The sequence below is a fragment of the Rhincodon typus genome, chromosome 13 (assembly GCF_021869965.1).
Source record: "Rhincodon typus isolate 14 chromosome 13, sRhiTyp1.1, whole genome shotgun sequence".
Taxonomy (NCBI): Eukaryota; Metazoa; Chordata; class Chondrichthyes; order Orectolobiformes; family Rhincodontidae; genus Rhincodon; species Rhincodon typus.
The window spans coordinates 54887234-55031412 of record NC_063344.1 but is presented as its reverse complement, the minus strand read 5'-3'; the positions used below and the strand labels follow the sequence as shown (position 1 = coordinate 55031412).

At 39.8% G+C, this 144179-nt stretch overlaps 4 protein-coding genes and 4 non-coding genes across 14 annotated transcripts in view; all 8 read right to left on the bottom strand.

The window, feature by feature from the left end:
- efhd1 (EF-hand domain family, member D1) overlaps window positions 1-14052 on the bottom strand; it is a 110077-nt gene extending 96025 nt beyond the window's left edge. The window contains exon 1 of the mRNA XM_048604353.1: window positions 13721-14052. Within this exon, the coding sequence (XP_048460310.1) occupies window positions 13721-14016 (296 nt within the window). The 5' untranslated portion in view covers window positions 14017-14052. The remainder of the gene's footprint in view (window positions 1-13720) is intronic.
- Window positions 14053-28894: 14842 nt separating this feature from the next.
- Window positions 28895-103978, bottom strand: LOC109911081 (ephexin-1-like). Of its 3 annotated transcripts, none has more exons than XM_048604837.1 (17): window positions 103922-103978; window positions 102526-102568; window positions 90689-90973; window positions 85360-85513; window positions 76246-76590; window positions 73867-73961; window positions 67181-67461; window positions 63964-64124; window positions 62911-63063; window positions 54962-55091; window positions 52583-52657; window positions 48672-48761; window positions 47309-47472; window positions 45776-45934; window positions 43040-43119; window positions 37206-37310; window positions 28895-31088 (listed from the first exon to the last, which is right to left on the bottom strand). In XM_048604837.1, the coding sequence occupies exons 3-17, from the start codon at window positions 90912-90914 to the stop codon at window positions 30889-30891; spliced, it is 2418 nt and encodes an 805-aa protein (XP_048460794.1). In that variant the 5' UTR covers window positions 90915-90973; window positions 102526-102568; window positions 103922-103978; the 3' UTR covers window positions 28895-30888. The 3 variants fall into 3 exon arrangements, with proteins under 3 accessions (XP_048460794.1, XP_048460793.1, XP_048460795.1); XM_048604836.1 differs by having other exon boundaries at window positions 103838-103938; XM_048604838.1 differs by lacking the exons at window positions 102526-102568; window positions 103922-103978 and adding an exon at window positions 90443-90500 and having other exon boundaries at window positions 90689-90721.
- An 11807-nt stretch (window positions 103979-115785) lies between these two features.
- LOC109911079 lies at window positions 115786-121970 on the bottom strand. Of its 5 annotated transcripts, XM_048604421.1 has the most exons (10): window positions 121873-121970; window positions 120598-120626; window positions 120088-120158; window positions 119624-119743; window positions 119090-119146; window positions 118829-118884; window positions 118386-118500; window positions 117647-117900; window positions 117236-117392; window positions 115786-117148 (listed from the first exon to the last, which is right to left on the bottom strand). In XM_048604421.1, exons 8-10 carry the CDS (start codon window positions 117893-117895, stop codon window positions 116106-116108), a joined length of 1449 nt encoding a protein of 482 aa, XP_048460378.1. In that variant the 5' UTR covers window positions 117896-117900; window positions 118386-118500; window positions 118829-118884; window positions 119090-119146; window positions 119624-119743; window positions 120088-120158; window positions 120598-120626; window positions 121873-121970; the 3' UTR covers window positions 115786-116105. The 5 variants fall into 5 exon arrangements, with proteins under 5 accessions (XP_048460378.1, XP_048460377.1, XP_048460380.1 ...); XM_048604420.1 differs by having other exon boundaries at window positions 117647-118500; window positions 119624-119746; XM_048604423.1 differs by lacking the exon at window positions 117647-117900.
- LOC125484774 lies at window positions 118957-119029 on the bottom strand. The gene has a single exon (XR_007263593.1). It is a non-coding gene; the product is annotated as a small nucleolar RNA SNORD49 (small nucleolar RNA).
- LOC125484779 lies at window positions 119218-119287 on the bottom strand. The gene has a single exon (XR_007263598.1). It is a non-coding gene; the product is annotated as a small nucleolar RNA SNORD65 (small nucleolar RNA).
- Window positions 119822-119893, bottom strand: LOC125484778. The gene has a single exon (XR_007263597.1). It is a non-coding gene; the product is annotated as a small nucleolar RNA SNORD65 (small nucleolar RNA).
- On the bottom strand, window positions 120702-120770 carry LOC125484775. Its single transcript, XR_007263594.1, has one exon. It is a non-coding gene; the product is annotated as a small nucleolar RNA SNORD49 (small nucleolar RNA).
- A 2918-nt stretch (window positions 121971-124888) lies between the features above and the next one.
- LOC109911078 (ubl carboxyl-terminal hydrolase 18-like) lies at window positions 124889-138113 on the bottom strand. The gene is made up of 6 exons (XM_020510334.2): window positions 138018-138113; window positions 137253-137411; window positions 133970-134101; window positions 133188-133249; window positions 128401-128452; window positions 124889-126671 (listed from the first exon to the last, which is right to left on the bottom strand). The coding sequence occupies exons 1-5, from the start codon at window positions 138111-138113 to the stop codon at window positions 128410-128412; spliced, it is 492 nt and encodes a 163-aa protein (XP_020365923.2). The 3' UTR covers window positions 124889-126671; window positions 128401-128409.
- Window positions 138114-144179: the final 6066 nt, after the last annotated feature.

The following is a 144179-nucleotide window of genomic DNA, read 5'->3' as shown; positions in this document are numbered from 1 at the left end:
AAGTACACAGATAGAGTGCAGGACAAGAAAGAATTGAACGTGATTGGGGACAAGACAATAAAACAGTTAAGAAGACAAACAGGAGCAATTAAATTATCAAGAAACAAAACAAAAATAAAATGAGTTAAAGGGCATATCAGTTAAAAGGGAAGGCTGTAATGGGGATAGCACCATTAAGGGAGAGAGAGTAATACTGCAGCTAACAAGATATATGGCAAAAATATTAAATTATTTTGCTTCAACATTTATCAGAACGATAGAACAAGTAGACATGAAACTGAATGATGCAATGAGTAATGAGGTAAGTGCATTTAAATTATAAAAAAGGGATGTATTGAATGTACTAAAACAAACTCAAACAGGATTAAGTCTTGGAATGAATGAATTGCATCAACATATTTTAAAAGGAATCTTTGGAAGAGATCAAAGGCATTACTACTATTTAATCATTCATTAGAAAGAGGTTGTGCAGCAACAAGAGATTGATATATTTGGGAAGGAAGATAGAACATGCTCACAGAATTATAGACCAATCAGCTTAACACAACTGATAGGAAAAATACAGGAGAAAACAGAAGATCACATAGAAGTGCAAACTACAATACTAAATAGTCAGAATTAACTTCAAGAAGGAAAATCCTGCTTAAGTAGGAGGTAATAAAGTAGACACTGGATATGAAGGTGATGTGATCCACCTGGAAATTTGTGGTACCTCAATTAGGTAGCACCCTTGAAATCACACCCACTGTTTACAGGGTCAATATGGAGTGCAAAAAAAAATTCAAGACAACCTTAATACACTTGCAGTGTGAGAAAACTAGTGTCATAGAGATGTACAGCAGGGAAGCACACCTTTTGGTCCAACTTGTCCACGCTGACCAGATATCCTAAATTAATCTAGTCCTGGCATTTGGTCCATATCCCTCTAAACCCTTCCTATTCATATACCCATCCAGATGCCTTTTAAATGTTGTAATTGTACCTGCCTCCATCACTTCCTCTGGTTGCTTATACACGCAACACCCCCTTAGGCCCCGTTTAGATCTTTCCCCTCTCACTTTAAACCTATGCCCTCTAGTTTTGGATTCCCCACCCCGGGGAAAAGACTTTGGCTATTCACCTTATCCACACCCCTCATGATTTTATAAACCTCTACAAGGTCACCCCTCAGCCTCTGACACTCCAGGGAAAATAGCCCCAGCCTATTCAGCCTCTTGCTATAGCTCAAACCCTCCAACACTGGCAACATCCTTGTAAATCTTTTCGAACCCTTTCAAGTTTCACAACATCCTTCCTATAGCAGGGAGGCCAATCTCCCTCTAGTTGTTGCACATTCAAAATGTAAAGTGGTAGATTTTGAACTACTTTGAAATTGCAAATCTAAGTGGGGCTAGAGGAATAAATAGATTGATACAGTTACTTGAATCATACACACACACAAACACCAGCAGACTTTGTTTTGCCGGGAATTAGAATTTAAAAGTAGGGATGTCATGCTACACCGAAATCAACATTGGATGAAGTAGTGTGTGAAGCTCTAATCACCATAACTGTATTATAACAAGTGCAGAAAGGCATTGCAATGGATGCAAATAACACTCAAGGATGATACCAGAAATGCAGGGCATATATTAGGTTGTGTCCCTTTTCTCTTGGAAATAAGGCTGGAGTGACCAGAGGTTTTCAAAATAAAAGCTTTTGATTAGGAATAAAAGGAGAACAAATTTCTCTTGTTGGAAGACCGTAACTACAGGCCATCAATAGAAGGTAATAATCACAAAATCCCTGCAGGGAATTCAGGAGAAAATCTTGTCACCCAAAGAGTACAGAGAATGGTGAAACTTGCTATCACAGGGAGTGATTGAAGTGAATAAAATAGATACGTTTAAAAGGGAAACTAGACAAGAAAACAGGGGATAAGCAACTAGCTGGGTCTGATAGATTTAGAGGGGAATGATGAGCGCAGGACTGACTGGAGCATGAACACGGATATACCAATTGTGCTAAGTGTTATACACACACTTTTGGAACTGGGTTTCTGCAAATTGTATAAAAGGTGCAGCATTCAGTTGAGGAAATAAATAGCTGTCTGTAGACATGGGATTTTAGGATCTTTACATATTAGCAAAGTTACTAATTACAGGTGGTCAGTGTTTTAACTCAGAATCTATTTCAAGAATTGTTGGGCTAGATTCCAGGTATTATTGACCAAACTGGAAAGAGAAATACAGCCTACTTTCCCTATGGCAAATCTGACTTTGGCCTGGTGGAAATCATCGAATATTTCTAGGTGGTCTTGATAACAGAAGGGTAAATGCCTCAAATTTAAGTAAACAGTGCTTAGCATCATTCTTACCAAATTTGTTTTCTTAAAATTTCTAATGAAATGGAAGATCTCACTCATACATTTTTTTGGAAACAATATTTCTTGTTCTATCAAAACCCATATCAGTAACATGTACCCTGGGCATACAATGAAAAAAAAACTGAAGCCAACATTAAGGGGATACTATAGCTTGGATAACTAACTATAATTAATGTTAAAACCCCTTTAGGAGGCACAACCCCACTCACTGGTATGATGGAGATCCAAAATTCTCCATGGAATGCATTTAGTCTGTTGTTTCACCCAGCAGCATATTGCATCCAGCATTATAGCATGCAGAATTTGATGATTTTTGTAAGTATGAAGGTGGTAAAAAGATGAACACATTATACCTCTCGCCTTAAAAATTAGGCAACACTGACACCAACATCTGCAGGATAATGGAGTATGCAAATAATGCTGTTGTAACAGATGATGTTACTTGGAGATATCAGCACAGGAATGAGAGAAAAGCAGATCAGAGAGAGACATAATGAAGTGGGATTTAAGCATGAAGCTAGACAGTAACTCAAAAATATACAAATCCAAGTCTATGAAACTGAATAGACTGAAAGAGCCTTACTACAGGAGAGGGCCAAACTAGGGATGCCAAAGCCCAAGGACAAAACAGAAACAGCTCAAATACAGTGTAACATGTAGACACCTAATACTAAAGATGCACGGTGGCATATGTGAAGCCATAGTCAAAAGTGGGGGTACTTCAAATGTAAAGAGCAATGATGAGATACTGATTTGCTTAGTAACTAAATAAAAATATTTTGGTGATGTGGTATCCCTGCTGGACATCCAGATGAGTGATTTAAAAACACAAAATTAAATTGTGTTTGCAGCTCAAGCAACTTAGGATCTGAATTAAGGAGCTGGAGTCCAAGATGCAGAAATGAAATGAAAGATCTCACTTATACCATTTTTGGAAGCAGTATTTCTTGTTCCATCAAGCCTATACAAGCCTAGCTTGCTCCCTAGGCTTACAATAAAAAATTGTGCTACATCAGGGAGGGTTAAGTTACCTCCATACTTTGCTCCTGGAGATGGTCTCACCCCTTAGATTAGGTAATTGAAACGTGGCTGAAAGGCCTTGGACACTGGCCTTTCCCACTGTGCCTTTGAGGCCACTGCCCTAAGCTTTAGTGCATCCCTCAGCCTTTGGGCCTGGGCATTGGAATGTGCCAGTCTGCAACACTCAAATCAAGGACAACTCTTAACACTGGAAGACTAAGAAGCACCTTTCATCAAGTTGGTCGACTTCCAGCCATAGTGTCAATGTGTCCCCCCCCGGAACAGCCTGCAGAGCACAGACTTGCATTACACAAAAAAAAATTAACTTCATCCCTCTCCAGACCTATTTTGCAACGGCACATTCTAGAGTACGTATACAACTGTCCATTCACCACTGTAACCGTCCCAAGGATGGTGAACAATGGCACAGAGAGTTGAAGCATGTATGAATGATCTGATACAAAGTTCTCTTCTCACTACCAGCCAAGCTATGTCTTGGTGTCTGTTTGAAATTTTTGCTGATGGCATTCTTTCAAAGTCATTTGGCAGTCTGCAGAGACACCCTCAATACGTGGTGACAATTGGTTTTCCTGTACCAAATGCTACATACAGAGAAACACAGCCACAAAGATGTACATCAGGATGTAGAGTCAGATGTACAGCACAGAAACAGACCCTTCGGTCCAACTTGTCCATGCCAACCAGATATCCTAAATTAATGTAGTCCCATTTGCCAGCATTTGGCCCATATTTCTCTAAACCCTTCCTGTTCATATACCCATCCAGAAGCCTTTTAAATGTTGTAATTGTACCAGGCTCTTCTGGCAGTTCATTCCATACATGGACCATTATCTGTGTGAAAACATTGCCTCTCAACTCCCTTTTATATCTTTCCCTTCTCATCTTAAACCTGTACTCTCTAGTTTTAGGCTCCCCTACCCTGGAAAAGAAACCTTGATATTGACCCTATCCGTGCCTCTCATGATTTTATAAACTTCTATAAGGTCACCTCTCAGTCTCTGATGCTCAAGGGAAAATAGCCCCAGCCTGTTCAGCCTCTCCCTATAACTCAAAGCCTCCAACCCTGGCAACATCCTTATAAATCTTTTCTGAACTCTTTCAAGTTTCATAACATCTTTCCTATAGTAGGGAGACCAGAAGAATGTAGCCTTCCAAAAGTGGCCTAACCAATGTCCTGTGAGCAGCAACACAACCTCCCAACTCCTATACTCAATGCACTGACCAATAAAGGCAAGCATATCAAATGCCTTCTTCACTACCCCGTTTACCAGCAACTCCACTTTCAAGGAACTATGAAGTTGCATTCCAAGGTCTTTTCATTTGGCAACACTCCCCAGGACCTAGTGTATAAGTCCTACCCTGATTTACCTGACCAAAATGCAGCACCTCACATTTATCCAAATTAAACTCCATCTGCCATTCCTTGGCCCATCTGATCAAGGTCCTGTGGTACTCTGAGGTAACCTTCTTCATTGTCCAGTACACCTCCAATTTTGGTGTCAACTGCAAACTTACAAAACACACCGCCTACGTTCACATCCAAATCATTCATATAAATGTCGAAAAGCAGTGGACCCAACACCGATCCTTATGGCACACCGCTGGTCACAGGCCTCCAGTCTGAAAAGCAACTCTCCACCACCACCCTCTGTCTCCTCCTTTGAGCCAGTTATGCGTGCAAATAGCTAGTTATCCCTCTATTCCATGTGATTTAACCTTGTTAACTAGTCTATCATGTGGAACCTTGTCGAACGCCTTACTGAAGTCCATCTACCGCTCTGCCCTCTCCAATCTTCTTTGTCACTTCTTCAAAAAAACTCAAGTTAGTGAGAAACAATTTCCCATGCACAAAACCATGTTCACTATCCCTAACCAGTCCTTGCCTTTCCAAATACATGTAAATCCTGTCCCTCAGAAATCCCCTCAACAACTTGCCCACCATTAATGTCAGGCTCACTGGTCCCTGGCTTTTCCTTACATAATGGCATGACATTAGTAAACCTCTAGTCTTCTGGCATCTCACTCGTGGTTATTGATCATACAAATATCTCAGCAAAGGGCCCAGCAATCACTTCCCTAGCTTCCCACGAAGTTCTAGGGTACACATATAGGGAGACATTGGATTTATTCTTTGTCTCTCTGTCCACAGATTTAAAATGTGATATCCCTGCAGACACATCACACCTTTGACTCCAGATAATTTAGAAGATGCCTCAGGTGACCACTGTGGCACAGGCTCAAGGTTGAGATTTGCTCCACATACAGCAACGCTGCAAGGACCTCATACCTGATGACTAGGTTCTTACCACAATTGAGAGGAAGCTTCACACACATGTGTACTTTCTGTGAGGCTTGCTGGTTCTTCTCCTCTTGGAAAACCTCTGTGACACCAACCTCTATCATTTGCAACAGGGCAGTTTCTGCAAGCTTTTCTGTAGTTGGGACAATTCCACTTGCCTTTCTCTCACCTGAACACCTTTGAGGAAGCGAAACCTCTGATTCATCTTGATTGCTTCCCACCAGTGCAATGGAGACTCAGAGGGGCTTTAAAGTTCTCCAACCTTTATAATCCCTTCTAGAGTTCCTCAATGTTTTCTGGGATCAGCAGTTTCACACCAGCTTCCACATGCCCCTGCTGCTCCTCTGGTCTTGTGACATTCAGCCAGTAGGAAGCAAAGGTATCTACACAGAGCTCTGTCTGACAGGGTGGGAGGGGAGGGTCATGAACTAGATACCACAAAGAGTGGCAGCCTAGTAAACAGGAGGGCATGGACACCCAACCCCAGAGATATAAGTAACATGAGCCAAAGCACACATATCATCGTACAAGCTTGAATTACATTTGAATTGTTTGTTCCCATTCCTGTCCACTGACCTTGCTGTACATTACGTAATTACTGAAGAAAGAACTAAACACAAGATGAATCAGTATAGCTACCAGTTTCAAATTAAAATCCGAAAAAAGAAGAAATCCAAAGATACTGGGGTCACAAGACTGGCAGCAAAAGATTTGTTGAATCTCAAGACGGGTTATATGATGCTGCAAGTATTTGTATGTATGTCTGATCAATTTTCAGATCAAAAACAGAATTTTCCCCTACCCTGACCTCGAAGCACAGTACAACAAGCCTCATTACCAAACAATTGTATACTTTATAACAGAAGTCTTCAAAAATTTTTAAAACACAAGTTTCATCCTTTACTATCACAAATATGGCAATGCCATGTTCTCCTCCCAAGAAGGTCATGTCTTGACTTGACTAAACAAGGCAGTTTATCTCAATTCAGCAAAAATAACATTTCAAAGTCAGGTCACAGAATCATTAAAGGAGCATAAGGTGTCTATTTGGCCCATCATACTTGCTCCAATTGTTTTATTACGTCATGTCAATCACCTGCCTTTTCCCCATATCCCTGCCCACCATTTCTATCTCAATAATCATCCAATGCCCTCTTGAAAGCCTCAATTGAACCTGTCTCTGCCCTATTTCCAGGCAGTCCATTCCATACCCTAATTATGTGCTGTGTGAAAAAGTTTCTCACATCACCCTTGCTCTATTTGCATATCTCCTTAAATCCATGCTCTCTCATTATTTTTTAAACTAGCAGGAATAGCTGCTCCCTATCTGCTTTAGATCTAGAGAAAGCTAATATATTCTAAGGATTAATATTTATATATGATTAACAGAACATCCAATTTTTTGGAATACACAGTGTATTTTCAACATTTTTTCCTTTCACATGTGGCTTACAAGTGGCAGTGTGTTTGCTGTGGACTATCACAGGACAGCTGAATATCAAGTTACAGGTAAAAATGACACAGGCCTTAACTGTGTACAATTCAAATTCCCATAACTGATAGACTGCAAAGCAATGATTTCTTTTCTGGAATAAATGTTTTGATTGAACTGTTTTTGCACAGCACAAGGAAAATAAAAGCAGGAGAATCAATTAATTCAGAAATAAAGTGCTGGTTTTCAAAGTTGTACTGTCCCCATTGATTTGGCATGCTGCAATTTTTTTCTGATTTTATTGATAAGAGCTTGGTGAAATTAGTAAAACTGCAATAAGATAGAAAAAAATACACCAATAATCGAAACCTGGTGTAAAAAAATTGTTGGAACAATGATTGTAAGAAGTTTTACATGGGATAATGCTTCAGAATGCAGCCCAAATCTCTTAGTAATTCATCAGTTTAGTCATCTACATACAAGAAAAATAAAATCTATAGCTAACATCAATAACGCATATGTTTTCAATCAAAATCAGGAACTGATCACCCTTTAAGTCATCGTATCCATACGTGAAATTACATAAATCCGGGAAGCTTTGCAGAAGATCACAGCGAATAGGGTGAATGAGAGAAGCATGTGTAACTGGTTTCAAAACGGAGGCTCTTTGTGTGATATTTATAGGTCACCCAATGCATTTCAAGCACAAGGACATTGCGATGCAGGGACAAAGGCTTTGCACTCAAATAGAAACAATTCACCTTCAAACTGATTTTCTTGTGCAGATGGAATGTTTACAGAGGGTGCTGGGAATACAATACAAGAGTGTATTTCATGTGCTAAATACAAGTTGAGAGCTGTGGTTTTCCCTGTAAGGAAAACTCAGAAGTAGCTACGCTCCCTCCAGTAGGAAAGCTACAAAAAAAAACTGAAGAATTTTGGTCACTTGAAAAGAAAATCCCTGCTTGTTAGCATTTGATATTTGTGAACCTATAAATGCCTATTGGTCTAGTATGAAAATGACACCAAGTTATGTTGCTGAAGTACAGATGTTCAATTCACGATTACTATAGGTAACAAGATTACAATTTAGCAGACGTGACGTGTGAAGCCTAGAACAATGAGGCACATTTAGATAAATCACTGACTTCAACCTCCAAGAGAGATACTGATAAGAAATTTTGTGATGCAAAAAGACATCTTGTGGAAGACAACCAAATTAGATAAAATGAAATAAATTTCACAAGTATCAAGATTATCCTGTTGGAATTCCAAACTAAGTTACATTAAAGCCACAGCAACTTTCAAATTTGCAATCACGTCAATGCTATTAATTTTACCAGTTCTTGGAATTACACTTACGCTGAAAACACTTGTGGTTCATGGTACCATTAGATAATAGACATGCAGTCAGGGCAGTTGAGAAGTCAAAGAAGAAGTGTAGAGGTGTAGGGCCAGTGTCATTCTTACACAAGGAAATTAACTTCATGTCTGACAATTATGTCGCCAAATGGCAACATGTAGCTGAGGAGACGGCACAGTTAGATCTTAAACCGTGGAAGAACAGTGAGGAAAATAAGCCACTGCTAGCGATCCTTTCAATATAATTCAAATAGGAAGAGTGAAATTAAGCAGGATAGTTCCACTGAGCTGGACAAGTGGAGGCAAGATATTGGAGGGAGATGGTGTGTTTGACCATGTCAAACACTGTGGAGGTCAAGCAGGGATAATGTCAGCATCACGGAAACTTTTGTGACTTCTGCTTGACCTGTGCAGTCTCAAAGCATGGTCAGAACCAGAAGTGACATTCTAACAAGAGTTGCAAATTTAAAATGTCATGGATTTGGACGGCTAAAATATGAAGAAAGAAAGAGTGGGATTGGACACAGGGCAATAATTTGCAAGGGTAGCAATGAAAGATAAGTTTCCATTGAAAAAGACAGTAATTTTGTTTTAAAATGGAGAGGAGGATACCAAAGGAAAAAAAGGACCTAGTTGCAAAGGTCAGCAGCTTAATACAAAACAAACACATCAAGGGAACAGAAGCATCTCATCAACAAAATAAGTGGAAGTAAGTGAGAATGAGACTTGGATGAGTGGTCTCAATCTTAAGTGGCAAAGAACCATGAGCTCCTCTTGCCTGCTGCAGGGAGTGAAGAGTTTAAGATCCTATTGATAATTTTTGAACAGAAACCAGGAACATATGTTCTCAATGACAAGAAAGGCAGAGATGGGGTTGAGCAAAGATTGCCTGCAGAATGGCAGGCTAAGGGTTAGAGTGGGATTTTAAAAATGAAGCATTGTAGTAGATGGCTTGGGAGAATTAATTCTAGAGATAGAGCAAGTGGAATGTGGGTAGTGAGAGTTGGCTTCAGTGATGTGGCCACAGAAGATATCCAGGCTAAGGGGACTTAGAGAACAGAAATGAAGATCAAAATCCTGATGCTGGGGCATTTCAATGCAGAAGTCATGATATCCTCAAAATGATGAGGAACTTACAAGGCTGGACATAGACACGAGAATTTAATAATAGATTTAGTGGGTGGTAGTGGTGGTGGTAGGGGTGGGGTCGTGGGGCAAAGTGGAGAAAACTGGAAACCTCCACAGATGAGGGAGAACCATCAAGCTATGATTTGATGACAAAAATCCACAGAATCAAACACTGAATATCTGCACCAATAGGAGAGGGTCTAACACTGTATAATCATTTCTCATTGAAGTAATGTGAATGGAGATTTCTGATGTGGTTAAATCAAGAATCACAAGGTGTTAAATCAATTTGATTGTATCACTTTCCAGCACCAAAACCACCGGACGTGAATATATCCAACCCTAACAGCTCAGCTGCATAAAGAATAAGCAGGTTGCTAATGTTTCAGTCATTCACAAAAATCTGCTGTAAATGTAGAAATTTACTGTTAGTTACCTACTTGCTAGACATTTGTTACTTGGATATTTAGTTGGATTCAAAATAGGAAGTGTTTCTCCAGAACTGGAACATTAGTTATTTCATTAAAAACAGACAATATTATTGGAGGTTTTTAATTTGATCAAACAAATTGATTGGCCTTTTCCTTCTATGTTGCTCCTGCTGCACTGCGCCCCTTCCCAACCTGTCCCCAGCAAGAACCTTTTTTGGAAATATGCATTTCTTTGAGACTTTTTAGGAACAGGTACAACTGAATGGCTCACTAGGCTATTTCAGCGGGCAATTGAGAGTCAAGCACACTTGTCTGCAGTCAGATTCAGTAAGGATGGCAGATTTCCTTTCTCGAAGGACATTAGTGAAACAGATGGATTTTTCCTGACAATCAACAATGAGTTCGTGATCATTAGTAGATTCTTAATTCCAGGTTTCTTTTATTGAATTCAAATTGCACCATCTACTACAGCAGGATTTGAACCTGGTCTCCAAGAACCTGGTCTCTCCCACCCCAAGACGTTAGCTGAATTTCTGGATTGGTAGTCTAGCAATAATACCACAAGATCATCGCCTTCCCATAGGATTTGGCCTACATTCACAAGCATCCTTTCCTTCCACCACCAACGCTCAGTAGCAGCAGTGTGTACTATCTACAAGATGCATTTCAGATATTTACCAAAGATCCTGACAGCAACTTCCAAACTCATGACCACTTCCATCTAGAAGGCCAAGACCAACTGCTACATGGGAACACCACCACCTTTAAGTTCCCCTCCAAGCCACTGACCATCCTGACTTGAAAATATATTGCCGTACCTTCACTGTTACTAGGTCAAAATCCTGGAATTCCTTCCCTAATGGCATTGTGGGTCAACCCACAGCAGGCGGACTGCAGCGGTTCAATGAGGTAAATAAGGTACCACCACCTTCTCAAGGGCAACTAGGGATGGGCAATAAATGCTGGCCAGCCAGCAACGCCCACATCCTACAAATGAATAAAAAAAACTCTGAAGAATGCAGTCAGATGAATCAGGCCCATTTAAAAGACAGCAGCATTCTTTTTAAATTCATTGCTGGGATGTAGACATCATTAGCAGGACCAGCACTTATTGACCATTTTTAATGGCTATTGAGCAAGTGATGAATGAGGAGCTACCTACTTGAATACAACGTTGCTGGGCTGTTCCAGGCAGGATATAACAGTCAACTACATTGCTATGGGTCTGAGTTTTATACATAATCTGTGTATATAATGCACACCCATACCAGACCAAAAATTTATTTCAGATTACCTTCACTGAAAAAGCTATTAATGATAGTTTTGTGATAATCTACTAAATACATGGTCACTAATGCTAGCTTCTATGAAAAATCTTTATTTAACTAATGCATGTAAATACTACCATTTTGTTGAGTTTTGAACTCAACTCAGGATTACTAGTAATATCATTACTATACTATAGTATCTATTACTTTAGCAATATATTGGACAATCAAGTCAGCACAACTCTTTGTAAAGCAATTGAGTGACTTCCAATCTTTTCCAAAATCTCTGCAATCCCCGCGCCCCCCCGCCTTCCCTTTTGAACAATACTTGTGAATTTGTACCACCTCCTATAAGAGATAGTGGATTCCCATTCCTTATTTCTCCTGGTGTAAAACAATGATCCAAATTTTAAATTTCTTTTGACCAAGTCCAAATTGTTCGGAGATTTTGGAGGGATATCTGCCATGACATTTAGCACATTTTTCTCACAATATTCATCCTATTAGCTCCTACACCACCCAGTCATATCTGATTCCAACCCCATACTACCATCCACCATGCCTAGAACATAGTCACTCAGCAAATATCCCAGAACTCACCAGCATACTTTATGGAAAAACATAACATAACAGACTGGCACCCCACTGTTTGGTGATCCTGCTCAATGGCATAATGCAAATGCAGCACACCTTCTTCCTCCAAGTCCAACAGTGGAGGACACAACACCAGACCATGCCAGCCTAATGTGAGTTTGTCACCTGAGTAAATGCAGACTCAGTCATCTAAAGTGAAGCACAGTAATGTAGGAAAAAGGTCCATTACTTTCTCTGCTTTGCCAACTCAAATGCCACCATCTTCTCTCAGACACCTCAGATTCTCTTCTACAGCACCCATCTCCTACAGAGACTCACACTCTACCAATTTTATTATTGCCTGCACAAATTCCCTCATTCACTGTCAGCCACCCCAAACCCAACACACCCTCAGCACTGCATAAACACCCACTTTCATCTTGTTTCATTTCTGTCTCTCTTTTGGGGTAGAATAGTCCCAATAGGGCAGAAAAACTCAAGACTAGTATTCTCCTGCCTGACATTCAGCTCCTCATTCCCTGTGCGAGGAGCATGATGGTTCTGACTGCCCCTTATAAGATTCCACCCAGAGTGCCTCATGTTACCTCTGGTCACTGATCAAGCAGCTTAAATCTCAGCCTGAGGTTATCAACCTTGCCATCCATTGGGAGTAGGAAACCTACTTGGTTTCAAATGCAATCAAATCTCCTCTTAACCTTTTCTGCATAAGCAGAGACACTCATACTCCAGCATGAAATGGATATGTTTATCAGACAGAGGCCAAATGCATAATAGCATAAATAAGATTTGGAGAAGGCAGGCTTTTATGACCCTGCTTTAAGCGCCTGTTCCAACCTTGAATATATTGTTCACTTTATCAAGTGTGGGCTGGCAAGTTGAAATGGTGCCCAGGAATATAGATTCACATGAAGTTTGATCAGCATTAACAAGTCTACAGAGAGACTAGGCTGACGTGTGTCCATTGTAAACGCTGATGTGCAGGGAGACTAGTTTTTTTTTAATCGTTACTGTTATGATCTACTTTAGATTTCTTGCACTGAATCAGCAAAAGTAGCACCACGGAGGGAATGTTAAAAATGGGAATGTCACAGGGAGAGAGAAGGCTTCGCCTCGTAGTTTTCAAAGGAAACTCACATTTCAGCTCTCCATCACTCACCGTTTGGGAAATTCAATGCAGCAAGGGGCATGCACTACAAAACGGGCTGAAACACCTTGCTAATCATCAGGAACGAGGCTAATAATAAATAAAAATAGAGCAGAAAGCTGATCAAAAGTGCTTTCTCGGCCAGAAATCCCGGGTATGCAACGGATAAAATTCCGGACACTTCACGTACCATCCGGAGCCAGATCGTTGCCTGATCCCTGCCCAGAAAAAGGGCAGGTGCTTTCCTCTTACAATCCGCTCAGCCCAAAACGCACTGTCGAGTGACACGTACAGACTGTACGGGAGGGAAATCAGAATAGTGTGACCTCTCCGCACTTCTGGAGGGTTTGAGCATAGTTACACAGACAACTGGAGGCTGCATTGCCCCGTGCAGTCTCCCTGTGAAAGCAGAATACTCTGAACGCTGAGCCGAGCCGCAATCCCCTTTGAAGAAGCACCATTAAAAAAAAATCCGCAATGTTCAATTCACCAAAATTCCCAACAGCAGAAATATCATTTATAAAACAACCGCTCAGAAGAATTTGAACAGGTTATGAATCAGGAAGTTTCAGATCTCACTGTATAGAGAGGAAAGGACTGAGACCAGAACTGGATGTAGAAATCAGATAAAAATTCACAGGATCACCCATACTCACAGCTTGAACATCTTCTCCATCTCTTTGATCTGTTTCCTGGTGAATTCCTTGAATTCAGTGTAAGGGTTAAACACTTTAATCTGTTTCGGCTCCTTTGTTCCTTCATTGATGTCCAGCCTCCTGGACAGTATAACGGAGAGCTCGGTGCTTGCATTCCTTCTGACCGGTTTGTCTTCTGTGCCTCCGCCAATATCTAAATAATTGTTGTTTTCGACTATTTCGCCGTTTGCATCCTCTGCCGATATCTGCAGCATCAGCCGGCGCTGGAGTTTCTTCGCTAGCTCCTCAGTTGCCATGTCTCCACGTGAGAGTTTAAAAAGTGACCGAGCGGCGAACTGCAAAACTTACAGATACTTTAGAGCTCGCCGCCGCTTCTTTTATACCTCCTGGGGCTAGGGCGGGTGGAACCACTCTGATTGACAGTTTCACAAACCAGTAAAAAGATTCATGTAGAACAGTCTCAGTCTCCCAGTCCCCAGTCAGTTTGACCTTTTGGGAGGGAGGGGAGTCGTAAATGTGATGTTACATTCAGGAAGGGTTGAGGGTTTTCCGCTGAAGCTCGTTGTTTTGTGATCGTTTAGCAGGTCCTACGGACCCAACAAGGCAGTTTATCTTCTCCGGGGTCGTTAGGGATTGGCAATAAATGCTGTTTTGGCGGGCAATGCCTACACCCCGTGAATAATTTTTGTTTTACAAAACCTTGGTGACTCCCCTCAAGTGAGAACGTGGGTATTTTAACTACAGCGTGAAACCTACGTTTTTTTTCTACCTTTTTCATTGTTAATCATTTTTTGTTTCAAACTAGAGAACAATTTCGTTATAATGAAACGTTTATATTATGTCTTATGTCTTGGAAAGACCTCAAAGCACTTAGCATACTTTTCAAGTGTTACGATTGTGGCAATATGTCAGGCGAATAAACACATTTTCAAACAACAAGATCCCAAGAACAAAAGTAATTTGTAATTATGGAAGGCTTTAAATGAATTAAATGGAGCCAATGTGCTTCAAGGGAGTGTTATTCCAGCAAAAGCATATATAGTAATATCAGGACAAGTGACATAAAGCTTGGTAGCTTTAAGGAGGAGAGAGACAGAAGAGGTGAAAAGTGGAGAGGTGGACACTGTGTGCTCCTTCTCCAGGGCTAATTAGGAAAAATATGTGAAAGTCCCAACCAGCTACTTTGTCCTTATTCTTCCATGGAACATGGGGGTCACTGGAAGGCCAGCATTCATTGTCCGTCACTAACTATCTTTGAACTGAATGTCTTGTTACAGCATTTCAGAGGCAGTTCAGAGCTGACCACATTTCTGTGGGTTTGGAGTTACATGTAAAACCAGACCAGGCATTGAAGCATGTTTCATTTCGTAAAGGACTTTAGTGAATCAGTGGGCTTTTACAACAATCAATGACTTGCACAATGGCAAGACAACGCCAAGCACCCTACAGCCAATTATTTACCTTTGATGGGTAGTCACTATAGCAAAACAGGAAACACAGCAGTCAATTGGAGCACAGCAAGCACCACAATAGCAATGTGCCAGTGACTGGATAATTGTGTTCTATGATGTTAATCGAAGGATGAATATTGAGCCATCCACCTGACAGCGCTGATGGACCTCCCTTTCAAATCTCATCTGAAAGACAGCAGGTCACTGAAAATTACAGGAGACTGTAAGTCCAGATTCTTGCATTCCTGACCCAGATGATACTAGAATTCACAACTTTCTAACTCAACAGTAGACGTGCTACTATTTGAGCTACAGCTAATAAATAACTTGCTTCTGTCTTCGCCACAGAGGATACCAAAAGCATCCCAGTGGTACTTGTAAATCAGGAGATTGGAGGAATATGATGAAATTATAATCATGAAGAAAGCAGCACTGAACAAGTAGATGGACCTATGGATTGATAAGTCTCCTCATCCAAGAGTCTAGACAGACGTGGCTAATGAGGTAATTAGATGCATTGGTGTCAATTTTCCAAAGTTAACTAGACATTGAAAAGGTTCCATTATGCTGGAAGAAAGGAAATATAATCCCTCTATTTAATAAGGGATGGAAAGAGAAAATAGGAAACTATATTCCAAATAGCTTGATATCTTTGGACGTGTAACATGTATTATGGATAAAGGGATGTCTGTAGATGTGTTGTACTTGGGTTTCAAGAAGGCATTTGACCATTTTCCAAATAAAAGACTATTGCACAACTTAGGAGCTCATGGTGTAAGGGATAATGTAGTAATATGGAATGAAGATTGCCTCTCTGGCAGAAAATCAATGTTGTGCTTAAATAGGACTTCTTTCAGTAGCAGGATGTGATGAGTAGAGTCCCACAGGTGTTCATACTTGGCCCTCAGCTTTTTACTATTTGTATTAATGACTTCAATGAGGGGACTGAAGGCATGATGGCTAAATTTGCAGAAATCACAGAGATAGGAAGGAAAGAATGTTTCGAAAATGATATGACAAGAACGTAAACCAATTTAGCTAGGTTAATTGAGTGGCCAAATGGAGTGCAATGCGAGGTTGTTTGTTTTGGCGGGAAGAGTAAACAAAAATCAAAGTATTAATTAAATGGAAAAGTACTGCACAATTTCAAGGTGTAGAGTGCTGTATGTGTTCTGGTGCTTCAGTCTCAAGATGTTAATACAACACACCATCAGATTTATTAATAGTGTGCTCGCCTTTATTATGATAGCAATTGAACTTAAAAATCAGGGTATTATGCTTCAGTTATTGTGCACATTGCCCATGTCTTGATTGATGAATGCATTTTGATCTGCTTACTTAAGCGAGGATGTAAATGCAATAGAAGAAATTCAGGGAGAGATTTACTTGGTTGATACCTGTGATTTGTATTATGGGGAAAGATTGGATAGACCTGGCTTGTTTTCACTATAGTTCAGAAGATCGAGGGGTGCTTTGATTGAAGTTTATAAGATTCTGAGTAGTCTTGACAAGATGGAGGTGGAAAGAATGTTTACTGTTTTAACTGAGTGTAGAATTAGGAGACTCTTTTAAAATTAGAGTTCGCTCTTTTAAGCCCGAAATAAGGGGTAGGTTTTGCTCTCAGAGGGTTGTGTGACTTTGGAACTCATGATTGTTCTTTGGAGTAATACTGCACTCAAAACATTAACTTTGTTTCACTCTCCATGGATGCTGCCAGATCAGCTATGGTCTTATTGAATGGCAGAGTAGTCTTAAAGGGCCAAATAGCCTATTTCTACTCTTAATTTGTAAGTTCGTACACTCACAATGTTAGATTATATTGATCTCAGCTAATAAGTGCTATGTGGAAATTTGAAGACTATTTCAAGAAGATAGTTTCTCACAATTCTTAGAAAGATGAATCTAATGATATTTATCATTGATATGCTTCTACATACTTTTATTAAACTATCATAAAGTGTTTAAAACTGGGAGATTATGCTACTTGTCTGAGAACAGTGACTCAGAATGTTCAATGTGAATCTAAATTGCTGGAACATAAAGTGAGTTTCAGTTTGATGTTTCATTTGTTGGACTGCATCCGTGATAATACAACACTCTCTAAATACAAGCTATATTATGTATTCAGTTTCTTAATTTTTGCTATGGGTTGTGGATGTTGCTAGCATGGTCAGCATTTGTTGCCCAATCCTAATTATCCTTGAACTGCCAGACCATTTCAGAGAGCAATTAAGAGTCAGCCACATTGTCATCATCTGTCACTACATGTAGGCCAGACCAGATAAGGGTGGCAGATTTCCTTACCGAAATGCTTTAATGAACTAAATAGGCATTTATGACAACCAAAGATCATTTCATGGTCATCATCACTGAGACTACCTTTGTAATCTAGATTTAGGATTCAATTTGAATTTAAATTCCACCAGCTGCCATGGTAGGATTTGGACCTGTGTCCCCACAGCATTAGTGTTTACTTCACTACAGAGGATTCTAAAAACATCCCAGTAGTAGCTGTAAGTCAGGAAGTCGGAGGAAGAGAGGAATTTGATGAAATTATAATCACTCAGGAAGCTGCTGTGAGCAAATTGATAGGGTTGCAGCGTGGTAAGTCCAACTCCTGATGGACTACAGCCTAGGGTCTCATAAGAAGGTTAATGAGGTAGCAGATGCATTGGTATCAATTTTCCAAAATACCTTAGATTTTGGAAAGGTTCCATTAGGCTGGAAAATTGCAAATATAATCCCTCCATTCAAGAAGGGAGGGAAGCAGAAAATAGGAAACTATAGCCCAGTTAGCTTGATGTCTTTCATGGTGAAGATGTTAGAATTGATTACTAAGAAGGTTATAACAGGGCACACGGGAAAACCCAAACTAATCGGGAAGAATCAGCATGGTTTAGTCAAAAGAAAATTCACTTTAACCAATTCAGTGGAATTCTTTGAAGGAAAAAATGCATGCTGCAAGTAAAGGGATTACTGGGTGAAGGATATTACCAATGTATCACCATCTTCCCCATTTGGAAATTACTGTGCAAAAATTGACTGTTGCGTATCGTATATCACAGTAGTGATGACACTCCACATGGGACTTAATCCCACAATTCTCTGCGTCAGGGGAAAGAGTCAGGAGTACTACAAATTGAGGCATCATCCATTTCTCAAAGACTTGACCACATACAACCACATACAAGATTTACCATGCATGCTGTAACTTGATTGTCTCTTTATCTATTTTATCCATTTAGTATCTCATTGTATGTGGCATGTTTCAGAGAAAGATTATAACATTTTATATAAATACCAGTATTCTTTTCCATAATTCTATTCGCCATGATCTAGCAGAGACCAGTGCATACATGTCACATGGGATGAGGATAAGGGCTACAATGTTACAGTTTTATTTCAGCAACATATGTTGCTTCTGAGCACAGTTCTCTGCAGTCAGGATGAGATTGTAAAATTATCCTTTCAATCGCTTTGGCACATATTTTAGATATTGAAAGTTTTGGATTAGTATTCCATTTTTTAAATTCATTCACAGGATGAGGGCATTGCTGGCTAGGTCAACGTTTATTGCACATCCCTAGTTGCCCAAAGGGCAGTCAAGAGTAAGCTGTGGGTCTGAAATTTGTAGCTAAGGATGACAGTTTCCCTCCCTAAAGGACATTAAGGAACGAGATGGGTTTTTCCAACAATCGGCAATGGATTCATGGTCATCATTAGACTGTTAATTCCAGATTTTTTTTATTGAATTCAAATTACATCTGCCATGGCCCTTGGTCTAGGTGCGAAACGTCAGCTTTCCTGCTCCTCTGATGCTGCTTGGCCTGCTGTGTTCATCCAGCTCTACACCTTGTTTTCCCAGAATGTTACTTGGGTCTCTGGATTAACAGTCCAATGATAATACCACTAGGCCATCAGCTCCCCATATTTTATGATGAATGATAGGTTGGAGCGAGGGGTCCTGGAAATAATCAAGCCTAGAGTTAACACAGGAATGGATAAGGGATGAAAACTTCAATGGCTGCGTATTTTCAATACCAAATGTCAGTTTCTGAACATATATTCCTTTTTAAAAGCTTGTAAAAATATTACTTTCATTCAAAAGCTTAACAAGTGGGTATCAGAGAGGACAAAGGATTTAATTTGGGATTTATAGCACTTGGCAGCCAAGAGGGGTTTTAACTGAGGTGCTGAGGAACAACAAATCAATATAAGTATTAGGAGGACGAGTGGAACAAATGAGCAGAATTTGGTGCAGTGTAAAGGACAGGTATCAGCAATTTGAAATGAAACTTACAGAGAGTGGAGGATTGGAGACCAACTGGCAGATAATTGGAATGATTGAAACTGGAGCAGAAACTAACATGGGCCTCTCGATTTGAAAGCATGAGGCATTAAAATCTCTGCTTGGGCTTGAAATGAATGTAAGGGTTTCTTCCAGTCTAGTCCTGCTGGAGCCACTTTCTGGTCTGGGACATTGAATCAATTGCAATATGGATTTTGTGCTGGAGAAAATGACACATTATCAAATATTGAAAACCATATTAGCTATCTTCCCTTTAATACACAGACTATTTGAAAACATAAAAAAGATTGCTCATACACAAGAAGTTGGATAGTGACATCTTGATAGTGAAGCATCTTAGATCTTACCCAATTTATTGAAGTCAAAGCTAACTACAGGTGAACATCCTTAAGAAATTTAAGAAACTTAAGTTTTCTTGTATCATGTTATCTAAGACACTATAGCACTGTAAGCCATTGATTGTAAAAGACAAAGGGTTCAAAAGGCTTATTCCTGTAATTTTACTTTTTGCTGATTATACTGACTCCACTCCAAGCTAAAAATAACAATGAGATCAAATTGTTATAAACCACCAGTCTTCTATACTCATAAAATCCCTTTTCATTAACTGTTGCCTTTTAATGTTATATTCTGTTTATTTTTGCCTGTGAATATTATTATATTCTTGGAAGACTGGAGTATTAGATTTTTATTCTGACCTTAAACAAACTACAAATATTAGTTGAGTGGAAGGGTGAAATCATGCAATTAAATAACACAGGACAACCTAACACAAATAACATTTCAAGTACTTTTCTTTTATGTAAAATGAATGGTGCCGCGACTTAAAAAAAATTGAAAATAATATCACCTGGATCAGCTGTCACTGAAGTGTTCACAATTCAATCTCTTCTGAATTCCTCAATGATATTATGTGTTTTTATTCACTCCCACATGCGCATTTTTCTGCACCTTTTAGAATATCTATACTGATCCATGTTCATTACTGGTAATCTGTTAATAGGTTTTTAGTGATTATATCACAATTTCAGTCCTTCAATACAGATATCATCACACATTAGGATGATAGAATTGGCTCGTGATGAGGGCTGTCTATAATTCCTGCCACTGTGAATAATTTGAAGCAGAACAAAAATATCTGCAAAATATTTCAGAGGTCATGTGACATTTTGAATTCAAAGGATTATTGAACCCTAGAAATCTATAATTTTACCGTATATCTGACACATCATATTAGTTAGCCATAGTTAGCTGATGATTCGTCAAAGAAATTGTGCGGACTATAATCTGGTAATGCAAGATGTCACAGCCAGAGTAGCTCTCAGATCTACTTGCGACTTGGCAATATTGCCATTAGAAGTGCTTTTAGGTCCAAAGTAAATCTGGATAATGGAACCTGATACCTCTGTATGATTTCTCTGACATAAGCTGTGCTATATTTTGATACTTTTTCTTCCAAATTTTGTATCTCAGAATTTCTATTGAACTGTTCTCCACCTTCCCCTGAAAATCTTGATTTCCTGCCGAGACATTATTCCTGGACTACTTTGACAGTAAGTGTCAATAATTAACATTGTCAGCATTGGCTCAGCGATAGCATTTGTGCCTCTGAGTCTGTAGGTGTTGAATTTTACCATTATTATGGAGACTTGAGCACATAAATTATGATATTAATGATATAAAACTGGACCCCCATCTTCCCACTCAAGTGGATGTATGGAATCCATGTCACTCCTCAGAGGAGAGTAGCGGACCTCTGCAGGATTCTTGCTAATATTTATCCCTCAGTTAAATCGTTTAATTGCTATTTGTGACAAATTGCACCCTCATTTCATACATTTTCTTTTATTTGTTCATGAGATGTAGGTGTCACTGCCTGGTCCAGTATTTATTGACCATCCTTAGTTGCCCCATATAAGGTGCAGGTGACCTGCCTTCTTGAACCATTGCATTCTCTGAGGTGTAGCTGCACCCACTGTGCTGTTAAGGAGGGAGTTCTAGGACTTTGACTTAGCAATAGCGAAGGATCGGCCATATATTTCCAAGTCAGTATGGTGTGTGACCTGGAGGGGAATTCACAGATGGTGATGCTCCCCTGCATGTAGACCCCGTTTTCCTTGGGGATGCAGGTTTCATGGTCACTGGGATCATGATCACTGACCAGAACAACTTGGTTAGAGGTGTGGCTACTTCTGGAGCACAAGTCTTCAGTACTATTGCCAGAATGTTTTCAGGGCCCATAGCCTTTGCAGGATCTGGAATCTTCAGCTGTTTTTGATGTCACACAGAGTAAATTGAACTGGCTGAAGACTGGCATCTGTGATGCTGCGGACCTCCAGAGGAGGATTATAAAATGTTGAAAATTACAACAGTAACTCAGCTTCAAAATCACTTCATTGGTTGCGATGTACATTGGAATCCTGGGATCAGAAAAGGTATTTAAATGCAAGTATTTATTAATTTGTGCATTTGGGGCACATTGTCTAACTGCATCCAACCTTCAGTAGGTCCATTATTAATGTATCAACCAATATACAGGGAGCCTTCGTCTGTAACCTCTTGATACTGAAGAAGACAGGCTAACTTTTGATGACTTTTGACTTCTTTTTAACTGTGATGAATTCAGTCTGACATTGCAGTGTCTGTGAAAGGTGTTATATATTCCACCGTCAAACTTGATACAAAGACTTCTCACATCAGAGAAAGGTTTTTCACCAAACTTAATCGTATTTATCTGGTAAATTTCCTTAAATGTTGCATTCAGTCGAAGTAAGTTGACACAAGTTTGTATTTTGCATAAAGAATGAAATTTTCACATTCAGTGTCACACCTGGACAAAGCGTGCTTAGGGTTGAAGCAGGAGGAAATACTGCAGGTTGCAAAACGGCAAATTTATACATGAGATAACAAGGTGTAGAGCTGGATGAATACAGCAGGCCAAGCAGCAAGAGAAGAGCAGGAAAGCTGACGCTTCAGGTCTGGACCCTTCTTCAGGGTCCAGACCCGAAACGTCAGCTTTCCTGCTCCTCTGATGCTGCTTGGTCTGCTGTGTTCATCCAGCTCTACACCTTGTTATCTCAGATTCTCCAGCATTGGCAGTTCCTACTACCTCTGAAACAAACTTATACATGATTTACAGACAAAGGTCAGCTTTTGCTCTGACCATTCACAATATGGAAATTTCAACTCTAAAATATTTTGTAATGGTGTTCTGTTGCCCTCTATTGGTGACTGCAAGAATGGATTCATTATAATTTCCCAACCAGCAAGAACATATTTAAAGCATTGAGATAACTCTTTAGGATAATACTTTAGAAGGGCCACATTAATTTAGTCTTTTGGTCAATTGCCTCCATTCCAGATTGTTTCTTACATTTTCCCCTTGTTACATGAACACAGATTCTTACTAGATCCAGTTCCACCAGCATGAGGTACCTACTGTTTCCCTCCCACTTCACCTCTAAACAGGCATTGTACAGATGTGACACTGAGCATGATAAGGCTATTCAACCACAGAATGAATCACAGCCATGTACTACTAATACAAATATATTAAATTATATATAACAATAAAATAACCATGCAATTAATGAGGTGTGACCATTTGAGGACAACACTCTGACTGAAATCCAACCTTTTCAATTGCAAAGTAGAATATCCCATACTTAATGGATGATAAGTGTTTCTTATCGACTTAATGGTCAGCACTTTTTACCCGATAGAAACAGCTTCGCATGAGATGGTGCAAATAGTGGTGTCCTGTATTGTCCACACCTGATGTGTATATGGTTGCATCTTTCAATAAGGATCACAGATCAAGGAAGGACATGATGCTACTCCTTTTATTCCCTATCTCAGGGTGCTGGGGCTGAATGTAATGTCTTTTCTACCCAGATGAGACCAACCCAGTGTGGAATGTGAACTGAATGCACAACAACTTGTATTTATATAGCTTCTTTAATAAAGTAAAATGTCTCAAAATCATTCACAAGAGCAAAATCAGACATCATTAAACTGAGCATATAAAGAAGTATCAGCATAGCTGACCAAAGCAGGGGTAAAAAGAGGTAGGATTTGAGAAGAGAGAGAGATGGAGAGGCAGGGAAGTTTGAGGAAGAATTTTATGGTCCTCTGCCAACAAGTTTTCAGGCAAAGGAGAGGTAACCATAAAATATCCCAGGTAGCTTTCCACTACCCATCAGCCCATTCCTGACCAGTGCACAATTTTATGTAGAGGAGGTGAGGGATAGAGCAGCCCTCCTACACTCCGTCACCCCAGTTATACAGCCATAGAGTCATACAGCACAGAAACAGGCCCTTTAGCCCAACTCTTCCATGCTGATCAGGTTTCCTAAACTGAACCAATCCCATTTGCCTCTGTTTAGCCCATATCCTTCTAAACCTTTCCTATCCATGTCCCAGTCCAAATGTCTTTTGCATGTTGTAATTGTACCATCTGTACCATTTCCTTTGGCATATCATTCCATATACGCACCAACCTGTGTGTGAAAAAGTTGCCCCTTAGGTCCCTTTTAAATTTTTCCCCTTTCACCTTGAAAACTATGCCGTATGGTTTTGGGCTCCCCTATCGTAGGGAAAAGACCATGTCAATTCACCTCATCTGTGCCCCTCATGATTTAATAAATCTCTATAAGATCATCCCTCCTACGCTCCAGGAAAAAAAAACAGATTCCAGCCTATCCAGCCTCTCTTCACAACTCAAACTTGAGGACCTCAAAGTTGAGGGCCTTAAGCAGCACTTTATGGGCCACATGGGCTGCCTTCTCTCAGCCCTCAATTTCAAAGCTGTCGCAATGAGTTCTGGGGTAGGGAAGAGGTCCAGCAGGTCACACTGATCAGAAAGGAGATAGCAGCTCCCTGTAGATCCCGCTTTCCATGTAGGTCTGTGATCCACACATGCTTCCTCCAAAACCCTGCCTCCAAACCCTGGCCTCCCATTGCTGGACTTGAAACCGGTAGAGATCAGTGACCATAGACATGCTGGGTGAAAAGTGGGAGGCCAGGAGAGCATTTGATTAATTAATTTTGGAAAAACGAAAACATGGATGGCAACCCCAGGACTGTATCAGATGAACTGAAGCAGGGGTGCAGGTCAGTGATACAGTGCTGGCCTTTGGTGATGGAGTGGATAGTGGTTGGAAGCTCAGCTTGAGGTTAAATACAATCGTAAAGCTTTGAATTATCTGTTTTGACCTCGGACAGTGGCCAGGAAAGAGGAGTTGAGAGTCAGGTGAGTAAGAGGTGACTGGGGACGAAGGAATATCTTCAGTCTTTCTGATAATTATATGGGGGTAATTTAGCCTAATCTCTGGATGTTAGACAAGCCAACATCAAAGTTAGTGAAGAAGTTGTCAGAAAATCAGTTCATTACTAACCATTCAGATAGTCTTTAATCCTGCTACAACTACTACTATAACATAACGTTGTGACTCAATAGAATACATCGCTAGTCTCTTCATATGACCACAATGTAAGCCTATAAATAAAATAAACGTTACATTTAGAAAAAAGTTAACTCTATCAAAAATCTATTTTATTTAATCTGCACCTATTTTATTTAAGATTCTGACATTTATTTGTCCACACAGCCCTTTTGATTTCCTCAGGGTCATAGCTTTTTATTCTTAATTCCCACATCCTGCACCCTTCATCCAAGGGTCTTGGGTCACAAGATGTGTTAGGACCCAATTAATGGACAACCTCACTGCTCCTAATCTCCTGCACTCTTCCAGAGTTGAGGTGTCTCAAAGCAAGCTTGGCTCATGTCCATGCAAGCCTTTCCTCTTCCTGGTATAGTCACAGCTACTAGTGCTTTCAATGGTTCCCCAGCAATTGGAATCAGGGAGAAAACTCTCCACAGGTTGGAGTCATGCCGAGCAAATAGAGAGATGTTTGTGGTTATTGGAGGTCAATCTCAGATCCAGGATAGCTTCTTCAGCTGCTTCATCAATGACCTTCCCTCCTTCATAAAGTCAGAAGTGAGGTTTGCTGATGATTGTACAATGTTCAGCACCATTCATGTCTCCTCAGATACTGAAGTATTGCATATTGAAATGCAGCAAGGTCTAGATTAAACCCAGGATTGCAGGAACAAGTGAAAGTAACATTTGCGCCACACCAGTGCCAGGCAATGAGTATCTCGAATAGGGAATCTAACCATCACCCTTTGACATTCAATGGTATTGCCGCTGCTGAATCCTCCTCCACTATCAATATCTTTGAGGTTACCATTGACCAGAAACTGAACTGGACTAGCCAAATAAACAATCTGACCAGGTCAGAGGCTACGAATCTTGCTGCAATTAACTCACCTCCCAGTGCCCAAAAGCCTGACTGCCAGCTACAAGGCATGAGTCAGGAGTGTGGAGCTAGAGGAGCACAGCAGGCCAGGCAGCATCAGAGGAGCAGGAGAGTTGACGTTCGGGTCGGGACCCTTCTTCAGAGATGGGGGAGGGGGTTGGGAGCTCCGTAATTAAATAGAGAGAGGAGGGGTGGGGCTGGGGAAGGTAGGTGGAATGGTGATAGGTGAGAGCAGGTAGGCAGTGGTGAGGGGGGAGGTGTAGGAGCAGGTGTAGCACCTCCTGAGGTTGCAGGGAAAGGTGCCGGTGGTGGTGGGGCTAGTGAGGAGCGTGGAGCGGACGAGGGAATCGCGGAGAGAGCGGTCCCTATGAAAGGCAGATGGGTGGGGAGGGAAATATCTCTTTGGTAGTGGAGTCAGATTGCAGGTGGCGGAAGTGGTGGAGAATGACACGTTGAATACGGAGGTTAGTGGGGTGATATGTGAGGACAACGGGGATTCTATCTTTGTTTTTGTTGGGGGGAGGGTGTGTGAGGCAGAGGTGTGGGAAACGCCTCCTCCCTCACCTCCATCCCAGGCCCCAAAAAAAACCTTTCACATCAGACAGAAGTTCACCTGCACATCTGCCAATATGGCCCATTGCATCCGCTGGTCCCGATGTGGCCTCCTCTACATCGGTGAGACCAAGCGGAGGCTCGGAGACCACTTTGTAGAGCACCTGCGCTCTGTTCGCGACAATTGACAACACCTTCCAGTCGCGAGAACCATTTCAACTCCCCCTCCCACTCCCTGGGCGACATGTCCATCCTGGGCCTCCTCCAGTGTCACAATGACGCCACCCGGAAACTGGAGGAGCAGCGCCTCATATTCCACCTTGGGAGCCTACAACCCAATGGTCTCAATGTGGACTTTACCAGTTTCAAAACCTCCCAACTCTGGCCTCATCCCATGTCCAACCCTCCATCTCATCCCCGCCCCCTTGACCTGACACAACCTGTCCATCTTCTCTCCCACCTAACCACTTCTCCCACCTCACTGACCAATCCCCACCACTGCCTACCTGCACTCACCTAGCACCATCCCACCTACCTTCCCCAGCCCCACCCCTCCTCTCTCTAATTTCGGAGCTCCTTTCCCCCTCCCACATTTCTGAAGAAGGTTCTCGACCCGAAATGTCAACTTTCCTGCTCCTCTGATGCTGCCTGGCCTGCTGTGTACCTCCAGCTCCACACTGTGTTATCTCTGACTCCAGCATCAGCAGTTCTTACTATCTCTGAATGAGTCAGGAGTGTGATGGAATACTTCCCACTTGTCTGAATGAGTGCAGCTTCAATGATACTCAAGAAGCTTGATACCCATTCAGGAAAAAGTAGCCCACAGACATTTGCTCCCTCCATCACTAACAATCGGTAGCAGCAATTTGTAACGTTTACAACATATACTACAAAAATTCACCATGGATCCTTAAACAGCACCTGCTAATCCCATAGCCAATACCATCTAGAAGGACAAGGGCAGTAGATACATGAGAATATTTTACCTGCAAATTTGCCTCCAAACTACTTACCATCCTAATTAGGAAACATAGCACAGTACCTTCAGTGTCTCCAAACTACTTATCATGCTAACTAGGAAACCGATCATAGTTCCTTCAGTGTTGCTGGGTCCAAATCCCGTAACTCCCTCCCTAATAGCATTGTGGTGTATGTACATTAAATGCACTACAGCGGCTAAGGGACACTTGGGTTGGGCAATAACATCTGGACTAGACATTGACACCCGCATTCCATAAATAAGAAAAGAAAAACAAGAAGAACAGTTTGATTCTGACCCAGTTTGATTCTCCTATTTCTTCCTAAGAGCATTCAAATTCCATCCATACCTTCCAACTTTGATACTTAAATCCCCCTCCTCTAGTGTTCTTAGGATTCCTGATTGATCCCACAGCCCACTTTCACACTGCTGTAGATCACAGAGCTTTCATTATTTATATCTCAAACACTACTGAGAATTCTCAACTATCAGCCCCCTAAAGACCTCTTATATGGTACAAGGACTCTCCAATCCTGGACACATCATCCACCCCTCAAGCCCTTTACATCATCTGAGTGTGCTCAACAGTAGATCCATTGAAGTACTTCCAAGCTCAAACCTCTTTAACTTAACAGAGATTCATGGTTGATAATCACATAGGTATCACATACTCCAGATAAATTCCAGGACTGACCACTTCCCATGCTTTACACATCCACCACCCAATTATTTGCATATCCCCGTCTCCAATGTACTCATAGAACATGAAGGTGCTCTCACACATTCTTGCAGTGCTCCAAATTCCCTTGTCCATTCTGGGTGTTCACAGTCCTTTGACTTTTCCCTTCCAAGTATTTAATCCACCAGGTTTTCTGTCAATTTTTAATTTTAAGTAATTTATTCAGCTTTATATTGGTGACTGGTAATTATACTAAATGATGAGAATATAATTGCCTTGTTCCAGATTTTAAAAAATTAAAATATTAAATAATCATTTTAAAATATATACTTTTCCATGCAAGTAGATTTGTAAACTATGTTCACTGATGACTAATCTCCCATCCAGATCTGCTGCTATTTTCGTGCTGAGATTGAGGGTGACTGGCTAATGTTTCCAGAATTACTTCCTGCTCAGTAACTGCTAGAAATTCATTCAGCCACTGAAGAAGCTAAGAATCTGACAGTTTTCCTAATGTGTTTTAGTTATCTCAACCAACGATCGAAACGTTACTTATAAATTAATCCCTATGATTTGGGTGGTCCTGACAAATATTCACATCCTCAAATGTTTTGTATGCCATCCTAGCTTTTTGAAAATTAATGAGGATGTGTAATGATTTCTGGCTGAACTGTGCCATTAAAATAGTACCTATTGGCAGTGTGATTTCATTCAAATTAAGCACATAATCCTACATCTCATGAGCATGTTATCAATGAGGCATAATAAGATCTTACCGAAATCAGGAGATCAAATAAACACATATAATTACAAATTTGATCAATGCAAAACCATAAAAAACTACACCAGTCTCAATTATAATATGATTTTAATTGTTCTCTTTATAAGATTACAGAAATTCCCCGTTGTGTAATATGAAGGAACACATGGTGGATGAAACTCTTTACAAATTGCTGAAACTGTTTTACAATGCAAAACATTAACTTCTGTTCTTTTATTCAGCATTCTTTGATATGTCTCATGAATATTTAAGACCCACTTGATGACTAATCCATAATCACAATATTTATATATGCAAATTTTTTTCTTAACTCAGAACCTTCTGGTCTGCTGCACATTTAAACTTCCTCAAAGCTCAGCCTGTGATGGCACAATATGAAGTCCATGTTTGTAAGACAGAACATTGACGGGTGGATAATCCTTTAGGTGCTAAAGCTATTATTTAAGCCCAGCGGAAAATCTGCCCTATATATTTATAACACTACCATGCAGCTGATAACTTTGACACAACTAAGAGCTAAAGTACATCTCCAACCTAAGTTCGTGCGAGTAAAATTCTGATGACACAGTTAATGCTGAAGAAAGTTTAAATCCTGAAATCAACTTACTGACAAATGTATGCAACAACTCCTTTTCTTAATGCATTGCTTCACTGACGCTATGGGTTAAGTATAAGCAATATTAATCCCATCAAATAATTATCTTGAAAAGGAAAAGCACATCAACTGTCAGAAAGTTTAAAGATCAGAATAAGGAATTTGAATGTATGTACGTTAGAAGTAATGGGTGAACAGGACTTGGGTTAAGATAGGGCAGCAGACTTTTGGGTATATTTTGTAACATTTAATTTTGAGAATTTTATTTTACAAAGTTGAGTCTAGTAATGAGGACTTGGATTAGGGTTTCAGCAAGAGGCTGGTTGAGGCAAGGTAGAGACAGGTTAAATTACAGGGGTGGAATTAAATAGTTTTGATGATGGAGGAGATATCAGCAAGTTCACGATTGCAAACAATCTGACAGTGTTCAAGGAGGGGGAATGGAATTGCTAGTGAGGGAACAGAAACTGTTGCATGGGTTGAAGAAAATACTTTTCCTTTGCCTTTTACTGGGTCATTTCATTTTAATAGCTTGATAGAAAAACTTCCAAATTTCATCAATTGAGATGGGTCATTTTAACAAAGTAAGCTATAACTTCAAATTAAAGGTTAATGAAAATAGATCTTTTATCATCAAGTTCCCTTCATCATTCATCTTTAAAAGAAAACCAGTTTTCTTGCAAGCTGGATTTACTCTGAAATTTTAGACATTTTGCTTCAGATTTAATTCTTGATGTGGTAGGTGTCTTTGATGTGTCTTGGTCATCAAGAAATGGTTTGCTGTGAATGGCAAAGTGCCTTGATTTGTTATTTACGAGATAACATACCTCTAAAATCCCTGGGTCGAGATTAGGAATTTTAAGTATTGCTGTCTGAATTCTACATATTTCAATGTTTTTATATGAACTTCGTTCTCAAGACTCTTTTGGTCAAGCATATAATAAAAATAATTGATCGATTGTGTGGGCATTTATAGGAAAGTTGTTGCACTGGTGCAGAGATCTATTTCATCTTCACAGGTGCCCTACACCATTTATATGGAGATTTACAGCATTTAAACACAACACGGAGTGTAATTCTTCCTGGATTCTTCAAGATTGGGATTCTATTTGGAGCTTTTCATACTTCATATTAGAATTCATCCTCTGAACTCTTTCCATTCAAACATTACCCAAGTACAGCAAAACTTAACCAATTCAAGTATATTATCAACATAGCTGCCAATATACTTTGTTGGGAATTAACTGTTGTCAGTTAAAAAAAGGTCAGAATGATCTCCCTCCAGTGTATTTAATGGCTGCATTCTGCAGTTAAAAAACATTCAATTCAGTCATGCATTTACTGTGCAAATGAAGTAACTTTTAAAAATGTAGTGTTCTGTGAATTAAAAAAAAACGATTGATACTTCACAACTTTCTGGTAAAATTTCACAGTTAACACTGCCATGCAGAATGATGGGAGTTTCAAAATCTGTCAAAAATCCAAGCATGTCAAAATTCTATCACCGCTGATGGATTACATTTCTGTTGGTAAATTTTCTTCCTTCTTTGTTCTTACTTCCATGGCTTTCCTCTGCCTTAAAGATTCGGTAACATTCTTTTCTGTTTTGGGCTCGGAGTTGTGGATTTTTGATTTCTTCAACTACTGGGCTGGGAAACCAACCTTTCTCTCCATCGTGCAAACGATCTCCTAATATCCAACCTGAAAGATAACACTTGTCAAACATGACTTTCTCATTTAATACTGTCTACTATATCACACGCTAGTCAAAAATATTTTAATTTTTTAAAAAGCTATGTTTTAATAAATGCTGAAATTTTGTTCAAATGAGAAATGTTATTCCTGGACAGTAGACTCTTTTTACTTTTGATATCTGTTCAATGACTTAGAGACCACAAAGTACAAGCAGATAAAGAATTAACTTCTGTTTTCTTTCACAATGTTTGAGTGAAATTTAACCTACACAAATCTAAAAAAAAATCTTCTGTTAAAGTAGTGAAGGAAAAATATTCAGGCAAATGCATTTATATATTGGCACCCAACATTTCAGGGCACCATTAACTGTACCATTCAGTTTCCTAACAGGACAGTCATTGAACCTATTAGTTAATACATGAAAATAATTCAAATTTACACAAACTAAGAAAGATCTTGCATCCAATGCATTGTTATATATGAACTATTTGAACATGAGTTAGCATGGAGTAGATATCCAATCCCCTCAATAACTGATTCACAGAGAGATTGCACCTTATTGAGTGTTTATCCTTTCAAGATGATCCTTGCTCCTTTTATAACTGCCACTCTTACCCTAATTCAGACTGGCTTTCTTCTTGCCGCTCCCCTCAGCTTAACCTGGAATTTGTCCGCTTCCAAATTAGCTCAACCTGGCATTCTTGTTGCATGCCATGTTTCAAACTGGCACCCTTTCCTCCCTTACTTCACACTGCCGCTACCCTTTCTACCCTACTACAGACATTGTTCACCCTCAATTCATAGTGTTATACTACCCAACCCCAAACCAGTTCAAGCTGGCATCTTCCTTTGTGCTGCAGCACTCTCATACTTCCTGCACCATAAAGCATTGCAGCTAATGCCATTCCTCTTCCTTCTCCAAGCATCACTCTTGTTCTTGTGCATTGTTCTCTCCTCTTCATTGTCATTGATTCCTCTCTAACAATAATCCCATTCCATTAGTGGGAAATGCTGCATGTGCAACAACTCTCACTTAGAATTGCAGGAACAAGAATCTCTTTAATTACTGGCAGAAGCAAGAGTAAGCAAAGTGGAAGTTTCTCTCCAATGAATTTATTGAACACCGACTTGTAGACTGAGCTTTCAAAACACTGACTTTGTATATGAAATAATTGACATGCTTTTTAAAAATCTTTTATTACAAAGGGCTGGAAGGATTTGAGTCTAAGAATGTTGCTAGGCTGTTGTGTTATGTCTCAAAGCTAGCAAGTCTCAGTTTCGACCTTGCTGAATCCTCTTGCTGCATGACGTGTGGAGGGAAGCACGCTACAGATCATATTTGTGTTGCTGTGCCTCTGATTGTAATTTATGTAGAACACAAAAGCTGTAAACAAATGTCTATTGAATCTTTCAGTATATGTTACCCAATCTTGTTCTTTTGTTACGGGAGCTTACATAAATTTCACTTTATCAGGTACGAATAGACTGCTGAAGGTAAAGAACCCCTCACTGTATCTGTAGCAGATTGTGAGGGCAGAATAGGTCTGGGTTATCACTGATGGTTATTTATGAAGAAATGACTCCCAGATCTTTGATACCGCATCAGAACATAATGCAATAGCAGGCAATCTCAGTTAGCATAACTGGCTCAATATGACCCGATTTCAAGTTGGGACTTCACAAATTACATTGCTAAATTTTCTCATAATTTAAATGTCATTTGGTTGTTTCCTATTTTCAGAACTTGCTAACCTAATTTATTTAGTTGCCATGACACTTTTCCCTGTTGAGAAAGGTGAGGAAATTAACTATCTCAGATTCTTTGGGCACTGAGACATCTTGGGATAAACCAACGTCAGAGTGGAAACCCAAAGCAGGCATTCAGATCCTCATTTACTAATGCATGAGGACACTGCTGTTTATCCTTATCCAAAATGGTAGGTGCTGCACTTCTGTTTAGAATCTGGCATACTCCACATGCCAACATTTTGGGGCCTTGGGTTGCCACATAATGGCTGGAGGAAAGGGGCTTCATTGTAACCTTGTTGTTTGTGATAGGGTTATATAGGAAGAAATTTTGATGATATGGGTTTTGTTCTTTTGGATTTGTGACAGGCTTTAAGAGGTGTATTATGCCCCTTTTTTCTGAAGTAAGGTCAAGACAGAGGTACAAAGTAGTCTGCTCAAAGCCAATAAGTAAACAGCTTATGAAGACTTGAGGTTCTTTTAGTTTAAAGTTGGAATAATAGAAGCAGCCTGACTGGGTGGAGTCAACCTCACACAGAACCAGGATTTTTAGTTTTAGCTTTCTGCATTTGCTGGGGTCTTGAAGCTAAATGTCGAAGCCCTTATTCCTCTTTCTATTATAGCTAAAAGCTGGCATTCTCTTCCTGCTGCTATTTTTTGTGAGACAATCTATTTTACTGAATTTGCCTAACAGCTAGTTAGTAGTGGTTAATATATCTATTATTTTGTTAAGCATTTCAACAGAGTTACAGTTAAGCCAATTCTTTTCTTTTTATTTTGTCTATATTTTAACTGTAAAATAAAAATAAAGTGTGTTTTGCTTAACATCGAATAGCATTCGGAATACACGTCTGACACCTTTAAAATAAGAAAAAGCTTAGATCTAGACTAAGTTCTAAATTTATTTTGAGGGCGTTGGGTCTGGTCCGTAACAGATCATAGATGACTCTGTAGATTTCCTCTTTTCTGGTTTTTTACAGTAAGGTGAGGAAGATGAAGGAATGTCACTAAGTAATACCACAAGGAGAAGATCTATTCCTTTCCACACTTACCTCTATAACATAGCCTGACTCTTCTCAACTGTGGATAAAAAGCTCATCCATCTACCTACTACCTCCAGACTGGATTATTTTAACGTACTCTTGGTCTTGATGATAAGATGTACGAGCAGAAGGAGGCCATTCAGCCTCTGCTCTGCTGTTCAATGAGATCATGGCTGATCTGATATGTCTCACTCCATTTTGATGCCTTTTCCTCATAGCCCTTGATTCCCTTCCTGATTAAAAAAAAACTGTCTATCTTAGCTTTAAATACATTAACAACCCAGTTTCTGCAGCCCTCTGCAGTGAGGAATTCCAGATTCATTACCTTTTGAGAGGAAAAAATTCCTCCTCATTTCTATCTTAAGTGTACAACCCCTTATTCTGAGGTCATGCCCTCTGAACCTGGACTCTCCTACATGGGAAGTAACCCTTCTGCATTTACCTTGTCAAGTTCACTAAGAATCTTGTTATGTTTCAATAAGGTCACCTCTCATTCTTCTAAATTCCAATCAGTTGAAGCCCAATCTACTCAATGTCACTACATAAGACAGACCCTCCACACATGGTATCAGCCTCATGAACCTTCTCTGGAGTGCATCCATTGCCAGTACATCTTTACTTAGATAAGGGACCCAAATCAGTTCACAGTATCCCAGCTGTGGTCTGGCCAGTGTCTTGTATGCTTTTAGCAAAATCTTCCAACTTTTGTACTACATTCTCCCTGAAATAAAGGCCAATATTCTATTTTCCTTCCTGATTACCCACTGAACTTAGATGTAGCTTTTTGTGATTAATGCTGGAGGACTCCCAGATCCCTCTGTTCTATATCTTTCTTCAGTCTTTCTCCATTTAGATAATGTTCAGCTTTTCTATTCTTCCTTCTATAGTGCAAAACCTCACATTTTCTCACATTATATTCCATCTGTTAAGTTTCTGCCTACTCCCTGTCTGTATCCCTCTACAGAATTGGCTCCACTTGCCTTCCATCCAATCTTTGAGTCACTCTCAATTAACTTGAAGTCACTTCAAAATCCACTGCTCATGCCCTAACTTACACAAAATCTTGTTCTCCCATCACACTAGTGTTTGCTGACATAGATTGGCTCCCAGTCAAGCAACACCTGGATTTAAAAGTTCTCTTTTCTTCCCTACAAATTACCTCAATCATCCTTCACTATCTGTGTAATCTCCTACAACCTGACAAGCTTCTGAGTTATCCGCACCCATCCAATCCTGGCTTCTTGAATATCCCCAAATCTAAACACTCCACTATTGATGGCTGTAGTTCAGCTGCCTCAGTCCTAAGCTTTTGAATTCCTTCTCAAAACTTTTCCAGCTGTGTATCCTATTCTCCTTAGGTTTAAAACCTAACTGATCAATCTATTGATCATCTGTCCTAATATCTAATGTTGCTCAATTTTATATTTTGCTTTTTAATGCCCTCAGGGATACAACACGGGGCATATTATTACATTAAAGGTCCTATTTAAATAAAAATGTTGCCTGTCCACAAAGGCACACGTTCTTGTGTTTACCACTAGAGTGAGGTATGTAGGAATTCTGCTTTACCAAGGAGACAGTTAAAGGTATACTCTATCAGAGCACCTATTCCCAGGGTGTACATTGTACTGCCTGTGAAAGTAAAATTGAGTATGACCTTAAACTTCCCTTGCCTTTGACCCCAGCTCTCCATCTCTCTTCCCCAATCCACGGCCCCTTCCTCAGCTATCAGAAATTTTGCCCAATCTGCAGGTTAGACAAGTGAAAAAAAGGCAGGTGACTGAAAACTGATTACCAGCACAAACACTGTCTTTACTTTCATGGTAAACAAACAGTCACAGGTAGAGAAAGGGCCAAGCTGGAGATTTTCCTAAATGCAGTACTTGCCAAAATTCTTTGTCATACATTGTTAAGCTGGGTGCTCCTTCCCACACTGTGGAGCCTTCACACATACCAAAATGCTTTCATTTGATTGTGGCAACAGTGTTGACCCAATTATTTTAGGAGAATCCACTGTTTGCCCATTGTTTAAGTGGGAGCTTGGCTCCTTAAACTCAATTTGATTCAATTCAGTCCCAGATAATCACATCTGAGCAGCATCCAGAGAGACCTGACAAACACAAGTAGTCAAAGAGTCTGGTGCTCCACATGAGACAAACTTCTCAAGACTTTCCACACAAAAGGAAATGGACAGTGTCCTGATATCAATCAAGTCAGGCCAGTAAAATTGTTACCAACATTCATAGCACCATTCCAAACATCAGATGTCAATGAAAGACAGTGGTCATTGTCAAGATAGTGAAATCATTTGGTGAGCCACACAGCTACCACCCATCTTCCTGCTTCCAAGATAGGTCCTGTGAGGCCTCCTGCTAAACAGACTGAGTGCCATTCTGAAACTGCAATGCCGACCACCTCCAAACCCCCATCGAAAAGACAGGCTTTTTGGTCAACTACAGCTGCTCTGAGTAGGCTCTTCCACTAACCTCACATGTCAACTGAAGTTTCCAGTAAGGCTTGAAGATCAGAATGGCCTGTCTTGACTTCTCCTGTGCCTATGACAATGTGGTACTCTGACTGAAACTGTGCAGACCATCTGTTAGAAAATACCTGCAGCTCATCTATGAGCAACAACTGACAGCTCTGTGGACACCTTGGATATCACATCAAATATTAATAGATCACTAAGGATAAACACCCCATCCACCTGAGAAGTCAGATGGGATCTTAATTTGACATCTTGCCTCAATAAGTAGCATCTCCAACAGAGCAGAACTCCCTCGATACGATATTGGAGTGCCTGCCTTTGTTTTTGCATTGAGCCTGCAACCTTCTGACTCAGAGGCAAAACAGCTACCAACTGAGCCCCTGATGGGAACTGTTTCTCTCAGTTCAGTTTTCATTGTGCAATATCATTACAAGAACATCTTGGGAGGTGCAATAAAAAGGAAGTGCAACCAGTTGTTATTTCCTTGCGGACAATCTGTGCATTTTGTTGATATTTGCCACTGTGGTATATCCACTGAACATCAAATTAAAGTGCTCTAATACCTAATTTAATGCTTTTTCTTTTGATCCCCCAGTGATCTGCAGCATTAGAAACAAAAAGAACCTGTCACTATGGGAACTGCAATAAAACTTTCTGATGAAGGGTCTAGGCCCGAAACGTCAGCTTTCCTGCTCCTATGATGCTGCTTGGCCTGCTGTGTTCATCCAGCTCTACACCTTGTTATCTTAGGTCTGTACGATGATAGTATAGAACAAGGTTGAGATGGGTTGCTTATTTAAATTTGTAAATTTACAAATGTACTTTGCAACAGAAAATAATGTTTACCATCTTGCGAGCAGTCCACAACATTAAGGATGTCAGCAGCTTCTAAAGAGAGCTCATCAGGTTCCTGTGCAGTGTACCTCTGGATACACTGTACTTGGGGACAATCTAGTAGAGACCACAGAACACTAGTGAGATTATAACAAACAATGGTAATGCTTTATCTACAACTGAACATAAAGGTCTGTCATTAGACAACTAAAGTTTTTGCATCATTTCGTAAATCCCAGAAAGACAGTGTACTTTAAAAGACAGTTAGATCATATCATAATGTGTGATGTTCCACTATAAACGTCCTTGTCTCATCTTCAGCAGTCACAGTGCAATCTTGTGTGTAGTCAGTCAGCTATGTGTCGTGTTACAGTCACGGCTGTAACATTAGTAAGACTGTGCAAAGCTGAGATTTTATAACAATGTAGATATTTACTATCCTTCATAAACTGCAAGATATCTGTCTCAACAAGAACACAGTGTTTGTGGTATATGTTAAAGGACTAGCAACATATAGGGAACACTCAGATCATATCATATTGGCAGTGGTGTTTGACCCAAGCAACCACATCAAGGTTTGTCATAAGTCTCTTTTTCATTCAATTTTGGTGCCAAAATTTGATTCCATTATCTTTCAAAGCTGAAGATTTGTCCAGCTTCCTAAGGTTCAGCAGCACTAACAAAAGGATCATTCAATAGATTCATACAGCGCAGAAAAGGCCCTTCAGCCCATTGAGTCTGCACCAACAATAACTTCCACTAAAGGTGCGCTAATCCCAATTTCCTGCATTTATCCCATATCCTTGAATATTATGATATTTGAAGTGCTCATCCAAACATTTTTTAAAGGTTGTAAGGTTTCCGGCCTCCATCACCTTTCCAGGCAGTGCATTCCAGATTTCCACCACCTCCTGAATGAAAAAGTTTTTCTTAAATTCCTTCTGAATCTCCTGCCCCTTACCCTAAAACTATGCCCTCTAATGATTGACCCCTCAAACAAGCAGAACAACTGCTCTCTATTCACCCTGTCCGTACCCCTCATAATCTTATATGTCTCAATAATGGTCTCTCCCACCCCCACGCCCAGCCTTCTGTGTTGTAAAGAAAACAATCTAAGCCTATCTCGTTGCCCCTTTTCGCTCAATTTCTCCATCCCAGACAACATCCTGGTGAACCTCCTCTGTACCCCCTCCAGTGCTATCACATCCTTCCTGTAGTGAGGTGACCATAACTGCACACAGTACTCCAGCTGTGGCCTGACCAACACTCTGTCCAACTCCAACATTACCTCCTTGCTCTTTGTACTCCATGCAACGACTATGAAAGCAAGTATCCAATTTGCCTTTCGAACTATCCTATTCACATGTTGCGCCAACTTCAGAGATATGTGAATAATTACTCCAAGATCCCTCTGTTCCTCTAAGCTACCCAATATCCTGCCATTGATTAAACACACACTCATTTTGTTTCTTCTTCCAAAGTGCATCACCTTGCACTTATCAGGGTTAAATACCATCTGCTACTGGTCTGCCCATCTGACCAACCCATTTATATCTTCCTGTAACCTACAACCATCTTCTTTGCCATTATTGACTCTACCAATCTTGGTGTCATCTGAAAATTTACTTAACACTCCCCCGACATTTTCATCTATATCATTTATGTATATAACAAACAATAAGGTTCCCAGTAAAGATCGTTGTGTACACTGCTGGACACCAACCTCCAGTCACTCAAACAGCCTTTTACCACTATCCTTTTGTGTCCTGTTTTTCAGCCAGTTTCTGATCAATCCTAGCAAGATTCCCTCAATCCCACGTGCTTTAATTTTCTCAATCAGTCTCCCGTATGGGACCTACTCAAAGCTTTGCTAAAATTCATATGAACTGCATCAACTGAACTTCCCTCATCTACACACTTGATCACATTTTTTAAAAAAAGTCTAACAAATTTGTTAGGCATGACCTCCCTCTGACAAAGCCATGCTGACGATCCCTAATTAACCGATGCCTTTTCAAGTGGGTACTAATACGCTCCTTCAGAATTTTCTCCAATAGTTTCCGTACCACTGACAAGAGACTGACTGGTCTGTAATTTCCTGGTTCATCTCTACTACCCTTCTTAAAGAGTGGAACCACATTAGTTGTTCTCTGGCACTTCCCCTGTGGTCAGAGAGGAATTAAAAATTTGTGTCGGAGTTCCTGCAATTTCCTGCCTCACCTCCCACAGCAGCCTGGGATGCAATTCATCTGGGCCAGGGGATTTGGTTGTTTTTAAGCTTGACAGAGCCTCCAATACCTCTCCATTTCCTATGTCAAACCATGCAAGTTCCTCACAGCCCCTTTTCCTGAATTCTGTACCTATGTACTCCTTTTCCAGAGTGAAGGCCAAAGAGAAGTATTCCTTCAAAACTCTTTCCAATATGCTGTGGCTTCATATACATGTTGTTCCCTTGGTTCCAAACAGGCTCTACTCTTTCCTTGATTACCCTCTTCTCTTTAATGTATTTATAAAATATCTTAGGATTCTCAATAATCCTGTTCACAAGTCCTTTTTCACATCCCCCTTTTGCACTTCTAATTGCTTTCTGAAGTCCCCTCCTACACTTCCTGCATTCCTCTAAGGCTGCAACTGAATTGCTCCCTTTGGACTTTCTAAAAGCCCTACTCTACTTCCTCATCCAGTCCTGAATTTTCCTACACATCTAGGGTTCTCTGAACTTATTTCTCCGACATTTCCCTCTAAAGGGTACATGTTGGACCTGTATTCTCCTCAGCTCGTTTTTGAGCCTCCACTGCCCCGCTGTAGACTTCACACAAGGAGCTCATCCCAGACAACTGAAGCCAAATCTTGCTTTATTTCAATAAAATCTGCCTTCCCCAAATCCAAAGCCATATTTTGGAGGCCATCTTTTTCCTTGTCCATAATAAATTTGAATTGTACTGCGTTATGGCGGCTATTGCTAAAATGTTCTCCCATTGCCACATTGAACACTTGTCTGGCTTCTTTCCTCGGAATCAGATCCAGCACTGCATCATTCCTTGTTGGGCCTTCTACGTATCGATACAAAAATCTCTCCTGGATACATTTCGAGAAATCCACCCCCTCTAAACCCTTGACACAATGACTATCCTAATATGTTCAGGTTAGTTGCTGTTTGATTTCTACTGTCTCCTGATGCACTGATAAGTCTCTGAGTATCTCTAAAATTATTTAAAGTTGCTAATGTCAACAGGGAGTTGTGCAATATATGCTGTAGAGACTGTCTTTTTGTTTGATTCATTCGTGGGATATAGGTTTTGCTGGCTGGGCCAGCATTGACTGCCTATCCATAGTTGCCCTTGAGAAGGCGGTAGCTAGCTAGCTGCCTTCTTGAACTGCTGCTGCCTATTTGAGGTCAGTACAATCACAGTGCTGTTAGGGAGGGAGTTCCTGGATTTTGAATCTGCAACACTGAAGGAACAGTGGTATATTTCCAAGTCAGGAGGAAGAAGGCTTAATGGGAAACTGGCAAGTGATGGAGTTACCATGCATTTGTTGCCCTTGCGGTTCTAGTTGGCAGTGGTCATGGGTTTGGAAGGTGCTGTCCAAGGAGCTGAGGGGAATTTATGGAGTGTATCTTTTAGATGGAACATGCTGATGCTACTGTGTCCCCATGGTGGAGAGAGTGTATGTTTGTGGATGTGGTGCCAATCAAGCAGGCTGCTTTGTCCTGGATGGTGTTAAGTTTCCTGAGTGTTGTTGGAGCTGCACTCATCTAGGTAAATGGGGAGTATTCCGTCACACTCCAGACTTGCGCATTGTAGACGATAAACAGATTTTTAATAAAGAGATAAGTTACTTTCTGCAGATTCATAGCTTCTGATTGCTCTTGTAGCCACAGTATTTATATGGTTAGTCCAGTTCAGTTTCTTGTCAGTGGTAACACCAGACTGTTGATAGTGGGGGATTTTGCTTTGGCAATATCATTGAACGTGAAGGGCCAGTGGTTAGATTCTCTCTTGTTGGAAATGTTCATTGCCTGGTACTGTTCTGGGATAAATGTTACTTGTCACTTATCAGACCAAGATTGACATTGTCTGGACTGTTCAGTCTGTGAAGTCATGAAAGGTGCTGAACACGGTGCAAACATCAGCCAACATCTCCATTTCCGGCCTTATGACAGAAGGAATATCATTGATGAAGCATCTGAAGATGGTTGGGTCTATGACACTACTCTGAATAATGCTTGTAGAGATGTCCTGGAGCTGAGATAACTGACCTCCAACAACTTCAGCCATCCTACTTTGGCATGTGTCCAACCAGTAGACTCTTTCTCCTGATTCCCATTAGGCACCTTGATGCCATTCCCAGTCAAATGCCACCATGATGTCAAAGACAGCCAGTTTTGCCTTAATTCTGGAGTTTAGTTCTTTTGTTCATGTTTGAATCAAGGCTGTAATGAGGCCAGGAGAGGAATGCCCATGGCAGAACTCAAGCTGAACTTCTATGAGTCAGCTATTATTAAGCAACAGCAGCATGGTGGCTCAGTGGTTAGCACTGTTGCCTCACAGTGCCAGAGACTCAGGTTCAATCCCAGCCTTGGGAGACTGTGCACATTCCATACATTCTCCCTGTGTCTGTGTGGGTTTCCTCTGGGTTATCTGGTTTCCTCCCACAGTCCAAAGATGTGCACATTAGGTGGATTGGCCATGCTAAATTGCCCATAGTGTGTAGGTTAGGTGGATTAGCCATGGGACGAACAAGTTTACAGGGATATAGTAGGGGGGTAGCGAGCCTGGTTTGGATGCTCTTCAGAGAGTCAGTGTGGACTTGTTGGGCCGAATGGTCTGTTTCCACACTGTAGGGATTCTCTGATAGAGCTGGATAGCACTGTTGAAAATCTTTTCCATCACTTTATGGATGACCTAAAGTAGATGATGAGGCTGGATTGAATTTATCATACTTTTTGTTTACAGGATAGACCTGGAGAATTTTTCACATTGCTGGATAAATGCCAGTGTTGTAGCCATTCTGGAACAGCTTGGCTGTGTGCATGATGTACTCTGAGAAGCAAGTCTTCAATGCTATTGTCAGAAAGTTGTCAGGGCCCATAGCTTTGCAGTATCCAGTGTTGTCTCTCATTTCTTGCTATCATACGGACTGAATTGACTTGGTTGAAGATTGGCATCAGTGATGCTGGAGACCTCCCAAAGAGGCTGAGGTGGATTATCAATTTGATATTTTGTGCTGACATTGTGCAAATGCTTCATTCTTATGTTTTGCACTGATGTGCTAGACTCCACCATCGTTGAGGATGGGGATATTTGTGGATCCTCTTCATGTAGAGGAATTGCTTTGTTAATACGTCAGGTGGATAGCCTACTAACAGTCCTAATGCATCTTCCAGAAGTTTGGGTAGAATTGTGGAAGTTGAGGCGTTGGGTGGTGGTGGTGGCATTGGGGAGAATGTGACATAGGTGGTATTATTGCTGGACTATTAATCCAGAGATCTGGACATTGCTTTGGAGAACCAGGTTTCAATGTCACTGCAGCACATGCTGGAATTTGACTTTTTTTTTTAAAAGACTTGGAACTAAAACTCCAATGATGATCATGAAACCATTGTCAGTTCTTGTAAAAACCTGGGCGAGACAGGCACTTAGTTCTGGGTCAGATATTGTGTTATTCTGGTGTAGGAAAAGCTCCTTCTGCTTTTGGTTGGTTGTCTGGATATCAGGACCTATTGTTCACCTGCTCGTCAAATGTTCGTATAAGAAATGAGAGAAAAACTCACTCCTGATCAAAAACAAAAGCAAGATTAGTTGGATATCTGGGTAGGAATAAATTATGACATAAAGCCTTACCCCAATGCAATGAGCTGGGGGAGACATATTTTGTTCTTCGATTTGGGACAAGTGCATGGACCCAACGTTTCTTATCACTCCTACAAAGAAAGATTTGTGGATTATTAAAATCAGTGAAACAAATCATGAAAAACACAGGAAAACAGAGAGGGGATACAAGCTGTCAGTTTTCCAACTTCATCAGAACCACAAAACATTTTGCATATTAATTTTAAAAAATCCTTCAATAATAGATGGAGAATTGTTCTTTGTTTGGCTTATTACACTTTAAAGTGACATTATCAATATTACATTGTTACAAAGTGAAACAGTGGAGGTAAAGTTTTAGCTCATAACGAAATTTGTTAATTGTCGGCACAGTGACCCTGTCACTTAGTATTTGAATCACATTTTTAAAAATGCAAAGAAGAAACAATACAATTCATTCACAGTCATTTTCACGTTCTTTTAGTTGGTTGTAATTTGAAGGTGTTTTGAAGATACTTTGAGCATTAGGACTCTTTAAGATGTCACCTGGGATCAGAGAGTTACATATTGCAATAGCACTCTACACCTAATACAATAATTCTATTAAGATCATTGTCTTCAACTCTGAATAATGCTTTCTGAACTTGATTACAGAGAGTAGGCGGCCTTAATTTTCCATCCTGCCTTGTGTACTTGGAGAAAATATTTATCTTCAATTTGACAGTCGAGGAGACATTTGTAAAACTGGACACCATTTTAGTTTGCTTGTGGGCAGAATTAGGCCAAGTAGGAATCTACTCAGTTACTTGTAACACATGACACTCTGGCAAGCCCTGACATTGAGCGATTGTGTCTTCAAGAGCAGTGATGACAAAAGACTCATTTCTCAGATATTTGAACAGTTCTCGGGTCCTGTGCAGGATGATACACCTTGAGTGGCATCGGGCCATTACAAATATGAGGCGAAATTAAGATTAATCAACACTGTATTCCATTTATATGGAATGATGCGCGTTGTTTTACATAGGGTTGAGGAATCATTTGTCTGTCCACTCATTCATTCCACGAGGCCTCTTTTCACCAAAGACAACTATTTTTTTCCCAGAGAGGGACCATTCTACTGCTCCAACTGCTCTCCTGCACTGTTGCGCCAGCTGATGGTGATTTCATTACAAACTGTTACATTTACAGCAGATTGTTATTATAGAGGTAAAAATGGACAATCAATTTTTGACTTTCATCATCTTATTGTAATGCCTGAGACCATTCAGAAATTAAAATCATTTCAGAAAGAGAAATGTGCAAACTTAAGATGGCCACATTACTCATCAGTCCACAGGTTGAGCCAGTTCATGAAATCTTAAGTGAGAAGATCATGTCTGAACTGAAATGGGCATACCATCAAAATGACTGAAATCAGTCACTCAGACCTATATCACTAGTTTGATTTATACCTTTCTAAAATTTTCACACATCAGGATGGAAGTCACCTGCAGATTATCCAGCTTGTATAAAGCAATGAAGCCAGACACAGGAATACACAATCCCTCTCTCTTTCTCTCGTTCTCTCTCTCTCTGTTTTGCCCTCAGTCTCTTAGAAGACAACATCCAGTAAAAAGCAAATCAGAGATACATCCACTCATTGAGAACTCCAAGGTAACTACAAATGTGTGTGCATGTGTTTGTCATGGTTAATTGCTTTTCTTGTTGTTAGTACGTACCAAGATTATTACTTCTTTAACTCAAGAAAATCTTGTAATTGGCTCCTTCATTCTGAACTTGCAAACTGTATTTAGTTGTAGTGTGATATTGTTGCATGCTAACAATAATTAAAAATCTTTTAATTCAACCGAGCGTGTCAAAAAGAGGTAAGCTGATTCATCCTTCCTCACCTGATTTTGACAAGATACATGCACATTGCCATCCATGGTACAGTTTAGGATTACAGACACTGACATTTTAGATAAAGAATTATTGGAAAAATTGTATTATGCTTACTATCGCACTGTTCAATATGATGACTTTGGTTCCGACAGAAATATTGGGTCCACTCGGGATTTCAAATCAAACAGATTTCAGAAGGGCTTTGATAGCAGAAGCTTTTAAATATTTTCCATCGTGTATATTATTAGAATACCATTTTCACATGCTTTACTGAATAGCGGTCTCCTGAATTATTTTTGTCCTGGTGTCTTTCATGATCAAGTGAGATGAAAGCCAGCCCTGCTGTTCCCAGAGATATTTATCACATTCACAAATAAGAACTTGGGAGGAAAAATATGCAAAGAGACTAGTTTTGCCAGATGATGTCACATCCCACAAGCTGAGGTGTTAAAGAATCATAGCTGCAGAATATTCAGCCTTCTAGGCAGCAAGAAACAGCCCAGAATATCTTACATGCTGCTTTCGATACCCCATAAGTTTACCAATAATTAGAGGACCTCATAGCAGAGATTTAAAGAAAAGAAAACTTGTATATGCTGACAACTTCAAATAAGATGAAAATATTGGAAAACAGGCTGGAGATTCTTTGTTAGGACAGTTTGGATTGAGATCCCTATCCGAATTATTAACTGACCTGTTTTTTTTCATATGCTAATAGACCTGCACGTGGAACATGCAAGGGAGCTTTCTGGTAGGGAGTTGATGAAACCAATCTTCCAAGTTATTGAGGAGATTTGAATGTTTCCGTGCAAATTGATGAACCCTGATGTACATTTCCAGAAACTTTCTATTTTATTTGCTGCAAGGTTCTATTGAGATACTTACTGTGATTTTGCTTTCAGCATATATTGGACCTCACGATCATTGTTGTTCTCCAAAAGTCGCAACATGAATATATTCGCAAGTGCCTGACCCTGGTCCTCCAGCTCTTGGACCCGGAGGAGACCTCGGAGTGCGTAGTCAAACACTTCATATTTGTCACCACTAGAGAGAAAACAACATCACAGTCAGGAAACACAATGAAAAGCCTGGCAAAGAGTTTCAACAGGGATTTCCTTGCAAGTTGTCTCTGGGTTAAGACAATTCTAGATTTATTAGCATGAACCAATGCTAATCTGTCTCTATGTGACGTGACTTGGAGGCCCAACAATGCTATATCATAGCTATTTCACTGTGAACACAAATATCCTTCCTCTAGGACTACTAGATATACTTTGTGGTGAATTCTGTACTTGCTGGAAAGTAGAAAAGGAACAAGTTATATTTTTAGCTTTGTTTCTGCCCTGATATTGTGCAGGATCAGTCAGGAAGTTCAATTATTGATGGCAATCAGAGTGAGTAAACTGCAAGTAAACCCCTCCAAGCCACTCACCATCCTGACTTGGAAATATATCACCGTTCCTTCACTGTCACTGGGTCAAAATCCTGGAATTCCCTCCCTAAAAGCATTGTGGGTTCAACCCACAGCAGGAGGACTGCAGCGATTCAAGAAGGCAGCTCACCACCACCTTCTCAAGGGCAATTAGGGATGGGCAAGATATGCTAGCCAGCCAGTGATGCCCACATCCCATAAATTAATGGAGAAAAAAAAATTATCATAGGGATAATATTTTTGGTAGGTAATCTTGTGTCTGTGTTCGTAAGACAAAGGTAGTTTGCATTGATGAAGGGAGAGGTTTCCCTTTTCAGTAAACCCTAGTCAGTACTCACAGAGCAAATGTTGAACCACTAGATGCAGAATGAAGCTGCCTTGCAGAAGAAAGTACACTGCAAGACTATCACCCACTGACCAGCATTACTTCCCTTTTATTTCACACCCAGCTATCCTGTGATCTCAGAGTGAGATCGTTAACTAGCAATGAATTTATAATTGTTTGTTGATTGTGTGCAAAGCCAAATCTATTAGGAACTGGATTGAGAATATCCAAAACTCATCTCATATAACACTGTTACAGCCATCAGACAGAGGAGACTTGAACTGAACCCATGAGGTGAATGGCCAGTGTCAGAGTCATTGAATATCCTGCTTCCTAGTAAAAGCATTTCTATTTACTGAATCTATCCAAAAAAGAACCTTGCAAACAAACCATTTTATACTCTCATATATATCTTTCTATCAATATACTTCAGATACTTATTCTTTCAGAAACTAGAAATACTTGATAACGCAGTAGCCAGATTTTCAGATTTCAAAATATCCAAATTTGAAGCAACACTCTTGGGCAAAGTTTTCTTCAAGAAATCCACCTCTTACAGTAGGCACATGCCCTAAACTATCCATTTACGTATGACTGTACAATACTTGAAATTGGTGTCCTCCACACAGCCAATATTTTTGATGCATTTGCAAGGACTCACTAGGAATGTTTCTTGGTTATTAGGAAAAGATCATTGAACAGAATTAGGTAGACTGGCTTGAACAGTTTCTTCTTCCTAAAGGTTCGTGTTGCTTTCTGTCCTGACATTTGCTCCAATTCACCTTCCTTCAGTAGCCACCGAGATTGAGAGATGATTGGCACAGCCTGGGGAGACAACAGGTCTTGATTAAATGCAACTTTTGGTAATAATAGAAAAAATAGTCTATTGATCGCTTTATGACCAGAAAAATAGAAACATAGGAAATAGGAGCAAGAGTTAACTATCAGCCCCTCTACCATTCAATATGATTGTAGCTCGTCATTCAATACAGTATCCTGTTCCTTCTTTCTCCCCATACCCTTTGATCTCTCTAACTCTAAGAACTGTATCTAACTCCTGTTTGAAAACATTCAATGTTTTGTGCTCAACCACTCTGTGGCAGAGAATTCCACCGGCTCATCAATCTCTGGGTGAAGAAATTCCTCCTCATCTCAGTTCTAAATGAACTAGCCTGTATCCTTAGATTATGACCCACGGTTCTGGACTGCCTGGTTATCAGGAACATTCTTCCCATGTTTACCCTGTCTAGTCCTATTGGAATTTTAGAGGTTTCTATGAGATCTCTGCAGATTTTTTTAACCTTCAGTGAATAAAATCCTTATCAATCCAGTCGCTCTTCACACGGTATCCTGCCATCCCAGAAATCAGATTAATAACATTTATTGCAGTCCCTCCATAACATCTTTCCTCAGATAAAGAGACCAAAACTACACAGCATATTGCACATGTGGTCTCACCAAGGCCCTGTACATTTGCAGCATGACATCCCTGCTCCTGCACTCAAATCTTCTCACTATGAAAGCCAACATACCATTTGCCTTCTTCACTGCCTGCTGCACCCGCATGCTTACTTTCACCAAATGGTTTACAAGGACACCAAGATCTCATTGCACCTCCCCCTTTCCCAATCTAGCACCATTCAGGTAATAATCTGCCTTCCTATTTTGCTACCAAAATGAATAAGCTCACATTTATTCACATTATATTTCATCTACCATTCATTTGCCCACTCATTAACCTTATCCAAATCACACTGAAAATGATAGATTACCTGAAAACTATTGTTCCACACTGTCTTGTTATAATTAGAGAATTCCATTAAAAATGTGCACATTGTAATGTACATTTTATATTACTTCTTTTATACAGTATAAAGAGTAATTTTATCTCTATTTTATGTATAATTCTATTTTCTTTATTCTTCCAACATGTTCATTGCATTCTGTTCTGTAAATTATGTATACTGGCTTACTGACAGAGACATATTCATTCTTATATAGCTGGGACAATTTTCCATTCATACCTTGATTTTAAACTCCAGTTTCTTCTCAAAGTTGATCAGCTGCTCAGTTCTGCCCATTTTCTTCACACGTTCGCTACACTCTTTGATAACCTTCAACAAGAAGAAATTTCTACTAACAACAGATGGATTTTTGTAGTTAATACATCTTCATGGGGCTGTGTTTAAAAAATATCAAGCAAATGTCTGCTGTTGTTTGGCTTAATCTGTAAATGTGTGGAAAAATCTTTTTTTCTGCAAGGCTGCTTTATAGAGGAGCTATTAATACTAAAATGTTAAGCTTGACTTGGAAAATGCCCCTAACAGGAATGGAGATTAACAATCTCACTGAGATTTATAGTTGTTGCCATGTCAGTTTAAGATGGAATTTTCCTGCTGGCCCAGTAAGTGCTGGACCTCCAATGTAATTAAAATATATCGGTGGCAGCATCGTACACTATATGTAAAAATAAACGGGCAGAGCTGTTTCCACATTAAGTGTGCGAATTCCCAGATTTGTGTAGAATACGTAAAACATTCTAAGAATGTGTTGTAAAGGTAAATCTTTAGCTTATCGCTACCATTTCTGCAAAAGAACAGTAAGACAATAGGATGTGGACAAGTTTTCTCTTGATTTCTTGAACCCACTATATACCATATGGCTTTAAGTGTCATCTCATTCTGCACCAACAATTTGTAAGCCATCAAACAATGGATTAGTGTGTTGTGACTTAGCATGTCTTCTGCCTGCACATTTAATGTGTCAGCCATTAGGTTTGCCAGATGTGTTTTTCACCCAGGCAGGCTCAGTACCTGCTAAAATGTACATTAAAAAATATTGCTGGAAAAGACACATTGTCAAGTCAAAGACAACAAAATTTAGACAAAGCTTAGCAGTTAAGTAGCAGTCATCATTAACTTGTGCAATCTCCATGGCAACATCTTTATTAATCAGAGTTAATTTACTAACTAATCAACACTTTATTCTAATACAATATAAATATTTAGCTATAACACAGTGTAGAGCTGGAGGAACACAACAGGCCAGGCAGCATCAGAGGAAAGTTGATGTTTCGGTTCGGGATCGTTCTTTTTTTGAAAACCATTTCTGAAGAAGGGTCCCAACCTGAAAAGTCAACTTTCCTGCTCCTCTGATGCTGCCTGGCTTGCTGTGTTCCTCTAGCTCCACCCTGTGTAATCTCTGACTCCAGCATCAGCAGTTCTTACTATCTCTGAATAAATATTTAGTTATTATTTTGATAATTCTTGCAAATTGTCCTAATGAGTGCAAGATGAAAAAGCTTCAACAATATATCTTTTTTAGCAATACTCAAGTTCTGAACTATTAAAAGACTACTAAAGATATAATCCGTCTTTTAGGAGGTTACCAATCTTTTTATCTTCCAATATGGTCATTTATATTTAAAGGTTGTATCTCTGTAAATTTATGGATTACGCTTAAAGCAATGTTGGCATGTAATTTTCTGTGCTCCCTCATCCTTTCCTTGTACCTTCTCCACATTCTTCATGCCCAGGAGCTTTCAGCACCAAACCGAAATATGGGAAGGAAGTGTCCATGCTATAATTAAAGCTGACTGCATAAAATCAGATAGGATAACAAATTATTGCTGAGGGATTCCAAAAATGGATACATGGAGGCCTGATTGAACACCTATCAATATACAGTACACTGTCACAGTCTTTTGTTGTGTATTATAGTATATATATCACAATGGTTATATGTGTATACTTTAATACACAGAATCGTAGAAAGTAGGAGAACAAGTAGGCCATTTGGCCCATCAAGCCTGCTCCACGATTCAACATGACAATGGCTAGTCCTCTATCTCAATGCCATACTCCTGCCGTCCCCTCATACCCCTTGATACCTTTAACCTCTAGAAATGTATCTACTTCTTTCATAAATATATTCAGTGACTTGGCTTCCGCCACGTTCTGCAGATGTAAATTCATGAGTTCCCCATCCTCTGTGCGAAGAAATTTCTCTTAAACCCAGTCCAAACCGTCATATCATGTGCTCTGAGAACATAGACCCCTTGTTTTGGATCCCCTGACCAGAGGAAACATCATCCCTGCATCCAATCTGTTAGAACTTATTATATTTCAGAAAGATGCCCTCTCATTATTCTAAACTCCAGTGACTACAGCCCTGGTTGACTCACTCCCTCTTCATACCAGAAACCTGTCATCCTAGAAATCAGACTGGTTGATTTTCACTGCACATCCTTGATGGCAAGTACATCTTTTCATAGGTAATGACAGCAAAGCTACACACGATATTCTATGTGTGGTCTCAGCAAAGCCAATACAGCTGCAACAACATTCCTTTGCTCCTGGACTGAAACCTTCTCGTAATGAAGACCAACATTCCATTTGCCTTCCTACCTGCTTGCTGCATCTGCTTACTTGCTTTCATATACAAGGACACCAAGGTCCCTTCATACATCAACATTTCCCATCTACCACCATTTAAATAATATTCTGCCATTCTATTTTCCTATCAAAGTCGGCAACTTTACATTGCATCCGCCACACATTTGCCCACTCACTCAATTTTTCTAAATTGCCTTATAAGCTTATTACATCATTCTTGTCACTCACAATCTCACCTAGTTTTCAATCATCAGAAAACTGTAAAATCTTACAGTTGATTCCCTCAACCAAATTGTTGATATATTTTGCAAACTGCTGCAGCCCAAGCACTGATTCAGGTGGTACCAAAACTCATCACTGCCTTCCCCTCTGATTATAACATATTTATTCCTATTTCCTGTCTGCTAACCAATTCTCAACGTGTGCCAGTATATTATCACCAATCCCTTGTGCTTTTATTCTATGTCGGACTTTGTTAAAAACTTTCAGAAAATTGAAATATACCAGTTCTGCTCATTCCCCTTCATCTATTCAACTAAATACATCCTTAAAAAGTTACTATAGGTTTATCAAACACCATTTCCTTTTCATGAATTAGTGCTGACTTTATGTGATCCCTTTGGTATTTTCTCAGTGCCTTGGTATTACATATAATAGACTCCAGCATTTCCTCCACTCCACTGACGACTACTCCATTGAGACTTGGAAATATGTTGCCTTCACTGTCACTGGGTTAAAATCCTGGAATTCCCTCCCTAATGGCATTGTGGGTCACCCAAAGCAGGTGGACTGTAGTGGTTCAAGAAGGCAGCTCACCACCACCTTCTTTAAGGCAAATAGGGATGGGCAATTTTTGCTGGCCAGCCAGCAACACCCAAATCCCACAAAAATGAATTTAGAAAATGTTAGGCTAATCTGTCTGTAATACCACATTTTCTCTCTGCCTCCTTTTTTAAAAAGAGGGGCTATATTTGACATCCTCCAGGACCCTTCCTGAATCTACAGAATTTTGGAAGATAACAACCAACACATGAGCTATTTCCATGTCCCCTCCTTTTAGTAAAGTGGGATGTAGATTATTAAATCCTAGGGATTTTTTAGCTTTCATTCCCATTAATTTCTCCAGCATTTATTTTTTACTGATACAAATTTCTTTGAAAGCCCCTTCCCATTGGATTCTTGCTTCGCCAGCATTTCTCAGAAATTATTGTGTCTTCTTCTGTGAAACCAGGTTTTTTTTAAAATTGCAGTGCAATTTCCTTCTCTTATATTTGTCTGTGCTAATCTTTTTTTTAAACACGTATAGAATATAAAAGTCGAGAATTATAAATCCTTGCTTGGGAGGTATAACAAAAATGCAAAAGAAAAGGAATGAAAAAGAGAAGGGCTGAATTCCATAGAAATAAAAATCAGGAACAATGCATAATAGGTGGCCAAGTTGACACTGTATGATTGCAGTTTCATCCAAAGTCAAAATTGCTGGCAAAATATGAGAAAGGAGAATTGAATAAAAATAGATAAAGGGAATATTACTCTTGTACCTTTTCAAGTTCTTTATGTGCCTGCACAGCTGTGCTTTCTCTCTTTGATTCTTCTTCTGCTGTTTTCAAGATATTCTGTGGACAGAATTGAATTCAGAGTCATAATTCACATAGTAGGGACTTTCATAAACATAAGTTAACCTCATTTGGTTGCATTGTATATTACTTGATCCTAAGCTACTTCGATTTCAGAGAGAGTGGTGAGCCAGGAGAAACTAAATAAAGAGTTCCCATATCAGCCTTGTGTTCTGGTGGAACTGATTGGCCCCCAACACAGCATTCTACCGGCTACAAAACAGTGAGATTGGTTCAAGCAAGATCCGTGAAGGTAAAGTGATAAGCAGCACTGTGGAGTGAACTGAGAATCAAATTATGGCTGTTTAAGTGCATGATCTCAATTACACAACAAATAAAAACACTTTAATTTATTCTATAGCTTCCAAATTCTTGTGCGTAACTTTTTTTTTTAAGAATGTCATACAATGAGTGGAATTTGCCCACTCCTGAATGACATGGGAAATGGAAAGTCAATTGGGAAAATATGGCAAAATCAGAGAAATATGACGTTCCTGACAGAGAACACAAAACATCTTCTCCAGGCCTCCATCTGGCCCAGCAGTCCCCAACAACTCAGGGCACACTCCATGGGCAGTGTATGCTTGCCACCCGCTGTCTATAGGCATGGCATTGGACATGCACCAGCCTCACGGCATCATCACAATAAATCTTCAACTCAATTAGAATACTTTTCACCGGGTTAATTTTTTGGAGTCCTTTGAAACTTGTTGACACCTCTCATTGCAATGATGCTGCCAGGCCGTCACCAGACAGGCATCATAACAGAGTGTACCTTAGGGCTCTAGGCTTGCTGTCTTAACTCACTCTGCTCACTCACTGTGTGCCCACTAGGATGCTCTCTTTGACTCTTCTACTGCTGTTTTCAAGATATTGGTTGCAGTGATAAGTTATTGACTGTAAACTTGTCGTTGCTTCAAAGGCAATCAACCTCTGTTTAGTCCCAGAAACAAATGCAACATTTTTGTTTGTTCTTTCTTCAATTTTCCCCACTGATTAATAAAAGTTAATGTCAATAATTGCTTGACGGCTTTACAACACATGATGCTCCCACATTTACCAACGACAAGATGTTATGCTATGATGGGCATTAGGGAAAGAATAGAGTAGCAACAGTTGAGTAGATGCTAAAGATGGGTAGCCTCTGTAGCTTCATTTGCAACAACAGTAGATTAGTTGATGATTTAAAGTGCCAATGTATTGGTGAATATAATATTCTACTCACAAAGTGTTACTGTGTCACCTATATCCTCTCAGAATCATAGAATCCCTTCTCTGCAGAAGGAGGCCATTCAGCCTATCAATTAGACACTAACCCTCTGAAGAACATCCCACCCTGTCCGACCCCTCCTACACCATCCCCGTAATCCTGCATTTCCCATGACAAGTCCACCTAGCCTGCATATCCCTGAATACTATGGGCAATTTAGCATGGCTAATCCACCTAACATGCACATCTTTAGACAGTGGGAGGAAACTGGAGCACTCAGAGGAAATTCACGCAGACACGGGGAGAATGTGCAAATCCACACGGTCACCCAAGGGTGGAATGGAACCCAGGCCCTGACGTTGTGAGGCAGCAGTGCTAACCACTGAGCCACTGTTCCACTTTAATGTGGCTTTTCTTTTGAAGCTGGTCTTTTTTTTTTGTTTTCCTTCCACTACATAGACTGTAAATGGCTGTTCCTGGCTGGCAGCATTTGACCTAATGCACAGCTGGGCTTATAATATGGCAAATGAAACTGAAAACCAAGAAAATCCTGGCAGTGGCGAGAACATCTGCCATTGGTGATTACAAGATAACACAGGACCAACATCACAAAGGCCTGTTGCATACATAATGAGGTAAGTAGCGGAGAATTGTGTGAGGTAATTCACCAGACATCAATGATGCAAACCCTCCATGACATTTGCAAATTTAGCTCAATATCTCTTGAGTCCTGTCACCCAATCAAACTACCTCAAGCAACATAATGTCCATATCTAATGACTCATGGGGTCAAAATTGTAAAAAGAATTCTAAAAATTCAACATGAATATTACACAAATTGTTGAATAATTTTTGGAGCACTCAATAGTATTTTTTTGGAGAAATGAAATGGAATTCCATTTTACTCGTTAGCATGAAGGCATTGAGATACTTGACGCAGCTCAGCAATTTGATGTAATTTACTATTGATGTACCACATCACCCACACAATGATGTTCATTGTATGAAACATTAATCACGACACAAATAGTTGTTGATACATTCTCCTGAAAATTATAGTTAGCCTGATATCCAGAGTGAACTCAGATAGTTACCTGTACCAGCAGTTTTAATCGTGTTATTCTTTGAAAAGGCAGAATAAGAAATGAAGGAAAGGGCAGTCCTCTGCATTTGGGATCTTTCTCGAGTTCAGCCATAACATTACGGAACTGGAGATTATTTTCCCTTTGAAAGAAAAGACCATAATTGAGACAACAGTTCTTCAAAATGTTAATCAAACAAATTTTTGAAATCCAGCCCTGACAAGTACATAACCACATTGTGTTATAAAATCACAAGAGCCCTTAATAATTACCTAAAATGACTTATGGATATCAGTGGTCTTCATTTGAGGTTGCTGTTTAATGTTGCTTTACTTTGTTGTTGTTCAATTAGTGGAGCTTGTAACCTCATCAAATATCAGGAGATTCACTTTAACTTTGTTTCCTATTAATACCTCCCTCTCTCAACTGTCTTATTTGTGTCCTCACTCAGATCCAATCCAATGCTGGAATTCCAATGCAAGCAAGAGTTTTGGAAATAGGCAGTACCAGAAGCAGCTTTGGTCGTCATCCCATTAAGGAGCAATATACGAATCAGTGAGTTTGAACTTCTTTGAGAGTGAGCAGGAGAAATGGAGAATTACATACAGGATGCCCTATTCAACTTCAGAAGTAGCTTTCACTAGGTGGTGATTCTCTCACACAGTTTTTTGATCCGGTCTACAGAACAATTGAAACCTCTGCGATCTTAGGCAGGTACAGGATAAATAGAGCCGAGGAAGCGGGAATCCAAGCCCCGTCCAGTGATTGCTGCTAGAAACAGTGTATGCTGATTACATGAAAAATCGCTACCAGTGGGATAACAGGTGAGTTAGGGCTGGGCCTAATGGAACCGTGTAGTGGGGAATGGCTGTTTGTTGTACCAAAATCAAACTCAATTCCAACTCTCATCACTTGCATCAAAGCAATAAAATGCTGTTTCTTAGAGATGGAGGGAGATTTCTGTTGGATCCATTTCTAATGTTAGAATCCTAGCTCAATAAAACTAACAGAACAGAAGGAGGTCATTCTCTCCTTCAATTTGGTTCAGTTGACTTCCCTGGATCTCCAAGGATTTGAAAGTCAGCAGGATGTACATGTACTGTAAGTGGAAAATCATATTTTCTTCTATATTTTTAAACGTGCCTAAGTTCAAAACACAGCTGTTTTATTTTATTATTAGCAACATAATATATTTCAACTTACAAATTATAATATTTTATTTCCCTGAAGAGAAAGGATCTGCAAAACTTACCTCTGGCTTTAACATTGATTACAATGGGAATACATGATTCAGTTAAAGTCATTTCACTTAAAGTAGTGAGTTTCAGGAATGGAGTTACAACTTTGAGTGATATTTTCTCAATGATCACTGCTGGTACTTTGTGGTATTTACCACCTCTACCAATGTAGTCTGTACCAGTTTTCTATCACCATACTGGGGACGGGTTATTTGAGGTAGTTCACTGCCACAAATCCTCGTTTCACTTTGCTTTGTCTTAGACCTAATGGTTAGTAGTGGAGGATACACCACCATAGAGTATCTACAAAAGAGGCATTCTTATTTAATAACAAGGTTTATTGCATGATAGCAATCAGTACAACTACATTTGGTAAGTCATAATTACTAGGACACTGGGGGGCTGGACAGATATATCTGCTCACTTCATAAGCTAGAGTAGAATCTCTTATCTGCACCACAAATAACAGTAAAATGGGTGGAATTGTAGTAAAGTAACAAGAACATTATCCCCTCAGAACTATTACTTTGTTAACCTGACCGCCACCACCAACCCTGGCCAATACCCTGTAGTTAACCTGTTATGCATACAGGAAGAAACTCATCACACCTTCTCAAGGACAATTAGGGATGGGCAATAAATGGCAACCTAGGTAGTGACACACACATCCTATGAATTAATAAAAAAAAATTTGTGTATACAACTATATTACATTTACCACTGTGCTGTCTCCCTCCCAAGTCTCTGGCTTCACAAACGTGGGCAGTCTGGACATTTCGCACTTTTCTCAGAATACACTCTCTTCAGGGTCGGGAAGAACGGTATTTCTTCTGCTTGAGGAACGTTGACCATGGTTCAACGTGGATCATTTCTGCACTGGAGGATCTTTTATCTCTCAAATATCATTTGTGGAGGATGATATAGATATTGTCAGTAGATGACCCCTTAATCTACTCAATTTGAAGTATGGTTCTCTGTTGAAAAAAATACTTTCTTATAATATTCTGTGTGCCTGGATCAAGGAGTTCCTCTTGAATTGATAGAGGTGGCTTTTTAATTCTAGTATGTTGGATGTGTTGATCAGGTAATTTTTTTTCCTGTTGATAGTGTCCTGAACTGTGGACATTGATTCCATGAAGTCCCAAATGGCTCATTTCCCTTGAGTTTTTGATCTGGCTGGATGTTTTCAGTTGCCAGTTGGTGAAATAAAATTTAGAGACTTTTATTCATTTTTCTGAAAGATTGTTGCATATTCAGCACCATCTCGGCCACTGACATTGACTTCTCTATTTTAGAAGATAGAGGATTGAATGTTTCCGTAAATGTTATGAAGTCAGTGACTTTCCCTATGTGGATAATGTTAAACAGCAGTCTTATACCAAGATAAGTGATTGCACTCATTCTTTCTTCTGCCGGGGTTCTGCAATGAATGTGGAAAATCCAATGAAGCTTTCTACCAGTTGCCACTTGGGTGGTTGCCCAATAACAGTTTTGTTCCTGGATCAGTGTTTGGATAGTTGTTTGATTCTGGAGCAATTGTTGATCTCTTCTGATGAAGTTGAGGTAAAGACATGTGCAGGCTTGAAAGTGAAATTGGCTGACGGGAAATAATGTACACATTTTCAACTCTTACGCGTGTTGTTTTCCTATGGTTCTGATTGTTATTCCACCTGTATTATGGTAGTTTCATCTCTGCAGGCTGTAATTTCTGCATCTGCATCCATGATAACTCGTCTGATAGATCACCAATACTTGCTCCTGTATGAAGCACAAAATCAACAGGATGTCCAGTGATGTAGAACATGTTTCATCTTTTCTGACTCATCTGAATCAGCTTATTTCCTAGGAACTCATTGCTGCCCAATGAAGGTATTTCACCAAATGCCAGTATTGTTTCTAACAGTGACGAGTGCTCTACCACATAGATCCTTTATGTCTGTGACCACCAGCACTTCTGCTGTTCTGAAACTATTACAGAAGATGTGCAGAAATAAGATGGTGATCTACAGTTTTGCAAATATAGCATTTCTCGATGATGCTGGATATTGTTTACACCTGTGAGGTTGTGCAGCCACTGGTTCTTAGATTCAGATATTTGGCTTGTTCTGTCTGAAAACTTTTCACGTGTCTCTTCAGACTGTCCATATCTACTATAGTGAACAGGTTTTGTCTCCATCTTGAGATAGTGTTGTCTTGTCCTGTCAGGGATTATCTATGAGTCTTCCTAGTTTCGGATTCCAGCACAATTTGAACAGTTTTGTCCAAAGTAAATCTTCAATGGACTATAAGAATTTTGACAAATTTTCATCAGGCATCCCAAGGACAATTTTTTTCTTATGAATTCTGATTTCAAAGCTGCATTTTCACATTAATCTGTTGAGGTCATTAGTTCATTGTCTGCAGAATCTTCTGGAGACTGAACTCTTCTGTTAAAACTAGCTTGTTCAAAATTTATTTGATCTTACATTCTTTAATTATCAAAATGTTTTTAAGCTTTTAAGAGCTTTTAAGCTCTGTGAAAGTATCTGTCATCTCTGACATTTTGTCTGTTACTAACATCAGGAATCAAACTCGCTGAAATAAGGTATTAACTTGCTCAGCTTCAATCTCAGCATTTAATTTTGAGGCAATGCTCTAGCTTAATAACTGTCACATTCATGATGTTCAATCTTGTGTTCCACATGGTCTTTCCCTGACTTTGAATCTGTTAAGGAATATTATACCTTTTACTATTTTTTTCTCATTTCGATAATTAATCTTATCACTGTCAAGATATTTTAAAATCAGTATCGTTTCAATATTGCATAAATCTGCTGTTCTTGAATTCACTAATACTGTTTTAAATTGAAAGACCACATAGAGACTCTGTACCACAGAAATGTTGCAGTATTTCCTTTATATACCAGTGCTTTTAACACGGTATTTCTATAATACGGTATTGTATTCTTCAGTAGAGCTTTAAATTGCATTGCCAGCTGTTCTGCAGTCATTGCAGGGTTTCAAGCTATATTTTTTTAAATTTGTGTTTTTGTAGGGTTTACTAGTTGTCCCACATTTATCAGGGTTTTCCTGCTTGTTAATGGTTAAAATGATAGCCGCCCATCTTTTTTCAGAGTTTCCTATCGTCTGCAATGAAAATTGAGTTTTTCTGCTTCTTCGCTGGTAAAATGGAAACTTTCCTGCCTTTCACAGTGTAAAACGCCGGGCACTTTTCTCTTCACAAATTTTAAAATAAATATCTCTGGCTGCAGCCTTTATAAATCTTGCTGGTGAAATTACAACCTCAATTACTGAATCCCGGTGCTTTCAAATCCTTAATGGATCTCAACTTTATTTCTTCCACTGGACTCTTACTAGATTTCTTTAAACATGCTTGTTTTCAGCTTAAATCAATTTGAAGGCTTTCCTTATTCTGTAACACCAGTCTAAATATCCTTCCTGGCCATTTCACTGCTTTTTGCTCTGTACTTTGTACAGATCAATGACAACATATTTGTTATGAGAGGTGAGAACTGTCTTTCACTCTCCTTTGTCTTCTCTTTTTGGGTCTTTTTCATTAAATCATTCCCTTTCCCTTTAAAGATTTCTAACATAACCTCTTGGAACCTTCAGTTACTCCTTAAAAAGCCTCCATTGCTAAAGCCTCATTGCTAGCTTGCCCCCAACACCATACCCCCCGACCCCTTTATCAAGCCCAAACTCTTAACTCTGATGTTCTTACTAGCTTCTGAATTAAGTTTTGCTTTTAAGAGTGCTGAGCTTGCCTTTTTGCTCCTTCCATGGCTGGTGCTGTCTCTTTCTCTTGGTAAAGATGTTTTAGCTACTGACTGAATGTCTGTGTCTTCTCAAAGTGAAGCCATGAACTCACTTCTTTCTAATATTTTATTTTATTCTGTGATTTCTGGATTTCTTCTCATGATAGGGATCAAATCCACACCACAGCAACCATATGCTATTTTCCCAGATGGCAACATTTGGAACTTTGTGGTATTTGCCACCTCTACCAATATGTTGCACTGGGTAAGGGTTGTTTCAGATAGTTCACTACCAGTAAACGTTCTACGTTCCAAGACATGAAAATCCTAACCGAACTAAAGTCAATGGGAAGTGGATAAAAGGTTTCCAATCAGTGGAGTCATATCTAGCACAAAGATAGATGGCTGTTGCAGAGCAATCTTTTCAGCCCAATATATTTTTGCAGGAATCCCACAGCATGGTATCCTAGATCCAACCTTCTCCATCCAGCTGCTTCATTAATAACCTTCCCCTTTTGTAAGAACAGAAGTGAAGCTGTTCATTGATGGTTGCAGAGAGTTGTAATCCATTCAAAATTCTTCAGATGTTTGTATGCAGCAAAACGTGCACAATAAATGTTGGCCTAGTCAGCAATGTCCACATTGCATGAATGAGAAAAAGAACATTTGGGTTTGAGCTGATAAGTGGCAAGTAACAATTGTGCCAAGCAGTAACCATCTCCAGCAAGACAGGATCTCACCACCTACTTCTTGACATTCAATTCCATTATTGTTGCCAAACCACCCAGCATTAGAAGTAACCAGTGACCAGAAAGTGGACCGGGGATCAGCCACACCTAAACAATGATTACAAGAGCAGGTTAGAGATTGGAAATGCTGTGGTGAGTGGTTTATCTCCTGACTTCCCAAAGCTTTTTCACTGTCAACAAGGCAAAAGTCAGGTGTGTATGGTTTGCTGAAACAAAAACAGAGAGTGCTGGATAAGTACAGCAGGTCTGGCAGAGAACACAGAGTTAACATTTCAACTCAGAACACTGAAATCAAAACATTAGCTCTGTTTTCTCTCTACACATGTTGCCAGACCTGCTGTGCTCCTACAGCAGTCTGTCTTTGCTTCAAATTTCCAGCATCTGGAGTTCTTTATTTTATTTTTTGTATATGGTTTACACTCTACTTGTCTGGATATGTTCAGATCCAATGACTGTCATGAATCACACTACCATTCATGGCAAATCAGACCACTTGATTAATATCAAGTGGACTACCATAAACCTTCATTCCCTCTAGCAATGGCATACTATGGTTTCAGTGCTTATCATCTAAAAACTGCACTTCAGCAACTCAACAAAACACATTCAACACCACGACCCAAATTCAGAATCTCCATAGAAGAACAAAACTCCAGGCACTTGGGACCACTATTATCTGCACGTTCCCCTCTGAATCAACACCATGCTGACTTGAAACGCTGGCTCAGTGGTTAGCACTGCCGCCCTAATAGCACCAGGGACCCAGGTTCAATTCCACCCTTGGGCAACTGTCTGTGTGGAGTTTGCACATTCTCCCTGTGTATGCATGGGTTTCCTCCAGGTGGTCTGGTTTCCTCCCAGAGTCCAAAGATGTGCAGTTTAGGTGGATTGGCCATGCTAAATTGCCCACAGTGTCCAGGGATGTGCAGGTCGGGTGGATTGGCCATGGGAAATGCAGGGACACAGGGATGGGGTGGTTCTAGGGGGGATGCTCTTTGGAGGGTTGATGGTGACTTGATGGGCCGATTGGCCTGCTTTCACACTGTAGGGATTCTATGAAAATATTACCATTCCTTTATCATCACAGGTTCAAAATCCTGAAACTCCCTTTCAAACATGGACTAGTATGGACTGTACTATTTCAAGAAGAGAGGTCACTGTTACTTTCCCAACAGCAATCAGAGATAGACAAAAAAATATTGCTGCTGTCAAAAACATTATATCTTATGAATTAAAAAAAAAACTTTAAATATTTAAAGGAAATGGAAATGTACACACTCTAAGAAACACGATCAATACGCTAACAAAATATGCATTGCTCTTGAGTTGCAACAGGAATCTGAAATATCAGTTTGAACAATTCAACAAAATAGGAAAAAAAGTACTGTGGATACTGGAGATTTGAAGTAAAGACAGAAAATGTTGGAATCACTCAGCAGGTCAGTTTGAATCTATTAAAGAAAATAAAGACTTTTTATTTATGTAACACTACATAATCTCCAGACATCTTAAATGCCTCACAGTCAGTCTCATAGTGTAGTCACTGCCTTAATTGTAGGAAATGCAGCAGTCAACTTGCACAAATCTAGCTCCCACAAACAGAAAATGTGATAGTGACTGGACATATCTTTTCTTTTTGTACTGTTGATTGAAGGATAAACATTAGCAAGGGAGAGTTCCCTTCTCTGAAATAGTGCCTCAGAGGGCAGAGGGGCCTCAGTTTAGCATCTCATCCATAAGACAGCACCTCCAAATCTCTCAGCTCTGCAGTGGAGTATCAGCCTTGGATTTTATGCTCAAATCCAAGCTTGGGAATTTGAACCGAGAATGTTGTCACTTCGAGGCAAGCATACTGCCAACTGAGTCACAGATAACATCCACAGAGAGAGGAAGTAAGAGTTAATGTTGCAGTTCTTATTACTTTTTGTCAGAACTAGTTCAGAGTCATGATACCTGAAACATTAACCCTGCCTTTGTTACTGCACAGATGCTAATGGATCATCTGAGTGCTTAGAAAAACAGATTTCTTCAAAATTCAAATGCCACTTCAATACCACATAGCTAACACCAGTACATTTTATGCATTGAGATGAGACACAGCATCTATTGTTAGGCTCAGCGGCACATTTACCCAGGCACGTGATAGGCGAGTGTGCACACACTGTAACAAGGATAGTTATACCCTCCTGGTCAGAAACAAAAACATCAATAAAACATACATTGCTCGTCGGTAGGCGGCTTCCTGATAGCTCTGGTTTGTCACATATGGAATGTAAACATTGAAGTGGTTGACAGTGTGTTCATACACAATGTCACAGACATCTGAGATAACAACGTCTTCTTCTATACGGTGCTCCAGGTCCCGAAAGAATCTGAAAGTAAAAAGTAATGTACTCATTAATGTTACTGACTGATAACAAAATGATTAGTGTAGTCTTAAGACTAATAATGGGAGAAAACTGAACAGTTACAGGTACTTGTCGGTTCTACTTTGTTCTAAAACTTGATACTTTAGAACAGCAGGATGGAGAAGCTGTCAATGGGTAGTTTATACTGACTTCTTTCTGCAATAACACCTACTACAAACCTTCTACATGAAAAGCACAAACTTCAAAAATAAAACAAAAATGGGAGACGCCAGTAAGATTACAGATCTAAACTGAAACAAAAACTACAGATACCTGAAGTCTGAAACAAAACCAGAAATTGCTGGAAAAACTCAAGTCTGAGAGCATCTGTAGAGAGAAAACAAAGTTAATGTTCAGTCCAATGGCCCTTTATCAGAATGTTCTGAAGAAGGGTCACTGGACCTGAAATATTAACTCTATTTTCTCTCCATGGATGCTGGTAGACCCCTCTGAGTTTCTCCAGTAATATCTGTTCCCTTTCTGATTTCAGATCTGTGTTTCTTTAGAGAGTTACACAAAGACTCATTGAGCACTTTTCATGACTTCAGAACATCCCAAAGTGCTCTACAATCAATTAAGTGTTTTTTAAGTGTAGTTGCTGTTGGAATGTTGCAAACACTGAAGCTAATTAATGCACAGCAATCTCCCACCAGCAACAATGTGATAATCACCAGATAATCTGTTTTAGTGACAGATTAATATTGGTCGTGACAGGGAGAACTTCTTTGCTTCACTTTGAAATTGTTTCAAAAGTAAATATGATTAACTGTTTAAAAAGTCAATCCAAGCATTTCCAAAAGGTGAAGTCATGACACTTCAAGGTTTAACAATCATCAACAGCTTATTATACATTCCTTTGCTTACCTTTCGCTGGCTGCTTTGATGTCTAGAATGTTGGAGAAAATATGATGCTTTTCAATAGGGCTAAGTGCTTCACTAAGCTGCTCAGATTTCATGAAGTGGAAAACTAGGATCTCCAGACTCTTGTAATAAGAAGCTTCAGAGGTGACTAGTTCAAACATTGCCTGAAGAAAAGTAGTTCAGCAATAAAATTCACATCTTAATATCCTTAAAGCATTTGAGATTTATTTGTATGTCACATGAATTTTGAGTATGATTGGTCCTCTCCTTGCACTCATTAATCGACTTCAAAAATTAAGTAAATACCAGACAAGTTCACAGTCAATGTGCATCTGGATCTTATAGTTTCAGTAGTATAAAGGATTCTTTTTCAGAATTTGTCTGTAGGATTTAGGTTTCGCTGACTGACCAGCATGTATTGCTCATCCCTATTTGCCTTGGAGAAGGTACTGGTGAACTGACTTCTTGAATTGTTGTGGTCCATGTGGAGTAGGTCCACTAACAATATTGTTAGAAAAGGACAAATCTCCTGTTCGTTGTTTAATTCTCTGCTACCATTCACTAATGGACGTGGCTGTAGTGCAGAGCTTAGGTTGTATTGATTGATAGTGGGACCACTTAGCTCTATCCATTTCATGTTGTATCTGTTGTTTGGCACATACAAGTAGTCCTGTGTTGTAGCTTCAGCACATTGACCTCATTTTGAGATACTCCTGGTGCTGCTTCTGGCATGTTCCCCTGCATGGTTCATTGGACATTGTTTAATTCAATGTGTAAGGACAATAATTTTATAAATTAATAATTGTCAGAGCAGGTTACCCAAATTTAAGATTTGTATAAAGACATACAGTAGGAAGTTTAGAGATAGTAGGAACTGCAGATGCTGGAGAATCCGACATAACAAGGTGTAGAACTGTATGAACACAGCAGGCCAAGCAGCATCAGAGGAGCAGGAAAGCTGACGTTTTGGGTCTAGACCCTTCTTCAGAAATGGGGGAGGGGAAGGAGATTCTGAAATAAATAGGGAGAGAGGGGGAGGCGGATAGAAGATGGATAAAGGAGAAGATAGGTGGAGAGGAGACAGACAGGTCAAAGAAGCGGGGGTGGAGCCAGTAAAGGTGAGCGTAGATGGGGAGTTAGGGAGCGAATAGGTCAGTCCAGGGAGGGGATAGGTCAAGGGGGCAGGATGAGACTGGTAGGTAGGAGGTGGGCGTGGGGTTTGAGGTAGGAGGAGGGGATAGGTGGGAGGAAGGACAGGTTAGGGAGGTGGGGACGAGCTGGACTGGTTTTGGGATTCAGTCGGGGGAGGGGAGATTTTGAAGCTTGTGAAGTCCACATTGATACCACATTGTATCCCCCCCTAACTCCCCACCTACGCTCACCTTTACTGGCTCCACCCCCGCTTCTTTGACCTGTCTGTCTCCTCTCCACCTATCTTCTCCTTTATCCATCTTCTATCCGCCTCCTCCCGTCTCCCTATTTATTTCAGAATCCCCATCCCCTCCCCCATGTCTGAAGAAGGGTCCAGACCCAAAACGTCAGCTTTCCTGCTCCTCTGATGCTGCTTGGCCTGCTGTGTTCATCCAGCTCTACAGCTTGTTACCTCAGTAGGAAGTTTAGTTTTCTTTCACCTCCAGTTCACAAAGACACCTTTTCTGCTTCCTTTGCTGATTTGATTTCAAAGGACCACCCTTTCCTTTTCTCCCCTTTCAGTAAGTGAAAGTACTCTCATCTTCTCCCAAATTCTCTCATTGCCACTTTGAAAGTCTCCTTAACATTGCTGCTTCAGTTGCAGATTCTAATATGCTGCACTCTAAGGCTGGGTTTTCCAATCTCACAGTATTAACAGCAAGATTCCAAACTGCTGAAAAAAGATTTGCAGCACAAGATATCATCTGTGAGGAGTGAACTGGGAATGGAGTGGGACAATCACATTCAGCTTTATGTTGGCTCATCCTGGTGAGCCAAGTACAGCCTGAGAAATTTAAATTCCTCTTTGAGACACCTGGAAACACATACACACCCCAGCTACCCATTGCGAATATTGACCATCTGCATAAAACATGAACACTTGACATGCATGGAACTCAATGCCTCTTTTATCTCAAACTGCTCTTTTTTAGAAATAGTTTTCAATTATTGCCATAAATTTTACATGATCTTTTTTACTACATTAAAAAGTGGCAAATGTTTACAAATCCCTACAACTGGGCAGTGTGGTCAAAATCTCCACAGAACTGTTTGTTTGATGTCTTCGCACAAGCATTTTGTTTTTATTTTCCTTTGGGCGACAGTGCAGAAGTGCTGGAATGTTTAGAAGGCTGTTTATCGGTCTGTTTCTGAATGCTCCTCCTATTGCCAAGAACACAAAGAGGGGCTTAAACCCAGAGATTCTGGGTCAAAGGAGGGGACAGTACCTACTGAACCACAAGATCCCCATAGAACTTTACTTTTTGATTATTCTTATCTGCCATCACTGTGAAGAACGATTTACATTAGTTCCTATCAACATCAAGATCGCAAACTCACGCACGAAGAAGGTGTTTGTAATTTCTTTACAAACTGACAACTGCAGAAATTTCTCTCCTCTGTTAGCTGAAGAGAGAATGTACTGTATTCAAATAAAATTTTAAAATATTGTTAATTATTAAAGATTTCTTGTAATTTTAGAGTAAGTTCAGTGTTGCAATGATGAATGATTAGTGTATTAGGGCTTCAAAACAACATCAATTAAAAAAAGACTTAAAATTCACCACAGCAATTTCTAGGAATATAACAAATCATATCCAAAACCAGAACTGAACTAAACCGGGCTCATTATCACTGTTACCTGACAAAATGTGGCATAGTAGAAAAAAGGATCTTATTGAATTACTAATTCAGACCATTTTAATTCTAACTTCAGTCACCAACTAGATTGCATCTCAGGCATAACAAAAACCTAACCTCCTCGTTGTTGTATTCCAATAATTTCTCTTTGATTCTTGGATCTTCTAGTGAACACAGCAGTCTGATGTTATTGCAAAAGAGAAATACTTTAAATAGCTGATTTTATTCCTTGTCATTTGCAATTTTCAGAGAGCACAAGTGGGTTATAGTTAACTGATGGAAACAAGTTGCAGAATGAGTGACATTGATTTTGAAGAATCAAATGTTTTGGAATGAATAATAGCATGGAGCATAAAACTGTGCACAGACTTTGCCATTATTCCTGTCTTACCTCCTGGAGTTTAATCTCCTTGCGACTGAGAGTACTCAGCACCACGCTGTTCCTTACTTTTTCTAAATTCTGCCATAATTTCATGCCCAGATTATTTGTTCCCTGACTGAGTTTGACTGGCTGTGCTATCACTTGAACAGGTGCACTGGCGTCAGTCTTTACTTCCTGAGGCTTGGCTTCGTCTGTGAACTCTGGCCTGTCTTTTTCAGTGCAATCTTGCATCCGTCTTGTCTCAATTTCTTGAATGGTGCTCTTTTCCCGATATTCCTGGTACAGAAGTTCTAGGGTAATACAAGTTGGTATATTTCAGTTGATGACTAAGATTAACTAAGCATACAAGCATTATGTGGTAATAGCCTGCAGTTCAAGACAGTTAAATCAGATCACGAGAAACAATCTGAGAATTCTTAGCTCTATGTTATTAGCTTGTGATTGCTTTATCTACAAATGGTTATTATGAACATTTCAGGATGAATAGAGCCAGCCTGTGGTACTATCAGCATCCTGATCCATCCTTCAACTTAAAACACTCCACGATATTCATTAATAGCACAGTTATACAGACAAATCCGATAATTTTCAAAGATTGCATTTTCTTACACTGACATGATCCACAATGGCACAGTGAAGACAACATTGAAACATAAAAACCTATTTAGAAAGATGGATTAGGGAGAATGTGTTTTCAAACTGCTGATCTCCATATAATCAGGGTGACTCAGTTGCCCTTTGCCTTCTTGAGAATAGAATCAATGACTTGTCAGTTAGTTCCCACAAAGAATTGGACTCAAAGAGTCATTGAGGTCATTCCCAGCACTCAGCTTCACAGACTCATTGGCAAACACTTTGAAGTAGGTCATCAATGAATGATGATATATATTTGCTGGAATGTCCACAAAGGAGAAAGGTGAAGTCAAGAAATTAGCTTCCAAACAAAAAGCAGCCTAAACTTCTCAGCCCTTTAAACACATTTTTTTTCAATGTCAGGGGCACTGCAATGCAAACGGGACTGTAACCTAGACTTGGTGGGTGCTGATATTACCCTGAACATATCTTTGTGATGGGGCATGGTTAGGCTGAATCCTCTGCTTGGAGAATTGGAGTTTTGTTGAGACATTGTGGGATGGTGTAATTGTTGTGGCAGATGAGACTATGACATGAACATCCAAGTCTGAATGTTTGTGTGACCTTAGCTTGTTAATTAACAGGAGAGGTAGATGTGGAATCCACATTACCATCTGTGCTTAGGTCATGCACTGTACCTGTATTGAAGAAGATTAAGCAAGTTTTAAGAACCATTTTCAGTGCAGAACCCTTCAAGGTACAGTCAAGAGATTTCTGGGTGAAAGAGATGCTGCCACCTTCGCCAACTGAACCAGCACCCAGAGGAAAAACAAAACAGTAAAACTTGTGAATGGCACATACTGGTCCAAATAGAGCTTGAGTGTGACTCACACTTTTATTTCTGAGTATTACAGCTTTTTTTAAAAATTGCTTGTTCCCTCTGGGCAACACAACACTTTGCATCCAATACCTTTCTTTAGTCATGCAGGTATCTGCGGGAATATTTAAATTGTGTAATCTCTTTCTAACTCTGAATGTTCTGTCTGAAATGGAGCAGATGTTTCCAGCAGATTCAGTATTGTTAGGTTCCATGATCTATAGGTCTTCAAGCCTGCAGTCTTACTGTTGATCGGGCAGAAGGATTTTCCACCATCCTGGATTGTCCTGGCATCACCAGGAACCAACTTATAAACATTGGGGAGATTTTGCAGAGATATTTTTACACATCTCTGGAGACTCCATAGTCCAACCGATGATGAAATTCTAAGTCAACACACCATTTTACTGGTGCACTAGCAGAATGTTAAGTCAGTCCTCTCTCACTCTACAGTCACATCCAAATTATATTGTGTGATGCATTCTCCCATAATATTTCCAATCAAAGTAGACAGCCTCGCTAATGGTACTGTGTAATTTTGGATACTCAAGTGGTAAGATACTGAAATGGTAAACAGTTTTGTCGATATGCCTTTGAATTACAAAGCACTGAGATCTTGCAACAGACAGGACTCTGAAAATGTCCTTTAAAGGGGCTGTGTAAGGTGAACGTGAGTTAATCAGATCTGTTATAAAAATACAGAAGAGATATTCTCAAAATGTCTTTTTCTGTGTCAGACTATTCAACTTATATACGAATCTATTAGTTTCAAAATTTAGCTTTCAATTTCTTAGTGCATGGGGAAAGCTATAATCTAAGCTGTTTTCTCCCTCATTCCTGGGATATGGGTGTCACCAGCAAGGCTGGCATTTGTTGTCCATCCATAATTATACTTTATCTGAGTGACTTATTGGGGACCATCAAAGTACAGCTGAGATCTATTGCTACAGAGTTTCATGTAGTCCAGACCAGGTAAGGACAACAAATTTCCTTCAGATTTGCTAATGATACAAAAATAGATGGGAGGGCATGTTGTGATGGGGACAGAAGGAATCAGCAAGGGGATGTAGATAGGATTAATGAGTGGGCTACACCTTCATTGATAGAGATTAATGTAGGCAAAGTGTAAGGTATTCCTATTTTGGTAGGAATAATCAAATGGCAGCCTATTATTTAAATGAAGAGTGATTAAAAAAAAGGTGCTGTGCAGAGATATCAAGGTGTTCTTCTACATGAACAAGAAAATATTAGCACGCAGTTACAGCAAGTAATTAAGAAGGCAAATTAAAGTTTAGCTTCTATTGCCAGGCAGTTGGAGTTTAAAAACAGGAGTCTTGTTACAACGATATACATTGTTGGTGAGACCACACCTGGGCAATTATGTATAGTTTTGGTTCCCATGTTTTATACTGGCATTAGTGGCTATTCAGGGGAGATTCACTCGGCTGATTCCTGGGATAGAGGGATTGACTTGCCAAGAACAGCTAAAGAGGATAGACCATTAGTCATTAGAATTTAGAAGAGTGACATTCAAGATTCTGAGGGGTTTGACAAGGTAGATATTTAGAAGATGGTTCTACTAGTAGGCCATCTCAAAGTTGAGTCTTGAGGCAGATCAGCCAGGAACTCATTGAATGGCAAAGCAAGCTTGAAGGTCTGATTGACCTACTCCTGCTCCTATTTCTTATGTTCTTAAGTTTTTATGTCCAGAGAGCAAACAACATCAATTACTGTTCACTTTTTAGTTATTTTACAAAAATTGAAATAAACTTTGTGGCATGTATTTGAGTTTAAGTTAGAAGTTGAAGTATCATAAATTTTTTTTTTTTGAAAGGCACATTTTAAAGATCTATGGATTTTCTTAAAACACAGGATGGAGGGAATGACACTTCAAATTTTTTAAATTAGCTTTTCAAGGCCAGAAAGTTGTTAATAAGTAATTACAACTTGGTACACCTTGCAACTCAGCTATGACCCATTCAACAGACATAACGTTTCAATTTTTTTTTTACAGAATGAATACTGCATGAAAAGTTGAAGTTCAGATCAAATCAATTAATTCTGTGCTTCTTGCATCTGCAAAATCTCCAGCAGTACAACTTGTGGAGGAGCGGTGCCGCCGAAATGATAATTTCCAGATTTCTGCATGAAGTTATGCAGGTTTAGAGACAAGAGATTGTAGTCAGTTTCACAGAACAGTGATGGCAAATGCTGATAGTTTTGCCACATGCAACCTGGGGCACTATTTGTATGAAAATGGAAGCCTTTTTCTATGTTTAGAGTAATACAAAACCACATGAAAATCAGACTGTACAATCTGCACCAAACCAATAATTTAAATGATATAGCCTAGTAAAATAAGGACTTGGCAATTTTATTGTATCTTTTATGACCTCAGGAAATCTCAAAGTACAAAACAATCAGTGATGGAGATCTGACACCCAGTCACTGCTGTAGGAAATATATAGACCAATTTGTGTTCAGCAAGATCTCTATAAAGACAGTGCCTTTTTATTTTTCTATAATTTCATTGTGGACTGAAAGAGGAAAAGAACAGTTCTTTTGTGAAGTAATCTGACACTGATTGCAAGTACTGTTTGCACATCTGCTGGTGCAAATAATAGTACATGGTTTCCAAATGAGCTGTATCTGAGGGGTTGTGTACATTTGAAAATTCAGCCTACAACAAGTAGCTGATTGGTCTAGTGATTAGTTATCATTGACAAAGGCTTTCCAAGTTCCAAGAACTATATGATAGCTGAACAGTTTGGAGCTATGGACAAGACAGGGAGAAGATCACTGCAGCTTCAGGAACTATCTCTGTTCTCTCAGTAAAAAAAACACATTTTAAGCCTGAAGAAAACCAGTTATTTTCCCTCCAGCAGTTTCTGCAATCTGTGATTTTTTTTTACTAATAAATCAGAAACCTTCTGTAAATATGAAAGCCAGTCAGCCTGCAAACAAATGAAAGAATCCACAGAAGGGAGAGTGAGAAGCAATAAGATATAAGAATAACGTTGGCAGACCCTGGGAACAGAGACCACTGAACTGCTTTCCCAACCTTCTGCAGTCCATAATCCTGATGTACTTTTCCTGTGTCTGTCTATATGTATCAGGGAGTTTATAAGGAGGTTACAGTTTTAACTGGCAGAGTTATATGCCTGCAGTTCATAATTATTTATTCTCAGCTACAGTCTATTTATTTTGTAACAGTAATAATTTGATTCTTATCAAGTACAGAAATCTTATCTGTGCTTTCTGTCCACCCAGGTTTAAGAGACAGAGGATCTCTGCACACTTTTTAAAATCTTTAACTTTTGTGAAAACTTCAGGAACAGCAGGCCTTGATCTTCAACGTGGAACCCCAGTGAGGCATAATATCTCATAGAAAAAATAGGTAATGACCTGATAATCTATTTTTTAGTGACTATACTTGACTGTCAGCCTAGATTATGTATTTAAGTATTTGGAGTGGGTCTTGAAACCATGATCTTAAACATTGCTAAAAGGCGACTAAAAGTCAAAGCTTTTCCTCTCGCACAGAACTAGAATGCAAGAGACAGATTCGATGAAAGAGACACCATGTTATACAGAATGAGAAGAGGGTGATGATTGGTTGTGCCATAATTGGCATGGAGATGCAACCGAAACAGTTAAATATTAATCTTAATATTCAGACTAGACAGTCTGTTTCTTGCATCGTCCTAGTTCTTGTTACGGGGACTCACTGGGGGAATGTGCTAGAATCAAAGTCCTGCTGTTCTTGGATTCATTACAAAAGTTAAACATTTTGTAAAAGTTCACAAAATTTCTCAATTTACCTGTCTTTTAGATCCAGGTTGGTGGAAAGCATGGACCAGTATTCTGTACTTGACAGAAAATTAGATTCTAGCTACAGGTAAACTATCAATCATTATCATATAACTCCATTATTTAATACTTTAAAACCCTTATAATATCCTTATAACTTACACAGCAAAAACCTAGGTTCAATGGATGGAGGGAAAGACAGACAAGGCAATTCAGTGGCTTCCATTCAGTAAGTGGTACAGCAAGGTTTCTGAAATTGTTATGCTGGTCAGAATGCACCCTCTTGGTATTTGTTCTCTGGAGGCTTCCATTAGTTTGTAAGAGACACAAAGTAGCTGACTAATTAATAAAAGGTCTATGGTCTATGATATATTAATTAAAATCACAGCTTACAGCCATTGTGTTGAATGAAAGAAAATCTTTTTCTTCAGGCTTAAAGTGGCTTTTACTGCAGAGAACACGGTGCCCCTCACCTCATAGAGATCTGATAAGCTTTTCTGTATTTTGTTCACAGCCCCAAGCTCTTCTGTCACCTGAGAACAAATCACATAGTTGTTGGCAGGTGGAAGGTTGTTATCTCATAGGATTAATCAGCTTCTTTTTACCTCCCAAAATCTCCACTTGCACACACCACGTGGCTCCAGTTTGTCTGCAAACTACACTGGAACTACTGCTTGAACAAACCGCCGCTTAAACCATACTTGCAATGAGTGTCAAATTACTTGCTTTCAAAACTTGCAACAATCTTCCAGCAATCCTTGCTTTGTCTAACCATTCATTTCGCATTTCAGTCCTAATTAAAACAACAGAAAAATAAGAAGATGTAAAGGCTGTAAGATAAAAAAGCTGCAACTTCTCATCTCCTTTTAGCAATGTTGTAGTTCTGTACTTCCAGGCATTTATTTATAATCCATGACCTTCCAATTCAGAACTGAGAATACCAGCACTGAGACAAGGTTAATAAAATGTTCACAAAAAGATTGCTGTTGGATAAACCAAAATGGTTAAACAACAGTTGCCATTGATATTTTTTCATGTTTTTTTCTTCTTCTGGCCTGTGCCTAGAAATATTTATGGAAATAATATTGTCCTTATAATATTACTTTGATGCAATTACTGAGCAAATAATGTTAAAAAAAATGCTGAAGTGAAGCTTTCTGAAGCACCTTGGATTAATAACTATGTACTAATGTTAGTTCACCTCCCACATGTTGTCAGGCTCAGTAACGCCCCCAAGCTGGCAGCAACTGTTCACAAACATGCACATTATAAAATCAACAGCAATGAGACAAAAAAAAACAAGTGGGATGTGGCGGTTCATCATAATTTTGAACCTTTTCATTTTTGAGAGGATACTAATGACAAATTTCTCGCTTTAAATCATATTAGAAGTAATAGTTTGAAACAAAGATATTAATCATTCACAGTAAAGTACCTATGTTTTCAATGAAATGCCACACATTCTTAAATCTGGTTATGGAAGCATTTACTGGAGAATTTCCATTTTGCTGTGAGCTTGCTAGAAGAAATCTAAAATGTACAGGAAGAAATGATTGATGAGTTACATAGGAATGGTTTAATTGGCATATTGATACATCTATGATGTCTTTCATCTCCCTACATTGAACAAATATTTTTGACACATTTGCAGAATGTACACATATAGATTAGTTTTTGATTTATTTTGCCCCTTCAATGCTTATTGTCCTTCATTCCCATCCACTTTGTGGTACCTAAGTAGTACCCTCATGGTTTTATCAATAGATTCTTTAATTATATATAAGCCTCCTCTAGCTGATTCTTGCCCACAACAGTAACAAAGAAAGGAGCACTCTGAGAAATGAATTAAATTTGTATAGTGTTTCACTTTCCTTTGAGAACAAACATTAACAAAATTTGGACTTGCATATGTGTGAATAGTTTACACTTGTCCACATAATATTCTGTATCTGGAGATTAAACATATAGTTTAATTCAATTGCTTTCTGTTAGCAAGCAAGTGAATATTGTACTATCAGAACAGAATTGAAATTTTCAGAGCTACAGGTACTCATTCTTCATTTTATTAGAGCTAGTTTTCCTTACGGGGTCAGAATTTACTGTATTGAGGTCTCCAGAAACATCCTTCATTAGTTAATCCTGTCCCTGCAGCCTTCAATTCAAATGCTTTTTGCCCACCAGTTGCAGAAAGCATGAGCTGATGGCACAGCAAGGAAATCAGGGCATTTGAGACTAGAGTGAACAGGGCAATCTCTTTAAACAATTAGATTGAAGGATTGTGAGATTAAGAACGCAAAGATGAAGTGGGTGAATTTAATGTCAAACTGGGAAGTGAAATGAAAAGAAGGGTTGGATTAAGTGAACGAAAGGAAAAAGGAAAATCTGATGTTTTAAAAATCTCCCAGAATTATTACCTGAATGAAGATTCCACAATTTATAATAGTTAATTGGAAGTGCCAGGGAAATTGATTGCAATTAACAATTGCCATATTGTTATCTATGCGAGTTCATAGCTGATTCATACTGGTCAATGCATATCAATGGTGAGGCTGACAGAAATGTGATTCCCACAAAAGCTAACGACCGAGCCATGCAAACATTGTACAGTAACTTTGGACATTTAATGTTTAACCATTCATTTGTTCTTTGCCTGAAAGCTGCTATACCCATTTACTCACAAATAATGGCAACGTTAACCTCACTATTAGTTGAATAACAAATTATGTCCCATTAAGTTAAAAAATGCCAATTCTGGTGTATTGAACAATTTTTATACAATATCATAAAATCATAGAAGCCCCATAATGCGGAAAGAAGCCATTCAGCCCATCGAGTCTGTATGGAACCTCCGAAGAACATCCCACCCAGGCCTAGCCTTTCCGCCCGCCCACCCACCCCTCCATATCAACACATTTGGCATGGGTAAAATGCAAAGCAAACCTCCCATTTAATCTTTCTTTTTAAATTCTTTATCATTGATTTCATAAGAGCATCTCGAATGCATCAATGTGCGTTTTACAGTTTCCTAAACTAAGCTTTCTCGAGTCCTGTCATTGAGAGAGATCAAATTTGAAAGTATTATATTTTTAAGTTGATCCCAACTTAAGCTTAGATGGGAATTGAATGGATACCATCCATACTGTTTCATTTATGTGTGCTTATGACATTAGACAAGGAAATCCAGAGGGTTGGTCTCTCTTTGGGCACTGGCAGCAAAGTGTACCATTCACAGAGTTCCCTTCAGATCATTAAGAGCCTTCCAGCCCTGAATTTTTTCAATTAAAATGATGGAACTCTTCACCAGCATTTGTAGCCAGTGCCAATCCTCACTGAATGTGCTCAATCAGGGAATCCAAGTTTATCTTTAAGGCCAACTCTTAGCTCCCAGAGTTGAAAGGATAATATTTCAATGCATTTTTTTTTACTATTTAAAAAGCCACCTGTAAAATATGCCTCAAAACTGTTTTTATTCATTTCTTTTTATTCATCATAGATATGATGCAAAGTTTAATTCTGCACTTCCATGTAAGATGTTTGTTTACCTTCCTCGGTCATTTGTTTGGCCTTTTCTGGGGAGATTGCCATTTTTAGGGCAAAATGGAAAGCTTTCAGAATTACTTACAGTTCTACTGAATGTGAAACCCACACGTTGAGTTGAACATACCTAAATAATTTTCATTTAGGACACGTTAAACCAATAATGTCCAAATGGATTTGAATCCAACTCCCGACAGTATTTTGTTAGGTTGGTCTCAATTTATTCTATATTTCCAAAACATTGCATTGTTTACTTAGTTTTGCAGATATATCTTACCTGTTTGAGTTGTCCTCTGGAATATTCATGACTGAAGTTACCTTTAAACCTGTGTTTTCAGGGGACTGGACTTCTTCTCCAAGAGTACAGGATCCAAAATCATTGGTCAAAGTCTCTGCACCAGTAACTTTACCCTGAGTTGGAATGGAACCAGTTGCTTTCTTTAGGGGATTTTCAGGGTTTGAAGTCAAATTACAACTTTGGTTGTCATAAGGTCTTTGTACGTGATTTTTCTTTTGCACCTCATGCAGTTCCAAAACTGGCAGAGACCCATGGTAACTGGGCAGCATTGTCGTTTCACCACTATTCCAATGCTTAGGTCCAAGGTTCTTTGGTACCGATGACCTGGGCCAAAAAGATTTGTGTTCTTACACATCAACATTCAAAACACAGTGGTATGTTATTTTTAATAGTTCCAGGTAGCAGTTTCCTGTTTAAAATTCAGAACCATTAAGTATAACCAAAATAAATGGTGACTGTAAATGTCAGAACAATGTCAAAAGAGGCTCACTTGGCCACATCTGAGGGCCATCACCAGGCATTCAGGTTATTGCCAAAGGGGTCACACACCATTAGCTTCAGTCAGAGATAGCAAGAACTGCAGATGCTGGAGCCAGAGACAACACAGTGTGGAACTGGAGGAACACACTAGGCCAGGCAGCATCAGAGGAGCAGGAAAGTTGACGTTTCGGGTCGGGACCCTTCTTCAGAAATGGAGATGAAGAAGGGTGCTGGGAAATAAATACAGAGGGAGGGTGGGGCTGGGGAAGGTAGGTCGGATGCTGATAGGTGAGTGCAGGTAGGAAGTGATGGGGATTGGTCAGTGGGATGGGTGGGAGAGAAGCTGGACGGGTTCTGTCAGGTCAAGGAGGCGGGGATGAGACGGAAGATTGGACATGGGATGAGGCCGGGGGTGGGGAGATTTTAAAACTGGTGAATTCCATGTTCAGGCCATCGGGCTGTAGGCTCCCAACGTGGAATATGAGGTGCTGCTTCTCCAGTTTGCGTGTGTTGTCATTGTGGCACTGGAGGTGGTCCAGGATGGACATGTCACTCCGGGAGTGGGGGGGGGTGGGGGGGAGTTAAAATGGTTGGCAACTGGAAGATGTTGTTTGTCGCGCACAGAGCGCAGATGCTCTACTAAATGGTCTCCGAGTCTGCACTTAGTCTCAACGATACAAAGGAGGCCACATCAGGAGCAATGGATGTAGTAGACCAAGTTGGCAATGTACAGGTGAACCCCTGTCGGATATCAAAGGTTTGCTTTGGATGGAGGTGAGGGGGTAGGTGCAGGGGCAGGTGTAGCACTTCCTGTGGTTGCAGGGAAAGGTGCCGGGGGTGGTGGGATTAGTGGGGAGTGTGGAGCAGACGAGGGAGTCATGGAGTGAGTGGTCCCTACGAAAGGCAGATGGAATGGGGAGGGAAATATCTCTTTGGTTGTGGAGTTGGATTGTAGGTTGCAGAAGTAGCAGAGGATTATACGCTGGATGGAGAGGTTGGTGGGGTGGTATGTGAGGACCGGGGGATTCTGTTTGTTATTTTGGGGGGGGAGGGGGTTTGAGGACAGAAGTGCGGGAAATGCAAGAGGTCCGGTATAGGATATTTTTGATCACCGGAGGGGGGCGCGGACGTTGCGGTCTTTGAAATAGGATGTCCGGGAACGGAACGCTCCATCTTGGGAGCAGATGTGGCGGAGACGGAGGAAATGGGAGTAAGGGATCACATTCTTGCAGGAGGGTGGGTGAGAAAAGGTGTAGTCCAGGTAGCTATGGGAGTCGGTGGGCTTGAAATAGATGTCAGTTTCAAGGCAGTTACCAGAGATGGAGATGGAGAGGTCCAGGAAGGGAAGGGAGGTATTGAGATGGTCCAAGTGAATTTGAGGTTGGGGTGAAAGGTGTTCGTAAAGTTGATGAACTGTTCAAACTCCCCGTGGGAGCATGAGGCAGCACCGATACAGTCATCAATGTAGCAGTGGAAGAGGTGGGGGATAGTGCCCGTGTAGCAGTGGAAAAGGGACTGTTCTACAAAGAGGCAGGCATAGCTTGGGCCTGTGTGGATGCCCATGACCACCCCCTTAGTCTGTAGGAAGTGGGAGGAGTTAATGGAGAAATTGTTTAGGGTAATGACAAGTTTTGTTAAGTGGATGAGGGTATCAGTGGAGGGGGACTGGTTGGGCCTGTGGAACAGGAAGAAGTGGAGGGCTTTTAGGCCATCTGCATGGGGGATACAAGTGTACAGGGATTGGATGTCCATAGTGAAGATGGGGTGTTGGGTGTCAGGGAAATGTAAGTCTTGGAGGAAGTGGAGGTTGTGGGTGGTGTCCCGGATGTAGGTGGGGAGTTCCTGAACCGGGGGCAGAAGAGAGAGTCAACCTAAGTGGAGATGACTGCAGTGGAGCAGGAGCAGGCAGAGACAATGGATCTGCTGGGACAGTCAGGTTTGTGGATTTTGGGAAGGAGATAGAAACAGATAGTGTGGGGTTGGGAACGATGAGGTTGGAGGCTGTGGGTGGGAGGTCACCTGAGGTGATGAGGTTATGGATGGTCTGAGAGACGATGGTTTGGTGATTGTGGGGGGGGTGGTGGTCATACTTGAGGGGGCGGTAGGAGGAGGTGTCAGAGAGTTGGCACCTGGCCTCGGCAATGTAAAGGTCAGTGTGCCGTACCACTACTGCACTTCCCTTATCTGTGGGTTTTATCGTGAGGTTAGGGTTGGAGTGGAGGAAGCAGATGGCTGCGCATTCCGTGAGGTAGAGGTTGGAGTGAGTGAGAGGGGTGGAGAGGTTGAGGCGATCAATGTCGTGACGGCAATTGGAAGTTTTGATAGGGTATTTATTCTTGTCCAATATGAAGGTTAGGTGAACATTATCCTTGTTGAGTGAACAAATTGCAGATTATGTTCAATGCCTGTGCAATGCAACAGCATCAGATATTACAGGCTGATTTTAATACCTGTCACTCATTGAAAATGGGCTACGAAAGGGTGAAAGAACATGCTAAGCTCACAATCACATCCTCACATTTAGAATGACTTTGAGATTGGTATAAGTGTCTACTTTAGGAACCTAATGTACAGATAAATGTCTTAGTCCAATGATATCATTGGTAATAAATGTGATTCTTACAAAGACTTAGGGGGTGACCCATATAAGACAGTACTAAAAGACATGGAAGCATGACAATTCAGAGCAGCAGTTACTTCAAGAACCGTAAGCTGTGCTGATGGTTCTGCAAATCAAGTGTTTGTTAATAAAATCAGTAAAATGATCTAAGGTGTCATCAACAGTGTTGGCTGGGTCAGCTTTTATTGCTCATCCCTTGAGGAGGTGATGGTGAGCTGCCTTCCAGAAACAATGCAGTCTGTTTTGTGTAGGATTTTGATCCAGCAACACTAGAGAACCAGCGATGTGTGTCCACGTCTACACGGTGAGTAGTCGGAAGGGGAACTTGCAGGAGGTGGGGTTACCCGTGCATACGCTGATCTTGTCCTTCTAGGTGGTAGTGGTTGTAGGTTTGAAAGGTAATGTTTAAGGAGCCTTGGTGAATTTCTGAAGTTCTTCTTGTAAATAGTGCATGTTGCTGCTACTGAGAATTTGTGGTGAAGGAAATGGATATTTCTAGATGCGGTACCAGTCAAGTGGGCTGCTTTACTGGCCGCAGAAATCCTAGCCTCTGAGCCATTTCGTAACCACAGTATTTATATTGTTAGTCCAGTCCAGATTCTGTTCAATGGTAACTCCCAAAAAGTTGAATTCAATGATGGTAATGTCATCGAACATAAAGGGACAATGGTCAGATTCTCTCATGTTGGAGGTGGTCACTGTCTGGCAGTTGTATAATGACAATGTTACTAATTATCAGCCCATATGTGGATATTGTCCAGGTCTTGTTGCATTTTGACACAGACTGCTTCAGGATCAGAGAAGTCAGAAATGGTGCTGAAGTTGTGCAATCATCAAGAAACATCTCCACTTTGGATCTTTAGTTTTATCGTTATTCGTTCATGGGATGAGGGGATTGCTAGCTAAGCCAGTATTTATTGCCCATCACAAATTACCCTAAAACCGAGTGGCTTGCTCGGCTAATTCAGAGGGTAATTATATCTTCACCACACTGCTGTAGGACTGGAGTTATGTGTATGGCAGACTGGATAAGGATGACAGATTTCTTTCTCAAAAAGACATTAGTGAACCAGGTGATATTTTACAACAATTAAAGTTGGTTTTTGTATTGCCATTCGGCTAGATTTTAGCTTTTGATTTTTTTTGAAAATTGAATTTAAATTTCACCATCTGCTATGGTCGGAGTTGAACCAATGTCCTCAGAACATTAGAGCCTGGGGTTTTGGATAACTGTGCCATACCTACCCCTTAGGTTGGAGGGACAGTCATTGATGAAGCAGTTGAAGATGTTTTGGGTCTAATACACCACTGCAAGAAACTCCCGGAACTAAGATGACTGACCTCCAACCAGCACAACTATATTCCTGCATATCGGGTATGACACCAATCAACGGAGAGTTTCCCCTCTGATTCCCTTTGACTCCAACTTTGCTAGGGCTCCTCGATGCTCAGTTAAATGCAGCCATGATGTCAAGGGCAGTCACTCTTACCTCATCTCTCAAATTCAGTCTTTCATCCATGATTGAACCACAGCAAAGCTGTAGTGAGGTGAGGAGCTTACTGACCCTGATGGAAACTAAACTGACCATCATTGAGCAGGTTATTGCTGAGCAAATGCTGCTTGGTGCACTGTCGGTGACCCTTTCCATTGCTTTCATAGCTATCAAAAACAGACTAATGGGGTGGATTTGTCATTTTTTGTGTTGCAGGACATAACTGGGCATTTTTCCACGTTTTCAGATGGATGCCAGTTTGTAGATGTGCTAGAGCAGCTTGACTAAAGGCACAGCAAGTTTTTGGTACTAGTGCTGGAATGTTGTCATGGCAATATCTTGTAATATTTGCAGTATGCTGTGCCTTCAACCATTTCTTGAGTTAATCACATTGGCTGAAGACTAACATCCGTGATACTGGGGATATCCGGTGGAGGCTGAGATGAATCACCCACTCAGTATTTCTGGCTAAAGACTGTTGAAAATGCTTCAGCCTTATCTTTTGCACTGAGTTAGGCTCCCCGATTATTGAAGATGTTGATGCTTGAGGGGCCTCCTGCTCCAGTGAGTTGTTTAATTGTTCACCATCATTCACGACTGGATGTGGCGGCATTGCAAAGTTTAGATCTAATCTGTGGGTTGTGAAGTCATTTAGCTCTGTCTATCACTTGCTGCTTATGCTGTTTGGCGTGCAATTAGTCCTGTTTTGAGGCTTCATCAGGACACCTCATTTTTTTAGGCATACCTAGTGCTGCTCCTAGCATTCCCACCAAGACTCTTCCTTAAACCAGAGTTGATCCCCTGGCATGACGGCAGTAGTAGACTGGTGGAGATGCCAGGCCATGGGGTTATATGGTTGAATACAAATTCTGCTGTTGATGATAGTCTTCAGGGCCTCATGGATTTCTAGGTTTGATGGCAGCTTTCTGTTAGCGGTAAGCATCATTTGTGTTGTTCCTGCATTGTAGCATGGTAAAACAGCTCGCTTCACTTGCTGCTCAAACATTTGAGATACTTCACCCTTCGAGAATAATCTAAGGTTGCCTGGGCACTTCTCAGGACCAGGAGGGATGGTCTTGTCTTGCTATATGTCTTGCAAACTCATGAATGGCCGTAAGGCTGTCGCTTTTGGTGTAAGATGAATAATCTGAACAGAATGGGTCTTTTTCCAGGAATATTGAAATATTAAATAATTATTTTGCTTCATTATTTACCAGGGAAGTGAATAAGATGGACATGACATTGAAAGGTGAGATTAAAAATTATACTACAACATACAAAATAAAAATTGAAGGATTATGGGGTAGGTTTGGTGGTCAATGCAAAGGTGCTCACTATCATTCTCAAAGAGCATTGCTCACCAAAGTCTAATGATCCTAATGATCTCTGTAGCATGGACTTCCCCTTTCATGACATGAGCTTAAATCTGTGGCCAGGTCAAGGGGATCTCTCGGCATACTGCAGTCATGGTGTCAACAAAAAGGATAACCAGCAAATCAAATTGAATTATCCTCACAGACAGCAAACCAAGAATCTAAAAGCACACTAGCCTTCATTTCTAATTTAAATCATTAAATAGCAAAATGAATGAATATAACTGGATGTTTTTGCATATAACAGATAAAAATAGACACAAGGTTAAAATATCAATGTAAACAAACTTAAAAGACAAATAAAATATTGGTATTCTATCACAGTGGTGAAATCCAGCAATTCACAAAGCTTGTATGGAAATGACCTGGGGTGAACGTGGTGGGATGGCCTCAACCTGAGGAGAAGTGTAGAGTCACTGACAATTTTTGGATTTCCATATTATTCTATAGACTTCTTTAGTTGCTGTTAGCTTCAAGAGCATAAGAATGGCAAATGTTGACTGTCTTTTCACCATTACCACCATGAAATCCAGGTCATTAAATCAACTGATCAATGTCAAAGTGGAGAAAAGTGTAAATTTTAAAAGAATCTAATGTAGAGATAGCAGAGGCACTATAACACATACCTAATCATTCATTAGAAAAAGTGTACTGTCAGAAGACTGGTGGATAGCTAAAGTATTTTCTTTATTTGAGAAGGGAGTAAGAACATGTGTAGAGGAAACTATAGATCAGTCACTTAAACATTGATAGTATGAAAGATAATAGAACAACCATGAGTGGAGAAAATACAGAAACATCTCAATACCAAAAATGTAACAATGAACAGTCAGCATGGATTTCAAAAGGGCAAGCCTTGCTTGAGAAAACTCATTGAATTTTTTGAAGAGGTAAAAGTGAGAGTAGAAAACGGTAATAGAGTAAACATGGATTTCCAAAAATCTTCAATAAAGCTCCCTATAGCAGACAAATGAATAAGATCAGAACCTTTGGAATTAGGGATAAGCTGTACAATGATGGCTAACTGGCTGCTAGACAAAAAGCAGAGAGTGGAAGTCAGTAAAGGATAGCTGCAAATCCAAGTGATAACAGATGGCAACTGTGGTCCCAAAAACATCAGGACTGGGAGTACTCTTGTTCACAATTCATATTAACAATATAGAATTTGAAATCAAAAACACAATTCCTAAATTTATCCCATATAGAGGGTAAATGACTATATTACTCCTTATAGAGAGGGATAGTCAACGCTACAGAGGGCTGCAACCGATTTCAAAATGACATTAATAAACTTGCAAAGTGGACAGACAATTGGCAAATTAATTTCAACACAGCCAAGTGTGAGGTTATACACTGGTAAAAAATAACAAGGTCACATTTTACATGGAAAATAATGATTCAAATAAACTAGACAAGAAAATGAAAATGAAAGCAGAAACTGACAAATTTCTAAAAGTTGCAGCATAGGCCAATGAAGCCATTAAAAGAAAAAGTAAACCAACCGCTAGGAGTTATTTCTAGAGAGATAGAATTGAAAAGTAAGGAAGTTATGCTAAACTTGAAATTTGCATACTAGGAGTACTGTATAAAGCTTTAGTCACCTTATTGGAAAAAAAGGGCACTATGGAGAGTTCATAAGAATTTATAGTTAAGGCAATAGTAAAACTGAGAGGTCATATTTATCAGGATACACAGACTGGGTTTCTTTATTTGTGCAGAGAAGGCGGAGGGGTTATCTAATAGAGATTATGAAAGTTATGAAAGATTCTGATAGAGTAAACAGAGAATGTATCCACTTATGGGGAAGGATAAATCTAGAGGGCATCACATTCAAGGTCGTCACCAAGAAATCAAACAGTAAATTCAGAAGTAACATTTTTTTTAAATTCGAGACAATGCTGTGGTGCAGAGCTCTGCAATAAAGAATAGTTAAGACCAACACTGCTGATGCATTTAAGCTAGACAAGTACAACGGATACTAAATTGAGATAGGGCTTCCTAAAGTGGGGGTCAGGAGACCAGGTGGGGTCACAAGTTGAAATTTTGCAATTGTGTGCTCTGAGGCTGTAATGGCCATTGTGGACTCTGTTCAAGTTATAACAGCTACACATCTGCTCTAAGAGGCCTCTGTTCTCACAACCTCCAATCTCCTCACTCCTAGTTGTCACTTGAGAATCACAACAATTTCAAGCCTCAAAATGGGGTCACAGCAGGAAAAGGTTTGGAAAGCACTGAAATTGAGGGTTTGCTGATGTGGTCAGATAAGGGTGGAGGTTGGAGGGGAGAATTAGACCATCTGAATTTAATTTCTAGTGAGTGTGCTACTGTGGTACAAAAACTTTCCCTAATTTGGTCCTGATTGAAACTACATTTGACCAAGAGAGCTACAGAACATCAAAAACGGAGAAGAAACATTGCCCCACTGCACATGAGCATGTGCTTTTCTGGTGTCAGGGCTGACATACTTTGTAGTATCGAGTAAAAGGAGCCTTAATCCTACATGTAGCTGGCTATACCTAACCACACAGTGCTAATACTTCACTGGTGCCTGAAATAAAACTAGCTGGATTCATCTAGATAGGCGCAAACTTTTCAAAATTTACTAAAAGCAAAATCTTTCCTGAAGTCTACTATCAGGAACCACCTTTATTTCTTTAATTAGTTAACTCTTCAAGACAATGCCCTTCTCATGACTGGGTGATGAGAACTCACAATCATTGGTGCATATATTAGCATGAATATTCAAACAAAGACATTTGCTTCAACATATATTTATGAAATTACTGTAATCCCTTCTGTGCAACCTTCGGAGTCAATTTAAACCTACTCCTCTTTTCATTCCCTGCCAATGGCCTTCTGATATTCCATTCCTGCTCAATAGCAAAGAGCTGCTCCTATCTAGTGTTACTGGGAACTGACTGGGGGCCTAGGTCTCTCGCTGCCAAGGTGGTTTGCTGCTACCTGTCTGATATCCACCTTGAGTTAAAAATCAGATTAAAATTTATGCAAGAAAACTTGTTGGAGAATAAGTTGGAGACTTGTTGAAACAAGTCAAAAAGCATATCAGAAATTCACTGTGTTTGCTCCATAAAAATATCAAACAAGAGTTGTTTACTCATGTTCTTACCCAAGGTTGTCGCTGAATAGTGGAGATCTCTGCATGTGCTGTGGGGTGATAGTGGGAATTTTCCAGCAAGGCAGTGAATCAGAAGATTTGGGGGCAAGTCCTAGTTCTTTTGGTCTTTCCTGCAGGCCATCTCTTTTCATGGTCTTGTGGCTATCTAAGCAAATGAAACACAGAAAAAGTTCAACATAAATAACACATTACATGTTACCATGCAACAAAACAAGATTAAGTGACTAAATGTATTATTAATTTTCTGATATAAGGTGTAGTTTCAATCAAGGCATGCCCCCTAGGAATTTACATACTTTACACTATGACAAGACAGTTGGTTGAAAATTATCAATTTATATTTACAATGGGTTAGATTTGGATAGTTTTAAGAACTTTACAATATTTATAGAATCCACCAGAAAATAAGCGATGACAAATATATGCTTTCAATAGATATTTTTAAAATCAGAGCTTTGTAAATTATAAGTCAGAGTTTATGAAAGGTAGCTTGAAATTGTTGTAACACCTTATGAATGTGTTATCTAGTGATTTGTTTCTGATTTCTACCTCATTGACACATTCACAACTAAATGTGATTATTTTGTTCATACTTGTAGCAAGGGCAACAAAAAGTATTGTTTTATTTACTGCCATATGAAGAAAAAGAATCCAATTTCATGCCATTGTATTAAACTTTAGGCTTCAGTTTAGTGACTTCAAGATTCAAAATCATGGATGCTGTACTAGAACCTGAAGATACATGTACCAGTATTAACTTCAAATATTATACATTATTTATAGTCCTGTAATATATTATCCAACATATCTATCTGATAATAATGCAGAAATTGTAATTTTTAAGAAGATTGCCTTTAAGGTTGCTTGAATTGTAAATAATTTAACTGAAAGCCTACGAAACATGAAAAAATCCTGATTTGGTAAAGAACCAAGATTTACTTGTATCACAACTAATGCTTCAACATTTACGTTCATAATGGAGTGTCATTTATGCTTCTTAGCAACCAGAGTATAATCTCATTTCAGAAGTGCAAATTCTACAGAAGCTTCCAAACAGTTCTGTTCTGATACCAGTTTTGTTGTTTCCTCAGGCCTGATTCCACCTCACATTCTGGCCCTCTTAATTCTTCTGTTCAATATCACGAATGCTTCTCCATTCTATCAAGGCTTTTAACCTTCCCTCCATTTCACAATTCTGTAGCAGTGCATCCTCATGCTCGTAGAATATTGATTTCATCTTCCTAGTGTGCCTTGTAGTGACATCAATTTTCAATACTTCCTGCTTTGTTTCTATGCCCTTCCAAAGCTGTGATGTCATTACTGTACCAAATACATCAAATGCTGGAAGTACTTGGTAGATTGATCATTCTTTTAGATCTCAATATTTTTTAAAGTTTTAGCAAAGAATATTGTGCTGGTACAAAAAAAGGTTTATCATTTTCATTCCTATTCTTTTATGATAGACTTTTTCCAGACTGCTTGATTCTCATTCAGCTTTTCATAATCATTTTTCACGTTCCATGGGACACTTGAATAGATTAATTTATCTCATCTTTCCAGATTTTGTTGGAGCTGCAGCTCAGTCTATCAAACTGCATACTTTTTTTGTCTTTTATTGTTTGGGTGCTTGCCATAAATTGATTTTATGTAAATTGAGTACTGAGTTTTCTGACCTCAAGACTTAACTTTTGCATTTGGATTTTCTGTTTCGGTCCAACTTGTAGATAGTTTCTAATCAACCTGTTTAGAGATATTATTATACACCTCTGAAGTAGGTAGGACTTGAATCCAGACCTCCTGGTTCAGAGATAGGAAATAAGTGGGACTTGGACCTAGACCTCCTGGTCCAGAGATAGGGACTCTATGACTATACCACAAGAGTCCTTAACAGTCTAACTTCTATTGATAGATTATTAATAAATAATCTGATATTGTATTGATCTATTATTAATCTATATTCTGTCATATAGATACCATCTTCTCATGGACAGTACCCAAGACGGTATCTGAAGAAGATAGTCTTATGCAGGAAAGTAAATACAGAGTCTGTATAATTTACAGAAAACTAGAAACATTTCAATGCTTAACATCTTTGACCATCTGTGAATGCCAGGTAAGTGTAGGCCTAAGTCAGAGCCTTCTGACATTCACTGCCAAGGCATATGTAATTAATAGTGGGGCACTCAAGTCAAATACTGGATGGCAATTGACATACACAGTATTGCATTCCTGTATAGAACCAATAGAAAAAATTAGCGTGGGCTAGAAAATGATTTGTGTCTGTAGACATGAAAGGAAGGAAAAAAATATGCAGGTTTAAACCCACTGAACCCACCCATCCCTTGTTGCTGGGAGAGAACACATTTTGAAATATATTTCCATTTGTTAAACTTGACCTATAGAAATAATTTCCTATTTTCATAAATTGATATTAACAATGCCAAGATTATTCATTTGCAAGAGCTCAGACTGCATTTCTATTATTACCACATTCCTCACAACTTAAGTCCACCTCCAGCTTTCTGCAACGATAACCAATCATTCTCAAAGTTAATTTTATTTCTGGTGAGTTATAGAACTGTGCAATTTTTTTGCTTCCTGTACAAATGCAAACACTGAAATTATCTCTTTCAATTTATCATCACATGCTAAACACAACTGAAACCAAAATATGTTGCTCCAATTCTAGTACCAACACTTTATTGCATGGAATCCTTCCATTGGAAATTGCTATTATCTCAAAAACAAGAGAAGTCATCAGTGCTTTCCTGAAAGGCTCTGAACATCCTTTCTTCAATACTGCAATAAAACCTTCAAGAGAAATTGCTAGATATACTGAGTTGGAATAACCTAATAAAGATTTTTTGCTGACCAATAGGATAGATGGGGTTGTTGCCCGGATTTCAAGCTGAAACATTCATGATTGTTTTTTCGTTCCTTCGTTCAAAGGGGAATGCTTTGGATCAGTCGTAAAACACAGAAACAATGAGCTTTCCACCAATCTTCTGAGTTTTGTAATTCAACGACTGAAAACCAATTAGTTGAGTTTCAGCTTTTCAGTGTTAGCCAGGGTATTGCAGAGAATAGTAGAAAAGTTATGATGCACTGGTAACACATAACTAATGCTTGGACTTTGTATTTGAGAGCTTTTTCTCAATCAAGATTCTTCATTTGCTTTTTTTTCCAAAATTGTTATTTTTTTTCATGCCACCATCCTTCCCCATTGTTCAGCCTTTTTATTCACAGATACACCATTTTACCTCACCATTTCATAACAACACAGCTACAGCATTCTTACATTTTCTCAAACATATACTACTTTGTTCAGTTTTATACTTAATTTACTCATTTGCTTTTATCATTTTAAAGAATGATTTTCCCTATTCAACGTTTGAATTGAATGCTATTATTTAATCATTGCATAATTATTCAATTTTTAAAAAGCTATATATGAAATCAACTTTTCATCAGTTACGTTCTCACCAACATTAACCATATCTCTGTTTGGTTACCATCTGTTATGATAAGGAGATGGTATGGGAAATTTGGTTGGAAAAAATTAAGGAGCCTTGACAGTTTAGGAACAATAATTTAATCCTGGATTCCAATGATTTTGTGAATGCTTAAATTGTAAAACAAAATAGGTTACATAATATTAGAGTGATTGCCATTGTATAAGCTCTGCCGAAGCTGTCAATTCAATCCCACATAACACACTGCTATGCTGTTACATTTATAAATATCTTCTAAATTAGACAAATCACATTTACTCATTACTAAATGAATGAGTTAGCTCTCCTGATAGTTCAATAAGTAAATGCACATTTATTGCAGTTGCTGTTATTGACTGGGGAGCCCAGATTAATCTCAGACTCTTTTGAATTGGCTGATCTCTGCTTGGTGAGCCAACCTCACCTGAGGTTGACTCCCTTTCTAAAGGCTTGTCAACAAAGGGGTACATGACTTGATGCATCATGTGATTGAACTGCTAACAACATGTTCCAAAAAAAAGAATGGTCACTCAAATGAGGCAGTGCTGGACACTCTGATTCCAGTGAAATCACAGGAGCATATTGTATAAACCCCTCCTACATATTACTGTTTAGAATGTGATGTTAAATTATATAAGACATACGGCACAGGAACAGTTTATTTGATCTAACCCGTTCACACCGGCATTTATCTGCAGTTTTTGAAAAATTATTTTTTACTGTATTGTAGCATTTTCGTATCAGAGATCAGTCTCAATCAGTGAATGATTTTGAACAAAAAAAAAATCAATCTTCAACAGCCAAATTGTTTTAAATATCCCAAGCATCAAGACTCAGAAACATTATTTATACATTACACAAACAGAAACTATGTTAAATCCCTCCTCCTACCTGAGTAACAGGGTCTGAACTCTTGTGTTCTGAATGAAAAGCTTTGGAGATGTTGCCTGGGCAAACTGACTGCTAGCTCTGTGCGCTTACAGTATTTCACTGTAAGCAAGAGCACTTTAGATCATTCATTATTCTTAAGGGGGCACTGTGATTATGAAAGAAAATGTTTGTCAAGCCTTTTTTGTTTACTAAAATGTTGCATTGCTTTAGAGCAAATCATTTCACAACCCTTACTTGCATCATGCCATTTGCACAGGACCTTATCACGACAAAAATAATGGTGGTGATTTTTCTGTTATTATCCCTCATTAATTACCAAGAGACTACCTCTTTAACAACATGAATACCAAGACATAAACTGATGAATGATGTTACAGTATAATTTATATCAACATTCATTAGTGTCTCAGAGATGTGGTCAGAACTCTACCAAATGCTCTACTGGCAAAAGCATCCATTGACCAGCAAGATTCCAAATTCAATTCTTGGTTAGCATTGGGTTGCACAATCTCGGTTGGGGGAATAGTTGATTGGTTGTACTTCCCTTAAATCAGGGAGTGTTCTCACTCTTCAGTATTATTCACAGAAATCTGTGTGCATTTGGGTGCCCAGTGGGAAGAGGTTCAAAACCCTCATTCCTTGGTAGAGTCTCTGTAACGATTTACCTGTTGACACACACACTGTAAACTTACATGTGGCAAATGAGCAATTGGACAAGGTGGCAGAAAGCAGTCTGGTTTCACATGGATCCTTATTCCAGCATAAGTCAGGAGAGATAGAAAGAAAATCAGGAGAATTTCTCTTAAAAAAAGTCAGGTCAGTTATCATTTGTAACAATGTGAAAATAATTAAATATTGCTTTTCATCAGTGAGGTGCCATGACTATTCTGTGACCCTGTACATTCTATTGATTGTGATCATACATGTCAATAACTTACTGTCTGTTTGTCTCGGTGCTGATTCAAACTGACTCTTGGTATGTCGTTTCCTCCTCATGGATCGGTAAAACAAAGAATTCCTGCGAATGGGTACGTGCTTCTTTCCTTCTCGCTCTGAATCGTCAGTGTCATGTTGAGCGAGATCAAATTCCCTGTTATCAACAGGAGCATCATCCATTTTCACTGCACCAATCTGCTTCACACTGTTTACACTGCTTGCTATCATCCCTTCATGCTGGTGTTCCTCATTGGTGTGTTATTCCTGTTGAATCCATACTGGGTACTCTTGGTAAATGGGAAAAATGAAAGATTTTATTTATAATCCAATGTGCAACTCTGAATCTTTTACTCCAAAGGCATCTGTACTGTAGTTAGTTAATCTCAGATCAAATGAAGAGAGGTTTCGGAAAGAGCTATTGAAATATTGTCAGTAACCAGGCATGAATTCATCTTTGTTACCATGACAACTAATAGCACTGTTACTAAAGGAGGGTACAGTGGGTGGGAATGCGTTCCAAACCAAACAAGAGACCTGGTCCTATCCTGTTTTGGTCCATTTCAGATAACATTCTAAAATAACAGAACTTTGCAATGGATGGTTTATGTAAGTTAGCCTGTGCCTTTAAGAAAACTTCTCTTCCTACATGCCATTTTCACTTGCCAATCAATATAATGCAATGTCACAAGAGCCTCCATTTATTAAAATATAGTTCAAAATGATCAGTTAAATAACCATGAATTAACGTGCCTCAAACCATGCCTCATTGTGGATCTTCTGACAAAGTGTATCACATTTCCAGTCATTTAGAAATATATAAACATGCAAAATTGAAAGTTTGCCTGCACCCACTCCTAACCAGGATAGATTTACTAAAACACAGGGTTTGTATTAAAGATTCTAATGATATTTAACTACCAAAATAAAATGATGAACTCAAGTTTCTCAATTGTATATGGGCAGACAGAGATGACAACAAACAGATGACTCGGTATGGGCTTAGGTGGCTAAAAGCATGATTTAAAGATGGACTTGTGAGAGTAGATTCAAAGAAATAGAAAGTAATGCAAAGGTGGGATGAAGTTATGTTACAGTTGAAAAGTGATATGACGGTGAATTAGACTAGGATTGATGAGAAAACGGGCCTTTGTGGACAGAATACAGGCAGCAGAGTTTTAGATCAGCTGCAATTTGTGGACAGTGTTGGATAGGAGAATGGCAAGGAGAACATTGGATTAACTGGCCTGCATTTAAAGAGGGGTGGGTCCAATGGATATGAGTGTAAAGCACCTGAATGTGATGGTGTGGTGGTCACGATAAGGATGGAAAGTTGCAGCCCGGGACAGAGAGGTTCAAAGTTTACTTATGAGAACTACCTTCAATTTACATGTACCAAATTTAGCCTTGGGGCCTTTTCTTTGGCCAACCATCTCTGGCTTGAAGAGGAAGCCATTTACTCCTCCATGCAGGTCTTCAACTAAAATTGTGAATCAGATCCAACCTGCATCTTCAAAGAGGGATCCAACCTCCTTCCTGTAGATGTCCCATTCATAGAATCTCTACACTGTGGTAACAGGCCATTTGGCTCAACAAGTCTACACCGACCCGCCAAGGAACATCCTACCCAGACCCAATCCCCTACCCTTTCCCTGTGACCTTGCATTTCCCATGGCTGACACACCTAACCTACACATCCCTGAACACCACAGGCAATTTAGCACGGCTAATTTTGGACTGTGGGAAGAAACTGGAGCAGCCAGCAGAAACCCACGCAGACACGGGGAAAATGTGCAAACTCCACACAGATAGTTACCCGAGGGTAGAATCGAACCCAGGTGCCTGGCGCTGTCAGGCAGCAGTGCTAACCACTGAGCCACTGTGATGCCCTCACCTGCTCAAAAATGCAGGTTAACATCTGGAAGCAGTGGGAAAATTATTGGTTTCATAGCTGCTTGGCTTTGATTAAGCAGGGGATATAAAATCAAGGTCTTTGAGTCAGGAGTTGAGGAAAACACGGATAAAGGTTTCAATGACTAAGGTGGTCAGTATTACAAAGATGGAAGCAGAAGGATTTTGGGTTGAAGAGAATTTGATGTCAGAAGCTCAACATGGAGTCTGACAGGACAATCTGGTTTCATGCAGTGCCTCGGTAAAGGGGAATGAAACTGGTGTCAACGTTATAAATGTTCAGATAATGATTGAACATGATGAATTTTTCTAATGATGCAAGAAACCACACTGGGGCAGCGTAGTGGCTCAGTGGTGGGGTGGCACGGTGGCTCAGTGGTTTGCATTGCTCTCTCACAGCACCAGGGACCCGGGTTCGATTCCACCCTCGGATGACTGTCTGTGTGGAGTTTGCGCGTTCTCCCCATGTCTGCATGGGTTTCCTCTGGGTGCTCTGGTTTCCTCCAACAGTCCAAAAGATGTGCAGGCTAGGTGGATTGGCCATGCTAAATTACCTATAGTGTTCGGGGATGTGTGGCTTATGTGGGTTATGGGGGGACGAGTCTGGGTGGGACATTCCAAGGATTGGTGTGGACTTGTTGGGCTGAAGGGCCTGTTTCCACACTGTAGGGACTCTATAAAAATAACTCACTTAGAACTAAACAATGAAGCAATAAAGAGACTGTATAATAATGAGAGCTGAGTAGTCATCAGTGAAAACTGCCCTAATGAATACGGACATTGTCACCAAATGCAACATGAGAGATAATGAAGGGGAGAGGACAGAAGGATAAATCACTGCAGGATTCAAGAGGGCACACTGCAGGAGTGGGACAAGGAGAGTTATCCTGAGTATAATTGTAGGAAATGAAAGTCACATAAGTTTCTACCTTCTACCTCTACTCTGCCTATTTTTCACCAAAATGGTGAAAGAGAAAATGACCTGTTGGTCCCTGCCTAATTCAACAATCCCACTTATTCCTTATTTCTTGTAGCATGCTCTTTTGTAAGCAATTTTACAAGTTATATTTAGCACCTTTAATATAATTGAACATTCCAAGATGCTTCACAGCTACATTATAAAACAAAGTCTGATCCTGAAAAACATAAGGGAGTATTAGGGCAGATGACCAAAACCTTGCTTAATGAGGTGGGTTTCAAAAATTTTTTGAAGGAGGAAAGTGAAATAAAGAATGGAGTGGTGTAGGGTGTATATAGAATCACAGAATTCTACTAACTGTGGTAGTGTGATAACATGTTTTAAATGTGACTGAACCTCAGTTAAGTGAATCAAAATCTATTTTCCTAAATTTAATTTACTTTGGGCTTTAGATGCCACCTTGGCCTATTTATGAACACGGTCACAGCACCACTGTTGTGATAGATAATTTGGGAAACTAAAAATAAAACTGATAATTAAGAGTGATGCAGAATTTCACATGAGATGTTAGGCTGGATTTTTCTAAGGAATGGCAATCACAGGCAGATTGCCATTCTACTCCTACATTTTTTTTATTACGAACAAACTCATATTTCTGGCAGGAAATTCTAATCATAGCTCCTTCAGAAATGCAGAGCATACTTTAAACCTAACAGGTTCCTCATAGTGCAGGATAATTGGGGAAAGTCAAACCATGCTTCCTTTATCACAGTAGTAGCTGCTCCAATATGTGATTTGACCTTGGAGTTCAGACACATAATTCATTGAAGTTTGCGTCACATGTAGACAAGGTGGTTAAAAAGGTGTTTAGCATGCTTGCCTTCATTGCCCAATCCTTTGGTGATAGCATTTGATCATTTTGAGGTTGGACAGGATGTTGATGAGGCCTCTTCTGGAATACTGCATCTAGTTCTGGTGACCCAGTTATAGGAAGGATATTAATAAGCTGGAGAGGGTTCAGAAGAAATTTACCAGGATGTTGCCAGGTAAGAAAAGTTTGAGTTATGAAGAAAGGCTGGATGGGCTGGTACTTTTTTCATTGGAGCATAAGATCTTGAGAGGCGATCTTATAAAAGTTTATAAAGTAATGAGGGGCAAAAATAGGGTCATGAGGGTTGTCCTTTTTCCTAAGATGGGGGATTTCAAGATTAGGGGGCACATTTTTAAGGTGAGAGGAGAGAGATTTAAAAAGGAATTAAGGGGCAAGTATTTTACACAGAGGGTGGTTCGCGTGTGGAATGAACTTCCTGAGGAAGTGGTGGATGTGTGTACAATTACAATGTTTAAAAGACATTTGGATAAGTACATGAATAGGAAAGGTTTGGAGGGATATGAGCCAACATCAGGCAGGTGGGACTAGTTTATTTTGGGATTGTGTTTGGCATGGACTGGTGGGACCAAAGTATCTGCTGCCATGCTGTATGGCTCAATGACTCTATTTAAAAGTTGGGTTGCACAGCCAGCCACATTGATAGATTTTGTGAGAGGCATATATCCAAAAGGTCAGGTATCAGGTAGAACAGTGTGCAAACTATCTTCTTTAGGTCCTCTCCCTTCCATCCTTACCTCCAAAACTGGATGTGAATGTGTATGGTTCATGCACTTCTTTGTCACTGTGACTAAGGCCAGCCAATTAATTGTTCCTGCCATCTCCCTTCAACTAAAGCTCCCCCTGCTCTAAACCCAAACTTGGAATTTTCTCTGATTTTTCTGCTATGTTACCACATGCCCTCTGATGTCATCTTGTCCTGGAGACCAATCTCCTGATTCCCCCAATCCTATTTTCAATAAACAGCATATTGCCCAACTTCCCTTCCTGATCCCTGCATTAGCAAGTATTGTAAATGGTTCTTTCCTTTCAGATGTCCCTTTGTCTTTTGAATCTGCCACCGTCACTTCTCTCAAGAAACCAGTCCTTGAGCCCAGCATCCTTGCTTGCTCATTTTCATCTTCAAAGTGTTTGAGTGTATTGTCACCTCTTGAATTTATCCCTGTCATTCCCAGAACCCCATATTTGAATTCTTCCAATCAGGTTTCTGCCACTGCCACAGTATGAAACAACTCACAAAGTCCCAGATGACATCCTATGTAACTCTGACAAAGATAATCTTTAGCTCCTTGTCCTTCTTGACCTGTGTGCCTTTGTTCATCACACCATCCTCCTCCAAATGATTCTCCTTTGTTGTCTAAGAGTGGAACCATTCTGGTTCAATTTTTATAGACACTCCATTACTTTTGATATCCTCCAAGGATCTATCTGTAGATGCCTCAAATTTGTTCACATGCTGCCCCTTGGAAACACCTAGAGCATAGAGTCAGTTTTTCCTGTCTCGCCAGCAGTAACTCCATCACTCTTTCCAAACTGTCAGACTGCTCATCTGACACTGGGTCCTCATTAAACAGAAATTTCCTCTACCTCAATGCTGGGAAGACTGACCATTGTTTTCAGTTCTCATTCTTAACTCCTTTTCTAAGCTACTAGAAGCTCTCTATGGCAATAGCCTGAGAGTAAGACAGCTTGCTTTCAATCTTGATGCCAAATTTGATTCCAAGACAAGGGGGCAGGAGAAATAGGTTTAAGTTAAGGGGCAGAAAGTTTGGAGGAGATGTGGGGAGAAACAATTTCACTCAAAGGATGGTGGGAATCTAGAAATCACTAGAAATCTAGAAAGGGTGGTAGAGGCAGAAACCCTTATAACATTTAAGAAGTATTTAGATGTCCACGTGCAATGTCAAGGAATACAAGGCTATGGGCCAAATGCTGGAAAATGGGATTAGAATAGTTAGGTGGTCGTTTTACTGGTGTGGATGCAATGGGCCAAAGTGTCCTTTTTCTATGCAATAGATCTCTATGACTCTGTCTCTGTAAGCTCCTAATGTTTCACAATTACTAACATGCACCTCCATAACATTGTCCGACTTAGACTGTGTCAGCTCATCAGCTGCTGAAACTCTTATCTGCGCCTTTGTTACTTATTGACTTGATTACTCCAACACATGCTGGTCTCCAACATTCTACCCTCTGTAAACCAGGGATTACTCAAACCTTTGCTGCCCATATCTCAACTTGCAACAAATCTCATTCACCTATCACCGCTGTGGTCACTGACCTACATTGGCAATTGGTCAAGTCATGCCTTGGTTTTAAAATTCTCATCCTTATCTTCTCACCCCACTCCCTACCTCTGCAATTTCATTCAGTTCCACACATTCTCCTAGATTTTCACCTGATGATGACCATGTTTTCAGCTGCCTATTTCCTAAGCTCTATACTGTACTGCAGTTTGTTGGATGATGCACTGCCACATGGAACAACTTGTGGCAAGAGAGAGTGTGGAACCTTACTTTGAGAACGTCCATCCCACTTCTTCAGTGTAGTTTCCTCTGCCCAAAGGCATAAGACCCCTGATGACACATAAATCATGAAGCCTGAGAGTATCCTTAATTTGAATGTGAAAATGTCAAAGCTCTTGTAAACTCTCCCTGTCTCTGCCAGTTTACTCCACTCACTCCTTTCAAACACTCCTTAAAATCTCTAAACTTATCGTCATCATGAACTTTCCTCAAGTAACTGTCAATTTTTTCAAAATGTTTACATGGAGCACATTAGGACTGAAAGTGCTCTGTAAATGTAACTTTTTGTTGCTCCAATGAATTACATTTTTAAAACTATTCATGGCCATTCCCATTTGCTGTCTGTTTTATATCATAGCCCAAAAGACATCAAGAAGACATTTCTACTCGTTAAGATCCAACCTCTGTCTCTGATTTGCTATTCTTTTATGGTATTTAAGGTAACTATGGCTATTTTACTCATTTTCCCCCACTATTGTAATGATTACAGAACTTGGTCCCCTGCTGAGTTTGTGATTGGCCAATGACTATACTGGTATTTCAGCTTCAGTCTGTTTTTGGCTAATACTTGCCTGAGTTGAAGATCAAACCTCTATTGCTTTTGTATCTTATGGTATCTGCAGACTGTCCCATCATATTTCTGATCCTGTAACTGGCTCTATACAATCGGTGGATCTTCATTCCTACAAAAATCCCTCCATCAGTGCATTTTCCAATGTTTCACCTTCAAATAGCATCTGGACTGCAATTGTTTCGCCCGTTTCCAAATTTTGACAATTTGTGGATGCTTCATGCTGCCTGTTTTGTCACTGTCCCACCCTGGGACCCCTAACTTTAACTCTGGATTCCTTTCTATTATTTCCTTAGGCTTGTGTGTATTCTAATGTTTGTGTGTAGTAATTAGATTTTATTGAGCTCTTCAAGTTAATTCTCATGCATCATTTGGTTGTTGCTCTGGATTTGTGCCCATCGCTTTCATTTCACTGTGACTCTTTCTTTTTAACTTTTCTCTTTCCTCTGCCAAGAAACCTCCCTTCTGTTGTCATACCACCTCTCACTTCTCCATCTCAGAATTCTCCCAATTCCCTATCCCAGAAATCTGGTACTCCTCAACTTCCTTCCTCTTTTGCCTGTCATAGGATGGATTCCCACCTTAATAAGGACAGTAGTTTCCCTCTGTGCCTCACCTGGCATCTTCCAATGTTTATTGAAGCACCCAGCACCAGCTCATTTTGAGTTCTATCCCACCATCTTGCCCTGAGATGAACTTAAGATATGATATCCTTGCCATCATTAAGATCGCATCACCTATCTCGGCTCATCGACAGCTGACACACTCATACATATTTTTGTCCTCTAAACATGACTTAAGCTGGCACAGTGACTCAGTGGTTAGCACTGCTGCCTCACAGCACCAGAGACCCGGATTTGATTCCAAACTTGGATGATTGTGACGAGTTTGCGCATTCTCCCCATGTCTGCGTGGGTTTCCTCCAGGGGTTCCAGTTTCCTCCCACAGTCCAAAGTTGTGCAAGCTAGGTAGATTAGCCATGGGGAATGCAGGGTTACAGGGATAGGGTAGCGGGGTGGGTCTGGGTGGAATACTCTTTGTAGGGGTTGGTGTGGACTTGATGGACCAAATGGCCTGCTTCCAGACTGTAGCGTTTCTATGAACTATTCCACTGCACTGCTGGCTTCTCTCCCACTTTCCACTCTCTATAAACTTGAGTGTGTCCAAAACTCTACTACTCACGTCTTAAGTCACCAAGTCCTTCTGCACTATTGCTGCTGCCCTATAAGACTCTCAGTCAAGCAATGCCATGATTTTAACATTTTCGTTCTCATTTGATTTCCAATCTTTCCATATTCTTGCAACAAGCCACCAAGATATCTGCACTGTATTAATGACCCACAAACCTCCAAGATATCTGTAATGTATTAATGACCTATTGAACTTCACCAACTAGAATTGTTCCATGATTGAAGAAATGCAAGTATAGTTTAATTGTTTTCATTTTGTTGTAGCCATTGAACAAATTATTCAAAATATGATATCAAAAGCATGCAGCTAAGATTGTGTCACTTGATGGAGCTACAAGAGAATTGGCTACTTTCAAAATCTGAAATGAAGAATTAAACTTCAATACAGTTTGTAACTTTGAAGTGCTGACTGAATCAGAAAAGCCAGAATTTTCCACACTCTGCTGCTTTGCAAATGGAAGGAGGAGATATTATACAGAATTAAACTTTATTTTCACCATCAGTGGTAAAACTATGAAATAGCTATAGAATTAAATAAAGGAACTATAAAAACATGATTTGCAATCTGGGGAATGTGTGCTAGAACTTGTATTGCAACCCAAATGTCACTTACAGCAGAGAATCTGAATAGGAGACAGCAATTTGGAAAGCTTTGAAGGTATACTTTGAACACACTATTTAATATTGGATGGAATATGCACAACATCAGAGCTGAGGGAAAATATTGATCAGTATCTGACTGGAATGACTGAGCTTGGACAACTGTAAGATGATCTTATCAGAGTTAGGATTTGTCTTAGACGTAAGAGATCCTGCCATAAAAATATGTCTGCTTAAAGAGGAGAAACTTACTCTCAAGAAAGCTGTCACCATGTCCAGAGTATATTAACAGGCGAACAGGCAGGATTTTACATTATGATACATTCCAGGCTGAATGAGAACATCGTATTGGAATACAAAGCAAGAAATGTTTTTTAGTTTAAATACAAGGTCAGCAGAAAGATAAAAGCTAGAGGTTAAATTGTACATACTGTGGAGGACACCACACACAAAAAAAAGCATGCCCGGAGTGGGGAAAAGCAGTGCTCCAATTGCAGGAAGCTGAATCATTTTGCACACAAGTGTTTAGCTAGACAGAAGCAAACCAATCAAGGTGGCTGCTGGAATGATGCCAGATGATGATTCCAATAAATCACTCGTAACTATACAATGTGTTCGCATCATCAGATCTAAAGGCAATAAATGGCTTGCGACTGTTGGAATGTGGACTGTAGAAGGACAGCATCAAGTGAATGTGAAATACAGATAGATAGCCAGACAGCAGTGTAATAAACTGGGCTTTGCAGGCCTGTGTGGTGTAGCTCAAGATTATGACTCAATATTGAAGCCCACAACAGTAACATTGAGGTTATACGATGGAATGATACTCTTCCCAAAAGGACAAATGAAGGGGAGAGCCCAATGCAATGGGAAGAATGAAGATGTGGAGTTACATATAGTAAACATTAAACAAAATTCACTGATCTCAGTTGAAACAAGTCTAAATCCATCATGCATCAGAAGTGATTTTTAGCGTTCCACAGGTGACACAGTCATTGTCTACCAATTAGATCCTAGAATATTACAAAGATTTTTTTTTTAAAAAAACAGGACTTGAATATGTCCCTGGTGAATATAATCTCGAAGAGGATGAGAGTTTGAGACCAATGCAGCAAATGCCAAGGATCTGGCTGCCCTCAAATACATCCTGAAAGACAAGACTGAGGAGTTGGCAGCCCCAGTGACCCAGGACAGTCAGTGAAACTTGTGTCAATCTCCTCCCTTGTGGCTCCCGGCAGCTTGGAACACATTTCACCTAGGCCTGGGAACCTATTCGCATTCAGGCCCTTTAAAACAACAAATACTTCCTCCCTCCAATGCTGATTTATTCAAATATATCACATTAACCTCCCTGATTTTTTTATTTTACCTTTGCTCCCTGTAGTGAATATGGATGCAAAATACTCATTTAAAATCTCAGCTATCCCTTCAGGCTTCATACATGGATTACCAGTTTGGTCCCTAATGGATCCTACTCATTCCAGAATGTACCTTAATGGAAGCTGTCAGTGTTTCTTCATGATCCTTCTTCGCTCTCATATTTTATTTTTTAAGTAACCCCCTGCACTTTCAAAATTTCTCCAGGGCATCCACTGTTTTAAGCCCCCTGTTTCTGCAATCAGCTTCTTCCTTGTCTGATCCTGTATGCTCTTGTTTCCGCCCTTCACCTTTAGAGGAACATGTTGGCCCTGCACTGTCACTATTAACCCTTTGAATAACTCTCACTGCTGTGATGTGTATTTTTGTGTAAGCAGTAGTTCTCAGTCTACTTTGGCCAGATCCTGTGTTATAATATTTCAATTGGTTATTCGAGGAACGTTCTAAGATATCGTTCTTCCTTACTGCAGTAATTGACTCCTTGATCAACATTGGGACACTTTTTTTTTACATCACACCCCCATCATCTTTCCTGAAGATTCTACAGCCCAGAATAATAAACTGCTAATCCTGTCCCTTCCTCATCCCTGTTTCTGTGATAGCAAAGATACACCCTCAATCCACTTGCCTGATTTATAAGATTCCTTGTAGTAAATTAAACACTAACCTGGCTTGGCATGCTCCCATGCTCCTTGGCTATATTTGCATTGGCTTCTAGAATGACTTGGGTTCTTTTTCTACACTTGTCTAACACCTACAACTGGGCTTCCTCTGTTATATCCCACTCCACTGGCAAATTAGTTTAATCCTCAACATGTGCAGCAACAAATAAAATGGGACAGGCTAAAATTCACAGTTTTGTTAACGACTTATAAAGTCTTTTGTTGACCATGAGCATTTGGTAATTTGGGGCTGCTAATGGGACTACATACAATTTTTGTTTATGAAATAGAGAATATTTAGAGAAATACAATCATACATAATGCACTAGCTGGCTCACTGTGATCTTTACCTCTTCTGCAAATTGCTTTCACTTTAGTCCATGGTAGTCATTAAACATTTTACGTGAAACTTTCCACCACACCACCCCCCACTTCTGGACATATATTGTCAGTTGTCAGCGCCCTAAACTCTACAGTATCCTCACTTTGTCTCCCTATTTCACTTTGTTCCTTTAAAACAATCTTCTAAAACCTCTCACTTTTATCAAGCTATTGGTCATCTGGCCTAATATTTCCTTCTCAAATTCCAAGTCACATTTTACTTTAAAACATGGCTGCAAACTTCCTTGGGACACTATTAATTTAGAGCTGCTATTGTCACTCTATCAATGCTGAGTGTACACATGTTCCACCACATTGTAAATTAAAAAGATTGCTGCTTGAACGTGTAACACAACTAAGATAATGGAAGCAAAAAGTGGAAAAGGCAATCAAATGTACCGTAATATTTTACCGGACACATAAGAAGAATCACAGAAATTGTGAAAGGGTAGCAGAATCTGAAACTCTCTCCTTCCAAAAAGCTGTTGTAACCCTATCAACTGAAACATAAATTGATCATCTTTATTTTTAAATCAGCCACTGATATTAAGGGTTGCTGAAGCAGTCTGGGTAAACGTCTTAAAAGAAGATCAACCATGATTCAATTGAATATTTTAATAGTTTCAAGACTCTGAATGGCTTACACCTGTTAACATGTTTCCCTGTGATGAATGCAATTAAACAGACAGTAGGAGTAGTAATTTATCACCTCAGTACCTATGATATACTCAAACCCTGTTTAGCAGCTTTTTTTTTAACATGCTTTCAGGTTTGAGTTCTTAGAAAGTAAAAAAAAAGGTATTTAAAATACACTTACAGTCCTGATATGCACGCTATAGTTGCAGTAGCAGTATGCCAGCCTGTAGTATGACAGTTCAAGAAAATATCATGTAAGAGTTCAGTCCTGTGGAAATCAGGTTATTCAAAGAAATTGACTACAAGCAACATTTGAGTATGTCATGCTGACTTTGTGAAATATTTAACAGTTTTGAAAGTTACTTACATTTCTTTAAATTCTCTTTATTCTAAATAAGTCACTTTTTCAAAACGCAAAAACATTTCCAATATGGACAGCCATTTTCATTAAACTTGAGTGCAAAAGGTGATAAGTATTTCCAGAAAGCTCTTTGGTCTTAAAGCATTTCCTGGGTTCAACAATTGCACGGTACACCTGTGTCACTCCTCTGAATACTAAAGTCCAGAATAGTTTGTTTGCTTTGCAGATATGCTGTTAACTCACTGAATTACTTAAATTCAAAAGCAACTCAAGGGTAATAAAGTACTGACTTGCATCATTAGCTCAAATGGAATATATAAATTAATCCTAAGAACACAATTTAAATCTGAACATTGCAGGATTAATTTGTTAATTTTTTGTGGATTTGAAAAGCAAAGGAAAGGCAGTGATGATATTTGAAGCAATCTGTGGCATCTTCCCATGCAATCTGCATGTTCAGCTCTGTTCCATTTTAGGTGGTGGTGCTGCCAATATCTACAAAAATAGCTGTCTCCATGACTACAGAATGTGTAAATGCCAGCTGGGAAGTTTGACCTTTTAAAAACATTTAGATACCCATAATGCATTGTGCTATTATTCCATTTGCTGGTCCACACATCAAAATTGTGATATGAAAATAACCTGTTAGGTTACCCTCTGTTTCACATCAGAAACTGTTATGCAAGGCTCAATGCCAAAAGTTACACACCAGTAATTGCACCAGATTTCCTTTTGTGCAGCATTTAAGTCACAGAGAAGTGGATTACCTGCCTAATTCAAATCTTCCTCGTTCACAGGAGCTTTAAAATAGCACTGAATATGACACTAGCAAACATGAACACTTATTTTAGGGCCTTATTTTAGATGAAATACTTTACTTTCAGTCTTTATCACTATCTTCCATTTTTTTTCCCTTTGTTAACAGCTAACCGAGATGCCACACTATCCTAGGACTTTGCGCCAATTGTAGATTTCTTGTTCTGCACTCAGCTACCAGATTCACTAAACTAAAACAAGTGACTATGGATGCTGAAGATCCAGATTCATTAAAGTTTGAATGATCAATATGTTGATTTCATGTCACACTAACAAATAAAACACTTCCACTATGTCACTAATCAATAATAATTACCATGTCCATGTCATTATTTAGAATATTATTTCCAACAAAGCATTAACTTTGTTTAAGGTACATCTTACTGTAGCCTCATCTTACCACAAGGCTGTATGACAGAGTATGTTCATATGACATCACTTCCTGTGATGATGTATACTTATCTCATTTACATATCATACAGACTTAACCCTTATACTACAGGAATGGCAAATTTAGAAACAAAATTACCTTCAAGCTGTATTTTATATCTCATTAATTCAAAGATTTGCAAAACAGAATCATAAGTATATGGTGCAAAGAAAATAATTGGTTTTAAAACAATCAAAGCCAAGAATGAATAAAAAGGAAAACAGTCAGTCAACTTTAAGGATAACAAATGTAAAAGGGTAATCTAAATGGATATTTTTGAACAGGGCAATAATGCGTTGGACAAATGAAAATACAAAATGAAGCTCTAGACAAACAGAAGAGTGCAATGTGACAGGTGCAACCATATTCATGCAGACATATTGATATACTGCTTTAGATCCCTAATAATGGAGGCAAATTAAACTGAGAGCAGTAAGCTCAGTTATTCAAATTGATTCGATGCATAATCAAGGCAAAGAGTAAATACTGGAACCTGCGTGAGATCAAAATGGTAAATTGGAGAAATAATTAAAATAAATATAATTTAGTCAGGAAACGCCTTGTGATATTATTGCTATATTTGGGTTTTGTATTTTTTAAATGAAAAGTGATTCCATAATGGGCAGGAGAAATGGACAACAAGTGGGATCATATAATCTACCTTCTATTAAGTGAAAATCATGTTAATCCAGAAAAGAGTGGCAACTGAGAATTTTGAGGACAGTGAACTGAGCGGGTGTTTGCCATTGAGTATTCTTTTGAACATAGTGTCTCTTCCTATGCCATTTTATATATTCTCAGTGTACAATATCATGAAACATATCTCTCCTGTGGTTAAAAGTTATGAGTTCCATTTATCATGGGGTTTTAATCTCAACTACTCCTCTAAATGCACACAGGCCTCTCAGTACCTAATGACACCAGCACCTTTCAGCACACATCCTCACTATTTCTCTAAGAAGTCATATGGCTCATTGGCAACTCACACATTTGAGGCAAACAATTGTGAATACAAGCTGCAATTCAGACTTGATCACACAGTTCACTCAACATTTACGTGCAGAAAGTATTGCATTGCTCAAGTAGTCAAGACACCCTGAAATAATAGGGTACTTCAAAAAAAGAAATTACCTGATCATTTATTTATGGTTCTTGATGTGTACAATTTAGTATTTAAGATTGCCTACAAAACAATTACAACACTTCAAAATAAATTAGGCTACAAATTTTTCTGCAGTGGTGTCTGTTGAATTAAAAATGCTTTTTTGTGTGCATCAGCAAAATTTTGCTCCCGGAAATGTCAGCTGATTAACATTGCAATGAGGGAACCAAAGCATTTGGAACTTGAGTGGCAGGACAGCGAAAAGATTCTTTATTTATTGTGGTTTATGGATTGGGAAATAAATTCAGGAACATTGGTCCTGGTAGGCAGAGGTTGTAACTTGTTACTAGTTTAAGTCGTCAGATGGGTGATTTGATGTTAGGTTTTCAAAATAGAACTCAGGGAAAATTGAGATTGAACCCATATTGCTGACCCAGATCAACCAATCAGTTAAATAAAAACAGAAACTGCAGGAGAAATTGCAGCATCTATGAAGATAACGCACAGTTAATGTTTCAAGTCCAGAGATTTTTCTTCTGAACTGATGGTAGCTAGGAAAAGATGGTAAATATGCTGGTGTCTGGGGGGTGGGAGAAGGAGTGAGATAACAGGTGGAGATGGAGCCCAGAGAGAAAGAACAACACTGTGGGAGGCAAACGAATGGATAATAGTATGCTCAGAGGAAAGAAAAACTGATAATGGGCCCATTAGTCAGTAAAAATGGGTTGGGTGTGCTGAAAGGGGCCCATGTCATGACAGGGGCTGGGGTTTGGGGATCGTTAAAGGACATGGAAGAAGGTGTTCGTGTTACAAAATTATTGAATTTGATGTTGAGCACAGCACTGCTCCAGTGAGGGTCAGTGCAAGCAACACAATCTCTTTTTCTGCTCAGGGATCCTGTAGCCCTTAGGAGTCAAAATTGAGTTCAAAAATTTGTGGTTGGATGTACTGTGGAGTCAGGGGTCAGGTTTGAGGGAGGTAGGATTGTGATTAGAGATCAGCTTTATTATTGCTGGGTCATAACAGGTTTATATCCTTCTAATATTTCCTGGCTAACTACTAAAGTAAGTGAGACGTACAAACAAGAAGCACACGTTAGTCATTCAGCTCCTTGAGCCTGAGCCTCACTTAAATAGATCCTGCTGATCTGATTGTAACCTCAAAACCCCATCCTTGCCTACTGTCGTCAATATTTCACCCATTTGCTTGCCAAGAACCTATCCACCTTTATCTTAAAAATATTCAAAGACTCTGGGTAGAATTTTCCATCCAAGTGGGTATAGACAATGGTGAGAAAATTAGGTAAATACGGAGAAAATGGGAAAATCGAATTCTTAAAGTCAAGAAACATAGTTCAGGTTTTCCCGATAAGGTTTAGACGATGAATTCTGAAACTCATAATAAGCGGCAACCACTTGATTTCCTTTGTATTTGTTGTATGTCATTATTAGCTAATCCCACCTCATTTCTACACAGCTTCCTATTATCCCCTCCCCACCTGACAAACTAAACTGTGCCAATTCCTGGCATAAAGGTCAAAACAAATACCTGCTGGCTGTAGCTCACTTCATCATAGAATCCCTTCAGTGTGGAAACAGGCCATTCAGCCCAACAAGTCCACACCAACTCTCCAGACCATCCCATGAAGACTCACCCCATCCCTGCATTTCCCGTGGGTAATCCACACATCCCTGAACACTAGGGGCAATTTAGCATGACCAATCCACCTAACCTACACATCTTTGGACTTGGGGAGAAAAGCAGAGCACCCAGAGGAAACCCACACAGACATGCAAACTCCACACAGTCATCTGAGGCTGGTATTGAACCCAGGTCCCTAGCACTGTGAGGCAGCAGTGCTAACCACTGAGCCACCATACTAGCTAGCCAATCTCAGACTCATAGCATCATACACCCAACAAAATCAGCTTTTGCTTTCCACAATAACCTTTGATGTAATACTTTGTCAAATGGCTTTTTGAAATCTAAGTACATCTAACAATTTCCCTTTATCCACAGGAGATTGTACTTCCTCAAAGAACTCCAACAAATTGCGCAAAAATAATAGCAGCATTGACTCAGCCTGATTATCTTAAACAAAGGTTATGGTCTGCTATAATGGAACACAGAAAAGTACAGCATAGGAACAGGCCCTTCAGCCCACTGTACATCTTGCCATTCTAAACTAATCCCAATTACCTGCAGATGGTCCACATCTATTCCCTGCCCATTCAGGTGTCTGCCTAAAAGCCTCTTAAATGTTGCTATTGCATCTGCTTCTACCACATCCCTTGCAGCACGTTCCAGGAACATACCGCAGACTGTGTAAAAACCTTGCCTTCCCCTAGTATTTGACATTTCCACACTGGGAAAAAGATTTGGACTATCCATCCTATCCATGCCTCTATAATTTTATATACTTCTATCAGGTCACCCTCAGCTTCTGACGCTCTAGCAAAAGCAATCCAAGTTTGTCCAACATCTCATTATAACTAATAGACTCCAATCCAGTCAACATCCTGGTAAACCTCCTTTGCACCTTCTCCAAAGCCTTCACATTCTTTCTGTAGTGTGGAGACCAGAACTTCACACAATACTCCAAATGTGACCTAACTAAAGCTTTATACAGCTCTAACATGACTTGCCAACTTTTATACCCATGCCCTGATTGATGAAGGCAAGCATGCTGTACATTTTCTTTACAATGTTATCCACTTGTGTTGCCACTTTCAGGGAGCTATGGACTTGCACCCCATGATTCCTCTATATCAATGCTCCTAAGGATCCTGCCATTTACTTTTCTCTTGCATTTGACCACCCAAAATGATTGACACTTGTCTGGATTGAAATCCATTTGACATCTCTCCGCCCAACTTTCCAACATTAGATCTATATCCTGCTCTATTATTTGATAACCTTCCTCAGCGTCTACAACTCTACCAATTTTCGTTTCATCTGCAAATTTACTAATCAGATCAGCAACATTCATTAATAGCTTCTAATACTTTCATTATGACAAATATTAAACTGACACACATGTTCTTGTTTTCTGTCTCCCTCCCTTTTTGATCATAGGAGTTGTTTTTATCATCTTCCAATCTAATGGTACTTTCTCCACATTAAGGGAGCTTTGGAAAATTGCATCAGGTACCTCACTAGCCAGTTCATTTAAGCCCCTAGGACACTGGTCAGCCTGCAGCTCCTACAATTTATTCAGCATCACTTCTCTTGTGATTTTTGAATTCTCCCTCCCTTTTATTCCTGATTTATAACCGCTTCTGTAATGATACTTATAACCTCTATAGTGAAGACCAATGCAAATAGCTGTTCAATTCATCAAATCTCTCATTTTTCATTAATTCTACAGATTTATCCTTCATCTTAACTTTTCATTTTCAAATGTTTGTGGAAATTGTTCTGATTTTTCTACATAGCTTTCTCCCATATTCTAATGTTTCCCTCCTTATTCATTATTTGCTGGTTATTATCCCCTGTCCGCTTTTCCGACATGCCATCTTAACTTTGCAATTATTTGCTTTTTCTTAATTTGAGAATGTTTTTAGCCTCTAAATTAACCATGTATGGTAGGCCTGTGGATTTTTTTTTACTCGTGGGAACGTATCTTGTTGAATAGTGGAAGGTATTTGAGATAGACAAATGGAGCAGAAGTCGGGGATGGTCCAACACAAGTTTATTGAACACTTTATCAAGGAAAAATGATATTTATCAAATTCTACTACTGTGCTTTAATTAAACAATATGAATCTCTTCACAGGACTCCAGTAAACAGTCTTAGATTTCTAAGTAAACATCTCAAATCTACATTAGCGATCTACTTCTGACACGCACTTCCACAGATTCGCCATACCTTATCCACAGGTCCCTACTTCTGTATTTGAATTAGTAGTCTGAAAAGACTAATCATAGCTTTCAATAATGCTGGGACAGGCTGTTCCTCTGTGTTTAAGGATTGGCTGATGTTTCAGGATCCGCAGTTGAGGATTTGGGCTTCCCCTCTCATCTAGGGCTGGCTCTAGTCTTTGGGTCTCACTAAGGTGGCCTCTCTGAAGATGCTGTTGAAGAAATTACAAAATGCAGTGCAAGCTGGGGCTCCAGGTTTCCCCTTTTATCCTCTTTTTCGCAACATTCTTAAAAGATTCTGTGGCCTGTACCTGATACTAGCATCAGACAGGGGTGGGAAGATCCAATGAGGCCACCATTTTCTATATTTGGAGGTAGCAGAATAAAGTTTTGAACCTTCAACTGTCAAGAGCTCTCCTTGTCACACTATGTTTCTGGACTTTTACTGAGCTGGGGGCCATCAAATCCATACAGCATTCTTATAATAAAGCAGGTTCACTGGCGATATAAACAACGGTTCGTTCTAAAAAAAAAATGGCCGTTAGTACTTGGCCAGGCAGTTCCAGGCCTGACTTGTTTTAACAGGAAGTAGCTTGTTCAATGCTTGGCTGCATAAATACTATCTGTTCCAGCTCTGCCGTTTGCACATTGTAGAGCCTGGTTAGATTAAAATTTGGCTTCCACATTTCAAGTTTTTATCCATGCTATTCAAAATATGTCAATATTTCTGTAACAACCCTGGACGTCACAGGTTGACTGATCACAATCTGCATTCTGAAATATCCCCTTTAAACATCTGTCAATGTATCTCTACTAACCTATCCTCTAATCTAATTTGCCAGTTCTCTTTAAAAAAAGTAGTCTTGGACCAATCCCTCTCCCTCAAATTGAATATATGACTCAATCAGATTATGGACCTTGTTAATTAGGGGTGCCTTCACTACAAGGTCATTAACTAATCCTATTACATTGTGCAATATCCAGTCAAGTGTAGCATACTGTCTGGTAGGTTCCAGAACATGCTGTTCTAAGAAATATCTGAAAAACATTTGAGGAACTCATCTAGACTAGCTTTACCCATCTGTCTTCCTGCTATATGCATAATTAAAATTTCCTATGATTTTGCTTTCTATTTCTGACAAGCTTACATTATGTTTTCCTTTAAGCTCCACATACCATGTTTTTACTGTTAGGAAGCTTGTACAAGTGATATCTTGCCTTTATACTTTCTCATCTCTACTTAAAAAAAATTTCCACATCCTGTTTGCTGAATGTAGATTGATGCTTCTCTAATGTGCTATTATCAGCAAAGCCACCCATCCACCTTTGGCTTAGCCTCCTCTCCTTCTAAAATATCCTGTACTCTCCAATAATCAGATCCCAGGTGAATCAGAACCCCCTAGAGTCTCCAAATCAGACTGAGAGTTGGGGAAATTTTCTGAACATCAGTAATTGCCCATTGAAGTTTCAACTTCCCAGACAGGCAATTCCAAAAGTTAGCTATATGAGGACTTCCGTGTGGTCCAACACATAATTTCAGTCTATGCTTCAGCGATGACTACCTTTCCATCGGGAGATTTGGGTCAATGTGGCTGAGGAGGGAATACTGTTTTGTGATGGGGTTACTTCTTCGAATGCAATCTTTAGATATTCACATTTTACTGAAACCTGAAGATGCTCTACAGTTCAGTCATACATAACAGCAAGTATTATTATTCTTACAACTTAGCCAATCTGTGAAAATATACTGTGTGATGTACTGAGTATCATATATACAGATGATATCCCTTATAGTGGGATTGTTGATGATAAATGTACAACCTTTGGGTGGTAAAAATGCAAAGTAATACCAATAAGAATTGAAACACATTTAATACTTTGAAGATGGCTAAAATCAGCCAAGCTTTTACACTTAAAATCAATGAGGTATTAGATAGGCTGCCTACGCTTAAAGGTTCATAATGGACCAGTACAAAATGTGTTGCATCCAAGGACAATGAGTGATTATTGCAGAGCAGCTGGCCTTAATTTTCCAATCTACCTTAAACTCAGGTTGGATAATCGGTCACACGGGTGGTGGACAAAAAGGAATAAAATAATAAACACAGGTTGATGAGGGCTCCTGTGATGCAGTGATAATGTCACCGCCTATGGACCAGGAGGACCAGGTTCGAGTCCCACCTCTTCCGGAGGTGTTTGAAATAATATCTCTGAACAGTTTGATTGGAAATATATTGTGGTGCAGAGCTAGTGTTTCTAGAAGACCTATGTTCAAATCCAGCTGTTCCAGAGGTGTGTTATAACATATCTGAGCAGATTGATTAAAAATATCTAAACTTAGGTTGGTGCAGAAGGCACAATATCAAAATTTGTGGATACAAAATTGGGAAACATTGTGAAATGAGGAGGAAAATGCTAAATTTGAAAAGAACATTGAGATGTTGGTGGAATAGGTAATAAGTGGCAAATGAAGTTCAACATAGAGAAACATGATTCATTTTGGCACAATATGGGAAATGGAGTACAAATTTAAAAAGAAAGTGCAGGAGAAGAGATCTGGATGTAAATGTACATGTCATTAAAGGATACAGAACAGGTCAAGTCATTAATAGGGTGTCCAGTATCATAGAATAGAATAGAAATTCATGGACTTCATTAATAGGGGCCAGAGAGTACAAGAGCGAGAGGGTCATGCTAAACTTGTAAATTATACATTTTGTATCAAATGGAATATCGCATTCATTCTAGATAAGGGACTTTTGGCAAGATGTTAAGATATTGGAGAGAATCAAAAGAATGGTTCCAGGGGTGAGGAACTTCAATGATACAGATAGTTGGAGAAGTTGGGAGTGTCATCCTTGAAGAAACGTGGAGACTTGATGGAAGTATTCAAAAATCAATACGGGTCTGGGCAGCGCAGATAAGTGTCAGTTCCTCCCTGTCAATGGCTTGAGAATGCAAAAGCTGATTTGAAGTAACTGATAAAAACAGAGGTAGCATGAAAAGCTTTTTCACACATAAGAACATAAGAACTAGTAGCAGGAGTAGCCAATTCTGCCCCCTCAAGCCTGTTCTACCATTATGATCTCATCTCGTCCTCGACTCCACTTTGCTGCCAGCTCCCTACAACCCTTTAGTCCAATAGTAATTCAAAATCTATTTCCTCCTTTTTTTTTTCAACGTCCCGGAGTATACTGCACTCCAGGATAGTGAATCCCTGATTCATGACCATTTGAGAGAATTCATCTTTTAATTCTGCTACACCACATTCTTTGCCTAAAACTCTGACATCTTGTTCTAGATTGCCCCACAACAGGAAACATCTACTCATCTACTTCATTAATACTGTTTTGCATCTTGTATACCTCAGTTAGATCTCCTCACATCCTTCTAAACCAGCAAGCATAGGCTCATAAAACAAGCCTTTTATTTTTAGATTAATCCAATGAACCTTCTCTGAAATACCTCCAATACAATTACATCCATCCTCAAGTAAGGGGGCCAAAACTATACGCAGTGCTTGGTTGAATCTCACCAGTTTTGTCCAATTACAACTTTCCTACTTTTTTTATTCTGTGCCTTTAGCAATAAATACCAACATTCCATTAGTCCTCCTTATTACCTGTAATACTTGAATACTAGCTTTCTGCGACTCATGCAAGAGAACACCCAGATCCCTCGGCACTGAAAAGTTTTGAAGTTTCTCTCCGTTTAGATAATAAATTACCTTTTTATTCTGACCAAAATGGGTAAACTCACTCTTCCACGTTTAACTCCACCTGCTAACTTTTGGCCCATTCAACTAACCTATCCATACCCTTTTGTAAATTCCTCACTTCTTCCTTACAATTGTTTTTGTGTCATCTATAAATTTGGCTCCAGTAAGTCTATCCTACCTCCAAAGTCATTCAAGTAGATTGTAATTATTTAGGGCCCCCAAGTACTGAACCCGCAGGCACGCCAACTAGAAAAAGACCCATTGATTCCTGATCTCTGCTTGATGTTAGCTAATCCTCTATTCAACTTAATGTATTGCTCCACAATAAAGATCTACATTACAGTGCCTGAGTGTGTGGTGGAGGCAGTAACAATCTAGGCATTCAACAGGGAATTAGACTTACCTGCCAAAGAAGAATATGCAGAGTGGAGCTACAAGAAAAGGCAGGGAATGAAACAAGGTGAACTGGTCACTACCAACAGCAATTGAAAAATAGCTCTTTAACAATGGAGAGAGATCTGGATAAACAGCAAAGATTATGTAAACAAGTTAACAAAAACTTACAAACAGTTTATTGAACTTCCTTAAATTGCTGGTGATTTACTGGTGGTAGTTAATAGCTAAAAAACAAGTCATGGTGATTTGGTGATGGAAAAGAAGTCCAGTTCTGTGTAAGAACACGTTGAGATAAAAGAGAAACAAAAATTGCTGGCATGGGGCTCTTGTGGTAAAGGCCCTTCCCTCTGTACCAGGAGGCCCAAGTTCAAGTCCCACCTTCTCCCAAGGTATGCAATAATATTTATAAACAGGTTATTAGAAAATATCTAAGTTGCTAGCATGTGGTATAAGTCCATATAAGTAAAACAAACAGAAAATGCTAACTCTGTAGCAATGGTGGTGGTACCGTTTGCCTGGCATATGTATCTCAAAAACAGTGGAATATGAAATGACCTGTAAAAGCTTAGTAGTATGTTGGTATTGATAAAGAACTGGCTAATGGGCAGAAAACAGTAAGTGAGGAGTCATAGGGTTGTACAGCATGGAAACAGACCTTTCAGTCCAACTCGTCCATGCCGACCAGATATCCTAAATTAATCTAATCCCATTTGCCAGCATTTGGCCCATATCCCTCTAAACTGTTCCTATTTATGTACCAATCCAGATACTTTTTAAATTATTTAATTGTACAAGCCTCCACCACTTGAACTGGCAGCTCATTCCATACACGCTCCAGCCTCTGGGTGAACAAGTTGCCCCTTGACTCCCTTTTATGTTTCCCGTCTCACCTTAAACCCTCTAGTTTTGGACTCCATACCCCTGGGGAAAAGACCTTGGCTACTTACCCTATCTATGCCCCTTGAGTTCATGAACTTCTGTAAGGTCTGACACTCAAGGGAAAATAGCCCCTGCCTATTCAGCCTCACCCTATAGCTCAAACCCTCCAACTCTGGCAACATTGTTGCAGATCTTTTCAGAACCCTTTCAAGTTTCACAACATCTTCTTTAGCAGGGAAACTAGAATTGAACTCGGTATTCCAAAAGTGGTCTTAATAATGTCTCAACATGACCTCCCAACTCCTAAACTCAATGCACTGACCAATAAAGCCAAGCGTACCAAACACCATCTTCAGTATCCTGTCTACCCGTGACTCTACTTTAAAAGGAAATTCACGAGGTTCTTTTTCAGGTTGCTGACCTGTAACAAGTGAGGTTCCACAGGGATCAGTGCTGGGACTGTAATGGTTTACAATATATAATACTGACTAGGAAGAAGGTAGCAAATGTGTTGCAGCCAAATTTGCAAAAGACTTAAAAATAGATGATCTGGCTAATTTCAAGGCAATACAAAGTTTACAGAGATATCGCTAGGTTAAGTAGGCACAATGTGAATAATGGAGTATAATGTGAGAAAATGTGAAGTCATTCACAGGGAGAACAAAAGAACAGCATTCTTTTAGTGGAGAAGTCTGCCAAAAGCAGTACCAAAGGGATTTAGGGTACTTGTGCATGATAACACAAAGCTAGCACACAGGTGCAGCAGGTAATCAGGAAGGCAAATGGAATGCTGGCTTTATTTTAAGGGGATGGAGTATGAAAATCTTACAACAGTGCTAGAGAGGCCACATGTGGAGTACTGAAAGCTTTGGTCCCCTTAGAATAGAATCCCTAGTGTGGAAACAGGCCCTTCGGCCCACCAAGTCCACACTGACCCTCAGAGCATCCCATCCAGATCCATCACCCCTTTAACCCACCCAATCTAGGCATCCCTGAATACTACAGTCAATTTAGCATGGCCAATCCACCTAGCCTGCACATCTTTGGACTGTGGGAGGACACTGGAGCACCCAGAGGAATCCCACACAGACAGTTGCCAGAGGATGGAATAGAACGCGGGACTCTGGCGCTGCAAGAAGAAACATATTATTTCACTGGAGCAAGTTCAGATAAGGTTTGAGAATGATTCCTGATAAGGAGGGTTTGTCTCGTGAGCGAATATTGAACAGACTTGGACTCTACTTTTTGGAATTTAGGAGAGGTGATCTCATTGAAACATGCTGAAATTTTTAAGGGATTCACAGGCTAAATGCGGAGAGGATACCTCCCCTCATGGGAGAGTCTCGGGCCAGAGTTTAATCTCAGGATGAAGGGGTGCCAATTTAGGAATGAAATCAGGAGGAATTTCATATGATTCATTGCCTTCAGAACTCCTTGGCACAGAGCTATGGGGGCAGTCTTTGTGTATACTTGAGGGGTCGAATGGACTATCCCTGTTCTTACTTCTTAGTCATAATCCTCAGCATTAGCCCAGGAGGAAAAACACAGGTATATGTTTTCTCCTTAACGTCACACTATAGGCATACTTACACCCAAGACCTGTAACAGTTAAAGAGAGCTCACCACCAACTTCTCAGCCACAATTAGGAATAAGCAATACTGGCCTAACAAACACACCCACAACCCAGAAACAAAAGCAGAAAATAAAAATCTGTCCAGTTTACAAAACAAGATTGTAGCATCCTTCAAAGTAACTCAAATGCATGTGACTTATGAAGTTCTGCCTTTCAACTTAGGAACTGAGCAAGACTGATGTGACAAGAAGCATGGCAAAATCCCCACTCCCCCAAGATATCAGACAAATACACAGTAGAAATGTAAAATAAAACAAGTGACATTTTATTTCAGCAGCAAAGATTCATTGCAGAACATTTGAGGTAGTTAAGACAGAACAACACCAACTTCAGCTGCTTAGTGCAAGATTTTTGCTTAGTCTTTAAAATGCTTCCTGTTAACACAATAGTTTAGAATTACCTCACATTAATGCATAAAAATAGACTTCAACATACAGTAAATTATAAATATTACTCAATAAATAACATTGCCCCAGAACAAAATTTGCACTGCCATTTGTGGCTGGGGGTCACTATCACAAACATGGATTTTAAAAAAAAAAAAGCAGTCCACTCAGCCAGCACCTAATGCCTCCTGCGTCTTCCTCGTACCCGTGACCTGACCCCTCTGGTGCCAATGACTCGTCCAGAAACAGATAGCCCATTGCCTGAGTGCTGCCGCCCTGAAATCGCATCTATCAGAGGTGTTGCGGCTAACTCCTGGGACTGCACAGTTTCAGTATTCACAGCGGTCAAGAATGGTTCTACTGGGCTCATTCGTGTCACTTCCGTACCATCTGCACGAACCTCAGGTTTTTGTATTGTTATCTGATTGAGGTCACTTGCAGCATCTTGATGCTGAAACTCCTTTGTAGCAGTCAATGCATCAGTAAGTTTTTGAATTGAAAGCGACAGCTGCTGACAAAGACTTGTCTTCAACTCCCTCACCTCCTGACAAAGGCTCATTTTTAAGTCTCTAACCTCCTGACAAAGACCTGTCTTCAACTCCCTCACCTCTTGACAAAGACCTGTCATCTCCTGTCTGATCAAGTCCAGAGAGTCTAACTGCCTGTCATGTTGAGCAACCAGTATGTCTCTCAATCCTGTAACAAAGAGCTCTTCCACCTCTTCTACTGAAGTGTCAACAGGGGGTTGATGTGGTCCTCGTGTCACTGAGGACAATGGATCAATTGCTGGAGCTGCTGGACCCTCCCCACTCGACATTTCAGACCGGTCTATCACATATCCTCCTCCTGATCCCACTGCATCAGCATCATAGCTGCTTGAAGGACATCCAGCTGTGCCTCGTTCAGAGCAAGAAGGGCCAGGAGACAGAGACGGGGTGATCTGAATGTTGTCCCAGGATTGTAGCCCTGACACATCAGCATCCTGTAGATGCAATGTGGGAACTGGAGTAACAGTATCACTTTGCTTGCCCTCCCAGCCAGTGTGTGCCACCTCCTGATCCTCTGGAGGCCACTCAACTTCTTCCTTTAATTCGATTACATTTACGGTTTCCTCCACTTTCACCCGTGGCTCTGTTCCCTCTCCAGGCCTCCTTTCAACAACACTGGCTGCTGTTGCTGGCTCACTATCTCCAGCTGATGCATCCAAAGATGGCTGTGCACCTGTCAGAACAAAACACTGATGCATGTTCATGGCATATCACAGGAGTCCACATGCAGACATGGTTTAAACGTTCAGTTGGCACTCACCTCTCCCCATTCCAATGTCTCCTTGACTACCAGACACTGAACTACAGATTCCCACCAGCTGCCTGGCCCTCTCTTCATATTCATTTAGATCCTTGAGAAACGCCACACCACCATCCCTGGTTAGTAAACGTTCACGGGCATTATGAGCCATCTTAATCTGTTTAAACAGACATGCATAATAATTACTTTGTGCTACCTTGCTGGCTTGGATTTGACTCACTTCATGGTTTGGAGACAGTTAACATTCACAAGCATTATCACCTCACCATTCCAAGGGATTCTTACAAGTTGTCAAAAGCCTGACCTCCAAGAGTAACAGAACTTTACAAGCCCTTCAAGTATCTGTCTCAATCGGTCCAAAAAAACCGTCACTTCATAACCTTAAATCCTAAATGAAAGAGTTCAACAAACCCTGGCAGACCGTGTTAAGTCATTTAGTTTCTTGCGACATTGCTCCGCAGTCCGTGGAATAGTGCTGTTAGCAGTCACTGTTTCTGCAACCTCCTTCCATGCCAAGATGCTAACTTTTCTAGGTGCCCTGCGCTTTTCATATCCAAGAAGCCTGTGTCGCTTTGCCTCCACCTCTTTGAGGAGTGTGTCAAGGTCTTCATCACTAAAATTATGACATTTCTTCCTCTCATCAGTTTTCTGTACTGCCATTTTTTCTGCAAAAAAGTATTTTTCAAATAACCTTTATTACAATTAGCTGGTCTCTTTATAACCTGCTCATGTGCTTTCCAAGTTAAAGGTTCAGGGTGGAATGCAGCATGTAAGAGATGAACAGAGTGGAATGTAGGACTACAACATGTGCTTGGAAAGAAAGGAATGAGATATGGCATGAGCAGAACAGCAAAGGAACAACAGAATGACAGATTAGAACTGATACAATAAAGGTGTTAACAGCACATGCTCTTTCAAATGTTTGTAATTCTTCATTGGTATTAAAACAATTCACAAATGCTCTTTATTCATGTCTTCAGTAAATTGTTAATCCTTTACACAGGTTTATTTACAATGAAAAATTACAACTGAAAAACAATTTCAATACATGTCAAAAGGGCACAAACATTACAAATTAACTCAATGCTAACTCTTCAAACACTTGCACGTATGAACAATGCAGACAGATAGTCAATACAATAGTAGAAACCTCAGTGGATGAGAATGGTGGAGTTCAGTTGTGTCAGAGGATCCACAAGAAAAATGGTCAACAGGTGTTTAGATTTATGAGCAAAGAGTATATTTTCAATAGCTCTTCATTTGCACTGCAAAAAATGAGAACAAGTATTAGCAAACAGCTGAGGAAATGATACCTTTCAATGCTTACAAGGACATCAAGAAATGACAATTGAGACTTTCATTAATAGCACTTGTTCTTTTCGCTTCTTTCAACAGAACAAGGTCACTCCAAAATTTTAATAAAATTGCACTGAAAGCTGGATTCAAGCAGGTTAACTGTCACCAATTACAACCCATAATTCAGAGAATCTTGAATTGGCCATAACTAGGAACATTTATTAACATTTACAATACGGTAACAAAATGGCCAAATGTTGAAAAATTAAACATGCATTGACTGCCGATGTCACTTACCAGTTTCTACCCAATATTCGGCAAACAATATTGCAAGATTTCTTCAATGCCAGTTACTGAAACAACAAATAAAATTGTCAAAATGCATAATAGAAAGTTAAAAACAGATAGCATGTGTCTCCATCTGAAGTCAGAAATGAAATACAGCATCATCAGTTATCGCATCTGACGGCACTTCCTATTTGTATTATCATCATTCAAGAACAAACTTTTGATACACAAATGTGATTGCACTGCCACATTACTCTCATGAAAACTCACCTGTCAATTAATCCTCCACAGGTATATCCAAGCGTTCAGTATAGCCACCATTACCATCTATGAAAATAAGACAGATGTGTTTAAAGTGATCAATTCTTAGTATATTTAACTCAAGAACCTAATGCTGTGATCAGAGAACCAATACTCAACACTGTTCACTCTGACGGTAATTCCAGCTTTGAGTAGTTATCATCATCCACAGATGAAATTTGCTAAAACAGTTAGATTTACTTCAGATCTTGTAATTATATTTAACGCACATTTAATATAGTTAAATGCTCCAAAGCAGAGATGCAATAAAACAATTATGGCATTGTATCCCACTGGGACAATAAGTATACCTGCAAAATTATGATACAAGCAGAACATTTTAAGCATGGGTTTAGGGAAAAACCATCTAAAGGCCAAGATGGCATAACTGCAAATGAAGAGACTGTAATAAAGGAGATGTGCCAAGAGGGTGAGATCTGAGTACCCAGAAATGCTTCAGTAAATATGTGACTACAATCCATTGAGAGAAAATCAAGGTCCTACCTTCACCACTGACAACAGCCAAATCACAATTGAGGTTATGTCAGCACAATTTAGCCATCTTCCATTACAACAATGGGCTCTTGGGTCCAAAGGAAAATACCAGACAGTGTGAACGTTCTGCTGCTTTCAAAAAGAAAGCAAAATTTTAAGAGCAAATAAACCAACATATGTATTTACATTGAAAAGATCTTACACCATTATCAGAAAACCATTACTCAACACTTTCCAATCTGACGGTAATTCCAGCTTTTGAGTTTGGTTTCATCATACAGGTCTTTTGAAAATGATTTTTCACACAAGATTACTTCAGTACAGGTACTCATCACAATACTAACAGAAGGAGTGAAAGCTCTTAAACAACCAACTGTATGTTTTACAAGGTGACAAAGCTAGGCTCAAAATCTGTACCATAAGTTTGTTGAGTTGGTACAATGTGTTGAATTTTAGCAAGAACATAAGCTGACCTGTTAGAGCAAATAGCCTGTAGTGGATCTATCCAGTTCCCATTCCTCGGATATGAAAACAGACAACTGCACTAAAAAAACCAATTAGAAAAGACATTAGAATTCAGTACTTCCACCATTAAGGCCATCTGACAACAATTCCAGCTATTTTGAATCTGGTTTCTTCATCTGTGTTCTACAATAAAATTTGCTAGCAAATTACTATACAAGAAACGTGCTTATAAAGGACAGACTATTTACAGTTGTTAAATAAAATCAAAACCTTAACAGTGCAATTTCTCAGATTTGTTGCAGGTTCTGCTTATGGCAGTCAACTAACCACACTGAAGCTTTGAGCACTGTTAAGTACATGCCACGCATTATGAGAATATGCTGATGCAAGCAATCCTGTTATTTGTTAAGTCAACAGTTTAAGGACCCAGTACTTCAAAAGGTGGTCATAACATTAGAAATCATGGACACTGCATCCACTTTATGTAGACTTGAAAGACAATATTTAACTAAACTCACCCGTTAACATATCCCATCACCGGTACCAACTGTTAAAATAAAATAATAATCAGTAACGTCACTACTCAACTCTAAAAAAATGAGACATTTCATTTTAAAAAAAAAGTCAGAATTAGAACAGGATCATCAGTTTTCGAATCTGACGGCACTTCCTATTCAGTTTCATCATTGACACAGCAGAAATACAAGGGTTTTTATGTTGAATAGCAGGAGCACATCTACATTGACAAAACACCATTTTACAAGCTCAAAACATCCTTTGCATTTCAATTTTAATCACGTGCACAAGGACATAGAAACAAAAATGATTCATCATACCCACTGCACTTTAATACCAATCAAGAATGATTACAAACAACATGAAAACATAGAAACAAAGTTAAGAAACGGGGAACTACAGCTGCTAGAAATCTGTAGCGTGCTGGAGAAACTCAGCAGATCTGGTAGCATCTGTGGCGAGAAGGCAGTGACCCAACCTCTGACAAAGGGTCACTGGACCCCAAACATGAACCGATTTTCTTTCTACAGATGCTGCCAGACCTGCTGAGGTGCTCCAGCGCTATGTTCATAAAACAGTGATTCATTCAAGGGACCACGAATAGTTCTCCAAATCAGAGTAAACACATTTTAAGACCTCAGCCTCAAGCTATGCCATACTGGGCCCAGACCGGGACTGAGAAGCCTGTTTGTTGCTTGTGTGGGAGGACAGGCCGTCCTCATGTTACCCAGTGAAAGAGGAAGTACTTCTGCCGGGTTGTGCGGTGGGTGAACACCAGGATCCAAGGCCGCTCATACCTGACCCTCCTTAAACAGCCCGGGCCGCCATATTGTCTGATAAGAACACGTGCGACCAAAATGGGTCTCCACAATGTGAAGGAATTTGACGCGGGACTCAGGCAGAAATGCCGGCGAACTAGCGTCCGGAAGTCAGCAACTACTGTGAGAAGCGGGGCAGAAGTTAGGGCCGGTGGACACGCACACACGCGGAGGGAAGGAACGGCACAGGACCGATACACAAGCAGAGGGACGGAACGGCGCAGGCGTTGGACCGGCAGACGGGGGAAGGAGGGAACGGCGCAGGCGCCGCATCGGCAGTGGCGCGAGGCCGTTACACGCAGTCCGGTAAAAGCACTAGCGCTCCTTTCACCGTGGAGCTAGCAGCACCCCCCCTCACCAAAAACACGTGGTGCACGGCCACTCGGCAATAATAAAAATTTACGGAGCTCGATCCACTTGCTGAGAATATCCTTCAATAGTTATTTATTAACGAATTACCGTCATGAGGGTAGCTCGTGAATCGAGCGGCTTCAAAGAGGTGATACAAATCATCCACTCACTGCTAGTGCCGCTTTCAGAGAGAGCGCCGATAGCCCTTGTTCCTCTTCTTATAGGCTCGGCCAGGACCGCCCTGTGGCGTCACAACATAACTTTATATTAAACCTATAATTGTCAACAAGTAGCAGCCCAGGGATGTATATTAAAATTAAAACACTACACTGTTATAAAGATCGATATTTCCTCCATTTTCGATTTGGATTTATGAATGGGGGTCTGTGGATGAAACGTCATTTCCGCTGTTTAAATTGGGCGCGCGGGTTGTGTGTGTGACTTCTGAATGATTTTAGTAGCACAAGTTTGGGGTAAAATGGCAAGGGCTTGGCCTCCTTTTCTAACAATGTTGCTTGACTGAGTTCTATAATATGTATAGTGTACCTAATTATTTTCCGACCTCAGATTCCGGCAGAATTACCTAAAGAAAGTTTTGGTTCTGCAATGTTTTGCTGCAACCAGGTTTTAAATTCAGAAATGGGAATTTTTTTTTTTTTTTTGCTATCTGAAGTCGTTTCAAAATAAAACTCCTGGTGCTTTACAACAAGGCATGTACTTCTTGAAGTGTCGACTCTAGGCTTGATGTTGCTTAAAACATTGTGCCAAGGTATCATTTATATCTATCTGAGCTGTTCCAAATTTAGCGTGGATTAATGTATCATCTGAGACATTTATGGGACGTGGGTTTTGCTGGCTGTGCCTCGTTTTAGAGTCCATCCCTAATTGCCCTCCAGAAGGTGATAGTGAGCTGCCTTCTCAAATTACTACAGTCCATTAGGTGTAGGTGTGCACAGTCATGTTAGGGCTGAGAGTTTCAAGATTTTGATCCAGCAAAACTGGAGGAAGGACAATATATTTTCAAGTGAGGATGGTGAGCTTTGCTTTTTATACTAAAGATCTGCAATGAGACCTGATCCTAGGGTGTCTTAAGGCAACAGTGCTATTGCACTGTAGTGAACACATAATCCCAAAACAAATGGACAGCTTTTGCTATAGGAAAAAGTCTATTATTTCAAATTGCCATCTTTATTATGCCCACTTCTGCCTCCCACCGCTTGAGGCAGCAACACTTCAAGAAGGCAGCCTGTTAATGTTTTCAGGTAAGTGACCCTTTTTCAGAACCATTCTGTTCTGAAGAAGGGTCATTGGACTTGAAAACAGTATCTCAGTGCTCCTCCACAGATGCTGCCAGACCTGCTGAGTTTCTCCAACATTTTCTGTTTTTTGTTTCAGGACAAAGCAGTCTGCTTCACTGGCCACCATATCCACAACATTCCCTCCCATCCCCTCCTAATGAACAATCAAACCAGTGTATACCATTTAGAAGATGCACTGCAGAAATTCACCAAGGTTTCTTAAACAGCATCTTCCAAACCCATGACCACTACATTTCGAAGGACAAGGGCAGCAGATACATAGGAACACTGCCATCTGCAAGTTCCCCTTCAAGCAACACACCATCCTCAGTTGAAAATAGTAGGCTCTCTGCAGTGGCATACCCTTTACCATCAATCACTAGATAGGTCCAAGACAAAGGAGGACTGGTGGCAATGAACTATCTCAAACAATCCTTGACTAGTGGTAGAGGTGGCAGATAGCAAAAGATACCAGGAGTGGTCATCTGTGAAAATGCCAGAAAATATATTATACTATTTTATGTCTACAGCAAAATGATATTCCAATCACCAGTAAACCCATTCCATCAGAAATCAAATTCCGATAAATCATTTTAATCCATTGGTATGAACGTGCACAATTATACCAGGATTAGCAAAAGAAGTAAAATCAACAAAATACGTAACGTTTACAAGTTTCATTTGAATGTAATAAAATGGCCTGAGCTGCAGTGGCATTTTCAGTTTAACATTTTTACAATGCTACTGTTAATTTTTATCTTGATTATTTATCACACTTTCACCCCCCAACTCTGTTTAATTCAAATTTTGTATTTCTTTCAACTTTAAAATCAATTACATTAATTCCATTACAGCCTTCTGCATGCTTTGTTCCATAATTAACATTTATGTTCTGAAAGTCTTTTTGCACGCATGTCCCTTTTGGGACAGGTTGCTAAATTAACTCAAGATAACATTTATGGTAGTGCCAGCAGCAGAGTACAAACAGGCACATATTATGACAGTTTGGCATTCAATAGCAAATATACAGTTGTTGAGAGTTAAGAAATGGATCAAGTTTCAGTTTGTTGCCTTGGGCAAATATATTATTCCCCAAAAACTCAAACTAAAGCACAAAGTGCTGGAGATGGTCAGCGGGTCTGGCAGCATCTGTGGAGAGAGAAACTGAAGTTCTGAAAAAGAGTCATACCAGACTCAAAGCGTTAACTCTGCTTCTCTCTCCATAGATGTTGCCAGACTGCTGTGTTTCTCCAGCACTGTGCATTTGGTTTGGATTTCCAGCACTCAGTATTTTGCTTTCACTTAAATGGAAACTAACCCAATAGAGTTATTTATAGTACAGAAGGTAGACATTCAACCCACTGAGTCCATCATCTGAATAAAAACTAAAACAACTGCGGATGCTGTAAATCTGGAGCAAAAACAGAAGTTGCTGGAAAAACTCACCAGGTCTGGCAGCATCTGTGAAGAAAAATCAGAGCTAACGTTTTAGGACCGGTGATCCTTCCTCAAACTGTTTTGAGGAAGGGTCACCAGACCCAAAACATTAATTTCAATTTTTCTTCACAGATGCTACCAGACCTGCTGAGCCTTTCCAGCAACTTCTGTTTTTGAGTTCATCATCTGGTTCAAATCAAGAAAATTCAGAAAGATTTAATCTTACAATAGCAATTTATATTTATGTAGTGCTTTTATCATCATGAAACAAACCAAGGCACGATGCCAGAGCATTATGAAAGAAACCATGACACTGAGCCACATGAAGTGATATTTGGTCAGATGAACAAATAATTGATTAAAGAGAGTAAAAATTAAGAAGTGTCTTTAAGGAGGAGGAAAGGGAGTTATTGAGACAGAAAGGTGTAAGTAGAGGTTCAGAGTTTGGGGCTTAGACAACTCTAGACACAGCTACCAATGATGGAGTTATTTTCAGTTGGAGCACATATGCGGACAGAATCAGAGTGTAGATATCTGAACAGGATTGGAGGAAATTATAAACCTAGGAAAGGTCAAAGTCAAAGATAAGAATTTTAAAATCAAGATGCCAATTGATCAAGAGTCATTGAAGGCCAGCAAGCATAGGGGAAATGGACTTGCAGCTCTTTAAGGTATTGATAATATAGTTACAGAGCCTCAAATTTACTCAGGATAGAATGTGGGAGACAAACCAGAAGTAGTTGTAACAGGGCTGACAAAGGCATGAATGAAGGCTTCAGCAGCCGGTGAACTGAGTCAAAGGCGAGGCCAAGTGGTAGTACAGAGGTTGAAAAAAGCCATCTTAGTGATGGCACGAATATAATGTTGGAAACTCACCTCACAGTCAAATGGCATATCAAGGATGTGAACAGACAGACTTCAATTCAGACTGTTCAGGGAGAGGGATAGAATTGGTCCAGAATTAGAATTAGTTATGGAATGGAATTTGGAGCAGGGACCAAAAACAATGCCTTCAATCTTCCAATATTTAACAGGAGAGAAATTTCTGCCCATCCAGTACAAGACGTTAAATAAGCAGATTGATAATTTAGCAACAGTGGATGGTGGTAAGGTTGAGCTAGCTGTTGCCATCATATCAATAAAAAGAGAGAATGTGCGACACAGACAGTTGCCAGAGGGTGGAATTGAGCCCAGGTCCCTGGCGCTGTGAGGTAGCAATGCTAACCACTGAGCCACCCTATAACAACACAAAATACAAAATCTATCCATTCACTTTTCATACAGTTTTGCTAATCCTTCTCATAATCTAACAAATCAGCAATGCTTTTTGTGTTGACAATCCATGTTCAATTTTTTTATTAAATGACAGTCTTCACCCAAAAATCCATTTATTACCTGTTACATTAAACAGTGATTGTTGACCGATGTGTCAGGGTGTCAGAACCAAGTCCAACATGACTATCCATTCTAGCAGTTCGTTCCAGAATGACTTACTATGAATCTTGCCAGCAGTGGAACTCACTCTTCTCAAGTCTGAAGACTGAAGCCAATTGACTTTTCTGGTTCAGCAGATTCCATTTGGAGCCTGTGGTGGATTCTCTCCTAGAGACATTTTATTACAAGCTGGTTTAGAATTTTAATACTTAATTCAGGTATTTTTAAAAAAGGGGGGAAAACTAACAAGCCATGGATATTTGAAAGTATTTTCGATATCTTTGATAGGAATAAGTTTGTTTCTCAATCTTTAATCAACACAGAATAGTTTCATTATAAAATGTAAGTAAAAGTCTTGCAAATTTCGTATTTGTATGACATTTTTCAGGGTGAGTCAAAGTTCAATATTTATATTTGGAAGAGGATTTGAGAATCAGTTTACTCTTAATGGTTTCAGTAGCATTTTCCCATCTTTTTGGTAATGCAAAACTATTTTTAACAAACCAATGTTTCAAAATTGGAAAATGTTTTGAATTCACTTAGCATTCAGATTTAGTATGAAGATTATTTTTCTGATTTCCAGCCGTGTCCTCGTGATTTAATTAGAAAATATTAATATCTCCAAGCAGGTAATACATTTTATTGAAAAGCCAAGATAAAATGATAAAGTTATAGTAATGCAACGAAGAATGAAGAAGGGTGTTGATCCCCAGCTGGATGACAGCAAAGTCTGCGTTCCTACAATGAAGGGAAACGAGAGTTATTGGTCCCAATTAGTTGATATTTGCAAATATAATCGATAGTAAGGATGCAGAAATAAAAGTAAATGCTACATGATATCCTATAAAGAAATTGCATTTGTTTGCACCCATGGAAGTTTTCTTCTGTTTTCTATTTATGCATGTATGAGAACACACAGAGGCTGAGTTCTGAAACATCATTGATTGTTGGTATATAAGAGATGGGCCTTAGGCTCAACATCCACAAGACAAAGGTCCTTTACCAGCCTGCTCCCACTGCACAACACTATTCCCTGTCACGAATCATGGCAGGTCTCCGGACAATGTTGATCAATCCCTGTTTCTTGGGAGTATCTTCTCAATGAGAGCAGACATTCATAATGAAATTCAGAATGCCTCCAATGTGACAATACAGGCTTTGGCCTTCTGAGGAACAGAGTGGTTGCTGATAAGGACCACAAATCCAGCATCAAGCTCACAGACAGAAAACGTATTGGTGTAATGTAAACCCAGATCGTTTTACAAGCCTGGCTACATACAACTTTATTACTTTGACTGAATGCATTCAATGGATTTTCTCATTTAACAAGTACTAATAATTAACAGTAATAAAGATACAAACTTTAGATATAAACACTTATAGTTGGCACTTAATATTCAATGACCTATAATGCTCTTTAGAAAGTATCTCATAATAATTGGTTCGATTTAACTTATTCGTAGAAATAAGGCAGATTTGAAAACAATGCACATCTGCTAATGTGGTATACTGTATCCGCTGTTCTCGCTGTGGCCTCCTCTACATCGGGGAAACCAAGCGGAGGCTTGGGGACCGCTTTGCGGAACACCTACGCTCGGCTCGCAACAAACAACTACACCTCCCAGTCGCGAACCATTTCAACTCCCCCTCCCACTCCTTCGACGACATGTCCATCCTGGGCCTCCTGCATCGCCACAATGATGCCACCCGAAAGCTGCAGGAACAGCATCTCATATTTTGCTTGGGAACCCGGCAGCCCAAGGGTATCAATGTGGACTTCACAAGCTTCAAAATCTCCTCTCCCCCGACCCCATCCCAAAACCAGCCCAGCTCGTCCCCGCTTCCCTAAGCATTCCTCCCACCTCAAGCCCCAACCCCATCTCCTACTCACTAACCTCATCCTGCCTCCTTGACCTGTCCGTCCTCCCTGGACCGACATATCCCCTCCCTAACTCCCCAACTACATTCACCTTTACTGGCTTCAACCCCGCCTCTTTGACCTGTCTGTCTCCTCTCCACCTATCTTCTCCTTTATCCATCTTCTATCCACCTCCCCCTCTCTCCCTATTTATTTCAGAATCCCCTTCCCCTCCCCCATTTCTGAAGAAAGGTCTGGACCCGAAACGTCAGCTTTCCTGCTCCTCTGATGCTGCTTGGCCTACTGTGTTCATCCAGCTCTACACCTTGTTATCCCATTTTACAAATTGCCTTGTTTTGTGCTCCAGGTTGGTTGTGTTAAAACCAGTGCCAAAAGTGATATTCCATGTTCAATTCTGCAACACTATGAAACTGATCACTTTTGCCTGTTTATACTATGATGATAGCAATTGGATTACCATGCCTGCACCCACAGGTCGGGCAAAAAAGTACCAAAAATTTCAGTGAGTAACTTTTCAAAATGGTTTTGAAACCAGGATTTACATTGTAAACTTGTTATAAACATTTCAATAAGTTATGGATGACTAACCTGAAACGATCAATCCATCCTTTTGTAAAACAGAAGATAAGCTATTCCACTCCTAAACAGAATGAAAATTGTTGAACTATGATAGTATATAGCATGTTCCATATGTTTACATGCAGCCATAAGCAGTGCACTACTGTTAATTATGGATCCAATGTACAGACAAGACATTTTGCTGATAGTAGTATGGAAAAGCTCGAGGGTCAGTTTAGCAATTTTACCGCAGCCCAGAGCTGGCAATGAGATGCTATGTCTGCGAGCTGATGAAAGCAATGAACGAAAAGTAGAAAAGTGGGTATTTGTTACGAAGAACAGCTGGAGACTGGTTTCTAAGCACTAAAATCACCACACGTGATGTCTACCATGCCGACATTAACACTGGGGAAGCCGTGCAGCACTATTGATCTGATAATTAGTACTGCACCAGGAGTTCTGGAACATTACAAATTGAAATTCGTTTTGCCATCCATAGCAAGGCCAATGATAGGCGACAAAATCTAGCCCAACTATACTCCAGACACACACACGGCTGAGTGACCAAATTCCACCCCAACTCCATCTACAAGTTTGCTGATGATACCACCGTTGTAGTTCGGATCTCAAACAATGACAAGACACAATACAGGAAAGAGATTGAGTGCTTAACAGCATGGTGTAAAGACAACAATCTCTCCACCGATGTCAGCAAAATGAGGGAGCTGGTCATTAACTTCAGGAAGTGAAGTAGAGGGCACGACCCTGTCTGTATCAATGGAGCTGAGGTGGAGATGGCTGGGAGTGTCACGTTCCTGGGAGTAATGATCACCAACAATCTGTACCGGTTCACTTGTCACGTTTATGGTCAAGAAAGTACAGCAACACCTCTACTTTCTTAAGGGGTAAAGGAAATTCAGCATGTCCATAAAGACTCCTACAAATTTTTATAGATGCGCCACAGAAAGCATCCTATCTGGATGCATCACAGCGTGGTAAAGCAACTGCTCTTCCTAAGACTGCAAGAAATTACAGAGAGTGAAGAACAGGCCCAGTCCATCACACAAACCAATATTCCATCTATTGACTTGATCTATACTTCCCGCTGCATCAGGAAAGCAGCCAACATAATCAAAGACCCCTCCCTCCCCAGTTGTACTCTCTTCCACCCTCTTAAGTCAGGCAGAAAATATGAACGTTTGTATACAAATACAAATAGATTCAAGAATGGCTTCTTCCTACGCTATTATCAGACTTTCGAATGGACCTCTTTAATGTTAATGTTGATCTCTCTCTGCACCTTTTCAGCAGCCGTAACAATGTATCTGCACTCTGTTCTATTACCCTGGTGCACTTGTATAGTATGATCTGCCTGTAAAGCATGTAAGACAACATTTTCCACTGTACCTTGGTACACATGACAATAATAAATCAAATCAAACTTGGCAGATGTCTAGCCTGAAGTATTACATTGAACTTCATATATAGCCTATTATTGAAATCATTTGTGTAAGGGTGCACTGCATGTATTGCTGCATTTGAGCCTTCTCTTCCCCTTCTTTAGAATTTTGTTGGCCTGTAATGACACTCACAGATGAGCCCCAACACTCTGCACCTTGGTAGCACTTTCATCAACTAGGGAGATTTTCAGTAATATTTCTTAGATAATGAAAAGATCAATATATTGTTAATTGGTAAATTATTTCAGCTGTAGGGAATTATCCTAAACTTCTGGATTACTTCTGTCACCTTCAAAAAGCATCAAATTAGTTCACTATTAGAACTTCCTTTTGTATTAGGTTTAAATTGCTGAGCAAATGATAACAATTGAAATCCAATCTAACCCCCTGTTAACAACAAGACAATTGCATTCTAAACATTAAATCACCTATATCTGTCAATTCAGTATAAACTTTTTTTTGTGTTTCTTTCCTTGCACTTCTTAGCAGCGCAGCAGCTCTCTTGTCTGAACTACTTCTCTAAGAAGTTCAAAAGTAGATGTGAGTGGCTACACTTTCTTAAATATTTACAGAAGCAGTTACAATTACAGACTTTTTTGGATTAATTTTAAAATACCTACATACATATAATAGACTAAAACTTTGTGGAGTGATCAACAATGCTGATCATGGAGAGAAAGCATGCCCAAGATTTTATGATGCTACACTTGGTAAAAGGGGTGGAAAATAAGGGAGAGATGTCCTGTATCCTCAGAGTGACTGAAGGCCCCGCAGATATGCACTCAGTAGAAGGAAGTCAACAGAACAACAGAAGCCAATGCCAAGAGCTGTATATAGAACATAGAACATAGAACACTACAGCACAGTACAGGCCCTTCGGCCCACGATGTTGTGCCGACTATTATCCTACCAAGATCAACCTACCCTGCATACCCTACATTTTATTATCCTCCATGTGCCTATCCAAGAGTCGCTTAAAAGTCTCTAAAGTATCTGACTCCACTACCATCGTCGGCAGCGCATTCCACATGCCCACCACTCTCTGTGTAAAGAGCCTACCTCTGACATCTCCCCTATACCTTCCTCCAATCACCTTAAAATTATGCCCCCTCGTAATAGTCATTTCCGTCCTGGGAAAAAATCTCTGACTATCCACTCTATCTATGCCTCTTATTATCTTGTACACCTCTATCAAGTCACCTCTCATTCTTCTCCGCTCCAGTGAGAAAAGCCCTAGCTCCCTCAACCTTTCCTCATAAGACCTGCCCTCCAGTCCAGGAAGCATCCTGGTAAATCTCCTCTGCACCCTTTCTAAAGCTTCCACATCTTTCCTGTAATGAGGTGACTAGAACTGAACACAATATTTCAAGTGTGGTCGAACCAGAGTTTTATAGAACTGCAGCATAACCTCACGGCTCTTAAACTCAATTCCCCTGCCAATGAAAGCCAACACACCACACACATTCTTTACAATCCTATCAACTTGGGTAGCAACTTTGAGGGATCTATGGACATGGACCCAGAGATCCCTCTGTTCCTCCACACTGCCGAGAATCCTGCCATTAACCCTGTATTCTGCATTCAAATTCGACCTTCCAAAATAAATCACTTCACACTTTTCTGCGTTGAATTCCAGCTGCCACTTCTTTGCCCAGCTCTGCATCCTGTCAATGTCCCATTGTAACCTACAACAGCCCTCCACGCTGTCCACAACTCCACCAACCTTCATGTCATCGGCAAACTTACTAACCCACCCTTCCACTTTCTCATCCAAGTCATTTATAAAGATCACAAAGAGCAGGGGTCCCAGAACAGATCCCTGCGGAACACCACTGGTCACCGAACTCCAGGCTGAATACTTTCCATCTACTACCACCCTCTGTCTTCTACTGGACAGCCAGTTTTGTATCCAGACAGCCAAATTTCCCTGAGTCCCATGCCACCTTACTTTCTGAATGAGCCTACCATGTGGAACCTTATCAAGTGCAGGTAGGGATTTCGAGATCTCACACAAGTGGTCAAGGTCAATGAGTGCTTTGTCAAATGGCATGTCTGGTCAATCCATCACTATCCTCAGCAATTGCTCAATTCCTCTTCATTCACCTAGTTTAAATCTTTAAACACATTGACAGCAAATTAACCAAGGCAACCTGTCAAATATAGTTACAATGCTTGCTGACGGTTCCACCTTGCTTGCAGGAGGTGATGCATAACAAGAGACAGCATCAATTAAAAGCACAGGCATACCCCATGTATATTTCAACTCTTATGCAGGAAAGGACGATGTACTGGTTGAGATGAATGGCTTCATTTTGTGCCACTTGTCCTATGTAATTGTTACTAATAAGTTTAAAAGTTTTGTGAATTGGCACTGTAGCACCCATTTCTTAAACTACAAAAATAGCATCTTCGACATGCATGTGAACCTCTGATGGGATGTACGCAGGATCCCATGTTTTATAAAGGTGTTTCCGCAAGGATCTAGAGTGCAAGGCATAGAAACTGCCCAGCTCAACCAGTGCATGCAAATGTTTCTCTACTCCCCTTGAGTTTCCGTCCTTATTTTCTCTTCGAAACCTATCATCATTAACAACTATTTCCTTCTCCCTCACACATTTGTCTAGCTTTCCTTTAAATGTATTGATACTATTCACCTCAACTACTTTCTAGTTGTTGTGACTTCCTCAATCTCACCATATTGTGGGTAAAGATTTGGAAATACATCCTTGAAGCTAAAATGTTGCGACAATGTATTCACTATTATTTGCAATATTTGCATGATGTATGTATTTACCCTAATTCAAACATTTTTGAGCATTTCCGTTTTGATGCTTTTGTTTGAAAACAATTTTGCAGAATCCCTACAGTGTGGAAACAGGCCCTTCGGCCCAACAAGTCCACACCAACCCTCCAAACAGCATCCTGCCCAGACCCATCTCTACCCCTTTCCTCTGTAAACCACCTAACCTACACATCCCTGAAAACTATGGGCAATTTAGCATGGCCAAAACACCTAGCCTGCACATCTTTGGACAGTGGAAGGAAACCAGAGCACTCGGAGGAAACCCACGCAGACACAGAGAAAATGTGCAAACTCCATACAGACAGTCATCTGAGGCGGGAATCAAACCTGAGTCCCTAGCGCTGTGAGGCAGCGATGCTAACCAATGAGCCACCTTGTGAATACATTTGACTTTAAAGCACAGTCTTAAAAATATTTCTACTTCCTACATTCCAATTCCATTGTTTGCAAAAAATGCTTTTAAAAAAGCCTGAATTTTAGCTTTACTAGTAAAGTTGACAATAATCACCTCATACATTCAGGAAAGTTAATGGAATGTATTGCAATAACCTTACATTTGAAATTGACCTGGTGAGGAGCTGGATCCAAATGTCTTTTTAACATCTTCCCATGTTGCCTATCAAAGCAGAGATCAACAGTATTCATTATATAATTGAACTGATACAATGTGAAAATTCACGTACAACAGCATTATTAGTTAAATAACACAGGTTTTTGAGAGACCTTGTGTTTATCCTGACTTCTATAATCCATGCGCAATGCAATTTTGATCAAAATGCATTTGTGTGTGACAACAACTTCAGAAAAGTAATTATTAACTGAACAAAAAAAACTTAAAAATTTGGATTTCATTTAAATGTCACAAATCAGTATTTTTGGGAGAGGGGTGGGCGTTTCACAGAACTGATGTATAATCTGAGATTTTAATTATGTCCTAAGATTTTTTCAGAGTTTTTAAATGGTTTCAATTGTAAGTATTTCAAGCAAAGAGAGGAAATACATTTTAATCAATCACGCGAATAAACCAAGTCATATTTTGGAACAAGGAAGCGCAATTTTGACAGTGTATATTACATCATGATGCACAGATAAATTAATTAGCTAAAATTGCATAGAACATCAAAAAGTCAACTGCCTCATAATGTGTGACTTGTGCTTGGGATGTCTTTCTTCCACCTAATATATAAGCAAGATTGGCAGACTGTACTTCAGGTAGTCAGGCAGAGTTTACAAATAACCCATCTCAAGTAGCCCATAACAGAAACAACTGTATGATCTGAACAATGGGAGTGGTATTTAGTTTAAGTGGTCTTATCTTAAATATATGAGTACTTACTCCCGTAACATGTTCATCATTGAAACAGTACCACTCCATTTCCTGAACATTCCTTATATAAGCATAATAATGGCCAAGGGATGCAATATCCTTATGAACAATCACAGACATGAGTTTGTATTGTGGGATGTTCTGCAATGGGAAAAGCAAATTATTTAATAATAATAGATGTATAACACATTTAACATTTAAAAAATGGCCCAAGCTACAGAAGGCTTAAGTAAAAGTGATGCTGATTCAGGGTAGGGGAGTTGAGAAAGAGCAATCAAAGTTGAAAAATTGTTTCCTTTTAATATTGGGGAGAACAAAAATGGCAAGAGTGAATTCTCTCCCAAAATTACTCAATCAAAAGAGTTGGCTGAGGATTTATCTTCAATCATGGGGAAAATATGTAAGGCTAGATCAGAGAAACAGCATTAAGAAAAGCAGGAAGAGATTGTAGAGATATGATGAGACTAGGGCATCAGGCAATTTATGAATGACTAAAAAATTTCAATTTATTGCATTGGAGAAAGGGGACACTAGTTTAGATGAACAAGACTAGGATGGTAGATTTGTGGGACTCAGAATGGAAGTGGATTTATGAGGCCAGGGTTTTATATAACCTAGAAATATAGTGGGTGAGAAAAGCCTTCCCACTGCTTCTTGGTGGCAGCCGCCCCAAGCTTTAGTGTGTCCCTCAGCACATAATCCAGGATCTTGGAGTGTGCCAGTCTGTGACATTCTGTTGATGTCAATTCTTTGCACTGGAATACCAATTATTTTTGGGCAGACTTTCACTGAGTTGATTGTTCTCTAGATGCAGTCGATGATTTTCTTGGGAACAGGGAACAGCCCAATGAGCACAGAGTCCTATGTCACAGAGCTGCTCAGGATGGACCTTGATAATAACTACTGTATCACTCCTCAAGCCTTCTTTGAATTGGAGCTGTGTAACAATCTCTTCCCCACCACAGTCATCTTGAGGGTAGTATGCGGTCGCACAGAGAAACCAAGTGTGCTTGAAGGATCTGAAAGATAATGGCCCCAGAAGTAGTTGATGCATTGGTGATCATCTTTCAAGATTCTATAGACTCTGGAACAGTTCCTTTATATTGAATGGTAGCTAAGGTAACCCTAATACTTTAAAAAAAAGGAGGTATAGAGAAAACAGAATTATTGACTGTTAGCCTGACGTTGATGGTAGATACAATGCTAGAGTCCATTACAAAAGAATTACCAGCAGAGCACATGGAAAACAGTGACAGAATCAGACAGAGTCAGCATGGATTTACCAAAGGAAAATCATGCTTGACAAATCTGGAATTTTTCAAGGATGTGGAGTTTATAAGACCAATAGATGTAGTTTACTTAGACTTCCAGAAGGTTTTAATAAGGTCCCACATAAAAGATTAGCATGTAAAACTAAAGTGCATGGGATTGGGGGTAGTGTACTGACATGGATAGAGAACTGGTTGACACACTGGAAACAAACAGTAGAAATAAATGGGGCTTAAATAGCAGGTAGTGACTAGTGGGGGTACAGCAGGGATTATACTTAGACCCCAACTATTTACAATATAAATAATTTAGATGAGGGAACTAAATTTAACATCTCCAAATTTGCAGATTGCACAAAACTGGGTGGAAAGCAGAACTGTGAGGAGGATGCTGAGATGCTTCAGTGTGACTTGGACAAGTTGAATGAGTGGGTGAATGCATAGCAGATGAAGTCCAGTGAAATATAAGAACAAAAACAAAGTTGCTGGAAAATCTCAGCAGGACAAGCAGCATCTGTGAAGGAAAAAACAGAGTTAACATTTCGGATCCAGTGACCCTTCCTCAGAATGGGTTCTGAGGGTTCTAAGGGAGGGTCAACTGACCCGAAATGGTAACTCTGTTTTTTCCTCCACAGATGCTGCCAGACCTGCTGAGCTTTTCCAGCAACTTTGTTTTTGTTCCTGATTTACAGCATCCCGCAGTTCTTTCAGTTTTTATATAGTGAAATATAGTGTGGATAAATGTGAGCTTGTCTACTTTGGTAGCAAAAATAGGAAGACAGATTACCTGAATCGTAATTGATGGGAAAGGGGGAGGTGCAACACGACCTTAGTATCCTGTACACCATTCACTGAAAGTAAGCATGCAGGTGGAGTAGGTGATGAAAAACGCATATGGTATGTCAGGCCACATAGCGTGTAGATTCAAGCACAAGCGAAGGGATGTTTGCTGCAATTATACGTAGCCTTAGTGAGACCACACTTGGAGTACTGCGTGCAGTTTTGGTCTCCTTATCTGAGAAAGGATGTTTTGGCTATGGAGGGAGTGTAACAAAGGTTTCCCAGACTGATTCCTGGGATGGCAGGACTGAGGTATGAAAAGAGATTGGATCAGTTAGGACTATGTTCACTGGAGTTTAGAACAGTGAAGTGAATCTCATGGAATCCCATCAAATTCTAACAGGGCTAGAAAGGGTAACACAAGAAAGATGCTACCAATGATCAGGGAGTGCAGAATCAGGGTCACAGTCTTACGAAATGGGCTAGGCCATTTAGGACTGAGATGAGGAGAACTGATTTTACCCAGAGAGTGGTGAGCCTGTGGAATTCTCTATCTAAGGAAGTAGTTGACGCTAAAATGCTGAGTGTTTTCAAGAAGGAGTTAGATATTGGGGTTAAAGGCATTAAAGGATATGGGGAGAAAGCAGGAACAGAGTACTGAGTTGGATGATCAGCCATGAGTAGGCTCAAACGTCCTTGTGGCCTACTCCTGCTCCTATTTTCTATGTTTCTATGGTTGCTTCTTATCCAACAGAGAGCCCTCTAGAGGTAATGGCCACTCCTGTGGCTACATCACTATAGTTTGAAGGTGATCTTCCTCCTGATTACTGGGGTCTGCTTGACTGGCTGTTCAAAATAAACTTAATGTGTTTTTTAGGGTGAGTCCTTCATTATTCATTTGGCAGCAGCAATGATGACGGCCTATAATGGTGGATTTGTCAAGGCTGCAATGTTTCTGGCTCCCTAATTATGTTGGCAGCACTGGCAAGTAAGATATTGCTCTTGCTCACTTGCCATTCCTGGTGACAGCCTTTAAATAGGCCAGAACTGGTAAAATGCCACCCTAGGCTCCTGCTAATGGCCTGTGCTGGGTTTGACCCAGATGGTGGTCCCAGCTACAGAGCTTCACAACTTGAGAAAAGTCAGCCCTTTGTCAGTATTTGAATAGGTAGGAATGGAAGGTCAGTCACTGTGATCTGGAGAATGGGAAAATTCACACACTGCCTGCATGCATAAAAACACACCTTGAGGTTAGGAAATTCTTTTTTGCAATTCTCCGAGTTGATGCTTTCTGGAAATTCCATAAAATTATTGTTTTTGACCACTTTCCTCAAGCTTGCAGCAAAGCCAAAGTGTTTTAGCTGTAGGCATAGTATTTGTGGCCAAGAACGCACTCTGTAGCCCTGTTGAAGAGAAAACAATTGTCAAATAATGCAAAGAAGCATTTAAGATAATTTTCATACTAGACTAAACATTACTGAAATAAAAAAAAGCAAACAAAACACCAAGTCTAGCTGTAAGTTGTATGCTACATCACTGGGAAGGTAGTGGTATAGTGGCAATAGTACTGGACGAGGCTAACGTTCTGGAGACATGGGTTCAATTGTCATCTTGGCAGGTGGTGAAATAGGATTTCAATAAAAAATGGTGAATGAAAAAAACAAGCCTAATGCTGATTATATAATCACAATGGATTGTCACAAAAACTTGTCTGGTTCACTCATGTCTTTTAGGGAAGAAAATCTGCCATCCCTATCCAGTCTGGTCTACATGTATTTTCAGATCCAGAGCAATATGGTTGACTCTTAGCTGCCCTCTGAGCAGTTAGGGATGGGCAATAAATGATGACCATCAATAAATGATGGCCATAAATAAATGATGTATGCTCACATCCCAAAAATGATTTTTTTAAAATTACTTTTTTCAATACAGAAATGGCAAATGCCATATTGACTGTTTGACATAAATAGATGAATATTTCAATTCAGATTTATTAGGTCAGTACTTACATGTTGTGTTGTTGTCTTTTCTCCACATTGGTCACAATAGCATTTGTTATCATCATCTAAATTTTGTGGTTCAAAGAAGCCATTCAGGGAATTCATCTAGTTAAACATAAATGTTTTCAATGTTAAACCAGAAAAAAATATCTGGTTTACATATCCTGGATGGGGACATTAAGGCAATCTAACTTTAAACATATTATGGACAGAGGAGACAATTTGTCAAATTGTCAAACATAGTTTACACTTCAAAGTGAATTATTCCCAGATACTGCTGATTCCATGGCCAGTTTGACAATAGTCATGATACTGGGCATTTTGGTAGTTATGCCTACAAACATCTAACATTATAGATCAAAAACTCTATTTGTTGGGAAAAAAGTATTTTTTTCACCCCATACACTTGTTTGAGGATTTGGTGATACTAGGTATTAAGACCATAAGATACTATAGCGGAATTAGGCCATTCAGCCCATCAAGTCTGTTCTGCCATTTGATCACGGCTAATTATGTTTCTCAACTCCATTCTTCTACCTTTGATCAAGAACCTATCTGTCACTGTCTGAAATACACTCAGTGACTTGGCCTCCATAGCCTTCTGTGGAAATGAGTTCCATGGATTGATTACCCTCTGGCTGAAGAAATTATTGCGCATCTCAGTTCTAAAGGGTCATGCATTCTCACTGAGGCTGCGCCCTCAGGTCCTAGCCTGTCTGGCTAGTGAAAACATGTTCATGTCCACTCTATCCAGGCCTCTCAGTGTTCTGCACGTTTCAATGAAATACCCCCTCACGTTACTAAAGTCCATCAAGTACAGACCTAGAATCCTCTACTGCTCCTCAAGTGACAAGCCCATCATCCCTTGTGATCAGATTTGTAAATCTCCTCTGGGCCCCCTCTGTGGCCAGCAATTCCTTCTTTAGACATGGCACCCAAAAACTGCTCACAATATTTTCAAACGCAGTCTGAGCACACCTTTATACAGCCTCAGCAGTACATCCTGCTCTTGTATTCCAGCCCTCTTAAAATTAATGCTAACGTTGCATTTGCTTTCCTAACTGCCACTGAACCTGCATGTTAACCTTAAGATAATCCTGAACTAGAACTCTTAAGTCACTTTGTGCTTCAGATTTCTGAAGACATTCCCCATTTAGAAAATAGTCCATGGCTCTATTTTCCTACCAAAGTACATAGCCTCATACTTTCCCACATTGTATTTTGTCTATTACTTCTTTGCCTGCTCTGCTAGCCCATCCAAGTCCTTAATGTAGACTCCCACCTCCTCAAAACTACCTGTCTTTCTACTTACCTTTGTGTCAACAGCAAACTTAGCAACAATGCCCTCAGTTGCTTCATCCATATTGTTAATGTATAACGTGAATAGTTATGGTTCCAAAACTAAACCCTGTGGAACTCCAGTAGTCAGACTGCCAACCTGAAAAAGACCCTTTCATTCCCACTATCTGCACTTTGTCAATCAACCAATCCTCTAACCATGCCAGTATCCTGTCCTGACACCATGGGCTCTTACCTTTATTTAACAGCCTCCTGTGTAGCACTTTATCAAAAGCCTTCTGGGAATCTAAATAAGTCATGTCTATTGGCTATCCTTGGTCTAACTTGCTCGTTACCTCCTCAAAGAATTTCAAAAAATGGGTCAGGCATGACCTCTGCATTACCAAACCGTGCTGACTAAGCCTCTATTTTACCATGCACTTCCAAGTACTCTGCAATCTCATCCTTAACAATGAACTCTAAAATCTTATCAATGAACCAAGTTCAGGCTAAACAGCCTATAATTTGCTATCTTCTGCCTCCTTCCCATCTTAAACACAGGTGTTACACTGGCACTTTTCCAGTCCTTTGGGACATTCCCAGACTCCAGTGATTCCTGAAACATAACCACCAATGCCTCTACAGTCTCCTCCTTCAGAATACTGGGGCCTAATCCATCTTGTCTCGGTGATTTATCCACCTTCAGATCTTTCAGCGTCCCCAGCACCTTTCCCTTAATGCTGGCCACTATACTCATCTCTCTTGACTCTTAAAGTTCTGGTGTGCCGCTGGTGTCTTCTACTACAAACACTGTTGCAAAATACTTGTTCAGTTCATCAGCCATTTCTTTGTCCCCCATTACTACTTCTCCAGCCTCACTTTCTAGCAGTTCACTGTCAACTGCACCAGGGACCCAGGTTTGATTCCAGCCTCAGGCAACTGTGTGGAGTTTGCACATTATAACATGTCTACGTGGGTTTCCTCTGGGTGCTGCCGTTTCCTCCCACAGTCTGCTAGGTAGACTGCTAAATTGCCTGTAGTGTGTTGGGGTGTGCAGGCTAGGTGGATTAGCCATGGGAAATGCAGGGTTACAGGGATAGAGTAGGGGGCTGGGTCTGGATGGGATGCTTTTTGGAGGGGCGGTGTAAACTCACTTGACAGAATGACCTTCTTCCACACTACAGGGATTCTATGATCCCACTCTTGCCTCTCTCCTAAATTTTCTATATATGTTAAAAAAAAATTGCAATCTTCTTTTGTATTACTAGCTAGCATGCTCTCATATTTCATCTTTAACTACCCTCCCTGCCCTGCCATTACTTTTTTATTTGTCCTCTGGTGGTTTTTTAAAGGTTTCTCAATCCCAATTCTGGCAAAACTCATCTGGTTCAGTAATGTCCTTTAGGGAAGGACACACCATCCTTATCTTGTTTGGCCTACACTGACTCTGGATTCACTGGAATCTGGTTCATTCTTAACTTCCTTCTGGGCTATTAGGAATGGACAATAAATTCTGGCCTAACCAGCAATGCCCCAGCCCATCAATGAATGAATTTAAAAAAATGTGGTGCAGATAAAAGGGAACTGGTGGATGGATTTTACCTACAAGTGGCAGATCAAGGATTACTGCAGAAAATAAAATGTCATGTTTGGGAATAGCAAATTAGCATGAATAGAGATTAGCTGGGTAACAGAAAACAGAGAATAGGCATAAGTGGGTCTTTTTTATTTTGGTAATGCTTAATGAGTGGTGTGCCACAGGGATCAGATCTGGGACCCCAACTGTTCATAAATTTATAAATGATTTTGGATGAAGAGTCCGGAAGTATGTTTTCCAAATTTGTGGAAGACACAAAGATAGGTAGGAAAGTAAATAATGAAGAGGACCTCATGAGGTTCAAAAAGATGGATAGATTAATTGAGTGAATAAAGTTTAACAAATAGAGTATGACGTATGAAAACATGAAATTGTTTATTTTGGTAGCAAGAATAAAAAAGAAGCATATTATATAAATGGTGAGAGATTGCAATGCTCTGAGATACAGAAATCTACCATGTTAAAAATATTCACAGACTCTTCTTTAATTTCACTTTCAGGAAACAAATTGCAAAGACTCACAAACTTCTGTTTGGAAAATTATGCCGTGTTGCATGAATCACAAAAGGGTATTATGCAGGTAAAGTAAGTAGTTAGAATCACAGAATCCCTAAAGTGTGGAGAGAGGCCATTCGGCCAATCAAGTCTGCACTGACCTCCAAGGAGCATCCCAACCAGCCCCATCCCTTCACCCTATCCCCATATTTCCCATGGCTAATCCACCTGCACATCCCTGGAGACTATGCAGCAACTTTGTTTTTTAGCATGGCTAATCCACCTAATCTGCACATCTTTGGATTGTGGGAGGAAATTCACACAGACACGGGGACAATGTGCAAACTCCACACAGTCACCCGAGGATGGATTCGAACCCAATACTCTGGCATTGTAAGGCAGCAGTGCTAGTCACTGTACCGTACTGTCATTAGAATCCGTACAGTGTGGAAAGAGGCCATTTGGCCCATTGAGACAGTACCTATTAGGAACGCTAATAAAATGTTATAATTTGTGGTGAAGGGAATTGAATACAAAAGGAGGTTATGTTTCAGTTAAACAGAACACCGGTGAGACCAGATCTGAAGAACTTTGCACAGTATTGGTCACCCTATTGAAAGAAGGATGTAAGTGCATTGGAAACAGTTCAAAGAAGATTTATCAGATTAATACGTGAAATGGGTGGATTGTCTAATATGGAAAGGTTTGACAGGCTAGGTTGGTAGCTGCTGGAGCTTAGAAAAGCAAGTGACAACTTGACTGAAAAGCAAAAGAAGCAGATAGGTCTCTTCAGGGTGAATGTGGAGAGGATGTTTCCTCTTAAGGGAGACCCGAGAACTAGGATTCATGGTTTAAAAATAAAGTCTTTAAATTTAGATGTTTGTCCATTTAAAATGGAAATGAGGCATAATTTCCAAGGATATCTTGGAGAGGGTGCAGAATATTCTCAAAGAGGAGAGGGACCAGCAGGATGTCATTGTACACATTGGAATTAATGATAGAGGAAGAGAAATGGATGAAATTCTGAGGAGAGGGATAGTGAAGAAAGAGATCAGTCTGAGACCGGTACAGTTGGGAAAAGGAGCAAGTCAAACAGTCATGCAACGAGGAACAAAGCGGAGAATGAGGCAGGACTGATAAATTAAACTACATTTATTTCAATGCAAGAGGCCTGACAGGTAAGGCAGGTAAACTCAGGGCATGGTTAGGAACATGGGACTGGAATATTCAGCAATTACAGAGATGTGGCTCAGGGATGAACAGGATTGGCAGCTTAATGTTCCAGGGTATGGATGCTATAGGAAGTATAGAAAGGGGGGCAAGAAAGGAGGGGGAGTGGCATTTTGATTAGGGATAACATCACAGATGTACTTAGGGAGGATATTCCTGGGAATACGTCCAGTGAAGTTATTTGGGTGGAACTTAGAAATAAGAAAGGGATGATGGCCTTATTGGGATTGTAATATAGAGCCCCCAACAGTCAGCAGGAAATTGAGAAACAAATTTGTAAGGAGATATCAGTTATTTGTAAGAATACTGGGGGTGGTTATGGTAGGGATTTTAACTTTCTAAACATGAACTGGGACCACAGTAGTGTTAAGGACTTGGATGGAAAGGAATTTTTTAAGAGTGTACAAGAAAATTTTCTGATTCAGTATGAGGATGTACCAACTAGAGAAGGTGCAAAACTTGACCTACTCCAGGGAAATAAGGCAGGACAGGTGACTGAGGTGTCAGTGGGGGAGAACTTTGAGGCCAGTGACCATAATTCTATTAGTTTTAAAATAGTGATGGAAAAGGATAGGCCGGACCCAAAAGTTAAATTTCTAAATTGGAGGAAGGCTAATTTTGATGGTATTAGGCAAGAACTTTCAGAAATTGATTGGGGGTGGATGTTTGCAGGTAAAGGGACTCCTGGAAAACGGGAAGCCTTCAAAAATGAGATAACGGAAGTTGCAGAGACAGTATGTTCATCTTAGGATGAAGGGCAAGGCTGGTAGGTGTAGGTAATGCTGGATGACTAGAGAAATTGAGGTTTTGGTCAAGAATAAGAAGGAAGCATGTGTCAGGTATAGACAGCAGAAAGCGAGTGAATCCCTAGAAGAGTATAAAGGCAGTAGGAGTATACTTAAGAGGGAAACCAGGAAGGCAAGTAGGGGACATGAGATAGCTTTGGCAAATAGGGTTAAGGAGAATCCAAAGGGATTCTCCAAATACGTTTACAACAAAAAGGTAACTGGGGAGTGAATAGGGCCCCTTAAAGATTACCTACATGTGGAACCGTAGGAGATGGGGAGATACTAAATGAGCATTTTGCATCAGTGTTTACTGTGGAGAAGAATATGGAAGATAGAGAAGGTGGGGAAATAAATAGCGACATCTTGAAAAATGTCTATATTACAGAGGAGGAGGCGCTGGACGTCTTTAAATGCATAAAGGTAGATAAATCCCTGGCAAATGATCAGGCATGCCCTAAAACACTGTGGGAAGCTATGAAAGTGATTGCTGGGCCCTTTGCTGAGATATTTGTATCATCGATAGCCGCAGGTGAGGTGCTGGAAGACTGGAGGTTGACTAATGTGGTGCCACTATTTAAGAAAGGTGATAAGGAAAAGCCAGGCTGCTGAGCCTGACATCAGTGTTGTGCATGTTGTGGAGGGAATCCTGCGAGACAGAATTTACATGTATTTGGAAAGGCAAGGACTGATTAGAGATATTCAACACGGCTTTGTGCTTGGGAAATCGCGTCTCACTAATTTGATTTTTGAAGAAGTAATGAGGAGGATTGGTGAGGGCAGAAT

Coding starts and splice junctions, on each gene's coding strand:
- LOC109911081 (XM_048604837.1), bottom strand. CDS start 90,914: ATGATAGCAAGCAGTGTAAACAGTGTGAAGCAGATTGGTGCAGTGAAA. Junction 85,514..90,688: donor AGCACCGAGACAAACAGACA/GTAAGTTATTGA, acceptor TCATTTGCTTAG/ATAGCCACAAGACCATGAAA. Junction 73,962..76,245: donor CCAGAGGACAACTCAAACAG/GTAAGATATATC, acceptor TGTACATTTTAG/ATTTCTTCTAGCAAGCTCAC.
- LOC109911078 (XM_020510334.2), bottom strand. CDS start 138,113: ATGAATTCCCTGAATGGCTTCTTTGAACCACAAAATTTAGATGATGAT. Junction 137,412..138,017: donor AAAAGACAACAACACAACAT/GTAAGTACTGAC, acceptor TCTCTTCAACAG/GGCTACAGAGTGCGTTCTTG. Junction 128,453..133,187: donor TCACCAGGTCAATTTCAAAT/GTAAGGTTATTG, acceptor CATTCTGTTTAG/GAGTGGAATAGCTTATCTTC.
- LOC109911079 (XM_048604420.1), bottom strand. CDS start 117,895: ATGGCAGTACAGAAAACTGATGAGAGGAAGAAATGTCATAATTTTAGT. Junction 117,393..117,646: donor ACTTAACACGGTCTGCCAGG/GTTTGTTGAACT, acceptor CTGTTTAAACAG/ATTAAGATGGCTCATAATGC. Junction 117,149..117,235: donor AGACATTGGAATGGGGAGAG/GTGAGTGCCAAC, acceptor TTGTTCTGACAG/GTGCACAGCCATCTTTGGAT.